We start from the raw sequence: 124,991 nt of genomic DNA on the forward strand, positions 1-124,991 counted from the left end.
ATTGAGAGGCAATAAACAGTGACCATTCAGTATCTGATTTGTGCCTTTCTTACGTTCATCATTTTCATAATTATTACTCAACGTGTTGTAGAGCGACATCGCTAGTTCGCTAAATTCGATTATTTTTTCATACAGGAAATCTCAGAGCGAGGAAGTTTCCAATCAGAGCGCTTCAAAAGGAAATATAAACCTTAGCTGTAATCGAATACGCCACGATAGTTCTACTGTTCCTAAGTTGAATTCGTTCGAAAGGACCGATAAAGAAAGAAATATTCCTCCACGAGGTGTTTAAACAGTTCTTATCTCAGCTTTTGCGATGAGTTACCCACCTCAACCACCGCCATACAATCCAACAGCTCCTCAGGCGAACGCTGGAGTTGATTTCGAACTATATCAACAAGGAACTCCATATCCTCCGCCGCCATATTCAGCACCATATCCTCAACAACAGTACGGCGGGCCTCCACCACAGCCAGGCTATCCTCCGCAGCAGGGCTATCAACAGCCTTATGGTCAGCCACAGTATGTCTACACAAACCAGCCTAAAACTGTTTACGTTTATGATCAAAATGGGAGACGTAGACAAGACAACAGTGATGCTGCAGACTGCTTTCTGTTAGGGCTATGTGCTGCATGTCTGTGCTGTTGTGTTCTCGACTAATTACAGTGACATTTGAACGTGTTTATGTACGTTACATATTAGGTTTTCTATCTGTTAGCTCTAACTTGCTTCGAGAAAGCCTGTGGGTAGTTTCATTAATTCAGAAAAGAACAGAACTTGTGATATAAAATTGTGTATGTAAGTGTGTGCGTGTAAGTAATATTATATTCTCAGAATTCTACATATTGCATAATTATAGATCTGAAGTTTATCATGTTGCCAGTTTCCAATGCAAATGTAATGTGATGTAGTAGCAGGTTGTGATTCCATATATGGCAGAACAGATGAATCTTTTAAAATACAACGATAAATGAAAAATATATGGTGTAAATGTGTGACAAAGTTTCCCAAGAAGCTGAATTAGAGGGAAATTGGGGAAGAAAACATTTCTAGTTTTTTTCTAAGGATTCTTCCGAATTTTCATAATCATTGATTCAAACCATAAAAGTATATTGTAAGCCATTTTGTCTAAAATTAATTTTAGATTAAGATTGCAGTGTTCAGATATGCTGAGTGTTCACAACTTTGCTCAACATAAAAACAAATTGCACCATGCAGGTGTGAAGACGAATAGTTTTTCGATCAAAACCTGTATATTGAGCTTTTATGGAGTAGACAGCTCCTGAAAGGTTTTGTTCAAAATAAAGAAGTTTTTATTCCTTGAAATATCTGCTCATAGATCATGAATTCGTCAATAAAAACTCTTTCAGAAAATTTAACCTTCTTTGGTTAAACCACCCATCTTTGTTTGGTTTGTATCAGATACTTTCATTTTTAAAGAGCAGCTTACAGGTTGTTGATTAAAAGTGCAATGATAATCATCATGATTGTATTTACAATTGTGTGCAGCTTATTCATGTCTCTGATGGTTGTCCTGTGTATTGGGACTGAAGGGAGGAATGGGTGAGGAGGGGTTAAACCATGTTGCACCCAGGCTGTTCTCTACTTTGAATGGCATTTTGTTGGATGAACACCTTGTGATGCGTGCCGTGTAGGTTCTTTGCATTTTTACTGTCTGAACTATCGAATTTGTTTGTTCACTAACACAAGAGCACTAATCACCTAGAGGAAGCTTCGGGCACCTACAGAGTTCTGTCCTTTCAATTATCAGAAGCAATACTCACATTTATTTAATGTGATATAGATCCTTATTTTAATGAAATCCAGTATCTATACAAGTCAGTTACTGTTAATGAAGAAAGCATTCACTTCTCTCATAGTATCACACATGGACTGATTAACTGAGAATGATGAATTGAGAATGAGAATGAGAATTTAAAAGGTGTTTATTACCTCATGTAAACTTGATCAAGACAGCCACAAGAAAAATTTGATTTAATGGCATATGTATCAGAAAGTCCAGCACAATCTGACCCTTAGTTCCTGCTGGCCAAATCAGGGAAATATACTGAAATATTATATTCGCAAATGGACTTGCCACTCAGCAAATTTCCTGAACACATCATTTTGATCAGATATAGAGGTGATTTGGAAAAGAAACTGGCTGTCCAAGGTTCACAACTTCGGAGAATTTCTGAAAAAGAAACTAGAAAAAACTGGCCATTATATGAGAATCTTCAGGGGCAATCTAACCTATAGAAATGGACATGGATTCGAAGATCATGTCTTGATCAAGCAGTGGTAGATCCAGGAATTTTTGATAGTGGAGTCAAAATTTGATAAAGAAAACTCAGAATAATTATTTTTACACAAATGCCTTGAGGTAAGCTGAGAAATATTGCAAGGAATTTTCTTTAACACATAAAGAATTTTGGTGTCAGGCAACTAATGAAACTAAAACCAGCAGATCTGACAGGTTGGGGGTGGAGGATTTGGACCTTGCAAACCTTCCCCCTGAATGTGCCATGCACTGTCAAGGATGAAACTGTAACTCTTTAACTCCCACAGGTGATTCACATATAACTTCTCCCAACAGCATCCATCCATCATCCAGCAGACAGGTAATGAGAATACTCAAATGTATCAGATAGAAGTTATTATCTTCACCTAACACCAAATTCTTGCCACTAATTTACAAGGAAATGTGTAGCAGCTAGAGGGGAGAATTAACAATCAGATCCTGGGAGTTAAAGGGTTAAGCCATTTAAGGCAGATACAAGCAGCCTTGACTGGAACTCAGTAATTCACAGTTGCACAGATTTCTTTCTTTATCATTTTATAGTCATGGTAGACCTGGTAGACAAGGAAATTTTGCTCTCCATAGATTTTCCTCGGCTAATGATGCTCAAATTTAATAACAATAATAATAATAAAGATAATAATAATAATAATAATAATAATAATAATAAAAATTTAATTATATGAAAAGCTTTTGAATGTTTTGGCCAGGCAAAGAGCCCTAACAATCAGTTCTGGCACCCAATCAGAATTAACTAATGTGGCATGGCGTAGCTCGCGATAAGTTTTTTCTGCCTTCTCCATTAGCTCAAAGAGATATGGGTCATTGACATGGAGGAAATCGAGTAGTGGAAGACGATTGCGTGAGTGGATCTCATAACGCCCACTTTGTACTAATATTGTAATTACCTTGAGTACAATGAACAAAAGTGTACTTGTACTTTTTAGTAAAGAAGGATTTCCTTTTAAGAGTGAGTAAGGCAGCTGCTATGGGGTGTGAATCACGCCTACACAAGCTCGAACAAATTGTAAATGGCTGTAGAGGAAGTGACTGGAGTGCTTTGGAAGGTTTTCAATGTTCTTTCATAGGAACTCATTAATTTTGTTTAAAATTATTTGATCCGGTTGCCGTTTCTTCTATTTCATCTTTTGTTTTTTTTTCCTCAATTATATCCACTCTAATAACATTCTTCCGAGGTAAAATCAGGTGGCTTAGAGCTTTTTCACTTTAAATGCTGGTAAATTATTCCTTTATTTGCAGAGATACTTTTTCAGTAGTCTCGAAACTATTATTTTTCTCTAAAAATGAAAGGCTAAGTTTCGAAATATCAGCAATCGAGGAAGAATCCGTGAAATTCCACTCCTGACGACGGCATATTTTCTGCGCGACTGTTGTTACTTACTTAGTAACGCAACTTTTTCTGTCACGCGAGAGAGTGGAAAATTCTTCTTAGAGGAAATTCGATAACAGCGAGAGAAACTTCAGCTTCTTTCCACATATTTTCTTTTTCATTTTGACAAACTTAAGTTTGTTGAAATCTTATACTACCGAAATCGCATTCAAATTGTAAGCTATTATTTAATTCGTCTGTCAGTAAACTTCGACTGTCAGTTTCGCGCTAAAGTGTAGCTTAAAATATCACTAGTAACAGATCACATCAAAACATGAATGGAAAATATTTTTAGAAGATAATCGAGCTATTAGTGAAGAATCAGAACATCTCTTATTTAATGCGGTTCAAACCGGATGTGTGTTATAAATAAACTCACCGGATGTAAAATATGTAGGGTATTTATCGGTATTATAAATTGGTAATGTAGTGACATAAATTATATTCGTTGCTACACAAAAGGATGATGAAGCTACATATCGTCAACGAAAAAGAGCTTTCTGAAACGGAACAGGAAAAAATCGAGGCTTTGTTCCGGTAGGGCACTTAAAATTTTGCTTAGGAGTTCTAAAAATATTGTAACAAACACAAGAGCCAGTGGAGAATACGATCTCGAACAATACGCAAAGGAATGTCGCACGATCTCTGCGTGCGCATACCGCTCAGATCCTCAACTTAGTATGGTTGTCTGTTCTTTCAGCCAGTAAATCCCTCAAAATGGACCTGATTGAGGGTAGAGTTCGGTATCGGAAAGGAAAAAAGGTAAGCTGTAAATCTTGGATAATGCTCGGTGCATTTCAGTACTCATTCATATTCTGTTTGTTGCAGTGGAAGATTCGATGGGCTGTTTTGAGACGGGTGAATCCAGCGACTGGTAAGTTGTGCACGTTTTTAACTCAAATAATTTACACAATGATTTTCGTCGCAAACACAGATTTTAATAATTAGGTTCTATAGTGCAGCTAGTGGTGTCGCGGCCTGATCTCTTTGTAAGGCAAAACGGCTGTTGTTTGATGGGTTTCGTCGAGAGTGTTACATAAATAATTTGAGAATCGGAGAACATTATTTATCTCTGCGGTGCGGTCCGTTCAATGATTCTTCGTAAACGCAGCGGTGAGATATCGTCAATTGAACAATTTAAGAGCATTTTCGACTGTCTGAGGTTGAGTTACTGATAATGCGACAGCGACACCAGTCAAGGACTCCCCTTGCTTTTAGTAAGACTAGCTCTCATTTACACTTCGAATTCTTTCTTATATTCTGTGACCTTCTTCGGCGTCTATTTGTGAAGCTCTCAATGTCCGCGGGCAAGACAAATTTGCGTGAAATTATCGCTCTAAGTGAGCCAACTAGACTTTTAATGGGAAAGGTAACTGCATACATAATAATTCTCGTGAAACTTTTGTATTATTTTGTATCTCGGAATGCCGTTGTTTCAATGATCGCGTGTCCGTTGTATACATTGAAATTTTGCTGCTTCACTCGCGCTTGATAGAACATTGAATTCTGCAAGCTGTTGCCGCATGCTGTCAGCGTTTTTTTTTTTTTGGAAAATTTTGCCATATCTCGCCCTCTTTAAAAGGAATCTTTGAGCTTTGAACGCAGTTGTAGGCGTCTGATCTCTTTTTCCGCTTCCAAACATTTGATTTGCCTACCCTGTATCAATTAACCGCCCAACGGCAAGTTACGTCGAAATCGCTCAGTATAAAGTGGTAAAAGTCGTTGGAAATTTGTTCGCTTCTATTATTTATCACCCTTATGGGCTAATTCATTCATTGTAGATCACCAAAGCTATTATCTCACTCGTCACTAGTTTTAGAATTAATTCAATAGAGTACTCAGCAGTTTGCTGAGAGACAATCGCAATATTTATACGAGCTAGGCTTTACGACAGCGCTTTCCATTTCCTATGTTGTTCTTTTAATATTGTCGCTGAATTTGCTCAGTTGCGTGATAAAGCGAAATTTGGTGGCCATCTATTCGCTCCAATAATTACTTTGCGTTGTAATATCCTTCCGCTGTTTAAAACGTACTTGTCTATCAGTCTCTAGTCAACGTAAATAGCAGGATTTTTTTTAAGGAAGAAACATCTCCCGGTGATAAAAATTCTGCCTAAAATAACCATGATACATACTCTATTTTTCGCTTTTCGCCTGCGTTTACTTTCGCCCACGTCGTGATTGAAAATATAAGATTTATAGAAAATAAAGCTGAACCCGCAGAACCTTTTTCTTCTGGTTTAATTCTTTCATGAAGGCTTTTTCTCAATGAGGGATACACATGGCTTAATTATACTTAGTCTCATGCATACATGAATTTTATTATATTTCTTTGTACACTGGTAATAACACCACATTAATATAATATCTTCTTCAATATTCTTTCTTTCTTAATTTCGTCATTGCGACTTGAGAAACTATGATTGATGTTGTTGATAGAAGTCCAAATTGATTTTTGATCATGTGAGCATAAAACGATACCGTATTCAACTGTGACCTAACAATTACAACATCGGCTTGGAAAATACATTGTTTGTTGAAAGGCTTTGTAAATGGAGGGTCTTGTAGACCAAATACAGCTGCAAACACATGTTTTGTTTCAAAACTTGGTAATTATTATCACTCCATATGACTCCTGGATTTAAACATGTGTTAAAAAAAGTTGTGTTCCTGAAATTGTGAAATTATAAGTAATGTGGTATAGCTGTAGCCCTTAATGAGGAGAACTGATCTGAAATGACCATTTAAGGCATAACTTTCTGGCCAAACCTCAAAGCATAATGATCTTTAATTAGAAAAAAACGACATTGGTTTTCTTTCTGTGTGTAACATGTTTGTTGTTTATTTTTGTGGATTTTTCTCTTCTCTATACATAATACACTCATCTTGAATCAGCTGTGTTTGTTTGTCATTTAAGATGAGGCTTTATTTTTCTTTGAGCCTATTCGTTTTCTTTGTAATTTCTAAGAACTTTCCAATTAAAGTGAATTGACAGGTGTTTACATTGGCTTTTTATAACAGAATAATATGGCATGTTTTGGTGACTTACATTTTTTAATCTCAAATATTTTGTATATAATAACTGATATTTTGGCAACAAGTAGTGATTTTTTTCTTTGTAGTGTTACTGCTTACAAGGAAATTGTATAAAAAAAGTGTAAGAAATTTTAGGCTTTGATAGGGATTGCAGGCTTACCTACTTGGGTGTTGCAGCCTAGTGAGCTACAAAGCCAGAAGTTGGAAGGGAATAAGAATCTGTTCTCTTGAAAGAAAATTGAACACAATTAGGGTGTATGAAGTAACATGTATTTTTACTTGTGATCAAGATAACAAGTGACAAATTTAGCTTCACAGGCTAACTGCATTTTATGTCATTGAAGCTATCAAGTCATTGTATCTGTGTCATTCTTGCTGATAAAAGCTTTTACATTCTCTGAATTGATTTTTTTTCCTTCCCTTGTAGATGTGTTGAATCTTGTGCTGTATCCTGATCGTCATTCAGATCAGACAAATGCAGGAGCTCGTCATAAGGCCCTGCTTTCCCTTAAGGGGTTTAGTGGATTACAGGTGCTCAACAAGATGGACAAACACTTCAATGTGATCGTCATTATAACAACAGAAGAGGTGATTCCTCTAAGCTTTGAGACAATAGACCAAAGAGCAGACTGGCTGGCACTGCTTCAAAGCCATTTTGGGAAAGGTGAGTTTAAAAAAAAGAAAGAAATCAAGGATCGCATCTGCAACTGGCTGCCATCCAAAAGAAAAAGAAATAATCTGTATTTTTATAACCCTTGGCATGCCCTTAGACACGAAACAAAAACTATGTTATTGAACATAAATGCCTCTTTAATTTTCCTTAAATCTGTTGTGTCTCTTCTAGGAGATCCTAACTTCTTTTAAATTGAAAATGCGTTGAAAAGTCAGCCCCTAGAACATTCTAAATTGCAATAATTTGCATGTTTTTTTTTTTTTGTTGTGAACTATTTATAGCACGGTTCTCGAGTAGATGACAGGATTTAACTTGATATATGTAACAATTCTTAAGTTTCTCATCAAAGAAGGTGTAAAAGTTGCCTGTTGATGATAAGCATTTTGACCTTTTGACCCCTAAGAGTGACTGGCATCTAATTTCTCCCTAAAATTTCACCCCTGAATCAAACATTCAGGTAATGAGAATCAAGGAAATGATCACCAACTAGAGAAGCTCTTGATTCATAAACAAATTCTCCTTATCAGCAACATAGGAAATGTGTTAAAAACAGTATGGAGAATATGCATACTGATCTTGGAGTGTAAAGAGTTGACCTGCCACATGCTTATGTAGATACTGTTATGTAAGAGGATCATAGCTAATTTAGAAGTCACAATGAAGAATTCAGTTGAAAATTGTTTAGGTTAAGAATATTACAGCTTTGATTTGTGATTAATATGTATCCAATTTGAATTGGAATGGAACACAACAGGACTCAAAAGAGAGATGGTGTATTTGGAGAACCATTTGATATTTCCTTTTGAAAGAAATTTGACTCTTATATTTTGTAAACAATGAACAGTCACAGACTGAATACCAGTAAAAAAAAAAAGTAAAACAATATATAATGCTTATGAAAATATAAAAATTTGGAGAACAAGCCATCACCAGTTTTACTGTTTAAGAATTTTGAGAAGTTTGAATCTTGTATTTTAATACCAATAGATCATAGTGAGGGAAAAATTTCCAGGTGAACAAGATTGATTTCTGCACTAAATCAGGTTAAATTTAATTAATTTGACAACAATCACATACTTTAGTGTCATTTAAAGAAAGATAATTCCGAAGAATGTACCCAGATTGACCTTAAACTAACTTATAAGAAGATTGCTATACCTAAATATAAGACAGGTTATTTGATACAAGACGTTAAGTATGTTGATATAAAATTATGTAACATAAATGTAGACATTGTGAGAACCTGACTGTGGTGATATCGCTTGTAAGGCAAGGTAATGAATTAAAAAGCCAAAAAAAAAAAATTCAGGCTCTAATGGGATTCAAACCAGTGCCTCAAATTAGTGCCTGAAACCCATGCCTCCTAGGTACTAGTTCAAAGGCACACATTGGGGGCTAGGTCAATTAACCCTTTAACTCCCAAGATTTCATTAGTAATTCTCTTTACTGTCCATCTCACAATAATTCTTGTGATGCTAGTTTGGAGAATTTGGAATTGGATCAACCAATAATCCCTTAATTGATGTTTTTCTTTATTCTCATTACTTGTCTGCTTGATATCATACTGATAGTGTATGGAGAAATTCTGCCTTGATCACTTATGGGACTTAAAGAGTTAAAAAATTCTCTTACAAATAAATGAGGAAGTGTTAACACGGAAACTTAATGGTCTGATCTGATTGATCAGATCTTTTGACATTCCTTTATGTGCAAAATTTTATTACAAGGTAGTGTCAGAATGCTGAAATAATCAGATTTTTTTGCGAAGCCTTTCACCTCTAGGGTCTCAATTTAAGATGTCTTAGTAGTGTGCCTTTGGGCTGTGACAATTTGGAAGTAAATCAAACATTATTTCCCACTTTGTATTTTTCTTTATTGTCATTGCCTTGCTTGTGGAAAATATATTGACATTGAGAGGAGAGGTTATTTTTTTGTCACTCATGCACTCGTGGAACTAAAAGTTCCAATGAAAATGCAAATTAATAGAACTGATTTCTAAGACTGATAATAGTTGGAGCAATTCAGATGCTGGTGTCTGAAGTTGGAAGTTAATTGTACCATTTGTGTTGTTTCATCCTCAGAAAAATCCTTTGAGGGTATTGTGCCACACAAGCAGAAGATCAAAGCTGGAGAAGCTCACCTGCGCTTTTATGCCACTTTCTTCTCTCTCACCAAGAAGGACAGCTATCGTCTCATTGGTCACTGGAAGTTTACAGCGTTACCCAAGTATGGTGCTGTGGAAGCAGGTTTTGCCTTCCAGGCTAGCCAGGAGTCCCAGTCAGGGGATAAACTTATGACTTACTTCTTTGCCACTCGAGCTGGAAAGGAGATACATTCATTATTTGACAGTGTGTGCAGAGCAGGAGAGGTGGTTTCAGGTCAAGAATGTCTATCAGGTATGCTGTTAAGCATAAGGCTTTTTTTATGATAAGCTGAATGATACATGCAATTTGCTTGGTTCCTACTTATGACCTATTGGAAGACAGACACATAGGCGATGTCACCATGAACAATATTTTGCTTTTTCTATCATACATAATAAAGAGATTTCCTTGTTGCCATGGCTCTGTACAGTAATAGATTATAGAGGATGTCAAAATGTGGTGAGGATATCAGTGACACACTTACCTGCGCTTCATGTGTCACTTTTGTGTTTTTACAGAGCCATGTTAACAGTAACAAGGAATATATGGTTTTTAGCTGTAAGACACAGTGCTTGTGCTCTAAATGAACAGGGAACTAAATATAAGGGCCCATAAATCGATTTTGGTTAATATAGATTATTTACCTTGTTGTTTTGGTGTTCTACAGATATCAATTTATGGTACTCAAAGAATTGTCTCCCTTGAAAATGTTTAAGTTCGTGCTTCCTTGTATTTTGGGGTTTCAGCTAAAGAAACCATCCAATTAGAATTCTGATTTTTTCCCCTAGAATCAACAACAAAACAGACTTTTACTAAGATTTTCGCGTTTGAATTCGCGAAGAACACAATGTTGTTTATTATCTCCAGCAGTTTTTCCATCACGAGAACCAATACAATCCTGATATCTGAAATTACTGTCAAACGAACTTGTAGGCCAAAATGTTTAGCTCGGGAAAGTAATCGCTTGATTCTGTTCCTTCAGTAAAGTCTTTCCGACAAAAAGAGGTCCGGGCGCAATGTTTCGTTTTTTGTTACCTCTATTTCAAGACGAGACTCTTTTGAAAGAGCGGGGCATATTTTTGCTAAGTTTGTTCGGGTTGTTTCTGAAAATCGAGAGAATGAAAATAAGCTATTTAAAGGTTAAGAAATTCTTTTCTGATTCTCTTTTTCAGACTCAAGTCAGCCTGGCACCAGCGAGGAAGACGACAGGCGACCAGGGTTTCTCAGGCGCGCCTGGCTTCGAATGAGCGGCAAGCGGTCGCATAAAGGGAAAGCACCCAGACCAAGGAGCATGAGCATGCCATCCTCAAGCCATGGGAAGAAAAGCAAGGCTGAAAGTACCGAGCAGAGATCTCCAATAGAGGCAGAAAAGTCTTTGGTACGGAGAAATGAGTCTGTACCCTCGAACATAGGAGCCGGTCGAGATCACGCCGATAGTTTTAATGAAGTATTTTTGAATAGCGAAAAAAATTCTGCAGTCTTTCCCAAAAACCCACCCCCCGGTTACAAGAATATACCCGGGGTGACACCCGAGGGATATGAAGTAATGGAACCGGCGGATGACGAGGCCTTGACAGGTAGGAAAAGCAGCGGGGGATCTGGTACCCCGCGCAAGAAATCACAGGGGAAACGTCAGAGTGGACCGGAAAACGATAAAATTGATGGCGTGGAAGGATACGTCGAAGTAGAAGGAAGAGATGAAGAACTACTTGAAAAAATAAGGACAAACTCATATGCAAAGGAAAAACGCGGAGACTCTGTCGAGAGAACTTCCCGCGGGTCAGAGGGTGGGAAGAAGAAGTCCTCTGCTTCAGAGAAACGACAAAGCGATCAAGTTGCAAACATTGTTATTAAAGAAGAGCAGGAGGAAGAGGATGTGAGGAAAAAATCCGAAATTGAAAATCAACGAACGTCGAAAGGAGGAGGGCAGTGTCAAATAATTGTCACTCCTTGTAATGAAACCGACGAAGAAAAACTTAAAAATGGAAGAGAAGAGATGACGAATAATGACGACGTGTTTCTTCCAGAGGGAACCAAAACTGTACGTGACACAAGTGATAATGCTGATAAAAATCCTGACTACGTGAATGGTGACATTACACTTAACAATGCAAGTGTGAAAGCGGTCGGAAAACATGTGAATGGAACCTCCGGTAGTGTGTCTACGCGTCGCGGTATGAAGAACCCGCCAAGCCTTTCTCTTCAGCCAACCTCAACTGCTGGCAGTGCTGAGCACCTTTACGTGAATTCGCCGAAAGTCGTCGATTATGTTAATGTCAAAGGTGCCCGTGCAAGCCCTGGCTTGAGATCCCGCGCGAAAACGGGCGTAGCAAAGACTGGTACGAGCAGTAAATCAAAATTGAACCCGTACGAAATATATGATGGCAACGATGATTCGATTTACCACAGTGTGGAATCGCTAATGCCTTCACATCCGGGCTATCGAAATGTCATGAATAACGATCCCTCGCGAAGTCACAGTTTTGAAAACATCGCCGGTCATTCGTACGCAAACGTGTTGGGTGGGCTTCCCTCCTATAAAAACATGGGGCATATGGATCGAAAGTACGTGAATGTTGTTTCACAGCAGAATCAGGGCAATTTAAACTATATAAAACTGGACGGTGTAGATTCGTTTCAAGGGGCCAGTCCTTTTGCGAGTACGTCGCCAAAATCGGCCAAGCCGTCGAGCGATTATACTTGGATCGACGAGCGAAAAACTAAACTTTTGGCGGACACAGCGAAATTGCACTCTGAAAGAAGGCAGGAGAATCTGCCGCGGGTCATGAAGAAATAAGTTTGTAAATAGTTCTTGCGAAAAAAAAGGTTCCAGCTCCCCGCATGGCTTGGAAAAGACGCGGGAAAACGCGCGCGAAAATGTACACGCAATACTTAGGTGGGAAGCGGGACGCACGCGAAAATCGTCTCTCCCCAAAATCGTTATTCCCTAGGCGGGGGGGGGGGGGGGGGGGGGTTGGGTGGAATGCCCGTGTCCGTCTGATTGGCTTCCCCACACACAGGGTCCTATGGAAGGTGGTTAGTAAGCTTGAGATTATTTTTATGTAAAGAGACAAAACATTAAATTCTCGAAACTAACATTAGAAACTATGAAGTAAACAATTAGAGAAATAAACTCATCGGTTTTTACCTAGGAAATTATTATCATCGGATCAATGATTAAGGAATTTTTTTACCTATCAGTTGTGAAAGTTCTTGTTTTCCAGCTCGGAGGTCAATCAGCTGTGAAAAAAAACTTATGGGTCACCCAGATGTAGTATTGCTTTATTATGGCCCAGTAACGATTTTTATATGGGTTGTTAATTTCACATTCAATCCCAGAGCTCCAACAAAGAATGATTGTAACTTTGCATGCATTCAGCTCCTAGGTTACACTGATTGAACATGGGAACATTCTTTTGTAGTAAAAAAAAAAAAAAAAAAAAGAAAGACGAACAACTGAGTTTTATTAAAGATGTTGCAGATTTTGCGATGTGTCTGTTGCCAACTACAATTCAGTGTGAGGTGCAAGATCAAAACACAATCAACCTTACCAGGAATGTGCCCCCAATTTTTTTTTTTTTGGTTGTCCGGCCCCCAACCAATAGCTTACTCCTTCATCCGTGATAATGATTCAGGCCTTAAAGGGCAGACGGGTTGGGAATTGAGGTTACTTGGACCCCTAAGAGTGACTGGCATCTAACTTCTCCTTACAACATCACCTCTGAATCACACATTGAGGTCATGAGAAGAAAGGAAGTGATCACCATTTAAAGAAGCTCTTGATTGTTAAACAAATTATCCTTATTAGCATCGTTAGAAATGTAAGGAGAACGGTATGGAGAATATGCAGACTGATGTTAGGATGTAAAGGTAAGGTTACTGTGCACAAAACGAGGTGCCTTCTAGTAGAAAAAAAATCGTCCTTTGCGCGCTACTTAAACAGAAACCATGGAAAACTATGTATCACTGTAACGCTAGTAAAGTACAGATCCTGAAAATAACAAATGGTCAAGTTTTGTCCGCTACGCGCAAGTCTTAAACACAAAACTGAAGGTTTGCTTTAAAAGAATTGCAAATTGCAATACCACAAACTGGACTGTGCCACTCAGTAAATAACCGGCTAACAAGGGGAATGAGGTTTTTTTCGATATTCGTACTGGTTCTAGATTGAAGTTGGACGGTAGAGAAAATATTGCAGAGAGGACAGTTTTTAAAGGAGCATTGAGCGACTCGTGACATTGAAAGCTTGAGTTATTTTGTACCTTGGTCTGAATGAAAGTGACTTTATGACGTTTGAGTGCACGATGCATAATGAGTAGTTTTGTTCTGGACACGTGCACCAGTCTTGAGATGGGAAAACCTCGTGAAAAGATTTGGTGTAATTTGGGGTTTCGCTTTCGGTTCTGTCGATAGTTTTAGTCTTATTTGCTTCCAATTGTATGTGGAATTCAATGAATGGTTTGACTCGAACATCAACTCCCAACAATTAACATAAATTAAATCAACATATCGTTGCAAAACACGGAAATTGGGTCGTCACGCCAACTGTCTCTACGACAAGAAACATTCATACGATGTTTTGGGAAAAGCTGTAGCTCCAAGCCACATCAACGTGAAAAAAAACCTCTAAAAATACAAATTTATTACACCAAAATATAATTACTACAACTAAACTCCACAGTGCATGCAATATTTGTTTCTGTTCTGCCCCCACACTTATTTTTTTTCTCACACCAAAACCAAACGATTTGTCAAGTTACATGTTCCACTTTATCCATAGCAAAAAATATTCATCTCACTTACAATGAAAGATTTGACATGAGCTTAAAACTTGACCATCACAAGGTAAATGTATAACTCAAAAATACTCAAATAAGTGAGTAAAGTGTAGACTTGGCAGGTAGATGTGATTATGAAGCTTATGAATGGGTATGCTACCACAATTCAGACCATCTTAATCAACACAAAACAGTTAACACTGGTACATCTGTGACTAAACCTGGGGGGAAATTATGCAATTAAGGAACAAGTATATCATTGCTGAACACAGCAAGCATGGTCTAAGGTGGCCATAAAAAATATCCAACCTGTTCAAACGTGGGAAATACAAATACTAAAGTGTTAACACCAGCATTTCCTTCCACTAAGAAATGAAAATACCATTTACCTATCTATAAATTAATTGCGCTGAAAGTAAGCATTATGCAACTTAAGCATGTTTACATGCATGTAAAAATACCCACTGCAAGTATATATTCATTCTTGCAACATGAGGGTGACAAAAAGGTACTTTTGCCATATTTTCAGTTATAAGTGTTTGCCCCTGAACACTTACACAATATAATAGCCTACTGGAAAACCTCCACACTCTTTAGTAAAAAAAGCTGAGAAACCTAAATGTTGTAAGCACGTCCGCTCCTAATCAGTAACTGAAGGGCTCTGCAAACAATAATAATCATAATTCTCTATTTTCCTGGAAAATAACAATTTCAGAACAATAAAACTGACGAAGAAAAGCAAAACTTTTACTTAGAGAGGACAACAATTTTACTTCCCAATTAAAATTTGATTTGGAAATAGAGCAAACAATAATCATGCAGAAACTTCCTAGAAATTCCTCTTTGTCATGAGCTAAATTTCTTTTTCTCTGCTTGGACTTCTTTAGCTCTCTTCAAAATAACTTCATTTCTCTGTTTTATCTGTTGAATACGCACATCCAGTTCTCGTTCCCTCGCAAACTTTTTTGTTTCCCTTTTTGGAGATCTCTTCTTGTTCAGCTCTTCATTCTGGGTAGCTTTCCTCTCACCTCCTTTCTTCCCTGAAAGTCGAGACCTCAGGTCTGTAAGAATAAAAAAGTTGTCAACTTTTTGTTTTGCATTAGCACTGCATAAATGATAATGATAAGAGATTGTCAGATCCTCCATCCACAATTCCGTACATTACCCAGTCAAACACAAGGAGAATTTGACATTGCATCAAATTTCCCCTAAATAATATTCTGAGCACCTCTTCATTAATATTCCATTGGAAAGTACAAGTCAAAACAACTAAGAATTTTTGATACGCCATATTCCTCAAATAAGTCCCTCGGAGCTAATTGAAGAGGAGGGGCCCTTACTGAAGGGGGGGGGGGGGCTTATTAACCCTTTAATTCCCATGAGAGACAAGACAGCATTTGTCCTTACAATATCAATACAATATCAATACAATATCAACCAGATAAGTGATGAGAATAAAGGAAAATATCAATTTGGGGATAATTAGTTGATCCAATACTACATTCTCTGAACTAACATTATAAGAATTGTATGGTTGACAGTAAGGAGAATTACAAATTTGATCTGGGAGTTGAAGGGTTAAGTTAGCCCCACAACAGGACAACAATTAAGAGAACAGGTAACCCACAAGAAGGAACTCTGTGAGCACATGGAGATAGAAACAAATGTAAGGGACTTTAACTGAAAAGTTACAGTTCTCTTGTACTGATTCTGCTGAAGAGAAAAAAGGTATAAATAAAGTGGCAATAGGAACAGGTCATGCTCTTTGGGTAAGTGAAGTGAAGTGAGGAAAGAGGGGGGGGGTTTTGCTTATTTGAAAGGGGCACTTGTTCAACTTTGTGGCCTTAGGTGTGGGTGGTTTTAAGAGGAAGACACCTCCTAAAGAGCAGGTGCTTATTTGAGGACATAAGATACTCGCAATGCTTGGTTGCAGAGGCCTTCCTTGGGTAGGTCCCAACACTAAAGAAAGCTGACATGTAAATGTACCAACTAACCTTTGGATTTTACAATTATTGCACCATCCACATCCCTCTGAACTGTACGCTTTGAAGTACTTTTGCTTTCACTGGCACCATGTTTAATTGTTGGAGCTCCTCTAACTTTGGACATTTTCTCAGTGTCACTTTTATCCTGATTTCTCGTCTCTTTTCTTGGTGATGTTGACGAGTGTGTTGTAGTAATTTTATCTTTACTTTTATCTTTCCTTTCCATATGTTTTTTAACGTCACTTTTCATACTCTCTCTTTTGTCTGATTTTTCTATATTTGACTCGACTAGTTTCCTAGTTCTTCTGCTCCTTGTTCGTGAGTCTGACCTGGAGTGAGAAAGGTGATGCCTATTATTTTGGCTGTCTCTAGAAATTCTTTCATGTTTTCTGTCTCTACTACGACTCCTCTGGCGATGGCTATAATTTTGCCTTCTATGAATTCTATCTGTTGATGGTGAATGCGACCTTCTAGGAAGATGTCTTTCCTTAAACCTGTTGTGTAAGTGTGGATCTTGCAGTCTGTCACGTGAACGCGAGTGACTGTGGTATGAACGCAATGAAGTACGAGATCTTTCTGGTGAGTGGGAACGTTTTTTCCTGTCACTTTCTTTGGAGTTACTTCTCCTTCTCTTGCGGCAATCAGTAGGTATTTTTTTCAATCCTACTCTAGATTTCACAGTAGGAGGATTCTCCTCCTCTTCTTCAAAATCACTGTCCTCATCCTCAATACTGAGCTGATCAAAGTCCATTTTCTCCTCATTCTTAGTCTCTGATTTCAACTCTATCACAAGTGGCTTTGTTTCCATGTCATTACACATCTTGGCCTTGCTTTCATGAATGATAGCTTTCTCACTAAAAGTTGTGGCCTTGTTTTCATGATTGGTATCATTCTCACTACAAGCTGTAGCCTTTTTTTCATGACTGGCATCTTTTGCACTACAAGCTGTGGCCTTGCTTTCAAGACTGATAGCTTTGTTACCACTAGTTTTAGCCTTGTTTTCAAGACTGACAGCATTGACTGACACAATTTCATTGCATTTTTGTATCACTTGTTTGCTGTTTAGGTTCTCCTTATCTTTGTCCTTCGACTTTTCCTTTGGTGGTAAATCTTTACTGTTTTGAAAGTTTGATGAAGTTACAATTCCTTGTTTCTCTCCAGTAAGAGGTTTGGAAGTGCTTTTCTTTCCTTCTTGTAGACTTGTGACAGTTACATTAGTACTTGTTTCACTTTTGGAAATAGCTTGTTTTAGTTTGCCTTTATTAACAGGTGCTACCTTTGTTTTTATATTTGCTGGAGAAGTAATCACTGTTACAGATTCCACCACAGGGTTATCTCTTTTGCTGACTTTTTCCTGAGGCACTTGACTCCCATTTGAATGATTTCTGTCCACTGTTTTTGTTTTACTCTCAATATGATTGTCCTTCTCTTCTTCACTGTCTGACCGACTGACAATGATGCGTTGCAAGGATAGCAAACTATTCTTATTTATACTTTCACTAACACCTCCGTCAACTTGGTTTAACTCGCTGTTATTATCAACTTCGTCATCTACAATTTCCAAATTGACACCAGAGTTCACAATGAGTGACTCATTGGCAATAGTAATACTGATGTCATTTGAGATACTGATTTCATTGTCAGAGTCCGCCATTTCATCTTCCAACTGTTCTGAATTATTTTCCAAATTATCCTCTGAGTCTCTGTTCATTTCTTCCTCATCTTCATCATCATTTGAGATATTTTCAAACTCATCTTCATCAGTGAGAATATCATGATCATCAACATCCTTCTGATCTGAAAAATTGTCATTTTCAGCAGCAAACTCCTCCATCAAAATGGTATCATTTCTAACATTATCATCTTCACTTAGACCACCATCTGAATCCTCTTGATTCTCCATTTCTGGATCATCTTTAGGGGAATCACTCTGAAAATCATCATCACTACCTGAATTAACAAGATCCAAGTCACTCTCATTATCTCCTGACTCGTGGTATGACTTCTCACTCAGGTCAATTTCTTCATAATCTGTACTTGATGAGGAGAAGCTGTCCTGTCTTTCAAGAGCAACTATCTGCAAATCACATTTTTCTTCTCCTGCTAGACTTACATGTCGCGTATCCCCCACATCTGCTGAAGCTGATTGTCGTTTCCCATAAGAATTCTGCAAATATAACATTTTTTCTTAGTAGGGGTAGTTCAGTGTATTGAGTACTAATGCAACAACGATGTACTAGCAAAGGTTATTATGTGCTATTAACCATTTACACCCTAGCATCAACATCTTAATCCTCCATACTCTTCAACAAGGATAACTTGTTAAACAATCAAAGCTTCTTAGGTTGGTAATCATTTCCTTTTATTCACAGGTTCTTAATGAAAGACTGCGTTAGGAGAAATTAGATACCAATCACTTTTAAGGTTTAAAGGGTTAACATGTTTTATTATGCAGTAAGACTAGTGATACTACTTCTGTATGTCTACTCATTGACATGACGGTGCTGTTACCTTGCAGAATGACTGTGCTAGGAAATAAATATTATACTGGCAAATAATTCATTTCATTATATGTCTCAGTTAGCATGTGAGCTATGATTGGTCAATTTAGTGGGCCGTATTTCGCTGTACAGCCCACTAAATTGAAAAGTTTATTTCAATTGAAATCTTCTCCCTGTAATTGAACTTAGGGATAAAATAAATATCTTATTACCTTTATTTCTCAGTAAGTATTGTATATGTTATAGAACCTGGTGTCTGTTTTGCTCAGTCAATAACATACAGTTTGAAGCTGAACTTGCTTTAAAAAAAAGCATTTATATGGACAGTAATAAAAGAGCAAGTTTGTCCTTGATGTGACAAGTAAACAGATTCACAGGAAGTTCGCTGATGAGCTGACACATAATTAGCAGTCCTTTTCTCACCTTTGTGCCCAGGCTCTTTAGGGCAGCCAGCCGCAATGTTTCCAGATCATCAAAGTCCTCAACATCATCATCATCATCATCTTCATCAATGCTTTTGACAATCCTTCTGTTGGGCTACAATAGTAAAAAGACATCCAAGTCAGAACAGAGGTTCTATATTTCCCTTACACTGCAACTCTCATCTACAAGAGTTTAGCAAGTTTAACCTTACACACCTTACCAACAGTATGCATATTCTCCATACCATTCTTATACATTTCCTATAGTGCTGACAAGGAGAATATGATAAACAATCAAGAGGCCTCTTTAATTGGTGATCATTTCCTTCATTCTCCTGACTGCAAATGTTTGACTCAGGAGTGATAACATACAGAAAAAATCAATGCTGGTCACTCTAGAGGGTCAAATAAAAGGGTTGACAGAAACTTTCATGGAAAAATACCCCTTTTAAAACATTTTTTTGAGTTATGGTTTCTTTTAAAGTATAACTGAGCTAATCAAAACTATAACAAAATTCTTGAATGTGATTGGTCATCACCAGCCTGATTTGAGCATTAATAGGACAGAGTACACATCATGCTTGTAATTGGACAGTGTAATAGGACAGTTAAAGGGACGGTTAACACGTCATGCCTATGTAAGTGGACAGAACGTGTCATGAGCGTGCGCTGTTGTCTCACATTTTGCTAAGTTAACAGTTGATTTTTTTAAGAAAATGTAAAACTGATTTCTAGTTTCTTTCTCAAATTTTGTCATAGTTTTGATTAATTGGTTACAGTTCTTTGTGTTGTCCAATTCTGTCTGTAATCATACTTGTGACTAACAAATCTGACTCCCGCTTCGTGGTCATCTAATTTTGTTTAGCACTCGTATGATTACAGACCGAATTGGACTCTACTCGGTCCTAATACCATTATTAATCTTAGCGGCTCCACTTAAGCTTAGACTGGTAGCAATAAAATGGTTTAATTTCACCCTGTCTTAATTGTTGACTACTGTGAAGACAATTTAAAAACTTTTCACTAGAAAAAGGAAAGGTAACACGCGCTGCAGCGCATAATACTTCTACATCCTCCGGTTACATTTCTTTCCCCTGTCGGTTTTACCTTGTACTATTACACGGCAGTATAAACAAGCGGCCTAATTTTAAAATTAAGATAATGAATTTGATTAGAAATTGCAATAAAAAATCTGTGGTACAAAGGATTCAAGTAGCGTACCCAACCTAATTTATCGCGTTGGAAATGCAACACTTAACAAACAAATGGAATAAACGACAAGCATCTAGATACCGCGAAACAAAAACTTCAAACCGAATTTGCACCAGACACGCACGGAAGACTTTACCTCAAATTCTTTTGAGACTGCAACCCTGTAAAGGTCTCGTCTGAAAACGTCGTACTCATTCTACGAGTAAAAGCATAAGTGAGGATTTAATTTAGAAAAGGGTCAATCAAACAAAGTCACTAAGGACGACAGTCGTTTTCTGCCAAATACCTGCTCCAAGGCGTCCATCTTGAATCTTTCCCTTCCGACACTTCGGATCTCGGTGCGCATTACTTTGCGACAATAACCGCTGATAAGTAGGCGCGGATATTATTTTTCGACTGACACGAACAAGAAAAAAACGTGCCTTTAGTACATTTAGTTCTTTTCCCTTTATATATCAAATTTTTGCTACTTTCAACTTAATGAAACCTGGCCCAGAACCTAACACCCTTCCCCCAACTACTAGGCTTGTCCCGATTGTGGCCGTAAAATGCTGGAAATGTCTGAAAATTGCTAAAAAATTGCCGAAAATCCAGAAAGTCCCATTGAAAAGTCCTATTCCATTCACGCAGTAAAGTGGCGCGCGATACTAAATTTTTTATCACATACTTGTTATAGCCACACTTTTGGATATGCTGAAAGTTTATTCTATTGTAAAAGCAGTTCAACCCTAAGTCAAATCCCAGTAGTCTTGTTCGAACTAAGAATATCCTTTAACAACAGGTGCCTGAATAGAGATTATTTATTTCATAATGCGCCGATCAACTCGAGACTACATTCCCCCCCCCCTCCCCCGGCAACCCACGGGTATTTTACCGTCGTCCATGCCCATGGGGTGGGGAATTTTAACCTTGCCTGGCTGGGGTGGGGAATTTGATACAGAAGTACCAAGTCTTTCTAACAGAATACAAGAGTTACATCTTTCAACATGGAGGCGTTTAAGGTAAATAGTCCACTTTCGTGTGCGAATGATTCAGAAGAAAAGAACTACGAGGCTTCGGTTTTAAAGCTTAGTTAATGTGTAGATAATCAAGTTGAGGGTTTGCCTTTTGAAAAAATTTTTGGTATGGCATTCGAACAGTTTTTACCCCAGAGGCGGGAATTTGAACAAACAAATCTTCAAATGCCCGGGGAGTAAGCCGGGGGAGCGGGGTGGGGAGGGGGAGTATGATGAAGTTTCGAATTTATAGACCCATTATCAAAAGTTAAATACATAGTAAACAGCATCACGAGTCATTAATAGATGACAAGTTCAACAATCACATAACCAAAACAATAGCTGTTAACAGCGCTCACCCAAGGTTAAATTTCAATCCGGATTTCTTTATTCCTTTGATCAAAACCCTTTTCCCTATTCTGTTTAGAGCGTAATTTCTCAGAGAAAAAGAGTTCTATAACAATCAGTCTTTCCTTAAATAATTCCTACACCATGATGTCTGTTTTGAAAACTGCAAGAAAACAGATAGTTCACCGAGCTTGCTAAATAGGTATGTTAAGCCAATCTTACCCCTTCTATGCACTGGTACTAACTACGCACGTCATTTCATCGGTTCACGGTACATTTTGCGGTAGCGGGAAGCAAGGGTTTTCAAAAAATACTTGTTGGGTAAAACGTTTCGAGAGTATTGAAAAATAAATTGTAAACAAGATCGCGCAGTTTTAAACAGCATCGACTCACAACGTTCCTCGAGTCGTTAAATCAGGCGCATGAGTTGTATCAAGGGGGTAAGTTTCTAAAGAAACTGTGATGCTGCGTCGGTGGGAGAATATAGCAGGGTAGTTTAGAATTATCAACAGAGTTGATAACGTAAATTGGCCATTGTAAAGGGTTTAAAAGCTGACGTTTCGAGCGTTAGCCCTTCGTCAGAGCGATTGCTGTATCCTCGAGCAGCGGCCTTCGTGGTAATTTGTACACTAGGATTATGCTATAAAAAATATAGCTGACTGTTTCCTTACTCGGAACTGGTTAGATCAAATGACCACCACAAACCGTATAATATTAAGCCAAGCTTTAATAATTATTCGATCTAAAAGAAATACATTTATAATTCGCAATCAGAACAAACGCAAATCAAGTCTTAATCTCGCAGCTAAGTTAAAAAACTTCAATGTAAACTTACTTCTGTGGCGGGTCGTTACAACAGTCTCACTTTACAGGTTAGCAGATTCTCCAGGTAAGCGGATTTAGAGACAGAAAAAATGATAACAAAATAACTTCTCTCTCACTTCGACTCCGGTGAAAAACTGACTTAAAACATAATAATCTAACGCTTTTAAATCAATCTATAGAATTTATGTCAATCACGAATCTTGTCGTTAAGTAAATCTATCAACAAGAGGCAACGCCTATTTGATAAACGACACACTCCCTGTTCTCGTTCAGGAGGAAAAGACCATCGTACCGGTATACCTCGCCATTGATTGAAAAACAATTCGTTAATTTTGGAATGCGTGCACCCTTATTAGTTTGATTACGTGATTTGTATGCGCAATACAGGATGCGCATTGCATTATTGAGGAATCACCTAAAGTCAATTACAAACGAACCTAAAAATTCAAGTTCCCAATAGTGCGTAAATCCAAACACACATAATGCAAATCTTTTTCAGAGTCTGATACTTTCATTACTGTTTCTTCTGGCTACTTAAATACAAACCTAGTCTCGTACTTAGACCTCCCACGGTGAAGTGGTGGCAAGAATTTAGTTTAAGTTAAACGGTAGGATCTGGGTACGAGATTAATGCGATTCCGCCTTGCGGTTTCATATTGGCTAAGCGGTGATTGGCGAAACACCTAATTGAAAATGGTCTTCCTTCTTAAGCCGCTCGCAGCTTCACTGCCATACACTCTGGCGCACCGATAAACCTGAATCTAGAAACTGAAGAGTTCCTCATATGACAAAGATGAATTTATTTGCAACCGAACAAGCAGATGTATGACTGGAATATATTTAATGAAAAAAAAGATTGCTTGAAACTAATCCAGCCTAATGCAAAATCTACAAGAGAACTGTGATATCTTCTTATATGTCGTACTCTTCTACAATCGGAACGGCGAATGCACATTCTGTTTCGATGCCCAGGTTGTAGTCTCCCCGGCATCCACCTTGGTAACTGGATGTTACGATTCTAAACCAGCCTCTCTCTCCCCAGGGCACGCCCCAGGAATTGCGCACAATCCAGTATTCTGTACCATTTTCAACACCCCAGCCAGCGACTGACACACAGTGGTTTAACTTTAGGAATTTATTGTATTCTTTGTAGATCCCTCCTTGATACTTATTTTCAAAGGTTTTAGTCGCCATGATAGCACAGGAAATAGGGCCCCGAGCGTAAATTTCGGCCTTCATCTCCTCACGTCCTCTTACAACGCCTACAACAGCATTGGGAGAATTTGTACGGAGAGGATTTGTTATTATCACGTTAAAAGTTATCAAATATGTTAATTACTTTATAAAAAAAACTGAGATATTACAGGCGCCTCCCTGATTGGTCAAAATCTATTGTTTATTGAACTGGTTAACCCACAGAAATTGAAACATTTTAAGTTTATTTTATAAAAGCAATAGTTTGCACTTTCTATCTTAATTTGAAACGTTTGCCAGAGCCGCGTGATTTACAAACGTTTTTCGTGTTCTCCCGACATCCCACGTAGGTTATTACACGGTACACCGATAGAAAGTGAGGTCATTTGCTTAATTATTGGTCACCTTCAAATCATCCACTTACCGTATTCACTGACTCTCCATAAGGTGTAGTTTTTTATAGCATAGCATTTTTGAGGGGTACAGGTTCCACACTGATTGAATGGCGTGCATATCTGGTCTTTGGCTTGATAATTGTTACACGTTTCATCTGGTATACCATGTTCATGAGCGTAACGATACACACTCAGTGAACCACCACCTCTGCAGCTGCCAGCTTTCCCTGTTGTATCATTATTTTTTAATTCATTGTTAATAAAGCAACCGTCAAATAAGTGGTGGAAATAATCCGAAATTGTTTCGGTTTTGGTTTCGAGCACTTTTCTATTATGGGTGCCATAGAGCCAAAGCCAAATTGTTGACATGGACCAATCAGAAGAAAGGAAAATACCTTTAAGAGCCAATCAGAACTCAAAAGAAAACAAGCAAACTGCTTAAAGCGCGGGAAAACGCGGGCGACCAAGTTGTGTTTTGTTTTAGCTAGTTTGCATCTCATTGATTGAAAGGATAGTGCGAATTTTATGGACTAATCGCAGAGCGAGGTACAGCAAAACCAAAGGAATGCCAAATTACTTTTTAAGCTCAATTGAAAATTTCATTAATTTGCCATGAAATTGATGCAGAAAACTAATGCCTTTTTGTGAACCAACCAGATTCCGAGCAAACCAATCATGGCCTCTCACTCGTGTTTTCGCACACTTAAATCAGTTTGCTTGCTTGTTTGTTTGTTTGTTTGTTTGTTTAGTTCTCATTGACTGTAAGTGATATATTCCTTTTGATTTGCTGTTGTGATTACTTCGGATTTGGTTTTGCGACACTAACCAGAAAATTATTCTAACAGGTGGAGTGGAAGAGGAGGTGAGTGATACTTTCCATTCACTTCCGAACGAGCCAATCAGCGCGCGCGAAAAGTACTATTCACTTGAGTGGTGTATATTAATGCCACATAGTATACACTTAAACAGTGGAGTAGATCTGGGTACGAGATAGCGTTTGAGGCGCGCTCTGGTTGGCCACCCATACTTTGAATATCCTTCGCTATTCACCTCTGAGCGACTCACGTAGGATTTGCGCCCGAAAACGTTGTAGTCGTTGCAGGAATAAATGAGTTAAAATAATCTTTTAGCTATATTATGCCACCGTTTTAGTATATACTAGAACAACTATTCACCTCAGTGTCGGTGGCAGGTGGTGGATATTTACCTCGCAGATTCGCGCCTCGATAAACATCCACCACGAGCCACCTCCACTCCAGTGAATGGTCGTTAACTATCGAGGGATGTCACTTTCTTAATTCTGATTGGCTAAATTTTCAAGCATGCATTTGAGTCTAAGCAGCATAGTTCTATAAAAAAATAATAAAAAAAATAATATAATAATGATGTACTTGCACAAAAAGATACGAAAAGTGAAAATCAAATCAACAAACAAAATAAAATATGACCAGAAAATAAACGGCTATGTGGTTATCATACAAATTTCTTTTGGACCCAAATTAGTCGCGTACTCAGACCTTCCACGGCCAAGCGGTTATGAGGATCCAACATTTTAATTACAGTTAAAAGGTAGGATCTGGGTATGAGATTAGGCCCACATATTGACCACAACTTGCTTACCGCAATCTATGACATTCTGGACTGACAGGAGGTTACTTGGCCACTTTCCCTTGCGTAGGATGTTGATTCTGTCTGATATTGAACTGGTTGATCCAAAAGCCCAACAGGAGCCACAATATTGGGGAATGTGTTGATTCCGTGTCACACTGGCCAGGTTACCTTTCCCGGGAATGTCTCTCAAATCCCACTGATTTGGAATTGAATCGGCAGTAAGGTACTCATGCGGCCGGGGAGTCTTGCTGGTAAAATAAAAAACAGAACCCATTTTGATTGACGTTTGTAGGACCGAGACTAGAGTACACGCAAAGACCATTCAGAGAGGGGAAACTATCACGAAGGGAAAACTGGAACGCAACGTATGAACGAGCAAACTGCCTAAAGGGTGGGATGAAGCGTGTGACCAATTTTTGAAAAATCTGAGTGGCCAGAAATGCACACCCTCAAAATCGCGTAACGTACTTTGATGCACTTGACGACTTTTTCTCACCGATCGCGGCTCATGTGATCACCAACGAATTTCCTGGAATTCTCTGGCCGCAACAGAAAGTATCCAAGAGAAGTCTCGAGGTGGATTTATACGTTTTAATAAACAAGGTTAAGAGTGCTGACAACAGTTCGGTTTACGAAAACTATAGGAGGTGTGTTTCCGGACACGTTGTCATACTTCTGTAGTCGAAGCTTAGATTACACGATTGCGTAATGTGAGTCCCAGTCCCCGACACGAAATCGCCGATATCTTGTATGCCAGATATTGGAGATTTTATACGCCGATCGCGGCGATTGGCGATATCGCAATCGCTGCACCGAGTACACCTGGCGATTTCGGTGATCGACGCATAAAATTGCCAAGTGTGTTGCCGGCTTAATGAGCGATTCGCGAAAATTTCATGAGTTGAAATTTATTCAGTTTTCCGTTGAGTTATCAAAAAGCGATATTTAAAGGCGTTTCCCCCTTTAGAATCAGCACTTAAATTAAAGTGTCCCGTATATCCATTTTCAACCACTTCCTTACGCATTCGTCTCTTAGTTTCGATTTCAAGGTATCCGTTTTGATGAGTAATCAAAAGGTTTAAAAAGTCCAAACACAGTCAAGATGATGACCATCGAGGGGACAAAATCAGGTGCACGTTTAAACTGCTTCAGTCAAACAGTTTGATTTCAACTGAAAGAAAGTAAGCTTCTTTTCATCTAAACTGCATGAAAGAACGAAAAAGTGCGCATCAGAAAGTAAACGTACATGACTTCCTCTATGCCTTCGTCAAAACTTGGGCTGTAGCAGGTCTGGAAATCTTTAGCGGCAGAACTTCCGATAGCCAAAGTAAGTCCCAAGAATATTAAGTACCCGAAAAGAAACTTCATTCTTGCAAGAAATACCGTGGCTCCTTACAGCAACGTTTTAACAGCTAAAATGTCTTATACAAGGTCGGAATAAACCTCACTGCACTGAAATCCTGTTCTAATCACTAGCAAATCGTATGCAAGTCACACGACCATCAGAAGAATTTCTGTGAAAGGATCTTTGGGTGTAAGATGAGACCTCGAGATGGTTGTGAGAATAACGTGATTTATTATATCTCTCTGTTAGCACGTGCGCAATACTTAATTGAAAAGTTTGTTTCAGAGAGACTGAAACAAACCTTCTCACCCTGTTTGTTTTTGGTACGGTTAGCGGGTGGACTTTGATGTCAAAAGTGACTGATATGGATTAATTTCCTAGCAACAGACACCCACCAAGAATGAAAAGGTATTAACGGTCGAGAAATGTTGCCAAAAGTTTGACTCTAGTAGAAACAAGTGCTCCTAGCCTCAGTAACACAAAATTAATTTATAGCAAGATAATCTCGGGGTGAATCCGAACACTCCGGTTGTTTCCGGGGAATAGTCCCAAACCGTTTATTTTCTCCAAAGCCGAAAAATTCAAACTAACCAAGTTTGGTCCGAGTACCACTAATACACTACCCACTAACCTCACTTACTTGAGCCGAACTGACGATTATTGGCCCTCGGACCACGCTGTACTCGGCCCTTACTGCCTCGACATCAGACCAATAATTCCCAGTGCGACCCTCGCGCTCGGTCTGGAGAAGTTATTATTCAGTTCTTAACAACATAATTTCAAAAGCTTTCAAGAACAGAATGCAAAGCTTTTAATTGTTTATTTTTGACATTCCCTGGGTATAATATTTACTATCAGGGTTTTTGGTGAGATTTGGGTAAGACAATGATCATGTAAAAAAGTTACAATGATATGTACACTCTGTGTTTGAGTATTATTGTGCAATCACAAAAATTACTTAAATTACATTGTAGGCCTGCAAGGTCAGGATGTGTCTTTAGTACAGTCCATTCCTAATATACATTACAAAACACAGAAATAGTCATTTTTTTCTGCGACTTTACCTCACTTTGCTCATTAAATCAGTTGTCTGCTGATTGTACAGTAATAGAAAAATAAATTAAGATATTATTTTGCAAAGTTACATGATCTTAGGTTTGCTGATCTACACCTAAATGCAGAGACATTTTCATGGGAAAAAAAGCTAAACGCAAACAAGGAAAAACCCACACAGGAATTGATTTTGCAAATTCATATCATTCATCTTATATAGGGTGTAGTCTGGAAATTACTACATTTAACAAATAAATCTAGGAGATCTGTCTCGGTTAACTTAAATCAACTTAACTTGTAATTAAAAGTAAGGAAATTTTTTATTCTGATCAATTCCCATTTGGATTTTTTCCCTTTTTTTAAATTACTTTCTCTTTGATGTTATTGCAACTAGGTGAAAGTAGAACTGTGATATACTTATGATGAGAGTTTTTAGGAAATAGAATTGTTGCTTACTACAGTTGTAGCAATTTATCAGAAAGTGCATTATTTTTTAAAAAAAGGTTGCCATAGTACATGCAAGCTAGGATATCGTGGGGTGGTTTGTTAAGTTAGTGAGAAGCACAGAGCAGTTTTTCATTTATCCACTGCAGCTTAAGCAATCAGGATTGTCCCGAGAGCATGCCAAGACTTCTGTGTTCTCCTTTTTGGTTTTAGCTGTCTTCTTGAGGGTTTCTTGATCAACTGTAAACTGGATTGCATTAGCAGCAGGGCGTGAACGCAAGTAGTACATTCCAGTCTTCAGGCCCTGCAAGATGCAACAAGCAGCCCATCATTCATTGGGTCATATTTAAGACACCTACCAAAGTCACTCTAGCTATGTTATCATGCAGTGTTTCATTTTTATTTCAAATCCTTTAACTCTGAATATAAATTCTTCCCTCATGCTGCTACACATTTCCATGTCAATTGGTAACAAGAATTTTGAGTTAGGTTGATAGAACAACTTCTATTGTATAACCTAGAGTTCTCTTATCACCTGTTTGCTGGATAATATATGGATATTATGAGAAGTTACATGTTTATCACTAATGGGAGTTAAAAGTTAAGAGACAACCCTCAGAATGCTTCTCTCCATGAGGGAATATTTAAATAAAACTGCCAAGTTGTCAAGGGGTTGACTCGTTCCTCTATACCGCTCTGTAATATACTCTTAATCCTCCCCCCTCACTGGCAATTGATTGGCAATCATTTTTCTATACTATATTGGAGACAACTGTTCCCCCTGAAATCCATGCAACCCCCCACCCCCCACCGTCAGGTGATAAATAATGGCTGGCTCCTTATTTAACAATTAGGAGCCCCTATGATTAGGTAGAGGCCGTCTAAATGCACCAAGCAAAGTCTGCTAGAAGAAAACACATTGAAAGCCAGTTCAATTAGCATTCTATCCAAGAGGCTTCCAGGAGTTACAACACTCCATGTTGATGAAATCAAGAGAAGCTAGGCTCACAAGAATCTATCATTCAACTAACTCAACAAAATATTCATGCTCTGGAAAATGAACATATGGCACATGTCTAATGTGACAACACCATTCATAAAAAAAACATTTACCTTTTTCCAGCCATAAAAATGCATGCTTGTTAGCTTGCCATAACTGGGTTCAGCAAAGAACACATTGAAGGACTGGCTCTGGTCAATGAAAGCTCCTCTGTCCGCTGCCATGTCTACAAGAGTTCTCTGAGAAATTTCCCAAACTGTCTTGTACAAAGGCTTTAAGTCATCAGGGATCTCATCAATGTGCTGTAGTGAAGAACAAAGGACACCTTTTTACTTTGTGTCATAAAATTCTTTGATTACTCCAAAGAAAATAAGTAAATCGATTAAATAATGAGTGGACAATCTGACTTTGTTTGTGGCTTGTATATGCAGTTTAAAAACTGCACATATCTAATGCAAGGTTTTTAATAAGAAATGTAGTTGCAGGAAAAAAGTATGTCGTAACATGAGACTTTGAAAAAAATAAACGCAGGGCATTGAAATTTGGCCAGAGAATTCTCCAACCTCCACTGCCTAATATACACCTAACAACTGTTGATCAAGAAAGCCCATTTGTCGTCATTGGGTACTAAGCAATCAGTCAGTCAGTTAGGAATCTTCTTTGTGGAGGTTGTTCATGACCTGTACCATTTCACAAATACCTGAATGGATCCATTTGCAGCTATGATTTTGTGCTTCAAAGTCTCATTCCAGAGTCCTCTTTCAGTCAAGTCCTTCAACAGATGATGGTTTACAATCTACAAGATAAAAAGACATTAACTGCAATGAGCCTTTATTTTCACTACCAATACTGTATACAGTGTTCTCCTTTTCAGGCAGTAACCGGTAACATTTACCACCCGTAGTATTGTAGTACCATTTAAAACTGCTTGGAAATCTTGTAAAAGGATTGCTTTACTGGTTTGAAAATTTATTTTACCTGTCATGCTTAAAATAAGGGAGAATACTGTGTATATCATTGTTTTTCTACAACAATCAAGAATGTACCTGAAACTCTCCTGAGAGAACGCGTCGAGTGTAGATGTTACTCGTGTAAGGCTCAAAAGACTCATTGTTGCCAAGGATCTGTGCAGTGGAAGCTGTTGGCATTGGTGCAATCAACAAACTATTCCTTAATCCATACCTAAATAAACAACAAAAAGTAATAATCCATCAAGTTGTCAAATGGAATGTTCTTATCAAATTATATGATTAACAGACACCCTGTTATAGAAAATGTCGTTGTTCATTATGGTTTTTCAGATAAGTGAAATGTTAAATACTTTGTCTCCCAGTGTGGAGTCAGGCTATCAAATGCATTAAGGGGGTAAGTTTGTCAAAAAACTGCAGTGCTGTGTTGGTGGGAGAGTATAACAGGTAATTAAGTGTTAACAACTGAGTTGAAAACATAAATTGACCACCATAGAGAGTTTAAAGGCTGTCGTATCAAGCGTTAGCCCTTTGTCAGAGTGATTGCTGAGGGTTAGCACTCAAAATGTCAGCCTTTGAACTCTTAAAAGTGGTCAATTTACATTTTCAACTCAGTTGTTAACACTAAAATTACCTATCAAATGTATTGATCATGGTGTTTTGACTGCTACACTGATAGTCTTAGTCAGGCAACAAAACTTTAAGAATTAAAGGATTTTGACAGCCATATTTCATTAACTAAAAAAATGAAAATCTTACTTTTTTATTTCTGCCTTGAGAGCTGCCCAATCCCACAAATCAGATGGAGTGACATTCCAAAGATCATACTGAAGTTTCTTTAGAAGTGAAAAAGATTATAAATGTTAACCCCTTAACTCCCATGAGTGACCAAGACAGAATTTCTCCTCACAATATTAAAACAAAACCAGGTAGACAAGAGATGAGAACAAAGAACAATACAAACTAGGCAAATATAAGTTGATCTAATATCAAGTTCTCGTAAAATAACATCATCAGAAATGTATAGCACAAGGTAAGGAGAATTACAAATGAAATCTTGGGAGTGGGAGGGTTAATAAGTGAAGGAAGTCAGAGTGGGTGCCTTTATCCTTTATTCCCCAAAAGTGATAAGAATCTAATTTCTCCTCACAGTATCAGCCCTGAATCAAATATTAAGGTCTTGAGAAAAAAAGAAAATGGTGACCAACTAAAGAAGTTCTGGGTTTTTAACCCTTTAACTCCCGGAAGTGATCAACATGTGACTTCTCCCTATAATATCCATACATTGACCAGCAAGCAGGTAATGAGAATGCTCAAACTTATCAGGTTAAAGTTGTTATCTTGATCTAATACTAAATTCTTGCAGCTATTACACATGGAAATGTGTAGTAGCTAGAGGGGAGATTTAACAATCAGATCCTTGGGAGTTAAAGGGTTAAACAAATTTTCATCCCTCTTCATTCCCAGTAGTGACTTGTTACTTTGGTACATCTCTGTCTATGTTTCCACATTGACACGGTGGCCAAGTTCAAATTCTCAAAAAGTCACCTATTGGCAACCTTCAATTGTAAAATGGTTGCTGTAAAAAAATTTTGCTCACCCTTTGATAATTTTACCAAGGATCAATAAATGTTTTCATGTTTTTTTTTTGCAAATCTTTTGGTCACCAATTGGTGCTTTTGGTCAAAATTTTACTTGCCATGGCAACCAACTTGGTTGCAACTTGGGGTGTTGATATTAGATGTACAATCCACTTAAAAAATTATCCTTATTTTTCACCTCTTGATATGGTGAACCTTTACTTTTTGATAACAATCTCTTATCATCACCTAATACAAGATGCAATTAAGTCTAAAGAACATCTTTACCCCTTGGCTTGCAGGTGACCCTTGGTAAGTCTCATACGTCCCTTTTTCTTTAGCCAGTTTGCAGGAAGCCTGTAATAGAGTAAAAAGTATTAGATATTCATCATCTTCTTACGAATGCTGAACAACTAAATCTACAGATGAAAGCAAAGTAGTTATTCTTTAACAATTGGACTACCAATACATGGTTTTCAAGTCCCAACTCAGAGTAGGAAGACAACAGAGGAAAGTTTGGTTTGGGGAACATTTGGTTTTTTCCTTGCAGAGCTTCTTTTGACTAGCCTTGTGACTCTCAAACAATGCATGTCCAAAATAACCTCATAAACCTACAAATGAAAAGCACTTACTGTCAGAGCCCCATAGTAGATTGTCTCAAATATTTTCCTGTTCATATCTCTGGCCTCTTCACTTTCAAATGGATATCTCATTAGAATGAAGGCATCAGCCAATCCCTGAAAGAACAGTAAAGAATTAATCAGCTGTGAAATTTTTTTACTCACACAGTGAGCCTCTAGTGGAATTGTACTTTAAAAAAACTGTGGTGAGTCGCCCAAAAATTAAAACACTATTTTTACCTGAACTCCGATACCAATGGGCCTGTGTCTCTTGTTGGATTTTTCAGCCTGGAAATTCAAACAAAAAAAAAGAGAAAAAGGTAAGTGAGTGAATGCCACAATTTAATGGAAATGATGTAAATAAAAGTTGGCAAAGTAATAATACACCATCTGGAGCAGGAATTTGCATTAGATTATCCCTTTAACTCTCATGAGTGATCAAGGCAGAATTTCTCCTTACAGTATCAATACAACATCAACCAGATAAGTGGTGAGAATCAAGAAAAGTATCAATTTGGGGATAATTAGTTGATCCAATCCTATATTCTCTGAACTAACTTTACAAGAATTGTGTGACCAATGGTTAGGAGAATTACAAATTCGATGTGGGAGTTTAAGGATTAAAAGAACAAAATGTAACAAAAATTGACTCTAAACAAAACTTAATGCAAATTTTACAGGGTGAAAGAAAAAAATTACCAAAAAGACTGAACAAAAGAATTTGAGCACAGCAAAATTTCTCACCCTCTCTAAGTAATATAACAGCCCATAGACAAAAAGGTGAGATACATATATACAAGGCTGTGCTCTTACGGCGCCCGGTCGCCTGAGGCGACTAACATTTGGCCTCGGGCGACTGAAAATATTTTCTTGGTCGCCCGGCCGGGCGACTGGCTGGTGTTGGTTTCTTGATTTACAGTCAAAAAAAAAAAAGACAATGTTGTTCAATCGGGCGCGCGTTGATATTCAAAGGTCGTTCCACGTGAATTTACGTATAACATAATCATCGACTTTGATCGTGACAAGCTGCACAGTTTTCGATTTTAACCGCTTTTCCAAATAGTATTATAATATTTCCTTTAAATTAGGATGGCTCGTTAGTTAGTTTTTGAAAAGCAATTGTTACTTCTGCTCTGACAGGCGTAAAGTACGGTTGACGATTAATAAATCGCTAAATGAACACAGGAGTCGTTCTTTTAAAAGAAAATGTTGTTCCATCGGGCGCGCGTTGATGTTCAAAGGTCGTTCCACGTGAATTCACATGTAGCATAATCCTTGACTTTGAACTTGACTAGCTGCACAGTTTTCGATTTTAACGGCTTTTCCAATAGCATTAAAATTTTTCCTTTAAATTGGGATGGCTCATCAGCTAGTTTTTCAAAAGAAGTTGTTACTTCTGCTCTGATAGGCGTAAAGTACGGTCGGCGATTAATAAAGCGCTGAATAAACACGGGAGTCGCTCTTCTATGCTAATTTAATATTTTAGCCGGCTTTTTACTGCCGTGTCTGCGAGGCAAAAACATAACTTAAGATTGTTTTTCCAGTAAAACACGATGTATAAAAAAGAAAAGATACATTTTTGTTGTGATTGTTTTAGAAACGGGTATAAACTCTATAAGTCCCGCATTGTCCTTGGTGTCGTGACAATTTATTACGTATCGCGCATTTTTGATAATTAACTGACTGATTTATTAATTTGGGCGACCAACTAGGAGGCCCAGGCACCTCAGCTAAAATGTTTGGGAGCCCGAAGGGCTCCCCGAAATTTTGATTTGGGCAACCATCTTTTAGGCCTGGGCACCCAAGCTAAAACGCTTGGGAGCCCGAAGGGCTCCCTGAAATTTTCCTTAGAGCACAGCCTTGCATATATATATATATCAATATAAAACAGACAAACAAAGAATGAAACAAAATAAGATGCCTCTTAAACACAAACCTCCTTCACTGGGTAATAGTTGATGTCAATAATCTTGTTCAAGTTGCGTGTTACCACCTAAAAATTTTATACAGGAAATTAACAAGGAGTAAATTATTTGATATTGACACAGTGATCATTTTCCTAATCTATGTACTAACCTGGGTAACCTCAAAAAGTTTTTGGAAATTGTATGTGGGTCGGCCCCCTCCATTGGTTACAACAAACTTGTTAAGTGCCAGAGATGCTAAGTTACAGACAGCAACCTGAGAGATGAATGGAAAGATACTTTGTTGCTTAATAATATGTAAGGTTCTTATGAGGATTTATTTAGGCTTTCTTTCTGAAGGATTCACTCACACCAGTATGTCAACACTTAACTTTAATGATAACATTTCATGTGGTTATAAGCACGTTTGGATGTGTGTCAATCATGACAAAGTTTCCATGACAATCAAATAGGAATGCCTCCTGGTGCAAAACGGGTGCAAAACCTTTTTTTTTCAAACAAGAGGTACAGTATTGTGCAAAAGTAATACAAACAAAATACAGCAAATTTCAGTTTTTGCTCTATCAAATTAACATTTTGTTTGAACAAAGAGCGCTATTTTTGCTGAATTTTCTTCACGAGGCAAAACATTTATAGCAGAAAGCATTCTTTTGATCAATAGTGTTTGTAATTTCACTTTGAACTGTCAATAAACCTCCCCAAGTGATCAAGTTTGTTTACCATTCATGTAATGAACATGAAATATTTCCAAACTTTTTCAGTTCCCAAGACAAAGTATGAGAATGACTCTATATTAGAGACTAAGCACAAGAGACAAAAGAACAAAACAATGATTTACTCAATGTTAATGTAAAAGCTCACCTCATCTGGAGAGCTGTACTCAACAATCTCAGTGCACAGATTGCTGCATTTGATTGTTCCAACATTCTGGAAGGAAATGCAGTTTGATTAAAAAAAAAAAGGTACAATTTGTTTTCAATATCAGTACATTTTGATAGTTATATCTAGTACCAGGTAGATAAGGATAAATGAATAAAGGGGGTAAGTTTCTAAAGAAACTGTGGTGTTGCATTAGTGGAAGAGTATAACAAGGTAGTTTAGTATCATCAACTGAGTTGACAACTAAATTGGCCACTGTAAAAGACTTTTAAAATTGCCATTTCAAGTGTTAGCCCTTTGTCAGAGCAAAGTGTCGTGAGTCAAGAATAAATAAATAACAGGGTTGCCACTCATTAGAACCCAAAAAATTCCCTGACTTTTCCCTGACCTGAAAACAATTTTCACTGACCTTGCATTAGGCGACTTACCAAATAAGCTACTGGTAAATCCACTTTTACATTAGTTTCAGTTTCTTCTGTAGACCATCGATATTCTTCTCTTCATGTTCCATCTCTTTACATTTTTCACGGGATTTTGAACGCAAGGCATTTGACAAAATTCCCTGACTTTTCACTGACTTTGACAAGAACTGAGATTTTCCCTGACTTTTTGCAAAATTCCCTGACTTTTCCCTGACCTTGAAAAATTTTTGTTTTTCCCTGACTTTTCCCTGACCGTGGCAACCCTGAATAAGGAACCTTTTTATCCCTAAAAGTGACTGGCATGTAATTTTTTTCATTGCATAACCCCTCAATCACTCATTAAGGTCATGCAAATAATGGAACTGATCTCAAACTAAAGAAGTTCTTGATTGTTAAACAAATTCTCCTTGTCAGCATCTTAGGAAATGTATAGAGAACAGTATGGAGAATATGCAGACTGATGTTTGGGTGTAAAGGGTCAACCCACTTGAGTACCTGCTGATTACTTTTCCTGTTGCATGCATCTTTGTACAGCATGTAAGGTGTGCCTGTCTCAATCTGTGATTGACAGATTGCCTGCCAAAGATTCTGTGCTTTGACTTGTCTCCGAAACTTCCCTTGTTCCTCATACCTATTTACAAAGAGGGTTAAAAGGAAGAAATAAACATGATCTATACTGATAGTATTTGGTGCCAAACCATTCAACTTTTGGAATGTTTGGTCCTTTCCTAACAGGTGCCTATTTTTATGAAATTTCATTGTTTGGGTTTCGGCTCCATGGGAGTTTGCAGGGCAATTGCCACATGCTTTTGCTCAATGTGGCAGCTCCTTTCCTCTCTCCCTTTCAAATTTTTGGTTAGTACTCATTCCATACAGTGCTTTGTTATTGTTATGTTGACAGATTCCTGGAGGTAGGTTGTGACACAGTTGCCATGGTTCCTTTTTGCAACATTTCTGCCCCTTCCTGATGCTACCCTCATGGTTCCAGCCCACCATTAATATTTCAAATTAGAGTTTTACTGGTTGTGTCCTATGGCTGCTTAAAATGAATCATCCCTAGTTAAATTTGAGTCCTTTTTCTTGGTTTTCAGGAGGGGATTCTCACCCAGGCAAATTCTTGATTTATGGCCAGATGCTTTATGAACTGACATACAGCAAAAATAATGGCCTGCCAGGCTGATAAGTGACTATAATCTTTTATACAAAATGAGCACACTCTGCATTTAACACATACCTGACATAGAGCTCTTCAAATTTCTCACCCCAACAGTCCTGTAATCCAGGACACTCATTAGGACACATTAGTGACCACATCTCATCCTTCTCAACACGCCTCATGAACAAGTCAGGGATCCACAATGCAAAAAAAAGATCACGAGCACGCTAGAGAATCAAAGATAACCATTTAGCATGAAGTGCCTAATACATCTTTCCTTCCTAGGGGTGACTCTTTGAAAATCTTGGTACAAGGTTCATACCCTTTTACAGAAACAAATCCCAGGGACTAAAACTCTTTCATTCCTGAGATTTCAAAATCAGTTCTCCTTACAGTCTACATACATTTCTTGTAAAGTAAATTATGAAAACTTTCTTGCTTAAGTTGAGCAGATTTCCAGGTCTTTCCAGTTCTGGAAAATGTCAAAATAAAATTCCAGGACTATTCAGGTTTTCCAGGACCCATACAAACCCTGTTGTCAACTTTAAAGACCCAAAATAACATTTTCAAATCTAATCCTAAGGAAATATAGTCCAGGTGTTCACTCCAAAACCTCTACATTTGTTTCCTTTTGAGATATATCATTCTATAAATTTCATTACTGTAATCTTGAATGAAATACAGTAGAGAAACACAAACTTTTCATCCACCTATGCAGTGAAGACTGTAAATCTATTAAATTTGGTTACAACAACCCTAAATCTGCTTGAAATTTCTCTATGTCACACAGAGAACTCAGTTCACCTCTACAATAAATTTTGAGCTAAACAGAAAATTAATTATGAAAATCATCCAATTTTTTTTTACCTGCTCCTCTTTGCCAGTGTTCTTTCTCAGTTCCAAGAAATCATAAACATCGCTGTGCCAAGGCTCCAGATATATGGCAAAGGCACCAGGCCTCTTGTTGCCTCCTTGATCTACATACCTGGCTGTGGCATTGTACACACGCAACATTGGAACAAGACCATTTGAGACTCCATTGGTCTAGTTTGAAAGGAAATAAATATTGGCAAATCCCTCCAAAAGTTTTGATAATTTCACAGCACGGAAAAGGGCTTTTCATTGTATTTTATCTGTGTCAAAATTACATTTAGTTATCCCTATGGCCAGTCAGAACTATGGTACTATATTTATTCTATTATTAATTTTCCAACCTTGAATAAGCACCCACCCTGAGTAAGGTCTGCTAAGTCTTAAAACATATCCACACATTATAGGCATAACAATGAGAATCTAGAGCTGTAGAAGGCCTGCTCTTTAGAATTTGATGATAAAAACTTACTGGCCATGCTAGAATTGTTCCTAACAACCCACTCTGTATGAAAGCATGCATTGCAGAACAAAAAGCATGAACAGCAGTTCACAATACTCCTCTGATAACAGCAATGATATGTTTACCATCTTCAGGGTGATTTCTTACCCCAGCAATGTAGCTTCCAGAAGCCCGGATGTTATGCACGTTGATCCCAATTCCACCTGCAGCCTTGGATATCTTAGCACAAAGTGTCAGTGTGTCATAAATACCATCAATGCTGTCATCTGTCATGGTCACAAGAAAACAACTGGACAGTTGAGGTTTACATGTACCAGCGTTGAACAGGGTCGGTGATGCATGCGTAAACCACTTCTCTGATAACAGTTTGTATGTTTCAATTGCTGCTTCAATGTCAGTCTGGTGAATTCCAAGTGCAACTCTCATCAACATGTGCTGTGGTCGTTCAGCAACTTTGCCATTGATTTTAAGCAGGTAAGACCTCATCATTGTCTGGAAAGAGTCATTTTAAAGATTTTAAACCTGATTGAGTAGGAAAGAATGGTTTAACTTCAATTGGACAAGAAGAGTCCACACACATACCTTAACACCAAAGTAGTTGTATTGGTAGTCACGATCATAAATGATCTCTGAGTCAATTCTCTGAGAAAGAAAAAAAAGAGGCAATAATTGAGGATTTTAGTTTTAATCTCAGGTTTAAATATTGGTAAACAAAACAAGATTGCTTATATTTTCGGGAATGTCTCTAAGGCAATAAAAGTTTAGTACCCTGAAGTCACAATCACAGATTTTCTTTCAACTGTTTTACACCTTTTCCTGATGAAATAACATTCCCTTAAGAGTAACATGCGTGACTGCATGCACATGCAATGTCAATCAAAACTCAACTACGTTCAGGCCCAGTCTCTGACAATATTCTTTTCAACGAACTGGCAAATTATCATATTTATTAAGTAACATTGTGTTAATAATATATTGATCTAACCAAGGAGAACTCTGATATGACTTCAAATTCTCACAAACAAGTGGCAAAGATATTAAAGAACACAGGTTATAAAAATTAGGTCTTATATTCTTAAAGTGAATCAGTTGAACAAACAGGGTCGTAAAAAAGGTACTTGCATCTGTTGCAAAACTCTCTAAAATTCAAATCCACCCAACTGTTCTAATAATAGTCACAGATAACCCCAATACAAATATTCCACATCATATTGTTATAACTCAAACCGGCTGTGTTCTAGAAAATATTAAATTAACACCTCAGATATGAACTATGTAACCACGATTACTTGGCTTTCAAGACGTAAATTATTTAGCCAAAGTAAAGAGTTCCATAAGCTGAAATTCCCAGTGCTACCCCCTTTGACAGAACAAAGGTATCTATTTGCTTTAATGAAGGACTAGGTGTCAGTTCAAATCATTAGGGTAATAGTGTTCTAACATAGATAACAAGCTTGTGCTTGGTTTAAAAACTTACATCGGCATTCTCCATTATGAGGTCATAAGTTTCCTTGGAGATCAGCGGAGAATGTTTACCATTCTTTGGGTTGACATAGTTATAGAGATCTGTCATTACCTCTATGGGAAAAAATTATTAAATACAAGAAAATAAGAGAAGGATGCACAACCATGCAAAATGAATCCATTTGAAATGTGACCTTTAAGTATGATTCAGGGATGATACTGTGACAAAAAGTTAGGGGCTACTCACTCGTAAGGGTATAAGGTTGAATGCAAAACAATTTCTAAAATTTCTTTCACTTGTTTTGGGGACTAAAATTGATTATGGGTGGAAATCTGTGGTCAAAGAGATTTCTTGGTTTCCATACTACAGTACTTGCCAGATCTTGTAGGAATAAAGGTGAGTTTAAGAGGTAGGGCAGAGTAGAGAGGTAAGACACAAGACACCTACCACTGAAAATCTTCTTCGTTTCTTTGTGAAGATTAGAAACCTCAATCCTGGCTGCAAGGACAGCATAGTCAGGATGTATGGTTGTCATGGAGGCAGCAATCTCAGCTGCAAGTATATCCAGCTGAGTTGTGGCTACACCAGGGTAGATGCCATCAATTACCTTCTTGACAATCTCAAACTGAATCATGGAAAAGAAAATCAAGTTGTAACCCTTAACTCCCAGGTGATAAACATGTAATTTCTTCCCATAATATCTATACATTATTCAACAGATACTAGACTTGTCAGTTTAAATGTTATCTTGATCTCACACCAAATTCTTTCAACTAATTGACAAGGAAATGTGTAGCAACTTGAGGAAAGAAATTTTTATCAGATCTTGGGAGTTAAGGATTGAGGGTAAACTGAATGGTTACTGCAATATCTGAGAGACAATCTGCAACTTGGTGCCCAGATTTTGTACTGTTGCTTATAGCAAACATAGTCTGAGTTCTTCAGGCCCTGTCATTTGGACCAAAATGGACAAATCTATCCAATTATCGGAACCATTGGACACAAGTGCATCAAAATGGTTTATTTCACGAGCCTACTGGACTACTGACCCTTGATTTTAATGCATGACTCATTGATAATTTTATATATTTTTCAATACTTACACATGTACATATATCTCATATTTTCGGTACTTATTAGATATTTAATTGTGGTCAAGTGTCCCCAATTAGAGCACATAAGTTCTTATCTTATTCTCGTTAGTATTAATAATGTGACGTGCCTCATAAATACATAATTTTACACACATGCTTAATAACAACCCAAGTACATATATTTGTTTCATTATTGCACTGACTGCACAATAGCTTTCCATAGCAGTGTACGTGTAGAGTTAAAAGTACACTCTACAATCTATTATCAGTGCGTTTCTTGATTTTCTTTGAAACGCATGGTTTGCATTTCGCGCTATTCTCGATGACGTATCAACTATCCTTTCAAAAATCTTAAAACTAGTAGCCCATCTTAGCAAACTGTGCCTACAAATGTTCATTAGTACTTAATGCACAACCAGTTTAGGCTAAAATTGTTTCCAATAGCAAATTATGAATATCGTGAGTTTTTCCGAGAACAATATAAATTTCGTACCAACGCCATTCGCGATACAAATTGGTAAATCCATGTTAAAAATGGAGATAATAGGAATAAATCTGTAAACTACGATCACTGTACGGATTTCTGACGAGCTTATACAGCGTAGCTTTTGTTGTGGAAGAGTGTACGGTACAGAGGCAGTTGTAAATTGCGCGCCAAGATCTTTGAAATTGACCTGAAGACGACAAGGAAAATGGTATACTAAGGAGTTCCACGAATTTAACTAGTCCTTAATATGTAATTTCATCGAAGAAACATACGCATTTGCCATTAATCTAACGATAAATGGTAGATTTCGTTTTTCCTTTTGGCGCCAAAAGATAAGTCAATTCGGTTAGTTGACGTTCACTGATTTGCACGCAAAGGTAATCTTACCGTGTCGACAAAATCAGAGAGCTCATAACCAAGCTTTTTAATCCTGGCAGTAACTTTGTTCAGATTGATTTCCTCCTCTTTTCCATCTGAAAGAGAAAGACCAATTAATTTTCCATCTGAAAGAGAAAGACCAATTAAAGTAAAATGTACATGAACAAGATGGCGGCCAATACCGGCGCAGTTCGTACAAGAAAAAACAAAAAATCCTACTTCGTTTGAGGACGTAAGAGGAAGGCTTCTTGATTTTCTTCTCTTGCTTTGAGTTGTCGGCCATAATGCAAAGAAAATTCTCCTGAAAAAGGCAACCAAAAAGCGAAATATCTACTGCACAATTCCAAACGAACTTGATCTGAAGGCGAAGTGAGGTAAGTGATTCAATTTTGGCGCCGAAAGAGGATTCAAGTTCCCCAGTTTTCCCGCGTATAATTAACATTAGCCAATCAGAGCCGCATGGAACGATCAATCGCCAAATACAGACAATCATGCAATCTACTTTCATTCCATTCTCTTTTGTTTTTCTTTTTGTTTAATCTTTTCTAGTATTTCGAATGTGAACTTTAAGACCTGAGTAATTTTGAAAATTAGCTCACTCCCTCTTGTATTTTTAATCATTACAAACTAAATCTTGTACGATTTGAGGTTTGTCCGATTAGTACAACGACAAGAAAAAAAAATTAGATATATATGGATATCGACAGGCCTAATAATATACATGCAAAAATAATTAATTACTCAGTTCTGATTGGTTAAGATAAATGCAGTTTTCAGGTACTTTAATGCAGAAGACGGTTGATTCAGTGCAAAGAAGTAACAAACCAGATATTTTGATTGGTCAATAATTAAAGAAATTCACAGATAGCCAATCAAATACGAGCCTCGGATGTCGCTACATTTGGATACGCTGAAAATTTGCGGGCGAAACAATGGCCGGCGTTTTAAGTAGGGTTTCTTTCGCCACCGAAACAACAATACAGCAGCTGACAAACAGCTCTAACAACGAAAGCGGTGTAAAAAGCACTGCTTTTTGGTTGTCGGTTTGGAAAAATGGTGTTTAGAGAAGGGAATTGCTAAGGAAATCGAAAGTACAAGCCGACTCAGCTTAACACTTTGCTCAAGCGATTCTACGCCGAAATTAAAAACAAACATGATTAAACCTCGCAAACGACGATTCCATTTCAACGAAAGTGATTCGCACACAGACTGAACAATTCCTTGAACTGTTTAGCCGGACTTTGAACTTTTTTGCACCTTAAAGATGTGAAAATATTATTGTCTATCGTTGTTTTGATCGTGTTGGGTTGTTTTGACCGAAAACACAATGTAACTTACAGGGATTGAATAAATTATTGTCGCGTTTGATGCGCGCTTTGCTTCTGCACACTTATTATAACTATCTCGTATTTTGTCACGTATATTGCTAATACGTAATCACATGATTGTTCTCGTGATTTTTGGGATAAATAAGCACTTGAGAATTTTTTTCAAACACTACAAATTACACTCGCCCTACGGGCTCGTGCAATTTTGTTAGTCTTCGAAAAAATTAACTCGCGGTTATTTATTCCAAATTGCACTCGAAATCATGTGATTACCTATACTAATTTTTTTCATGTTTTTTTTTTCAGGCGCGCGAAGCGAGAATCATTCTCTTCGCGTTCTTTCTCCCGCGGTCGCACGCGCGCTCATCTGAAAAAGATGAAAAAATTTGATAATAATAAAATAGAGCGCAAAAGATAAATTAAAATTATTGAAAACGGTGACCCGTGTTCTGCAGGCCAGAGGTAAAGTATGTAAATGAGAAGCCTATCAAATCAAGACATCACTGTTAACTGGTTTTTTTTATGTTCCGCCATCTGTAAACTTTTATGTTCCACCATCTGCAAACAGTGTCTTTACGCAAGTGCACGAAACAAGTGCACGATTTTGGGAAGTAACAAAAAGGTTAGGGAAAAACCGTTTTCGATTTCTGGAAAATCGGATAACAACACCCATAGTTGAAAAACTGGCCTTAAAATTCACGTGTAATTGACTCGTGACCGAATAAACTTTAGCTGCATTATCCCTGACTTTAGTCCGATGAAAGTCTTCCTAAATAATTGATCAAGTGAAACATATTTTGATCATAAAATTACACCAGTGCTATACGGTCGACACCAAAAAGAGTAAATTATTTTTGGGCAACTTTTCCAAGAAGTTTCGCCCAGCGCACCCAAAAAATCTCTTACTGAAGTCGACTGAATTATGGCCAAGAAAGAGGCCCTCATTTGGCATGAAAATAAATTTAAATCTTTTTTCACGGACATTATCTAATCATTGAAGCGAACAACATGTCATGATCCTCCTCGAGCTTTGCTTAGCAAAAAACTGTTCTCTTCTCGGATCTTATAAGCTCTAACAATGTCCATAATCAATTAAGGAAGTAGGCATATCTACGCACCCAACAGAGGCTGATGTTTTTATAAAGTTCCCGAAATGCTTCTTTTCGTGGATATATGCAGAAATCAATCACAGGCCGCGTGCAGCCTAACTGTCGATAACAAAGTCGTACGTGTGGAGCTCCCCTGCAGAAAAATAATGCACGCAACTCGCCTACGATTTTTAAATGAGCTGGACTTCTAAATCGTTGTCTGTTTTTTGTTTATATTCTCATTCATTTTGTCCGGGAATATTGGAAGCTGTGATAATCAATCATACGACAGAACCCCAGCCCTTTGATTTCCATACCGGTTCGAAAGGCAGGAGCTTTTGTCTTGAGATTTACCACGCGGATTTTGACTCCCTTGAGTTTTCTGTTCTGCGAAGAAAAAAAAATATAGTCGAGAGTTTTCGAGAATGATGTAGGAAAAAACACAGAGGTTTTTTTTTTATGGTTCTCCTGTTATCATGTTTAGGATATTGTGATCGGTTACTTGACGTGCATATCAGTTCGATTTATATCTAAGGAGTCATGCAAAGCTGTATACAGATTCAGAGAAACTCCAACATAGACATCGGATTACTAATTGATGACCAGTTGGCGTTTTTCAATAACTAATGAAAAAAGATCATGCCTCTTAGCCTAGGCTTAAAAGGAAAAAATATAATTGAGGAATAGAGGGGATAGGAAACAAACACGTAGATAGAGCCCAAGGTACTCTATCTAATTGCACTTTCTGAAAATTTTCGCCAATTAACTTACCAAAGCCATTAAATGTACAGAATATTTTGTTATCTTGCTTAAAGGCCAAAGGGAAGAAAGATGTTTGCATAGAAAACACCATTTATTCAAAAAACGAATATGGTAATATGTTTTGCTGCACAACAACACTGATATTTACACGCTGAAACTTGGACGATATGAGTGACTCAGTGTTTCTTTCTTTGAAAGAGGCCGAATTTCCAACTATCAAAAAAAAAATATTTCCATTGTGGCTGAAATTGGTACAAAGTTCCTCCCACACGCTTAAAGACAAATTTGTCAGTTCTTTTTGGGGCCTATGACGTAGTAATGAGAAATGTCAGTAGCGTAAACGATATCAAGTGTTTTCCATTTTCTGTTTTTTCCTTAAAATTTGTGGTGTAATTCTCGCCCACGTAAATTTATGCAAATTTTTCAGTAAGCTGTGAAGTCGCAATTTCCTTCGGAGAGAATCACTAATTTGCTTTTAGCGAGGACTGCGCTTTGTAATGGAGCCATTTATGTTAAAAAGCAAACAATAGGCAAGCAGTAAGAAATGTGGGACTTCAGTAAAATGAAAAGGAAGATCGCGAAACTCTTATGAAGATCGCTGCGGTAATTTACCAAAAATGAGGAAACTCAATATTAAATTTCAGACTAACATTTTAAAATAATTTCTCATTTCGGCATAATTTTCACGTCAATCACAGATCTAGGCTAATATTTTCACTTGTTTTCCTTAGTGGCATTAAAAATTTGAGATTTTAGAGTTTCAGTCAGCTGGAAGGTCTGAACGAAAACTTGATCGATCAGAACATAGTCAAGTACTTTGCAGACAATAACCAAGTGTAACTCTATGGAGTATAAAAGTGATGCGTATTTGAATTCAATTGGAAGACAGCTCGTTCGTTTGTTACTCGGACAATTGAGCCTTATGCGAATTTGCGAAACTCGATCGCACTTAGTACCGACAACACCTGCTGTTTGAATTTTGTTTACCGAGCGAAGACTGTAAGACTAACATTTACGACGTAATTTAGCATTTCTCCCCTGAGTACGAAAGGTTTAATTAAAATGTGGCTCATTTAGGAAGTGTCAGAGTTTACTGTTGAAATTAAACAATTAATGATATTTTCTCGTTCAGATGCACCTTGCGAAGTCAGAGTTTACGTTAAAAAACCTTTTAGGGCTACGGTTAATTGTTCAAATAAAATCTATCGAGCCAGATCTGTCACGATTGAGCGCTAACTATATTTTTCGTCGTTTTTGACGTAAAAGTGATCTTAATGGTTCAAGTGAACTCCATTTATTTAAGCGCTTTGAGTCAGTGGCTTGTAGCCCATTGGTGGATTTAACTCGCATCCGGCTGCCATCGACTGAAGAAAAACATTGAGACCGAAAATAGGCTCCCCTGCTAATTTATGCACTAAAAGTCTCAGTTATTGTAGTCGACGTCATTTTCAATGCCCCTTCCGTCGGTTGCTCTGTTTCCAGTCTCAAAACATCAATCATTAGCTGAAGCGCGCCATGGATAGGCAATTTCCTACGATGTTTGCTGTTTAGATATCATTCCAAGTCGATACTCGACAAAAACACAGTGTAGCGATAACAAGGTGACGCTTTTGCACGAGTTTACAACTGTTTACAAACTTCAACGCTATTCTCGCGGTTCAAATTACCGTTGCTTGGAGGTGTCTTTATGGCTTTCGCGTTTGGAGATTCTTACTTGAAGCTTCCACCAATAAGCCAAGAAGGTTCCGTTGAAATCGACGGCGAAGACTCCAAGAGAAATTTGGGGATCGTCCGCGATAAACATGGCCTTGTGCGACTTCCTCCTATCGTGCGATTGGATTCACTTCGCTCCACATCAACCGCTCAAAGGTTTCGGAACGAAACGCCAACCGCAGTTTCAAGCGAAAAGACCGAAGTTGCGATGTCAAGATCACCAATGAAAATAACAGACAAAATGGGGAGTTTGAGACTCCAAGGACGTTCGAAAAAACTAAAAAAATACGACAACAAGAGCGAGGATGAAATGAAATTAATTATGGAAGCAGCTGTCAAGGAAACCAATGAAGACGAAACAAGTTTTTTTGACAGCGAAAATGTTTCACACGAAAAAGAGAGGGCAGGTTGCCAACGGTTAGGTTCTAGCTCCGCTTTGTTATCATTGACTGGCAATGAAGAACTTCTCCCTGCACACAAAGATTCAATCTTGTCCCGCCGTGGAAGCAGCACTTTTCAACCTACGAAGAAATTGACGAGATCGCGCAGGCTGGCAAAATCTTCGCCCGAGTTATCTAATAGAAAGAAAAATATGCGGCTGCTCGCCGACAGAAATATCAGCGAGCATTCGTTATCTTCTCTCGCAGCAGGTTCTATACCGGTTGTCCGATCCGACCCCTCAAGCCGTCCACAGCTCGCTGTTCAGGACATCGACGGATCAAAGCTCTCTCAAGTACAGAATTATGCTAAGATTGAGGAAAAAGCAAAAGAGTACGGCGGGAAACGCAGAAATCACAGTAATCAACGGTGGAAGATTGATGTTGCAAATTTACCACAGAGCACCCCGAGTTCACCGGTTTGCAGTGAATCTGCTAACTCAGAGATCAAGCAAAAAGGTCGAAAGTCATTAAACGATATAACGGACGCGGAGCAGTTTGTTGACAGAAGAAGACCCTCATTGAAAAAGCAAAATCTAGTTTATGATGCCGATGTCGATGTATTGAAAATTGAAGGAAAGAGCTGCTCTCAGAGTGAGAGAAAACTGCAAAGAGGAGATGCTTTGACAGAATGCAACGTCGAAATGTTAGACCTACCGAGAAATGAGGAAAAGAGGCATTCATTGTACGACTTGCAACAAATATTAACCTTGCTACAGAAAGAGGATTTAAAGCGACAGGCTTCCAACACAGCTTCATCATCTCGAAATGCAAGCGCCACCTCTAATGCAAGCGGAAGGGAACCCAGTGAGTCCGTTTATGACTTAAGGGAGTTCTTGTTAATGGCGGCGGCCGAAGCTTCGAGCGCAGGGCAACTTAAAAAGACACAAACGAACAAATCAAGCGCCAATAACTCACAGACGAGTTCGTCGTCGCATCTCGCACCTCCTGGGAGAGAGAAAGACGGTAGAAAAGGCTCAGTTTACGACTTAATGGAGTTTCTCACTCTTGGAAATAGCAGTGAAACGGGTTCTAGATCCACAAGTGAAAACTCGAGCCGTTCGACTTCACCGCGAATTTTATCATCACCGCATGCTAGCTCAAATAACTTGCTATCCGTCTCAGTTGCCAACAGTGGTGAGGAAAGCAGGAGAGCGTCTACCTACGACCTCATGGAGTTTCTATCTCTGCCGCGTTCTGGGGGTAATTCGCGCCCTGATTCAGGTCCTAGTAGCCCAGCTCTTCACGAGGAAGGCTCTAGCGCAGTAGAAAGCAAAATGAGCGATTCAGGTACCGAAAAGGTTAAAGAGAAACGAAGTCTATCTATGTACGATCTGGAAGAATTCCTGTCTATGACATCTGATATACCACCGCTTGTGCGAGTCACACCTTGGGAAGAAGAGCAAAAAACAAATAGTAGCAAAACTATGTCGGATTCTGAAGAAGGTGCCAAAAGAGATTTGCAACAGCCGAGAGGGTCAGTGTATGACCTAAGTGAAATCCTGAGCGTGTTACAACAGGAAAATGAGAAAAGGCATGAGTCTGCGTCTAATTTACGCCAGATGCTGTTTCATTTTCAACGTGAAGCCGAAAAAACTGGTCAATCTTCACTTACGCAATCAACTAATTTACCCGCCAAATGTACTGTCGGTTCCTCTCCCGTAACTCCAACTATAGAGAACAGTGGCTACTCGACCGGTAGTGATCAAGTAGCATCAACAGACGCACCCAAAAATATGGATGTAACTGAGAACAGTCGGCACATGTCTGTGTATGATCTTAGAGAGTTCCTTTCACTTTATGCCGCTCAACAAAACCCGTCGGCAACTCATCAGCAACAGCTTTCATCGGCAGTTTCGTTGAGGCGAAAATTTTCCGGAGTTTCGCAAAGCGGTGTGAGTATACTCGTCACTGACGAATCCAACAGAAGCATCGACAGCGAATTTTACGAAGATGTTTTTCTTCCAGTACCAAGTACAGAACCTAGCGGTGCGTCTGATCCATCGCGTAAAAGAAGCTCTATTTACGATCTCCGCGAGTTCTTGAGCATTTTAAATGCAGACGAATCTCCCTTGAGAAGACGATTATCTAGCGTGTCATCTGCATCGTCTAAATCCAGCGAAAGTGAATCGGAATCAAATTCTGCCAAAACTAGTGGCCCGTTAAAACCAGCCGGTCCGAGTCATGGCAGGGAAAATTCCTCGAGACCACAACTGTTCCCACGCCAGGATTCCGGCGGGAGCCTTTCTCTATATGACCTTGGCGAGTTTCTCTCGCTTTTGAACACAGAAGAATCTCCATTGCGAAGAAGGCTTTCGAGCGTCAACGATAAGATCTCTGCGCAAGGTGAAGAGGGAGCGCGCACGCCGGTTCTTTCCAGAAGCGATTCTGAAAAGGGTCTTTACAGCTTAGAAGAAATATTAACTGTTATGAATGAGCTTGAGCAAAGGAATGGTAGCGAGAACATGAGTGGAGACATTGAAGGCAATGTTGGAGAAGAAATCAGTATTCAAGTTCCGACTTTACCGCCAAAAGCTGATACAACAAACATGCAATCCCTCCCAACGAGAAAGCTTTTGCAGCCTCAAAGGTCACTAAAAAGTGTCCCCGAGACTTCTGAAGTGAAAAACACTCATTTAAATTCGTTATAGAATTTCTCTGCAAGTTTGAAACACTTATACTGATGAAGGCAAAAATAAATTCTCTCTTTACTTCTCCTCCTCTGTTTTGCATATGTGAGGCTAAATTTCTCAGGCCAGTGAGATTAGTAGCGACTCCGCCATTTCACGACGGGAGGTTTTTTGTACATAAAAAAATTTATTTCTACATAAAGTTGACTTTTTCTGTGTGTTCCTTTGCGTGGTACCGAGTATGTTTTAATATCTGTAACTAATAAAAAGATTTGTTGGTTTTAAACAGTCAGTGCGCCCATTGAATTATGTTCTGAGCGGTAATTTCAGCTGTCAACGAGCTTTAAGGGTGGCAAATTTACATATATGAACACTTTCAAAACAAATTTGTTCTGTAGATTAATGGCCATTTGTTCACGGAACTGAAAGAGCACTTAAGAACACTGAGAAAGACTAACAATAGTGAGATAACAGTAAAAGTGCGTGAATCATTTCTTAAAGCTCTTAAAATCGCGTTTAAAACGCGTTTTACCGCTTCCGTTTTTCGCTAAGCATTAGACGGGCAGCTATTTAATTCCTGTAACGTCCTTTTCTTAACAAAAAAAAATTCAATTGAAACCTCAGAGATTTTAGTCTCATTAGTAACAATTTATCTCAAAAACTAGTGCCTTTCTTCGAAGCAATTAACGCCAAGCGGGACTCAAACGTGCAAGAATCAAATTAAATATTTGCCGCGCTGAATATGTTTGCAACCACCTTGGAAAGATATTTTTGGCAATAGTTGGATTTAAGTTTCGAGCAGAAAGGTGCAATCGTTTCCTTTCAAATGCTATTTTCGGACTCAAACTTCACCTGCTTTCGAACTATTAAATTTCTAATTCCTTTGCTAAAAATATAAACAAAGCAAGGCATTTTTAGTATAGACCTTTTAACTCAAACGAGTTAGTTTTATTTCAGCTGGTGAAATATTTGACCTGGAAATTTACCTTTCAGAGGGCTAGGGCTAACTCTAGGCCGAAGGCTTAAGTTCAAAGTTAGATCACCAGTGAGCATCCATTTTGAGAAAGCGCGTTTAATGTATCTTTGGAGGCTTTCTGTTTTGAAATTCACAGGTTCTTTACCTGATATCGCGTTTAATATTTGTTTTTGCAAGAGTCTCCTTTTGCGAATTAAATGATTTTCTCTTGTTTGGCTGGGGCAAACGTTTGCGGTTCTGAATGATCGTGATTTAAATTTCTGATGGGTGGTATATTTTCATTTTTAGTGGGAACATGAAGCGGTGGAACGAATAATAAGAAATGCATTTATAAGTACGTACACAAACCAAGAAAACCCTCTTGTTGTGATTAACAATTTTTTTTACGGTATTCTTTTCCGCTAAATCTGGAAAATTGCTCCATGAAACTTCTTTGGCCACTAACATAGTAATATTAGGTTATTCGCTGAAGCCGATAAAATTTGAATGTAACGTGTTACAACATCATAAAAATAAAATAAAAATTTAATTTGAACGTTCGGCCTAATTTTTGTTTGTAATAAGTTCGATTTCAAACCTTTTTTTCAGATTTGCTACCTCTGAATTTTCTCGAATAGACGGGACCAATGGCGAATTACATATTTTTTCGTTCTAATCTGCGCAAGAAATGATCTTTAGGGCTTTCGCGCGAATTCTCGTTCTTTTCAGTTTTTCAACGAACATGGCTTGTCATTGGATACATAATGCATTGATTCTTGCCAGCTTTTAGTTCAGATGGTTCGACGCTCAGTGCATAAATATAAGCTAAGTTGCTATAGCGATTGTTTTTTTTTATTGCTTTTTATGTCAAAATACACGTCATAAACTCTTTTAAGCCAAATATAAGCTCTTAATCTTCGCTCTTAAGTATTTCGGAAAGAAACCTCTTCATTACTCTCAAGACGGCGATAACTTGAAGGCAAATATACGTCGTGCAGGCGGAGACACTTTTGACAACAAACAACTGATATTTAGGAAGAATTACTAAGCCCACCGAAATAACTGAGAAATATTTTTGAAATTGAATTTTTTACAAAAGAAAGTAAAATTGGGATGACAACGCACGGATCAAGACTAATTCATGAGACCAGAGGCAATTTTTTTCGTTAGATCAAAGTAACAAAGCGATTAAAATCGTTCTCAATTTTTAATGATAAATATAGCTGTGAGCTGAGCTTTTGTATTCAGTACATTGTTAAATGCAGTTCGCACTTGAAATGTACTGTAGGCGGAGCGTATCGCTTGATCTTTCCGATCAATCTATGTTTTGTTTTATAGAAACAGGTGATTTGTCTACTATTAGCAAGGTTGAACTGAATTTCCTGTTGTATTGGTGTCTGTGTATATTGCCTAATATATAGATTTAGGCAAGCCTAAAAGCGGAGTTCGCATTTTTTTTCTCGCACGTCTCTTCAACAAAACTAAAGCCCCTACTATGGATAAAGTGCGTGATAATATTAATGGATTTTCATTCGCAACTTCTCCGTGTCCGTGTAGAGGACTGATTTTAAGATAGTGCCCGTGGTACAGTTGGCCGTGCATGCTAAAAGTAGCACCTTGTACGGTCGGTCGTACGGTTGTACGGTCGGTCGTACGGTCGTACGGTCGTACGGTCGTACGGTCGTACGGTCGTATATCCAATTTTTTTCTGCTTGATGGGTTATTACTATTTTGTATAATTATGGGGCTACGCTCTGCTAGCTCCGCTATAATTAAGCTTTTGCAGATTGGTATTTACGCTTATGTCTTAAAAATCACACTAAAACTACTGCGAAGGTTGTTCTATTTATGTATTTATCACTTATCTTAAATTTTTCCCAATTTACGCCTTTAAATGTGTAGATAACAGCAAGTGATCATTGCCTTTGCCACGTAATGCCAAGAATTTTGCGCTTATTGTATGCCTATCAAACTGAAAATTATAATTTTCTTCTTTTTAATTGAGAAAAAGTGACCTTTTTAAAGTTATTTGTAAGGTTATTAGGAGGAAGTTCATTTCGGTTACTTTTTCAGTTGACGGGAATGAAGAGGAAATGAATGCCATTTTGAAGACTGTTATTTCATAAGGAGTATTCCTGTAAGGCATGAGAAAAAGAGCACTGCTGAAAGGTTTGACCAATTGAAAATATTAAAAAAAAATGGTCGATAACATGTCACGATCGGTGTGTGTTTTTCTTACTTTCATCTATTGAACACTCGCTCATCCAGTGTGGCCTGATTGAAAATGTCGGCTGCGCACTGTGGAACACTGGGAGGGAGGGTTGTTCAGCGGTTAGCTTCTCCAACTTCAGCGCCTCAAAAAGCCTGGGTCAAAGCCTGATTCAAAATGGCGGCTCAGATACACGGATCGAGAAAATTCTACGATATTCCTAGAGAAGAGTTATCAAATTTGCGACATAGATCTCAACGAAAGAAGAAAGAAAACAACGAGAAGCTTTTAAGATACATTGAAGAAAATTGTATTGGAAAAGATTTGACGTTTTCTGGACCATATGGGCGAAGAAATGGTGTGTATGTCGTTCGTACTAATTTGTAAATTTCTAATGTAACTTGGATTCGAGATTGCTCTATTAGTTCCTTAGACAAGATTTTTTTTTATCATCTACAGTGACTTATTGTGACTACACAGCATCGGGAAGGTATGATATCGTGCACTAATCAGTATGCTCGCGAGAACACGCATCTGAAAACACTCAGATAATGATCATTTCCCATTTAGAAGACAAGGTACACGTACAGTATATGTCATGTTGCATCATAAACCCAGAGCTCTCAATTTGTCTCGCTACCAAGGAGTGAGATTTTAGACCGCATAGGCGGTGATTTTGACGGCGTCGGCATCACCCATCTGGTGGTGATGGTGGGGGTTATGGAGGCATACACTTCAGGAGGCATACTCCGTCAGTCTCTTTGTACCCAGGTTTAAGTTGGTTCGTACCCAAACTACTGGTTGATTTGTACCCACCCTAGTGTTCTGATTTCTACAATAGTCCTCATGCATGTGTGCATGAACAGATGTTGATTCTTACCTACGATAAGTTAGTAGAGTCATGAGAGTAAAACACAAGCAGAATTCTGTTACTTACACTTGTGACCTTCTTAAAAAAAGCAATAAATGATTGCCTAGTTCAAGGTTCATTAGTGGTGTAATATTTTAAAAAGTAAAATTGCCGCACAGCCCCATACTACATTATGCATTCAGTTCTTGGATAGAGAGAAAACAATGACCAAAACAATACATTGCCATTGGGAAAACAGATTTGTTTTACAATAGTATGGGGCTGTGCAGAAATTTTACCTTAAAAATACTAACAACAGTCTTAAGATATTCTTTATACTGTAACTTTCTTAACAATAACAGCTAGTGGAAGTGGAAATTTTTTTCTCCATTTGTTATTAATGATAATAAATTTGTTTATTCTCATTTATTTATTATAAGAATATTATTCTTACTTTAGACATAGTTAACATGGAAAACATTTTTTGTTGGTTTGGATACAAAACAACTCAACTGACTGGATACGAATCAACCAAGCTGAACACAAAATGACAGGGTAGGAAGGACCATGGTTAAGGAGCAACTGATGACCATTCTGTCCTGTTTTAGGTCCCTGACATTCATTGAGGATTATATCAGAGAGCAGGTCTTGCCCCATTATGGTAACACACACACAACTACCACTGTGACCTCATTACAAACCACTTTGTATCGTCATGAAGCAAGGTAAATGGCAATTTGAATTGAGGAGTGATTTTCAGTTGAGTCTCTTGAAAGTGATTGAGGATTGCATTAGTTTTGTTTCACTTCCCTGTGTGATAATTTGTCAAGAATACTTGTGCTGTTCTCTTAACCCTCTGACTTCTGATAAGAGTGACAAGCATTTAAATTCTCCTTACAATATTGGAATCAATATCAGTATCTGGGTAACTGCCCACCTACCCCTCCCCTAACCCTTCAACAGTCAATTGATAACAAGTTAGGGTTAATGTTGGGTTAGGGGAGGGGTAGGTAGGCAGTTGCCCAGATACTGATATTGATCCCAATATTGTCCCAGAATCAAATGTTAAAGTCTTGGAAAATAAAGGAGACGATCACTAACCCTAAGATCTTGATTTGTAAATGGAATAAGAGACATGGTAAGTTTTTAGCTCGGTAAAGAAATAGAGAAAGATGTTTTCTGTCTTGTTGTGAGTGTGGGACAAAGAAACTCTTGATTGTTATACAAATTCTTCTTGTCAGTGCCTTAGCCCTGTAACCCCCAGAAGTGATAAACATGTAACTTCTCCCTATAGTGTCTACATATTATTCAGCAAACAGATAATGAGAATACTCAAACTCAATAGATACAAGATATTACCTTGATTGAACACCAACTTCTCTTAACTAATTTGCAAGGAAATGTGTAGCAGCTAAACGGGAGAATTAACAATCAGATCTTGGGAGTTAAAGGGTTAAGAAATGTCTAGAAAACAGTATGGAGAATGTGTATACTGATATAAGGGTGTAAAGAGTTACAACTAAAACCAATTGGGACTTTGTTATCTTTTTGTTTTGTTGGTTTTGTTTGTCTTTTCCCTCAAATACTTTCATTTTTCTGTTGTATTTTGATTAAATTTCTTAAATTTGAATAATTTGAAATCTAGATTATTTAATTGTCACATTGTTATTATTTCATTGTTAGGGATATTATCAGGAATGCTGTGAATGCCAGTGAGAATGATTCTGTTGTGTTTGTTGGGAGTGGTGCAACAGCAGCTGTTCACAAGTTGATCCATGCTTTAGACTTCAAACAACCCCCAGTGAGTTGTTACTAAATGTGTTTAATTTCATCAAAGATTGGATGCTCTTATCTAACTTAGTGAATTTTTCTTGGACATAAGGCATCAGAGATTTTATGACATTTGAAGTAAAACCCGTCTTGTCAATAAGTTTTTCGTTTCAACGTTTTAACCTTTTAACTCCCAAGATCTGGTTGTTTATTCTCTCATCTAGCTGCTACCCATTATTTTCCATGTTAATCAAAACTATTACAAAATTCTCAAACTTGATTGGTTATCACTAGCCTGTTTTGAGCACTAATAGTACTGTGTATGTGTCATGCTTGTAATTGGACAGTGTAATAGGACAATTATAGGGACAGTTAACACATCATGCCTATGTAAGTGGACAGAATGTGTCATGAGCACGCACTGTTGTCTTGCCTTTCACCGAATTAACTGTGGATTTTTTTATGAAAACGTACAACCCATGTTTAGTTTCTTTCACAAATTTTGTCATAGTTTTGATTAATTGGAAACAGTACTTCTTGTTGTCTAATTCTGTCTGTAATCATACTCATGATTAACAAATCGGACTCCCACTTTGCAGTTGTCTGATTTTGTGAATCACTCATATGATTACAGACCAAATTGGACTCCACTCGATCCTATTAACATGATTATAAATTACTTAAGAGAATTTGGTGTTAAATCAAGATAGCAACTTGTACCAGCTAAGTTTCAGAATATGGTCATTACCTGTTCACTGGATAATTTAGAGATTTCTTAAGGAATGACTTCTTGGAGCCTAAGGGTTAACTGAAAAAAAATGCTGTTAATGTGAAATAAGAGGCTGAAGGGAGAAACGTTCTTCTCAAATATTTTTCTTTTTTCAGATAGTCTTTGTTGGACCATTTGAGCATCATTCGAACCTCCTTCCATGGAAAGAAGTAGGAGCTGAGGTGAGAAGGAGCGTAACAGAAATTCAAACTTTCACTTGTAACTAGGGAGATGTACAATAGACTGATAGTACAATAACCAGGCCTTTAACTCCTAAGATCTGATTACTAATTCTCCCCTCTTGCTGTCACACATTTTCTTGTAAATCAGTTTTGAGAATTTTGCTGATAGATTGCAACAACTTTGTCCTGATAAATTTAAGTACTGGTATCCTCATTACCTGTTTGCTTGATAATGTTTGTATGTTATAGGAAGAAGTTGCATGTTAATCACTGGTGTGAAAGAAAAGGTTAAGGATAGTTACCCAATCATGAGTACTCTGGACTCTGGTTCCAGTGGTTTGGGTTGAACCTTAAAGTTTAGAGAAGCTACAGTCTCTTCTCAGAAGAGCCCCTTTCCAGTTAGGTTTTAAAAACCTTATAAACCTGTGGGAGTGTTGATAACTGCAAATTGTGTGTATACTTAAAGGAATAATTATTTTCCTAACAATAACTGTTTATTAAGTTTGTTGACAGCTCTATTTTTGGTCAAGAACTTTGTAAATTCCTAAGGACATGATTTCATAAAATCTGTTCAATATTTGATTGCAAGGTTGTGTGGATTCATCAGAACTCAGAAGGCTTAGTTGATCTATTAGACTTGGAATTCAAACTTAAGGTATGTGGTAACATAAGCTTAAAGAAGATTTAATTTAGCTATTTATATGAGAAAGAATGTCTCTGGAAACTCAGTTTTTATGACTGATGGATGATTGTCTTTTGAGGTTTTTTATAGTTTTACCTTTTTCTGAAACTAGAATTAAGTAGCTCCAAGGGAAAAGCTGAATAATGTTTTCTCTGCATAGTTGTTTGGTTGGATATATATCTTTTAAATTTGTTTCAAGGCAGTATAAATCAGAACTACCTAAATTCATTTTAACTTGTAGATCGTATTCAAAATTTTATTTTTGTAAACATGTGTTTTTATGTCATTGCCAAATCAATCTCTTTTGTCTTTCTGTTTAGGTTCACTCTTCTAAAAGCAGGCAGTTGATTGGTTGTTTCTCAGCAGCCTCTAATGTGACAGGAATTCTAACAGACACTAATGCTGTAACTGCCTCTCTGCACAGACATGGTGCACTGGCCTTTTGGGATTATGCTACAGCAGGTAATTAATAATGAAAGATGTTGTGTGCAATTAATCAGTGACTGCTCACAAATGCCTCATGAATCTTGCAGGCAAGAACATCATGGCTGAGCTGACTAGTCTTTTGGCATCTGACATACAACATTTACATTCCATATGCATGCTGGTGACAAATTCCATTCAGTTGGTCAAAATGCCCATCATTACTACAGACACGGATGCATGATCAGACTTGAAATGATTGACAACCACATTTTGAGACAGGTGTTTCTTTATCTTGTCGCAAACATGGGACAAAGAAAAAATTATTGCATTCCCATGAGGAATCCAATTGCAGACCTTGGGATTCTGCTCTCCAATGCTCACTACTGAGTCATAGAACCTCTTTGGTGAGTTAAAGCAGCTACAGACCATTTCAGGTGGAATGAATTCAGGTGGTGTGAATTCAGTATATTGACAGGATCAATACTGTTCAAAGGCTAGAATTTACCATCACTTTTTTTACAAGCTTATTTTGTATTTTGTGTTTTGCTTTACAGGTCCCTATGCTGAAATCAACATGAATCCTTTGGTAACCAGGTAATGAAAGAGTGAATTTGTTTCTATGTACTGTTTTATGTCCCTTTTGAGTCACCAGTCTTTTGGCCAATGATCAATCACATATAGTAGTTTAGCCTTAAGTGATAAATGCTGGTAGGAGATTTGTGGTAGCAAGCAAAAAATGAATTTTTATCTTTCAATCTTATGATGACATTCACTGGTTTATACTAAACTTTACAACTTGAAAATTGCGATGGTAACTGTATGAACTATTTATTTTCTGAAGCTATCAGCTATGCTAGTAAAAAGTCAGTAATCATCAATTATTTGTACCAACTCAGCAGTTGGCTAGGATAATCAATTTTTAACTGAAAAAGGTTACCTTCTACTCTCTGCCTTCAAGCATTCTTAAACCATGCTTAATATAATTTCCTGTCCAACAACTTTTATTTCATGTAGTGATGACCAAGGACTTGTCTACAAGGATGCAATTTTCATTTCAGTGCACAAATTTGTGGGCGGTGTAGAGAGTCCAGGTGAGGATTGATTTGGCTTAACCCTTAAACTCCCAGAAACAATTAACAAGTAACTTCTCCCTAAAATATCCATTCACTATCTAGCAAACAGGTAACGAGAATATTCAAATGCATCAGGTAGAAGTTGTTTTCTTGATCTAACACCAAATTCTCATAACTAATTCACAAGGAAATGTGCAGCAGCTAGAGGGGAGAATTAACAATCAGATCTTGGGAGTTAAAGGGCTAAATTTTCAAACTGAAACATCATTACAAGGACTATGACAGATTTTTAAACCAGTATGTCACCAGTCTACAAGTTATGTGCAGTTTCTCCATAGGCAGACCACATAATGTGTTTGTGGTCAATAGTTGTTGTCAGGAGACGAACAGAATCTAGGAGGGTTGTGAATAAAGCTCTGAAAATTGCATATCCTCCTTACAACTTGGTCCGAATATCTCATTGAAGCTACATGAAATGTTAATTGACGCATTTGTGGAATTTTTTAACTTTAATGGGCTGTTTGAAGCAACTACTACTTGCAAAACTACTTTTGACTGGAAAAAAGTAATTTTGTCCATAGATTTTGTTCGTCTCATGTCAACAGTTATTAATCACAAACCCATAGTGTGATCTGTCTGCAATTTCTCACCTGATTTCTTGTGCTTATTATTCACAGGTATCCTTGTGGCAAAAAAGAATTTGTTTGTGAATCCTGTCCCGTCAGGTTGTGGAGGTGGCTCTGTGTTTTTTGTAAGTGCAAAAAGTTTCTAGTAAAAATCAGTGTCTGGGCAACTGTGTCCCTACCCCTCCCCTAACCCATCTTTAACTCTAACTTGTTATTAGTTGACTTTTGTTGGATTAGGGGAGGGGTAGGAGGGTTAGTTGCTCAGATACTGGCACTGATCCCAAATTTTATCTGGTTCGAGCAAAAAATTGATCCTTAATAAAGCTGACCTGTGGTTAAAAAGCAGAAAAGAACCATTCTTTGCATATTCTGAAAATGCTAGCTAATTTTGTCCCCCCCCTAAAAATGATTCTAATTAAAAATAATTAACATGAATCATGCTTTATCTTGAGGATAGAAACCTCACTAAACTTTTCATCGCTCACAACATATGGCCTCTGGTAGGTCAGTCAACCGTGTCTATCAGGGATTCGAACTCTGTCAAAGCTTGAATTCTTTCCAAGCGTGAAATACGATTACTCAATGTGTGGGAGGATCATTTGTTTACAAGGTCAAAAAATTATGTAATTAATTTGTTTATGACGTTTTTTCCCCCACTAAACTAGTATCTTGTTGTCTCTTCGAAGTTTGTGATGGTTGTTGTTTTTTTTTAATTTGCATCAGAATTATGAACAATTCAACGTATAACGACCAAGTGTTTTTACCGCTTGTATTGTATGTTTAGGTTACAGAGAACAGCCACAGATACCTGAAAGAGATTGAGACGAGAGAAGAAGCTGGCACTCCAGCCATTGTAGGTTCCGTGCGAGCCGGTCTTGCCTTTCAACTGAAACAGGTACAAAAGTGCCAATTAGATGCTAACGAAGGACTCCTTTAAGTCGACAATCCCTTCTACAAATGCTGTAATCTAATGCCGCTCACCATAAGTCGCATGTGGTCGGCCAGGCCTATTCATTCAAAGCGAGATACATTGACTCTCAAAGGTAGATGACTATCTCGATTCAAAACTCAGTCCTAGATTCTCGAAAGTGTTAAGAATCGAGAGTGGAGTTTCGAGTTTCGATTTTCAAGTTCCGCTTATCTAGTATCTAATTTCGAAACACTCAAGTAATTATTCGAGAGCACGATTTAGTCCTCGAAAGTGAAATAATTACTCGAGAGCACGATTTAATCTTCGAAAGTGAAATAATGGCGATGGGCAATCATGAACAGTTGCCGACTGTCAGGTCCGTGTGTAAAAGAAACCATGAGTGGGGTCACTGTATTTCACCATACGGATCAACCCTAAGCCGTAAATTAAGTTGTTCTCTTTTTTATAACTCACCTTTCCATGCACACGCATCACGTACCACGCTCCACGCACCACGCATCACGCATTGTAAGTGCACTAAACTATGACAGTCTGATTATTTGTACTTGAATAATATATAGATTTAGGAAAGCCTAAAAGCGGAGCTCGCATTTTTTTCCCCGCACGTCTCTTCAACAAAGCTAAAGCCCCTACTATGGATAAAGTGCGTGATAATATTAATGGAGTTTCATTCGCAACTTCTCTGTGTCCGTGTAGAGGACTGATTATAAGATAGTGCCTGAGGTACAGTTGACTGCGCATGCTAAAAGTAGCACCTTGTACGGTTGGTCGTACGGTCGTACATCCAGATTTTTTTCGGCTTGATGGGTAACTACTATTTTGTATTATTATGGGGCTACGCTCTGCGAGCTCCGCTATCAGTTCCATCTTTCTTGTCCAATGAAAATCTGTTCTGAAATTTGCTCTTGCATTTGGTTTTCAAGATCTATTTACAAACTAGTCAGTTGTTTCTACATTCTTTAAACACTAACTGATTCACGTTTGACTGTCTCATGTCTCCGTTAGGACATCGGTTCAGATAGCATTATGGGCATCGAGGAAGATTTATGCAGGTTTGTCATTCAGTATTGAAATAGCTACAGAAGAATTATTTTATTAAGATAAATGTCAAAATTTGCGCTCATTACTAGGAAATACAAAAAGCTCTGAATCTCAACTTTTCTCTCTCTCAAAGAAAAGTACGTGTAAAATATTTTAGAAATTTAAAAAGAATGAAGCTTATTTATGCTTCTACCCGAATAGGAGAGCACTGGCCATCTGGAGTAACAACAGAAATATTGTTCTTCTGGGGAACACATCAGTCCCTCGACTTCCCATTTTCTCATTCCTCATCAAGGATCCATATTCTGGAGTGTTCTTACATCACAACTACGTGTGTGCCCTACTCAATGACGTGTTTGGAATACAGGCCCGTGGAGGCTGTGCTTGTGCGGGCCCTTATGCACAGGTGCCCGCTGTTTTTTAACTTGAAATAAATTATGACGACCAACAGTGAGCTTCGCTTTTCTATATATTTGCTCTGAAAGATGCCACATTTTGCCTTTGCTAAAACTAATGACAGTAACTCAAAAGTGAGCTTTTCTCTAAATGATTCTTGTCTCGAAAGTAGGTAAGTTAAGTCTGTGCTCAAATGGCCCGTCCAGCCCGAGCTTATACCGGTTTCCATAGCATGAAACACCGGACATCGGACAGGACCGGGTAGGAATCTTTAGCACTATTACTTCTCTCTCTTGGGATGCTTGTCTTGCCAGCCAATTCATCAGGCTTCTCGTGATTCTTGTCTAATAGACTCACGATTTGAACTTCGAGAAATGGGGTTAGCTCGTAAAAAAATGAATTTAATGCTCATGTGTTGATCTTTTTTAAAGAATCTTTTAGGTATAGATGAGAAACTGGCAAAAGAGATTGAAGACCTTCTTTTGGAAGACAGGTGTGCTGTTGTATTAATATGATCCTTAACTCAGTACTAATACCAGTTGAAAACATATGGGAAGTTAACAGGGTTCGACTCACTTATTTTCAAAAGCACTGTATTTTCGAAACTATTATGTGTCCAAAATGATTAACTATAACAATGATAATAGTAAGCGAAATATTTATCCAGGATAACCCTTCAATACAAAGTACCATTACCTACGGGGTCCCGCTGATTAATAATTCAAACTAAGAAATAAAAATTTATTGAAATATGTATAAGATAGTACCTACTAAAGCAAAAATACACCAAATTAAAAACTGTTTAACCTACAGTAGGAATTACATGTAATAATCGTCTAGGGTTTTTCTAAAGAAAACTCTAGAATTAATGTTCCTTAAACTTAAAGGCAGTGAAATAAAAATCGAGGCACCCAAAATTGAATTACGGCGGGCAGAATCCATTTTTTTTCTGTCTTTTTTCTTCGTCAATAGTCGTTTGGACAGAGTTCACCTTCGAAGATACCACGAATACTCCGAACGAGAAATTTTAAGGTTAGTTTTTATTCCCTGTTTGTTTTTCTTTTGTAATAGAAACTACGAGCTTTAAACGTCACTGTTTATCAGTATTACGCGTCATGCTTGAAATGGCCCATGTGATAGGGCAGTTTACCAGTCATGCCCGTGGAACTGAACTATGTCATGGAGTTGTCAGGCGATCACGTGAAATTAAAGGTTACTCAAACGTCGCTTTGAAATTTTTGAACCAAATGAAATTATCCGTCATGTTCTCTTGGATCAACAAAGGAGCAACGAGACAATGGAAACTTCAATACAACTTGACATATAACCTCACCACCTTATGAATTTTTTCTCACTTTTTTTAGGCCAGGTTTTGTTCGTCTCAATTTGCCGTATTTTATGTCGCACGATGCCGTTGAATTTGTTCTCAAAGCGGTGGAGATGGTGGCCGAACACGGCTGGACGCTTCTTCCGCAGGTAACGGGCCTCATCAGTTATAACAGTTTTTATTAGTGCGTGTCGGAAAGCCAAAACCAAATTGATTACGACGGCCGAACAAAACAAAGGTTTTAACCATTGACAGCCAATGAGTGCCCGGAGTAAAAAACGGGCGAACTACTTGAAGCGCGGGAAAATGCAAATGACAAGTGTGCGAATGGTTTGTTTTGCATCTGATTGGTCGAGAGGGTGGCGTGAGTTTAAAAACCATTCGTGACTTGGTAACCCCCGTTTACCCGCACTTTAGACAATTCACCTGTTTTTGTATCTCTTTCACAGTTCCCTTAATTACATTTCGTGCTCGCCCAATCAGAAATAACATTCTTGTTATACGTAGTGATGTGTTGTATTAAAGTAAAGCGCTTGTCTATCTCTCTCCTATGTTTAGTATATGTTCAACCCTGAGACGGGAGAATGGAAACACAGGAAACATCAGGTGACTCCGTTATTTAGATATTTGTTTGTTTTTTTTGTTTGCTTGCTCACTAGTAGCTTTTTGCTTTGACGTAGGATGAAAGGTGAGAAATCCCACCTTGTTAGTTTGTTTCCTTTTTTTGAAGGTATCTCTCAAAGGGAGGACTGATAATTTGGCTTAATATTTTTATTTTATTTTATTTTATCGTTACAAAGGGTTTTAAAAAGAATTTCTGACGCGGTTGATCAAACCCATTGGTCCACGTATGGTTGATATGCACATGTCACATCGCGCGTAACACGTGCATACATTTCATGTGCATGCGTCTTAGTGTGGTTTTATTGGTTAAGTTACAAATCAGCAAGAGCTTAGCCAATGGATAACAGTGTTCATGAGACCTCCCCTTCCCTGCGTCAAAAAAGTGCTTTCCGACCCTCCCCCCGTATAATACCAGTACGATGCACGTGCAAGACCTGCTGTGTACCTGATGGTTCGTTGTGATTTCCACTGTGAATATAATGGTAGTACTGTAGTTCACCTGTTAACAGTGCTCTTCAAAAATATTACAGGTGTTCCGCGACCGGAAGTGGCTTGGGTCAATCTCTTATTCAGAGGGTCACATGACTTACCCATCATCCTCTCTGATCGGGAAAGAGCCTCCATGTTCTTATTCGGTAATACTAAAGAGCTTTTTGTTGGCAATGTTCAATGGCAATGTGTGTTCGGTTCTCCTTTTCGCCAATTTGCTTAGTACGTCACTTGGATGATGCGCACACATTCTGGTTTGCGGTTGATTTTCCACATTTCGGCCCATTTGACTTACATTATTGACAAAACTGAGTTAACAGAAACCATTTCGACTGTAAACTGTCTATGGCGCTAGGAAGCCTTGTAACTAAGTTGCGGTGGATTTTATTAACATTGTATCTGATTGGCTTAGAGAATAACGCCAGTTTTCTTAGGGCGGACTAAAGAAAAATCAATGCCATCATGTATCGTTGTATACCCTTAATTGAAATCGATCGAGGACTTCAGGAGCGATCCATTACAGCAGCTAGGCAAATTCCAGAATCGATATCGTAACCGGGAAATATGATTGTTTGAGTGGTTTGTTCTGATACGTGAACGTGTACTTTCTCTACTCTTGTGTAGGAATGTCTCTCGCAAGCTGAAGAAATATTCCGTAAAGCAACCACGGACAGGGTACTGTCAATAAATTGTTTCCTTTTTAGTTTACTCTTCATTGTGACATCATTGTGAACGACGATTAACACAACCTTTTGTGGTAGAAACATTTTAATTTCAGTTTCAATGCAGTGGGCAAACCAATCCAGTAGGTGAAGCTGTAATCGCGATTTTCATACCTTAACCCTTTTACTCCTGAGATCTCATTAGTAATTCTCCACACTGTCTTCCATAAAATTCTTATGATGTTAGTTCGGAGAACTTGGTTATGGATCAACTCATTAACTCCCAAATTTTCATGTTTCTTTAATCCCATCACTCGTCTGTTTAATATTGTAGGGATAAAATCTGTCTTGGTCACTCATGGGAGTTCAAGGGTTAAAGAAAATTGACCTTTTAACTCACAAGGCCTCAATAGTAATTCTCCTTACTGTCTGCCATGTCATCTGTATGATTTCAGCTTTGAGAATGTGGTGTCGAATCAAACTGTATCTTTTGTTCCAATTTTTTCTTTTTCTCATCACCTTTCTGCTTGAAAGTGTATTTACACAGTAAGTAGAAAATATTCATTGATCATTTTCTTTTCAGCTTATTAATAGTGTTGGCGATCAGACATTACTGTTCGGTGAAGAAGGTGAAAGATACCGCTGGTTTCTACTCCCCAGTGAAGCGGCGCAGCTGTTGGGTGGGAAAGCTCCCGCCCATTTTCCAATGACGTCACCATTTTCTCCGCCACAGTGGAATAATAGTGCTCATGTCCTTGAAGGAGCTGATTCCTGTGGTGCCAAGTTCTTAGAGCCTTGTAATGGGACTTGTGTGAGCCCCATGGAAAACTGTACCTTGGAGTCACCTGAAAGTCACGTATTCCGCGAAGAAAATAGCAATGATATTAAAGGTGCTGAAGACTGCAGAACTGTTATGGGTCAAGTTAACGGTCCAAACATAGACGATTTATCATCAAATATGAGTGATAACTACGATAACATTGCAGACAAGGATATTTCCACCCTGCTGTGTATGGATGAAATTTTAGATTCAGCAGTAAGTTTACGCGTTAATTCGGGCCAAGCTGACAAATGTTATTCGACGAAATTTGAGGCTGGAAGTGTAGATACAGAACATGGAGATAACACAGTATTGGAAGAGAGAACTCATGGAATAAAATCCTTTGAGGATGATTCCATTCCCATTTCCAAAAAGGAAAAATCACCCGAAAGTAGTATAGCAAATAACTCTAATCGACTCCACAAGAAACCGGCCGAGTCTCTTGTTGACTGCGAGAAAACGAAAACAATATTTGCCGACGCCGGTCTTAATTCAGTAGCAAAGTCTTCGTCTGAAAGTAAGATAATTTCCGGAAATGAGGACGCCTCGGCGAGTTTTAAAACAGTTTGCCAAAGAAAACCGAGAAAGAACAAACAAAAAGAAGTTGTGACTGGAAAACCGCAGTTCCATCATCCGCCAAAGAGCATTTTTAAGCCGACTTTAGAGGTGAGAAATTGAAATTGAATTTCTGTTATTTACACTTTCTCCACTTTAGTACCTATCAATCGAATGTTACTGAGGAGGAGCGGGGCACATCCAAAACTAATATAACTAATGTTATGCCCCTGACTACTACGGGTACTTAAACAACGATAAAAGATATCAGTAGTTTTTCTCTGACCTTCTGTTCTGAGCAACATATTTTCAAAACTCGAAGTGAATTATCTGTAAAAATTCTTTAGATGCTAGTGTACTTCTTTGCTCCGTTAACCCTTTACACCCTAACATCAGTATGCAAATTCTCCCTTCTGTTCTCTATACATTTCCTGAGGTGCTGATAAGGAGAATTTGCTTAACAATCACGAACTTCTTTGGTTGGTGATCATTGCCTCCATTCTCATGACCAAAATGTGTGATTCAGGGGTGATTTTATAAGGAGAAATTAGATGCTGGTCACTCCTAGGGGTCCAAGAGTTCATGAAGTTTTGCTTTTTCAGGCCCTAGAAGAGTACGACATGATTCGTGATGGAGACCGGGTGATGGTGTGTCTGTCAGGAGGCAAAGACTCGCTCTCTTTACTGCACACGTTACGCCAATATCAGTTCTACAGCAGATCTAAGGTTTGCTCTCACAAAGTTCTATCATATTTGAATATCTTCTTTACCGTATTTCCTCGAATAAGTGCCCGGCTACTTATTTAAAATTTTGGCTGAAAAGAGGGGCGCTAATTGGCGAGCGTAAATCGGTGGGACTGTCTTTGGGAAGGAGTAATAAATACTTTCTATAGTTCCCCACGTATTTCATTCGCTCGTGACGCTCTTTCGCTTGTGACGTTCTTTCACTCGTCCCCACAGACTGAGGGCCTAAATCAGGTTATAACAGCTTTGGTTTCTCAAATGTGACTTTCATTATCTCTACTGTATATTTAGAACTTCTACAAATGAAGCCGATATTCGTTGTTTATTAACGTGTGATTTTATGTCATTTTTAGGGCATTAATTTCGAGCTTGGAGCTGCAACCGTAGATCCTCAGTCACCTGGGTATGATCCAAAACCTTTGGTTCAGTATTTAGCAGCTCTTGGTGTTCCTTACTTCTTTGAAGAGCAAGGTAAGTGACGGGGCTATGTGTATTATTTCTCCAGCAAAATTTATGTGTTGCAAAACAACAAAATAATGATTATGAAAGCGATCTTATATTCACTGCTGCTTAAGTAGTGCTCTGCGTAAATGGTGTTCATTACTGCGAAGATCGCTTTCATAATCATTTCTTGAACCGCAGTTCACATATATGATTTTTGTGTATTGAAAAACCATTGATGCATCACTTCACGGGTTTATTACGAACCAACACAATGACCAGCTCCCAATTGGCTTGTTAGCTCAGTTGGTAGAGCACTGCACCGGTATCGCATGCAGAGGTCCTGGATTTAAATCCCGTACTTTCACCACTGCTTAACTAGTTTTCATTACTGCGAAGATCGCTTTCATAATCATTTTTAATCTGCAGTTCAATCATCGAAACTACAAAATACATGCATTAGATAAGAGTGAGTGTCTAGAAATGTTTTTTTTTTCATCAGGTATTATTCAACAGGCCGCCCAGCTTACCGTTTGTGAATCCATCTGTAGTTTCTGTTCACGAATGAAGCGCGGCAGGTTGTACGCATGTGCAAGACTTGGAGGTTACAACGTGTTAGCCATGGGTCAACATCTGGATGACTTGGCCGAGAGGTTTGTGGCCAGTTTGGGGTGGGGGGGGGAGGTGGGGGAGGGGATGACATAACGATGGAACGATAGGGCGGGCAAGGTGAAGAAGAATCACTGTTTGTAACTATTGACACTTCTGAGTCAGAGTTTTAGATTCGTCCGTTGTTTGCATTCTGGTTCAATCTTCGTCATCCTTGAGTCTCTCTGTTTTTCTATTGCTCATTCTTTGTCTTTTCATCCTGTATTTTGTCGTCTGGTTTTTTTCATTTGAGGATTTGACTGAACGGCGTTATAAAAGATATCTTAATGAGGGTGACGTAGCTCCGTAAGAGAAGATGTAAAGTCAATTTCGCTCCCAGGCTCTTCAACCAGCCTGGGAAGAGGAGAGATCCTGAGAGCGAGTTTGAGTGGGCATTTACAAATTTGTTTCAGGCTTTAGGGAATAACGGTGTAAATCACACAAGAAAGCGCTGTCGTGTAGATGGAGGCAAAAGCTGTTAAAGACTCAGATTCTTTTGTGGATGTCTCTAGTTAATTCTGGTATAGTAGCCTTTACTTAAACGTTTTTGGTTTAATTGCAGCTTTTTGATGTCAGCATTTCACAACGGTCTCTTACGGACAATGAAGGCAAACTACACAGTCCTGTAAGTTTTTTTTATTATATTGGATACAATAAAGAGTGTCTATTTTGGGTTGGAGCTAAAATCGTCTTTGTTCGTAGCGAATTCTCTCTTCAGGTATAGGTAAGCATTTGTTTCCATCTCAATGGTCACTCAAGTGCGTACTTTTGTTACTTTTTTTAACTCGTATTACGTAAGAAAAACCCCAACTATGCATCGCTTTCATTTGAACAATTTCTTTCTTTTCAGGGAAGGCGATTTAAGAGTTATTAGACCTCTTGTACATGTTCGTGAGAAGGAGCTTCGAAATTTTGCTGAAAAGGTGAGCGAACATGTTCTAAAATTCGCTTTCAGTGGTATTACTAAGGAAGGTCCTTTCTACCAACGCCTTTGTCTGACCGAAACGGTGTGCTGTAACAATTTGCCTCTTTTTGCCCGATGATTGGTCAAGAAAACTCACGCCAATCTTTTAACCACTGAGATAGAAAACCAACAAAACTCGCGCTTTGGTTGTTCGCGTTTTCCCGCGCTTCAGGAAGCTTTGAGTTGTTATTGGCCCTTCGATATGATTGGATGTTGTGATTACTTCGATTTTGGCTTTGCGACACTCAATCGAAACATACACAAGGTTTTTATATATTTATATATTATTTAAGTTTCTAATTGAGAGAACAACTTTTCTTTACTTCATGTTTTTCCATTACAGGTAAAATTACCAGTGATTGCGGAGAACTGTCCTGCTTGTTTCGAATCACCAAAGGTATGGACATGTTCCTTTTCTTTCCATTCTTTTGTTTGAGTTTGTGATTTAACCTCTCGGTTTGTTGTTTTACACAGGAGCGCCATAGAACAAAGCAGTTACTGGCTGCTCAGGAAATATTATTCCCAGGTCTCTATCACAGCCTGCTCACGGCCATGAAGCCATTAATGGCTCGCTATCGAGTGGGCCAGGAGTCTAGCAAAATGAAAGAGGGAAACTACGAGGACTTTCTATGACACGAGAAAATGGGACCTGTGCAGCGAGAGATTCTTTACCGTAGAAGTTGTTCATCTAATTGACTGAGAGGACGACGTACGTTTTACTTGACCAATCACCGAGCGTTCTAAAATAAAAATAACGCCTCCAGGGATTAACTTCGATACTGAATTGAGTATTTACCCAATTTTTTTTTTCAAAAGTCCAAATCACAATTAAGACTCCAAAGACAGGTGAAATGTTTCAGTTATTTTATTTAAATGCCGCAAATAAATAAAGCATCACAAACGTTGCTCAAAATCAAAATGAAATACTGGTTGTCTGAGTTCCTCGCCTTAGTTAAAATAAAATGGAGCGGAAAGCAGAGATGTGCCTAGAAAAAGCTTGTAATTGTTTTTGATTCAATTCGTCAAAAAACTGGCCATTGTTATAACTGGTGTTAATAAAGATGATGTCGATGCGTGAAGCTGCCCTTCCTATACGCATCTTGTCCAAAATCTATTCGCGGTGTTTCAAATGCCGAAGTTACCGAGTTCCTTTCTTGTCTTCTCTCGCACTAGAAAGTCACGACAAAGCCGCCTGAAAACAGTTAATACTTTTTGCCAAGTATCGCTGGAGTCTTCTCATAGTCGTACACATATTCCCAGTGGGGGTGGTTGTGGGGATGTGCACCCCCTTCAGGGTCCCCTGCGTTCAGCTTCAATTTCTCTTCCAAGGCTAGCTGTACCTCTTCTACCGGGGGCTCAGGGAAGCACTGTTCATAACGGTCCGGGTCCTTCACAGTGCAGCATGTCCGACAGGTAGAGCATTCTGAGGCTTTGGGCCTCCTTCTGTGGTCATGTACGTGTGCGTAGTTTGCTGTTAGTACGAACATCATGTGGAACTATAATAAAGACAAAACTCGTGAGGGACGCACGCCAATGGAAGGAGTTTAACATGTAAGAAACGCACGAAGTGCACGTCGTGTGGCTTTCATAAACCAACTTCACTCCTGTAACATGTCTCAATTTTGTCACCACAACTACATCCTACAAAGTTACCTTTCACATATCCTTTTTATATTTTTTTCAATGTCCCACGCACGTGACATGACGAGAAAAACAACCTCGCTTTTTTATTACTGATCTCAAAGTCTACCATAGTTCTCACAATGTCTCACGCGACGCTTCCTATAACTGGTCATGGCGGTACGAAAGGCGAATATCACATCTGAACCTAAAAGTGGCCTAGCTCACAGTAGAGTTCTCTAAGGCTCAGAACTATGGGGATTTCGATCGATTTCTCTTTGTCCCACGCTGGTGACAAGACGAACCTCTATTCGATAAGTTTGAGTATTCTCATTCCTATTTGCTGGACAATGTATGGATATTGTAGGGAGAAGTTGCATGTTAATCACTTCTGGGAGTTCAATGGCTAAAGAAAAGGTGCTCATTCACTTACCACGCCGACAACTATAAAGAGGCCTCCAACAAATGCAGCAGCGAAAAAAGGTGTGGCACCCGTCATCTGTAGAGTAAACAAACGAGAAAACAAGTAAACAACAAGCTAAGAACTTGACTACATAAAAGAGAAGAACTTACCGCTTCACAGAACACAAGCAAGTCATCACCGCACACTTCCTCTGTACTAACAAGGTCATCCAAACCTGTTATAAACAATACAGAGAAAATTGTAAGCCAGCGTCCTTATGATCAGGTACTATGATAAGCCCCTTTTTAATTTTCACACTACTTTCATTTATTACACTCTTGAGTTTCAGTTAAATTTACGAACAGTACGCGGCCGTCCTGTCACGGTAAACTCGTTAGTGTACATCGATAATAAAGCATTTTTATAAAGCGCATTATCCATACTACTCTATGCCCTGATGCACTTAACAACCGTGACTTTGCGGAAGACCCTAATCACTCTACATTGAACAGTTTATATAATATTGGAAGGAAATTCTGCAGGTATTCCCAATTTTGGAAATTTTGGAAAGAAGGCAGGACCACAATATCGAGAGCTACGTGCGTATTCCAACGAAAATCCAGAACTTCAATGTCCATTAGTGTCTTCTGAGCAGTTGGAAGGCTACAGTTAAGGCGGGAGGGGGGAGGAGGAGGCTTGTGGCCCTACAATCTAAATGACCCATCTGGTCCTCAAGACACTAAAAATTCACGATAATAAAACAACATTACCATTCCTCCAAAAGGATAGGAATAAACTGAAGTAAGCTCCCTCCCCCCCTGAAAAAGACACCTACTCTAAAGTTTAAGTAGCTGGTCACTAACCATAATCACTGAATTTTATACACGTCTTCCCAAGTTGCTTCACAACCTTTACTTGACAAACACCAAAGAAGATTCCCATAAAGATGACTGGGATGATTAGCAGAGGAGCTATGAACATCCACAGGAAAAACATGAAGTAGTGCCAACCAAATAACTACAGAAAAAAAAGGCAAATAATGTTTTGTCGGTTATATGATTCGTTCGTTATGCCCCTAGAGAAATAGGAAGGCAAAAGACCTGAGTCCAGTATCCCGCGGATAAGTTTTGACATAGCGTACTGTACTACCCACTGAGAAGAGATTTATCCAGTACATAGGGTTATCCACCCGGCCTTTAAAATAGAGCGGGGACTGGAAACGAGGCGGGAATGTTCATGCGTGTTTGCACTGTTGACTCTACATGTGTTTCTTCTACAAATGGAAACGACAAAATCATCTATTTCCAATCCCTTGTTTCTTTCTTGTAATTTTTACCCTTTTGTGTTTGAATTCCCAGATTATTTATCCTATACTCACAAATCCAATACAACACCGAGCTACAAAGCGTCTTTTCCAACCGCCACAGCAGTTAAATCTCGTCCGCCCTGTGGCGGCAAATCCATGAAGCAGCGCCATCCCTGATAAAGAACCCAGAAATATTCCAAACGCCATAATTCCCAGTGAAGCCAGTTCGCTGAAAAATTAAAGACCAAAGGAAATTCGTTTAATACTAGCTTGAAGTGTACACCTCTAAAAGGGGATCCTAAAGAAATGCGCTTTGCATATGCTTTCTTGGTTCCGTTTCCTTCGTGGTTTCGTCTGCTGTTTTATCCTTAACATTTTTCAAATTCGTAAGGATCTTTGTTTCTCTTGACTCACGAAATTAAAAGAAGTGTTACTAAGTGCTAAGATTTAAGATGAAAGGTCAGTTATTCTGCATTTTGCTTTTGATAAGGACACTTAGACAGACTTAAATATTGTTACGTCTGTTATTCCTCCTTTTAAGAGAAGCTTTATCAACACCGTAGTCAAATGTCTGCGCATGTACGACGTTGTAGTGGCTAAGTAACGTGCTTTTTAGACGGCCAGAACCAAGTTGTCTCAGACTAATTACTAACAAATCAAGTTTCTTTCATTTATTTTTCGAGACAGCGGTTGTTTCTTTTTTTTTACTTTGAAATGTTGCGCGGGAAATGGGGAGCATTCCCATGGTCGTTTCATATACATTGAACAGCTAAGTATGTGAGGTACTCTTGTGAAAATGCTTCATCTAACTATTCTTACTTACACAATATCCATTTTAAGCCATTTGTTAAGATTGTTGACGCCTTCGCTGAGTCCCACAGCAAACCCAGTAAAACCAATGGCCAGGATAAAAGAAGCGATCAGAGATGCCACAGGGACACGTGACAGGCAGATACAGCAACATTTGTTACACGAGGTACAACACGCTGAGGATTCAGATAAAATAATAATGAATTAAGAAAATCACTTGCGTTGCCTGCGAACAGGTTCCCCTTCGTGGAAGGATAAAGAGAAAAAAAGAAATGGCTCGCGCGTCTTTACGCCCATTGACACTAAGTTACAACGCCTAGAAGGCAAAGTACACGTCTCGTCCGAGAATTTTAACAATTTTTTTTATTATTAAGCAATAACCAACGAGCGCCTCTAAGATTTTCACTGTTTGTACTTTAACCTGGGTAAGAGCAGGATTCAAGCCTGGTGTTGGCCTGCTTTTGTGCTAGTGTTACTTCCATAATGATCACATACCTCTTTAAAGCTTGATCAGATAAGTAAAATGTAATTTGAAAGAAGACTCATTTTGGAAGAAAAAGCACTTGAAAAGTAGTTTAATCGAAGTACTTCGCTGTCATCATTTGATAACGTACTGTTTATTTCATAGTATTATTTATTTATTTCTGTGCCGATTAAAAAGACGCCATCGCAGTTTTTCATGGCGAACAAATTACCCGCAAGAAAATTTCGTCTTTCAACCCATCCGATTCTGCTACCAACTTTCCTTATGAATTAACAGCATGCGCAGAAAGAATATAATTTAAACATTCTTGTAAAAACGTATGGACGTAAGGGCGTAGTATGCCAGTTAATAATTTCAACTGGACTAATATTCTATGTCATGGATTAAAACTTCTCTCGTCGAGTTGAGAGCTCTGGTCTGTTTCACAAAATGAGCTCTGCTTTTAAAAGCCTCTGTAAGAAACTAGCGTTTTAATGTGTTTATGACTGGGATAACGTATTGTTTACGAGTACTAAATGCGAATATGATAAAACTTAAGAAAAATGCGACAAGCGCATCAAATAACCGCTTACTTTTCAGTTCAAGTTTTTTTGTACGAAAGAAGAAGGTAAAGGTAAGAACTGAAAGGCGTTCTGCTGGAATGTTGACGAGAGCATGTAGAATAAATGGGTTCTAAATTTTTCTCTAGTTTACTCAGGCGTTGGTAACAATTTATACGAAAAACTAACAGGTATCACAATCAACGTTGCAGGTACCTTTGGATAGAAGGACGCTTAAGGCTAACAACGTGCGCAAAAAATTACTGAGTCAGTACTAAGTAATGGCTAAAATAAGAATACTGCTTATGAGAACTGTACTCAATGAGACTATGCCTTTCGCATTTGTATCGTTGAGCACGGAAGGTAAAATGAAAAACACAATCCTCACCTCTGCATTTTCGGCAATAAAGTAAATGACTTTTCTGCAGCCCGCCTCTGTTCGCCAAAATTCGAACAACAAACCTCTTAAAAGCCAACCACAGCTTCCCGCAGCACATTGCTATGTTATTTGCAAAGACTACATGTAATAAAAATTGCTTTAGCAGATTCGTGTTCGCTTGCAAGAGGAATGAAAATGTTTCAGCCCCTGGTCTGGCGAGAGGAACCTGGAAAGCACCTGTTAACGAACGCTTGATTGTTACCTGTCAATCAAACCTCACTGATGGCGTCATGGTTATGTTTGGGTATGTAAAACTTGCATCGAGCTGGTCATTTTACGGCAGTTCAGCATCGGTAAAACCGGCTTTGAACCAAGTTAACGCGAATTTAATGTAAATTATTTGCGTTTTTTATGAAAAGGAGATTTTGAGGTCTTTTCTGTCGTAGATCTTTTTCAGGGTTGGAGAGAAAGTTTGCAATAAATAGTCGTTGTTAGCCACAGATAAATTTTTCCTTCCCGAGTTTCAAGCAAAAGCAACCCCATAAAATTCACCCAAAAATGTATCTTAAGAATCAAGCCCAAATGCCATGGTAATAAATAAATAATTTATGTAACTAACAGAGAAAGCTGTTAACTGTTGTGCTCAGTCTTCGAATAGAGAAAAACAAAATTAAACCTTTTTTTTTTCACGAGCGTGAGACAAAGAAAAAATGTTAGACCCAAATAAAGAATCGAGCTCCGGACCTTCTATTTTTTTTCGCTGATACACGGTCTTGTTCAACATCAAGTTATATGTGCCGAAATAATAATTTTTTTCTGTCTCATTTCACGACTTCGCCTATAAATTCAGTTATTCGTTTACCATTTGGAAATGTTATAACTTTTGTATTCATGATCTGTCTAAAAAATTTGTGACGACTGATCGTAATTAAAAGCTATAAATTAATTTGATTTATTGGCTTTAAAATTTCGTCTGGTTCCATGTAGCAGTAACGCCAACGTAATGAAATTCAAAGGCACTACGATTGTTTTGTAAAAACAGCTTATACCGCTCCTCTCGATGGCTTCTTAGTTCGATTGTTCATGCGTGTAATTTATGCGTAATATACGCCAGTTAAGCAGATATGAGGTTGTTAATTATTCATAACCGATACCAACACTGTTCGAAGCGATAAGGCACTAAACTTGTCGTTCTCTTGTTAGAAAAAAAACCAGCCTACCTTTCGTGTTCAACTTTTCAACTTAGGTGAAATCCACAAGAACTTGAAAAGATTCGTAAATAACATCAAATTATTCTGGCTGTGACCTTCTAAATCTCGCCCAATTTTTTATATCATTTCAATCACTGAATATAACATAATTGCACAATACATCTAGGCCTCGTTGCAGTTTCAATAAATTTGCGAAAACTTATGATTTAGGTAAAATTGTTCTTCAGAGAAAATCGTAACCCAGCGGAATCTCGTTTCAAGTAACAATACTATCAAAATGACCGTGACAAAAAGTATAATTATAATACTTTTCATCCCACGTGGTATGTAATTCCCATATGGTCTAGCGGTTAGGATTCCTGGCTTTCACCCAGGCGGCCCGGGTTCGACTCCCGGTATGGGAAGAACTGAAAACTTTTTCGTTCTTCGTCATCCATTCCCCTTATTTTTTTTTTTTCATTAGTTTTGGATCGAATGCAAAACGAAAAGCAAAATTTTAGGGTCAAAATGCCACGGCTCTTTCCAACTCTTCGTATTTGTTTGAAATATCCACTATTACGCAAAAGAAGAAAGAAGAAAAATCAAATCACTGAGAGAAAAAATTATGAACACCTTCAAAATACCTTTAGTAATTACTTTTAGTGGGTGAAATGCTGCTGAGAAGTCAAGTTTAGGCAGGTAAGCTTTTGGTGTGACGTGTGGTTGACTGTTCGACGTAATAAGGCGAACTTTACATGTAGTGTCAGATTTGAATTAAAAAGAGGTTATTTCGTTGAACTCGTTGCCTCACAATTTACCAAAATCTAACCAAATGCTCCCTGTCATATTAAGGTCAATATTTCTTAACAAAAATTAAACCGAATGTGATCCCAGTCTTCCGAGTACATTGTAGTGCGTAAAACTAATTCTGAACTAACAGACTGCCGTCGATTTGCAGACTTTGAAGTCAATACTATCATATTATCATTATCTATTTCCCTGATTCCTGAAAAACACAGAAATTCAGAAAATAAAAATCACCTTACAAGTTGAAATCCTCTCCTTTTGTGGCTATGAGGTTTATTCAAAGTGACTCTGCATCAGCGACATGAGCACTTGCTGGAACACTTTCGAATATGTGGCCATCGACTGTTTTACTGCATGGTCCTTTGGAAACATTCGGTTACGTAAAACAGCCGACAAAAGAGCCCATTGGGACATTTGAAGTCTCTTGAAACATCAACCGAAATATCTATAATCCTGATAAGTACTATCACAAGGGAACAAATTTACATTCGAGAGAAATCGACTCTGGAAACAAACAGGACTTAGCGATCTTCCTCGCGCAATAACGCTGCCTATGGTACTGCGGGCGCGCTCACATCGTGCTCGTTAGGTTGGAGAGGCTGTCTCTTAATCGACTGCAAATGGTTAATACACTAATCTTACAAGCGGCTTTCATAGAACACAAATTTCCGAGTTCACTGAGAGCCGAAGGTAAAATATTCTTGTCTCTTCTTTAAGAAGAAAACAGATGCGATGGTCTTGTCAAGTAGCCGGTGTTGGTAAGAAGCCAATGTTCTACGATTTCTTTTTTATCTCGCCCCTCCCATTAATCCAGGGTTGGCTGAACAAGGGAAGATGATTAGTTAGAACGAGTGACCTCGTTACAACGTAATCCTTATGCTCTTAAAAACGGCCCTCTTCTTCTGATACAACAACTGAAAGAGACATCTGTTCCTATCAAACAGTCTTTATCATATCCCCCCCAAAAAATTTTGCAGTAGGAGATGACAAGAGTGTATGCTGAGCTATCGATTGGCAGATCTCTGTCGGGAGTCTAAATACGAAGCATCTGAATCGATTAAATAAAAGAATCATTTCTCATGTTTTCTTCGGGAAATTATGTTTGCTGATCGATTAAAATTCCCATTATTAAAGAAAATACGCATTTTGCAAAGTAAAATTCAACTCTTCCATTTATATGATCCAAATGAAAACAAAAATATGATTAAATATTTCTTCGCTGACAATAAAAGCTACTATCCAAATTTAGACAACTCCAGCAAATCTAACTTTGGATTGAGATCTGGAAGAGCAAAGAATTCTGTCGTTACAATGAAAGTAATTGTCCAAGGAACCCTTGGGGTTTTGTTCCCTGCAACAGCAATGAAATGTTAAATCTTGTATAAATGTTATGGTGATTCAGAAAATGTTATTTCAAAACAAACTTTATTTTTCTCCGGTAACCAATCATCATGAAAGATCCTTCCAGTTCTTTCTCGCTTGCGAAGCTGTTCCCGTGAATGAACATAATGTAATTTATTAACTACTCTCAAGACGACATAATAAAATAACTTAAGGATTTATAACCAGCAGGTTACCTACTGATTCCTTAGATTTTGAATTCTAGACCAATTTTGTCATCTTATTCTTCTGTCGAACTGTACAAGCAAATAGCAATATTTTCCCCTGAAACATACTATGACGCTAATCCTAGGAAATTAAGTTGAATTCTTTTATGAAAATTTAAACTGTCTTTAAGGACTAAATGTCATTGGAAATTGTTAACTTCCCACTAGTGAGACTCGCCGATGGCGAGACCACGTAACTCACGTGACGTCATTCACTGTCCGTGGTGTTTTCATCTGCTCCAGTGACAGGAATGGTAGAATACTTAAGTGCATCGCTATTCTTACCGCTACACTTAGGAATACATTGAATATTTAGGGAAAGTTTTTGGAATTCTTTACAGAACGAAATTCCAAACGCACCAAAACACCAGGCAGCGACCCATTCGGCTACATTCCCAGCGATCTCGATAGGTTTAATCATTGAAGTACGGCTGTCAAATCCACCGCAAACCAAGAATATTAACACATTCAATGAAAGAAGACTTGAAATGACTAGGCGTACCAAAAACATAGTTTTAGTGTTCACATTAAACTTGGTAAGCTGATAGGTGATAAAGGTCTGGGTCCAACAGTAGGCAGCACCGCTGACAAAAAGGAGCACAGCACCAATTATATGCACAGCCGACAAGGGATTATCAACCTGGAAGATAGAAACATTTCCCGCTAAAATCATGAGAAGCCCTACGAAAATTAATAAAAAACTAAATTTCAGTTAATAATGGTAATAGGACCGAGTGGAGTCTAATTCGGTCTTTACTCATAGGAGTGATCAACAAAATCGGATGACTGCGAAGCGGGAGTCCGATTTGTCAATCATGAGTATGATTACAGACAGAATTGGACGACACGAGGTCCTATTACCTCCTCATGGGTGCCAGACCCGCGGCAAACGTCTCCCCGACTCGTCTCCAATCTTCCGGGGGATGGAGAAACGCGAGTATTGCAGCGCATATAACGCCCCTTCCCTGAAAAAAAAACTTGAAAATACAAACCAATTGCCAAATATTGATGTTGAAATAGTATGCTAATGATTATGCAAAGGACTGCAATACAAGTTATATCAGTATCCAAATTCGTCTACTATAACGAATATAAGTGATCCTCGCAGCTATGAACACTACTGAACTAGTAGTTGAAATAAGACCTGAAAAAAATTCAGGTACGGGTCTGAAATTTTTTCAGGTCTTATTTCAACTACTAGTTCAGTAGTGTTCATAGCTGCGAGGATCGTTTATATTCGTTTCTTCACCGCAGGGCACATACATATTTTCAAATATTTACAGTCATTATCCTCTCTCATATCTCCCAATTAGTGCCAATTTGGTCAATTTAATGTGATAGGCGTTTTAACCATGGAAAGCCATATTATATGCGTCATCTATTGGAGGAAATAATTTTGTGCATTTTGAATCTCAAATATTTCATGCTAGCTCCCTCCCCTCCCCTCCCCCACTCATTAATTCAGCCGGTTGAGGTTCGTTCAATTTCTGTTTACGACGTCTACTAGACCGTCGATATTGTATATTGTCTATATCAGAGATATTCACGCTGATTTCTGGTATTTTCGTTCTGATAGAAAGCTTCCCTACAGATGCTAAAGACAAAGAATCGAAAATAATTAATATTCTTTGCTTTGAGGTCACTCTGTTTCGGTTTAATAGGAAACTTCTAGTGTTCTATACACATGCCGCGATCTGCTTGGCTTCGGTACTCGTAAACCTCTTCTTAGGTTGAGCTTGTCTCAAAGTAAAGATTAGGAGGACTAGGAGATGTACACGAAAACAATTCAATTACTCGTTCTCGATTCCTCTGCGTGATATAATTATTCGCTCACAGTATCTAATTGTTAGATATATTCTGCTATGCCTTGTTTTGCCGCATCCCGAGCGGTATTTTGTAAACACGGGTCAGCGATTCGTTGAGTTTTATTCTTTCCTGTTTGTTGGTGAGAACCGGATATTCACTGGAGGGCTTTTTAAATGACGGAAGGATACTGTTAATGCGTCAATTAAAATGCCTTCAAGAAATTAAAGCACTGCAACTATAAAGGTCACAGGGGAGAAATTTAGTCAAGATCTCTCCCATTGAGTGGTGAGAATTTCCAAAAGGTTCGGGTTGTGGGAAAAGATTAAACTTTGTTGGGTTAATCTACGAAAGGCACGCTTTTAATTGCTTTTCGTACTTGAAGGAACATAGCTGAAAAATTCTAAAAATTAAAAACATTGTTAAAGGAAAGCTTTTCATTCAGCCAAGATGAAATTTCTACAATTTTTAGAACCAATTGTGTAAAGAAACCAGAAACTAATGTTTTGAGGAGAACGATAGGTAAAGTTTCCGCATAGCCCCATACTATTGTAAATCAAATCTGTTTTCCCAATGGAAATGTATTATTTTTGTCATTGTTTTCTCTGTTCAAGAACTGAATGCATAATGTGGGATGGGGCTGTGCGGAAATTTTACCAACTATAGCCATTAGAAACCTTGGAAGCGGTCTCAAAGATAATGAACTTTGGAAAACCTAAAATTTTATACATTAGCACCTACGTGAAATGAATAAAAAGTGAGATTCGATCGGTGAAAAGCTTTAAAACGAACCATTAAAATTGAGCACTAATCAACGACAAATTTGCTCTTTGTTTTTCTCTGTTTGAGGTGTGAATTCCACCTTATTAGAATACGATCCACTGAGAGAAGGAAACATTTTCGGCATTAAATCGATTATAAAGGAATTACAATGTATTTGTTCTTTGAGTTATGTACTCTAAAAATTCTTTGCAACGACGTACGGTTTCTAGGCTGCGCGAAGACAAAAAAAATCTTGAAAAAGTATGAAAGTGCTAGAAAGCATTTTCCCTTTCTCGATTTGGCGCTGAAACGCACACGTCAGAAAGAAACCAGAAACCTGTTCTTGTCTGGTCCTTCAAAGAATCAGTCTAAATTTCTCATATAGAACATATACAAAGTATAGCGAAGAAAATCCACAGCTTAGAAGAAAAACCCTTACTTTTTCATACTTAGTAGAGTGGCGAGTGACGCATGTAGAGGATCTGAACTACCAAACAAACCACTATAGAAAATTTAATTCATGCAAAAGTGATTAACAAGTGTTAACATAAACAGAACTTGAATATTTTTTCATTTTGTCATATTGTTCGCGCTTACGAGGCAGGTTCAATGTTAAAGAGGCGAAAGTATAATTGTAGACCCTGAAAATGCTTAGCCTTCGCCGTTTTGGACTCGATTCGCGGCCAAACGCAAAGAGACGAAACGAATAATTATGTCTGATTTCAGATGGTGCTTTGGTTTTCGTAATTACACCAATCTTTGTTGCGTAACTTAAGTTGCAGAAAGATTTTACTGATAAGAATGAAGTAAGGGATTTAATTATCTCAAAGCCATAAAGAGAATCGTGGTAGAGGGGAAAAAATTGCTTTCTGAAGGAAAATTCGTAAATTGAAAGTGGTAATGTGTTAGAACGCGGCCAAGTGACTTTGATTTACATTAAGCGCGCTCGAACAGGCACAAATCAACAACTGTGGAAAATCATATTAAAGGAAGCTTAACGAAAAAAAAATATGTCTTCAGCGTTATGGCTGATTTTAGTAAGGATCTTATTAAGATAGTATTACCTCACGAGATCTGAAATTTGCGACAACAGACACTCCCAAGGCACTTCCGAGACCGAAGACGTTACTCAGTAAGTTGAGTTGTGATAGAGGAGACGATTTGCTGCCTTCTATCTCTCTATTGATCATTTTGACCTGGAAATATCGAACAGCCATCATGACCAGAGTTAGAATTGCCGTGGCATTGAAGAACTCGGCGAAAATTGCTCCTTCGGGGTCTTTGTATGTTGTGTCACTTATCGACGGAACAATGAACGAAACGTCTCCATTAGAGCGTGCGATGAAATACGACAGAATCAGAGCGATCGTGGCTACGGAAATCCACGCAATCACGAAACAGCCCAGGCCAGGTTTTGAACATTGCCCGTTTTCTTTCGGATCGCTCATTTTGTTCCAAGGATATCCTACGTGTTCACCGCCAAGCCATGGTTGATCAACTGAGGATTTTCGTGCGGTGCTCTCAAATAAACTCCTTCAGTGAAGCGGGGGTGGTATGCTAATTCAGGAGAAATCAATCAAAGGAAGCTTGAATAGACGCATTAGGTGACAGAAGTACACCACATGTCAAATAGTAATCATGTCCAACACAAATCAATGGAAATGAAGCTGAATAGCCTTTTAACAAACAAATTCAATTCTCTTGGCGATAAATTGACAAACTTCGCAATATTTTTCCGCGGTAACAAAGGATTTACAACCGGTTCGTTGGCGTATAATTTCCGTTGCAGAGAAGCGCGTTGTTTCTAGATAAGTATTCTAGCTTTAATTTTTGCTTGCCCTGCGACAAAAATTTCTGCTTTATTTGTCCGATCAAAAAGACTTTTTCCACCCGCTCTCATCAGTTATGGTAACTCTTTTTGTAATGTAATTTTTGAACGTAGAAAGCTCAGAAAATCAATGATGAATAACTTACGAATCAGATTTAAAAATTCAACGACACGCACCGAAAACATTAGTGAGATGCCCATATTTTTGCTATATCCTAAACGTCTGATAACCTTCAACTGAATCAAATAACAGCACAGATTTCACTCCCAATTTAAGCCTGCTGTTAAATTGAATTAAGCTTATGCAGATTATGTTTTAAAAACTGTTATCAATTTGTCGCTCAGTTGGATCCCGCTCATACTGAGGTTTTAAAGAATTTCAACGCATCAAGACCCATCAAGCTTCGAATAATTGTGTCGTGAAGATGAACACTTCGCTTTATCAACTACAGCCCAATCTCAAGAACTCCACTTCCCGCGGCAACCCCCAACCGTCGATTGGTCGAAATTCCCGTTAACTCGCTTTATTTATTTCCCGTAATTTCGCCCTCGATAATTTAAACCTTGTTTGTCAATACATGACTACTCGATGAGAACATAGTAAAACCGCGATTCCAAAGAATCTTTACGGCTTAAGTCTTTTTCAGTGCCACATATTTTTCTAGCCACCTAACGCGAGCCCGCTGTTACACGGGAAGGAACAGCGGTGTAACGTAATAACGGTAAAGCGCGCGTGAAAACACTCAACTTTTTTTTAAACCAGCCACATATCTTTTGACACTAGAGCTCAAACAACCTTAAAAACACACATTGAATTCTTAAGATCACCGCAAAATCACATGGGGGATTTGATTCACCGAAATACCACATAAAAAAACTGGGTCACAGGGCAATGCCACTGAGGCAAACGTCCTACAAAAAATTTGGATGCGTTCCCCATTCAAAACGATAAGGAAAGGCCACGTTCGGAAAAAGTTGGTGAATATGCTTAAGAGCTAACGAAAATAAATGACGGGAACAGATACAAAAACATGTCCAAACGAGTCAACGAAAAGACCTGAAACTACTAACGGTTAGTTCAGTCAAGTACGAAATGGGTCAAAGATAATTGTGCAGGGGTCCAATGACCAAGAAACCACAACCATGCAAGAAACTCCATTCCATTTATTCAGGAACAACATAAACAACGCACTGGTAAGATCATCGCGAAACGGAAATGTGGGGTTTGATATACCGAAACATGTACACCGCCAAAATCGTAACACAACTGATTAGTAAAAGTCGATGATAATTACGATACAAGAGCAAACAGCAAAATATCAGTTTCATTCTTTTTTTGCCTATAGTAGCCATTAGGTAGTTATGAATAATTTGCGAGTTGCAAGAGTATAACAGTTAATATTCTCTTGGTTTACTTGTATTTGCGGTGTAGCTTTTGATACATTTTATGTTGAACCTTGTGACATTTGATGGTAATAAGGTAAGATAATGGTAAGGTGAAATCCAAAAAAATGTGTTTTGTGGTGGTTTATAGTACAAGTGATTTGAATTTGGGTAGGGTACTAGATTCAAAGGTTAATTATAATGTGAAGTAGGTTAACTCGAATGGTTAGCATAAAACCATCAGCTTTTAACGACAGAAAATACTGAAAAATGTTGTATGCAGGAAATTCTCGTAGTAATAGCACGAGGTCAACAATTTTCCGGCTATGGTAACTACCAATGGCCGTACCACCCCTTTAATTTGCTGATATTTGGTATTATCAGCAACAAAAAAATACGTTTTGTTAATATAGCTATTTAGTTTAAGCCAATAATCCCCCCCCCCCCCCAAAACGCAAGCTAAGAAAATTACGCCTCCTAACAGTGGTGTGAACAGTTAATCTACCCGACAGGGTCTGTAAAAATTTTCACGAAAAGATAAATTTGCATGCTGAATTCGACTCGAAAATGACAATTTCAAAAGGAGGAGAGGAAATTGAACTTGCTTTTGAGTTAAAAAAGCGCGAAGTAAAATTTAAGGTGCGTTTTCAATAATTTGTGGCGATGTGTGGATTGTAACTTCCACGAGGGAGAAAAACAATACTGAAACTTAGTAGAAATGATTCTTAATTGTATGATTGCTGAGGCGAGACACTACCATTACTAATTTTCTTTAGTTAAAGACTAAATGCTGCATCATAGTGGTAATCTCATTCTTGGCTAATTGCATTGGTTACATCGTTTCCTGCAGTTTCTCTTGACCGCGTTATACCTGCAGAAGCGTTCTGGCCACCGCTGGCAAGACCTCCATCTGTCTTGACAAACCGCTATGCAGGAAATGAAGACAAAGAGGTTAGTTGCCGAAAAAAGAGTTTAAAATTCGACTTTGATGAATCATTGTTTCAACAGAAGTAAAGTAATTTTTTGGTTGCGGTGTGGTATACACTAAAAAAGTTGTTCATCTTAGTGTTGGTAAATGGGACAGAAATTGTCAGAAACGGAGCAACAGATGCCGGACAGGACAACAAAACGTTGTCAATGTAGTTTTCAGCATACCATTCACTTATCACTTGTCGTTCCTTTTAATCAACTGAAATCAAAGACTACTTGATTGTTTGTCTTCTGATGGCCTTAGCAACTTGAAAAATATTATCCGTGCGTTTTTTAACCGTCAAAGAGACCTGTTTTGAATAGAATTTTAAAACAGGCAAAAACTAGAAGGCGAAATCCTCCAAAGAAACTGAAATTTAGTCACAAACAACGAGATTGATGACCGGTAATTAGAGAAATAATAAACTAGTAACTATGATGCGTCACAAACATTCTCCATTTCTCCTTACCCGCTCTCTTTGCACATTCACTTCGGTACAAAAGGTTCGCTTGCCGAGCATCAATTGAACTTAAACCGTTCCTCTGGCCAATGACATTGTTAAACTGGAAAATATGATACACAAACGTCACAATAATTACCGAGTTACAAATGATGGAAGTTTAAGTGTTGTGAAATATCTTAAGGACCATGGAGCTGCGAAGAAGACGTACTATGAGATTCAAAGATAACAACAACTTGCTTTCAAAACAATTCTAGAGTTACAGAAGAAATCGAACTATACGAAAAACCGAATAAATATGAACGCTATTAAAGTCTATAAATATGCACTGCAAAATTATATTCTCCCACTGCAATTTTTTTTTGCTCAAATTGCGCAAATTGCTCATCGACAGATGCGGGTCCAATACAATGGCTAATCAGAAAATATCGGTGAGACTGGAGGAAGTTGATAACATAAAGGATTGCTTTAGGCAATAGGTGTCCTGGGGCCATTCCTGGCGAGGGTCCCTATAACCTTACGGACCCGAAGAGCTTATCGTTTGCCATGTTTTCACTCACGATCGAGATGAAAACGGGTTCGAATTGAAACAATGGAAATATCGGGGAGTGAAATAGAATGGAGTGGTTTATGAGGTGTGACCCTGTCTATTTAAACTCCATAGATTTAGATCTAAATCTTAGTCTAAAGAGCATGACGGGAAACGAGCCCTCTGTCAATAGGGAACTGAAAATGGTTCATTACACCGCAGACTGAGTCTCCCCCAGGTATAGTGAGAGGAAAGTTGCGTAAAAATTTGCCCCATTTTTTAGCTTAAAAGCAAAAAAAAATGAATAAAGAACATGATTTTGGTTGCCACAATAACACACCCTACTGTCTTTGGTTACTATGGTTCGACGTCCGTTCCTACTGAACGCTGTGCCACTGTAGTGCATCACGCTTTCATAATCGTAGGGGGTGCCGAGAGAATCAATCCTTGACCTTGGGTACTTGTTAAAATTACTCTCTCTGCCTGCAATAAATTAAAATTAAATATTACAGTTATATTTTTTAATTGAAATATTTTCAGTGGCTGATCACATAACGGTTGGACACAAGGAAGAAACTGCTATCAATCCTGATAGGACTGATAACAAGAACTCTATTCAGGGGAACTTGAAAAAGGTTCGAGATTTCGTGAGTTGGAGAACGAAATGACGGTAAATATTGGAATAAACGTTTTTTTTCCTTTTTTTTGCACACTATGTGCTATCCAATAAAATATTTTAATAGCATGTAGATAGCTTGTAGATGTCAAAGGCGAAGCTCCTAAAATGCGTTTATACAACATATAACACCTTTAAAAATGCTTCAAAATAAATTTAGAATTTTGGATTAGAGTACAGTTAACTTTTGTTTTAACTTTCTCGGTATTGATAATAGGATTCACTTAGTCAAGGGTAACATATTAAAAAAATTATCTTAGAGGAAACGAAGATTGCTTCCAATAAGCAAGAAGTGTAGCTATCAACAACTGTTTTACGAAAATCTACGGGAAATAGATAGCTCGTGCGAGTTCTTTTGAGTGATTGTACTTTTTCAAAACAAGACTGAGAGGAGAAATTTAAGAATGAAGAGCTATCCCATAAAGGTTTTTTTTTAAAAATACATTGAATATAAATTTGCTCTCATCGCATTTACTCTGTTTAGTACAGTTTTGAAAGTACAAAATGCGAGATGAAAGAAAACACAAGAGTAATTCTATCAGGACTGAACTAGATCTACAAAATCACACCAAGCCTCACCTGGTATTACATTTTGCAGCTGAACAATGACAAACTGGTCTCTATCGGGACGAGACTGTTCATGAAAGAATCCAATGGCATGGCCTGCGAAAAATCAATAAGACGCTTGGTTTTTTTGCCATTCACACACATGATATCATGTCGGTAGCTTATGATCCATGCTACTTCTTCCAAACTTAAATCAAGATATTGAAAATTTTCAATATTCAGATTTTATGAAATGGTCCCAAGTTCGGATATAAAGAGTTGTTCTAGAATTTTGCCAAGTCTTTAGAAATATCAGTCGACGACGTCCTTAAACGCTTATATGAAATAACATTTCTAAAATATATACAAATAAAAATAAAAACAGATCTTAACAAAAAAAGGGAAAAATGTATAAGAAAAACAGCACGAGAAGCAACCAGTAAACACCCCGAGCAGACAAAACGATAAACTTAAAACACAAGGAAAATAATAATAATAATAATAATAATAATAATAATAATAATAAAAGAATGAATAAACAGACACAAGACCAAATAATTTACCGATTTCATGGGCAACAATTCCTTGAGTCCAGCATCCGGCTGATCCAAGGTTGATAACTTGACTGTTTCCAGTTCTACCCACATATGACCAGCACCCTGCGCTGTAAAATAGATTAACATTACGAGGAGGCATTTTAAATAATTTACACAGTATGATGTACTTTTTATGAAAAAAGTACCGGAATGTCGCTCTCTTTCATTGTAGGGGGGACCATACGCAATCATGACATGTACCTAATTTGTTGTCGGGTTTCTCACGCTGCTGTTTGGCGGAGAACAACCAAGAAACGTATTAGGTTTTAAAACGCACGCACAGAGCTATTTTCCGTCTCATAAAAGTTTTTGTTTCTCGACGTGCTCGTTGCAGTCGCCGTCATGGTTTGCATAAGATTTCCTAGTAGCGAAGTGCGCGCAACGTAGCCCCATAAGCAGGATAATAACTAAGGTAGACCATAACGACAAGAAAACTTGATTACTATGTGTTTTCCATCGATCAGTACCATTGTTTTGTTTCTGTCCTTCCCGTTGAATATATACTTTTTTGAGCGCCAGGTAAAATGAAAGCATTCGAAAGGTAACTCGAACCTCAAATTTCGTTATCCAATTTTTTCAATTTTTTCCAAACACTGTTTTCAACTTTGAATCACTAAGGTTTTTTTGGAACAAATTTTAATTAATTAATTAGCTTAAAAGCTAATAGTATCTTACCTGCCGCTAGCAAAGTTGACGTAAGCTCTTTCATTTGTTCGCTTCTTAAAACGAATGCATGTCTTTTTTGTCCATTCATTCATACCTGCATTTATGGCAGCCCTGGCCTGCCCTCTAGCTGTATAAAAAAATCACAGACTAGGAGGTTAGTTTCTATCTCTTGAAACAAGCACACTTAACTATCCCTTGTTTGCAAATCGTGGACCAGATCTTTGGTGCATTAGAGAGCAAAAAATTGTGATTATTTGCAGATTTTTAAAGATAGCATATTTTATTCACCCTTACCAAGGCTATTATCGATTACGTATGGGACTTCTCCTGACGGCCATAGTCTGCTTCTGACCGAACCTCTTTTGCGGGAGCTATCAACATCCATTCCGTGCTCGGCTCTATAGAGGACATCCGCAGGAAGTATCATATCCCCCTCGAATAAATCGTTCTCGCCGCCATCCAAATTTTCTATGATAAAAAATTGAACACAGACGATGAATCAATCAATTAATACTGAACTTAATTTCTAAATAAATCATGCAATGAAGAAATTAAGTGTCATTATACTAGTTAACTAATTAACTAATTAATTGTTAAGAAAAAGAACAACAACAGCAAAACAAATAACTTCCATTCGGCTTGATCCTAATAACTAGTCGCAGGAACAGAAGGCCTATATTTCCAACCTTTTCGTGGTGGCCTACATTTTAATAGCAAACAAAGGGGTGGCAAGTTCTGTTTTATAAAATAACAGCTACACTTCTATGTATCGCATAAAAGCGATTTGGTGTGAAGCAAAGCGAAAATCACGGTTATCACCAATAGAATTAGATAGACTTTTAATCATAATAGTTTCAAAGATTCTGTTTTTTTCTAAGACAATCGAAGTCTTAGAAAGTGCTCTCACTTAGCGATTATCGCCCAAAGCGCCCAAATAATCAAGCTGCAAATCGATTAGTTTCCTTCGATTAGTTTCCTTCGGCGTACCAATTTAGTTGCATAAAAAGAACTGTGTTAGCTAGAAAAATCGTTGATCAGAAAACAACAGATGCTAAATGGAAAGTTCAAAAAGGGAAGAAAGCGCAAAACTCCGAGTGTTAGCTTAGACAACTGTGATCTTCTATGGCATTATTACGAGGAATTATCGAACAACCTTACCATCAGGATTTTCCGATGCAACGAAGACTGTTGTCATCAACAGGAGGAAGCACAAGCACTTCATGGTTCTTGTTTTCTTAATTCTTGTTCTCTTAAGTTTCGTTTCCAGTGAAGACTTAAGCAGTAAGCTTATGCTCCACGTGGGAAAGCTGCCTCTTATAGTTCATTGCTCGATGATCCAATATGTATTTGCTGAATTTGGTCTGTTAAAATTGCAGCTTAACTTTTGTAGAAATAAGGTTATCTCTTAGTTTCTATTCCAATATACTGAGGGAAATTTTCTGTGTGCATCATACACCAAACCATGCAACATATTGGTTTTTTTCCTTGTGTAAGTTGGGCCTCTTCCTTCCGCGGTGACGTAAGAAGGAAATCATATCACCATCTTTGGGAAAACACCTCAAGAGTTGCAATATTGCAAGACCTTGTCAAATATCACTTCTTGTTGTTACTACTTTTAGAAGGGCTATATCAGCAATGTTTCCACAATTATCAATCGACTATATTTGTACCAATGGCGATCCGTCCGTCTGTCTTGATAAATATACAGATATGAGTCATTTCAAGACGTTGTATTAACTGTTCTTTGGAGTAACGATCATCTTCACGCCACTCAGTTTCACTGACCGATCGACTCGCATCAATCCAACTACACCAGCAATTTACCGACGTCATCTCCGTCACTTTACTCCATTTTAGCCGCACTTCAAATAACCCAAATTAAACTACTTTGTCGAAACCATGCCTTACATAGCCATACAAGGCATCCAAGATTAAGGCAGCGCTGTCTTTACCTAAATTTGTCTTCCTTTGGTTGAAAAGAAGTGATAAAAATTCGCACACTATATCATGGAAAACTTTGACTATATTGTTCATTTCTCCCTTTATTTTTTAGATTTTTTAAAATTATAAGCAGAGACTGTACTATGATCCTGTAGTGTTATTTATTTTCTTTGCTAGTATGTAATTTATGCGATCGTTTTGGTTTTGGTTTTCTAATCTACTCAATATTCTTTAGTCGACAAACCTACAATAATTACCTTGTTTTGTTCTAAATGATATTAAGAATGTACTACGACAAAATTAAAATACCCACATAACTACCTTTATGATAATGGTTTTGAATGTTTTACCAGAACTATGTATGTACATTATGGTAGAATCGACCCGATGAACACATTTGGGAACTAAGTGACATATTCTACGTATGTATTAAGGGTGGCTATTTTGGGAATACCCTGTATTTTAACTGCTCAATCTTGACCACAAACATTTATTTTCCACGTAATGAAAGCAAAACCACACGTTTTCTCGACGGTATAAAGTTTACGATTTTGTCGGAAGTTAATATCAAGCTCAGATCTTATCGCCATCGTATGAAATCTCCTTTATGATGGTAATGCACTGAAAGCAGAAATATAATTCCAATATCTCTATAGTCTCTTTCGTTCAAAAATGATATGATGCGTTTAGTTTTATCAAAAATACATCTTCACATAGGCGGCTTAATGCGTTTTGTTTTGGAGTTGAGTTCTGACCGGGTTTGTCCTTTTAAATGACACTACTTTTACGCATGGAATTCTTTATAAGCATCTTAGGGTCAGTCTCGATCCAGATAATTAATCAGTGCATCAGTTTTTTTTAACTTTTAATTCTTTTTAATTTAATTGAGCAAAAATGACGACTACAAAGAAGAAGAATCATCACACCATGGTTAAATATATATATGTTATTTGCCGGCAGGGAGGTCCGTATGGTGAAAAACTGTGACCGAGGTCTTGAAAATGAGGTCACAGTTTTTCATCATACGGATCGACCCTTAGCCAGTAAATAACATATTTATCCTTTTAAAACTTGACGAAATTCATTCCGAAAGAACCCGAATGATTTAGGGCTGTAAATATGGCAAGATCTTCCATAAACTGAACAGTTTTTGAGCAAGTAAATGGTAGTTTAAATGGTAGTTAAAATAGAGGTGACGCAAATTAAAAAGGACATTTTCATTTGCGTAAAGATAAAAGTGATTTAATTAAAAGACTTCCAAACAAACTTTGAAACGTTATTAAACAAGATTTTGCCTTCACTACACAACCGAACACACTCAAAGGTTGAGGCATGGGCGCGTTGGTCAGCCAGGCCCAAGATAGATTTTAATTGTGACAATGAATTTACAACAAAGTGGATAAGAGATACATCAAGTAACGTCCTACATGCGCCAAAGCCGGACACGTAAACCCCAAAAACCTCTTGTTAGGAAAATAGGGACCGTGTACCCCCGACCAACTGCAGTGGCGCCACCTTTGGGGTTTTAAGGTGGATCTATAAACAATGAAGAGAATGAAGAAAACAAATCATATCAGGCTAATTACACAATAAAAAAAAAACCTTATGGGAAAGTGCTAGTGGCAAGGCTGACCGTAGAATGCCACAAGTTTCTCAACGATCTCTTCTTACAAACATACTACCCATGAGCCTTCGCGTACTACGCTCGCACCCAGTTCTCTGTTCCGTGTCGGCAAAATATTAATTTATGTCAATACCGATTATCACAAATTACATATTTTGCCTTCACTACACAACCGAACACACTCAAAGGTTGAGGCATGGGCGCGTTGGTCAGCCAGGCCCAAGATAGAGAGCTAAAGGTAGGGCTTGAGCTCAGAGAAACAGAGCCTTGGAAACTTCTAGCCTACTGGAAAGAGAATCCTTAACATAAATGTTCTTTGCTGTGACTGAGGCCCAGCGACCATGGCGCTGAAGATTCCTCTCCGAAATGCCAGAGCTGGCAGCTAAAGTAGCTCCACCTGACCTAGCTGAATGAGTGCTATACTTAGAGATATATGGTACAATATTCGCGAAAGACTTCTTAAAAGGACTGCCTATAGGTAGAATAACAAATCGGCTTGATTACAGAGATAAGGCGCTTGTGATTGCCTGAAGCTGAAATGGCCCTAAAAGGATACTCGTCTGAATTTTCAGGAATCTGGGCCTTATGCATATACAGCTTAAGTAAAGAACAGGGACACGTGATAGATGAGGACTCAGCAATAACGACCGACTTGCTCCCTCAGTTGGTCCGTCTTGCTTTTCTCTATGCTGATTGTAATGTAACCCTCGTTAAACTGAACATCTCTGCTACGCATAACGCATAACTCGGAACTTCTAAGAAAACCGGAAAATGCGAGAATGAACATAACTAAATTTGGTAATTGTAAAAGGTCTTCTAGATTAGTCTCTGCAGCAAGGACCTTGAGGTGGTGGGCGTCCAGGGGCTCCTTTCTATTGACTATTGGCTGACTGGCAAGGCGAACAGCTCCTTCCTTTACGGCAATAACAGTAGGGTGTAATGTTGGAGTCGACGCCTGCAAGAAGATGTACCCACTTGAACGCGTAAAAGGCGCAGTTGATGGAAGCGACGGACTTGGACGACCCGAGGAGGTGTTGCAAGTAGAGGGCACAATCGATTGGACTGACTGGAAACTCCGAGGTACCCAAGACATCACTAGCAAAGGGTCTCTACTTGTTAAACGCCCTCAAGTAATTTGCGAATGTCCCAGATGCTCTGGAAGCAAGCACGGTAGATTTGAGATTCTCCATTAGCTGATCCACTCTCGGGGAATTTTGGGCCTCTGAAGACCAGAAAACGGAAGTGAAGATATCTAAGGATAAAAAAAAAAAGAAAAAAGGGACAAAAATCAATGAGACAGGCAGCAATGCACACAATGCTGAATTACATTCAACTCACTGTCATCACTCAGGAAGACCACTTTGCCGATCAGGCAATACACTTCTGCGTAAAACGATACAAGAGAAAAAACCATGCTATTCTAGTGGACGTACCCCTCTAGGGCGTATGCACAATGCCAACAGAAAATACCCCTCTAGGGTACAAAATGAAAATACAAATGACAAATCGCCCCTCTAGGGCCTCTCCTGGATGCCTCTCTAAGGCCTAACACGTTTAACTTACAAAATGATTATCAACAAATAATAAGTACTTCGCGCAAATATAATACGCTTTATCGGTACATAGTGGAGACAGCAGCGAACTCTAGCCCGAATGGAATCAAGCACAAGGAACTAGAAAACTTTTACGAGATAACTCGGAATCTAAACAGGGAATGATGCTAAAGACAAGACGTAGAGCTAACGAAACGAAAGCCAATGGCTTGCTACCAAAAATAGAGTTCTTAGCTTTTCCTCTAATGAACAACTTAGGAGAGTTAGGCAGGATAACCCAGTCATGGATAAATGTACTCCAATGGAAACCATCCGAACACAGGATGGGCTAGAAGTGGGCTGACTTCCAAAGGGGAACGATCAGAGTTCCTTGAGCACAGCACAGCTCCATATGCTTAATAACTTTACACGTTAAATACACAGGGGGACACAGCCAGTTATTATGATGAGACCAATCCTGAGAAAACGCATTAACGCCACTCGAACCAGGCTGGTAAAACCTTGAATTAAAGCATTGGACTTTGGCATTGTAGGAACAAGCGAACCTATCGCAGGTATGTGGACCCCATAAGTCGTCAAGAACACTGAAGACCGTATCGTTTATCGTGTAGTCGTCATAATCAATGAAATTGCTGATATCGTCCGCCGCACTATTAAGGTCTCTTGGGCTGCATTGCATATCGATGTTAATAGCACTAAGCAAACAACTACGATGGATATCCATTGCAAGCTCTTGTAATGCTGAAGTCTTAGACCCTGAATTAACGATCCGGATAACGTTCTGATTATCCGTAAACCACGTGACTGTTTGGGCTCTCAATGACTCCACGAAGGCTTTCACCGATAGAGACACGGCTAACAACTCTCTGAATGTAGAACTTTGAGCTTTCTCAAAATCTGCCCAGTTTTGATGGAACATCTTCCCCTCGAACTCGATGAAACTGCCGCAAGCTGAGCCAGAAGCATCGGAATAGACGATCTTCGAAGGCTTGTGCCTGACAGGCCAAATAGCTATGCCGTTAAGACTTGCCGCATTAGACTTCCAGAAAACCAGCTCAGCCAGAGCTTCAGACGAAAGACGAACGTAAGAGTTCCAGGTTTGCGCGGTATTGATGACTGCGAACAAATTTCTAGACATAAGCCTAGAGACATTACCAACGCAGGGGCCAAGAGATATTATTTTTCCGCAAACAGAGGCAAGCTTCCGAACTGGATGACAAGACGAGGGAATGGCCAAAAGAGTCGCTAAATCTTCTTGTAAACTGGTAATTCGCTTAGCAGTGGCAGAAATTTCAGAAGTGGAAGTATTGAGAACGGCTCCGAGCCAAGTAATAACCTGAGTGGGCTCCCAAACGCATTTGGTTTCAATAGACAAATCCTCACACCTGAATCGGCATTTGTAAAGGAACTGATTAACGTGGCGAAGGTCTAAAAATAGACGCTTTTCGCCTGATTTTTGAACAGATACGGACAAAGGATTGATGATAACAGGAGCTTCAAACACTTCAGTGACGCAACCGTTGATAAAGAGATCGTTAATGGCACTTTCGACAAAAGGTGCCTGCTCCAAAGCCGAACTGTTATTTTAGCTGTGAAGGGCGGAGGAATTTGGAGAAGCGGTAAATTATAGCCATAATTAATAACATTCAGGATAAATTGAGGGGCGTGAATGTCGTTCCAGAATGCGAGGACTCCACGTAGCCGTCCTTTAACAGACGAGTAATCATCGCCGGATTTAACCTCGAAAGAATTTCCATTGACACGAAGAAAAATTAATTCATCGCTATCCTCATGAACAAGGCCTTGTTCCAAATCGACGTCCGAAGTGAGTCATTTGGGATTCTGACCGGTATTAGAAGGAACATCAAACCGCAAATTAGGGCAGAAAACCCTCCAATGCCCGGGTTTGCCACAAGCAAAGCACAAACCAGAAGACGATCTCTGGGACGAAAGCTGCGGGTTTACACGCGAAAACAAATTGGGTAGCTGTGAGGCGGAAAACTGCGGAGTTGTTGAAGTCGATGTAACATTACTTCATTGCCGGGTCGAGCGAGATGTGAAACGCTTCGTGGACCTAGCTGCTCTGGATTAGACCCTGTATGTCTTTTTCTCATCTTCTTCGTCGTCTGCGAGATCATGGTGCTTGTATTCGAGGACCGTCTTCCACCCGTACTGTGATTTATCAGCCAGTAAAATTAATTTTTGACGCTCTTGAAGCAGCTCCATACCTTTATCCAAGGCTTGTTTGATCTTCTCGACGTCGTTCCTTTCGAGGGCAATCTGGGCGTCTTCAACAGCATCTTTAATAGCTTTGTTAGCTTTGTACTGCTCCTCGTTGCTCTTTTTGTTGAAGTGAGGAACGGAATCGCGTTTCAACCTTTTAATCTCTGACATCAGACGCCTGCTTCGTCCATAACTAGGCAAGGAAAAGTGATGAAGACAAGAAATAAACCTTATGGGAAAGTGCTAGTGGCAAGGCTGTCCGTAGAATGCCACAAGTTTCTCAACGATCTCTTCTTACAAACATACTACCCATGAGCCTTCGCGTACTACGCTTGCACCCAGTTCTCTGTTCCGTGTCGGCAAAATATTAATTTATGTCAATACCGATTATCACAAATTACATTATCTGTCACAATCTGACACCTGTCAATTAGAGAGCGCGTAGGAAAAGAAAAAAGCGCATGTAGATTTTTAGAAAACAACAAAACTACTTTGGCAAGGACTATCACCACAATGTTTTCTTCAAAAACAGTCAATGATCTTACGGAAGTATTATTCACTCTCATCGACGATAAATTTATGTACGAAGATTTGCCTTTGTTCATTAAGTAATCGGCGAGGAAAGTAATGGTAAGTGAATTCAAATTTTTTGTTTTAAAGTTGTGAGAGTTTGCTCGTTTGTTTGCTGCAATGGCGCGTGAAAATCTGGTCTTTCCTTCGCAAAAACTAAATTCGGATGATATACTTCAACGAGACACAAGGGGATTTCATGTGGCCTTTTCTCATTTAATTCCTTAAGTTTCTGTTGTGCAATTTACGATACAAATGTCCAAATTGAACGGACTTGAAAAGACTCACCGATAGCGTATATTTGTTGCAGAACTGAAATTAAAACTTCACTCGCCTTTTCACTACGAACAAAATTGTTTGAGAAAATCCAGATATTAAAAGAATGAAAGTTCCATCGATTAGTTCAACTGTAGCCAAATATCTTATGTTTTAACTCTCTAGGTACTTTTTGTGCACGATATAAATTTATTGCAGACGTTTTTTAGGCCGCCTGTCAACCGACGTAATGACATTATTGCTTATACGAAAATGTCATACTGAAACGAAAATTTTACAGTCGACCAAAGTGACTTGAGAGAGAGAAAAGAGAGTATTCATAAGTTATTTATCGGCTTGAGGTAGTGACCGACTTCTTTGCTTAAAAATACTGCCCAGCCGGTAAAACGAGATATATTTATGAAAAATAGCAACGAATGAAGGGATGTACTCGGCGACTCACGAAAGCGTTACCGTTGCCTGTGGGCAGAGATAGGAAAATACTGACCGGGTAAAGAACCAATCAGATGGCAGGATTCGTTACCGTGCCCTCTGGAAAAAAAAATATATTGGTAATGTGCATGCAATATAAATATCATTCCATTCAATAACTATGAATTATCCACCGGTATGCTTTTTTCTTATACCTTCATAGCTTTTTATTCTTTAGTTATCGTATTGTCCGTCTAAAACATTTAATTACGTAGTTTATTCCGATGTTAGCGCCACAGGGTGTGGTGCCCACTTAGATGTCAACAATGAACAGGTATGTTACAAGTTATGGGATGTAGATGATTGTGGTAAAAGTTCCGCCTGAGGGGAGCTGTTAGCTATTTCCTTCGCCCTGGAGTCGTTTTTGCCTCTCTTTAAAGACTCTAACGTGAAGTGGTTTTCTGATAGCCAGAGCTAGTCCCTCTATGCTAGTTTCAGAGTTCAAACTGCTTGTGTTTCGCTTTTCTCTTCAGGTTTTTCAAGGTTGCCCAAAGTTGAGATGTGAGAATCCACTCTGCTATTAAATTAGACTGCAGTCACTAGACAGCATCAGTCTGAAGGTATCTGTGTCTCCAATGTGGACTTGAGTGATTCAATAGATTTGTGATTATATTTGGAGTAGGTGGCTAGGAGAAGATGACAATAAATGACAAGAAATGAGAGAGCGGATGATTTTGACCAATGAAGGCTTGAGTGATTCACTAGCTTTGTGATTGTATTTGGTATAGGTGGCTAAATGAAGAGGACAGTAAACGGCAGAGAGAGAGAGAGAGCAGATGATTTTGACTTGGACGGTTAGTCATTTCATTTATAAATGACCGATCATACTGAATTATCACTCGAGTTATGGGGAAAGATGATGACAAATGAATCGAGGATTTTGTATGAAAATTATGGATTAATATCATTTTGATAGTTAACAATTGTTCCGTGAGCGTGCGTTGGAATTGACGTAGTAAATAACCGAGTGGGCTATAACCAGTCTCTTATCCAACAAGTGTGAATGGAATAGTTGTTGTATTAAATTTCATCCTGAATGTTTGAATATTTGAAGCTTTTCTTAGTTCCGTAACAGTTGGCATAATACATTTCCATATGCGGTGACTCGGAATGTGAGCTGATAACCGGAGTCAACTAAACCAATCAGATAACTAGAATTGCAATATTCGGAGTTCGTCTGAGTTTAAACTGTAATGTCTCTAATGATTGTAAATTTAAGGAACGATTTCATTCAGAAAACTATTTTCAAATCTTGGGATTCACGCGAATGGTCAGAAAGTATTTGCTACCATTTGACCTCAAAATGGTGTATGAATATCAGAATTTGGTATATAAAAGTATGGGTTTGGTGTGTAGATATTGTGGTGAAGACTTTTGTCGATAAAAATGACATTTAGGGATTCAAATGAGGTAATTAGAACATTGAAGATGAAATGGAAAACAACATTGCACGAAATGTGTTACAAATATTAACTGTATCATGGTGGTAGAACAGTCCGGGCCATATCCATTTCTGGATATCGGTTTCGAGCTTTGTGATTGGGTGAGATCAAAACCAAAACAAAGCAAATTTGGCCGAGAGGTACTGGAAACGAGAAGAAGGTGATTATTTTTTTTTGTGGCGGCCATGTTGTAATGCGGTAGTAAGCCGAAACAAAATTCGCTAATAAAGACTGGACGTAAGATAACATTAAACATATTCATTTATTTCAAACATTCAACATGCATGTCTTGGACATTCTCGCATTCTGGTAGAGTACAGCGGATTCTTTCCAGCACAAATTCTTTGTAACGCTGTGGTCCTTCCACCAAGAGCGTCGCGGGAATAAAAGCTCCTCCGCCAGCCTGTTTGTATCTGGAGAACTTCTGGGTAGAGCTTGGCCTCGATGTTATCGTCGGTTCTCCGTTGATTTCCCTATTTTGGGTTACAAGAAAACCAAATTAATAAGGCTGAACCAAATAACGCGCACTGATAACAATAGGGACGAGAAAGGTGTGAGATCGCGGAATCGGGACAATTTCATTTGTCTCCAGTATAGATCGAGGAAAGACACTATCTTGCTTCTCTCCGATTTTTTAAATAGACATGTATCAATTTCAGTCCATCAAGCCTTTACAAAAAAGTAACAGTAAGGCAAGAAAACAGTAACTTACCCTTCAATCCTGGTTATTTTGCCACATCGGAGCAAACCATGCAGCTGTACGTTTAGGAAGTGCTGAATCCTGCCGATCTGCTGCCCTTTGACATCTTCTAAGGTGTATTTCTTCCTCTGCGATTTGCTGAAAATCTGGACTTCTGGAAAGGTTCCTGTTTTTAATAATCAAGTCAATAAAATCAATCAATTTAATTAGGTCAGAATTATTATATTATATTATAAATACCACACCGCAAAATATTGAAAATAATACTGAGCACATGAAATGTCTTTTGTACACGATTTACATTTAATATAATTATTATTTACATCTGAGCCTACTAAGTATTTTTTTATGCTTTCCTTAATTCTTGACATTAAAAATTACACCTCTTACAGGATGTATATTTAAACCTATTTGCATGAAATACAGCCATGTACTGTTTGTACATTATATGCATATAGATGGTAGCACAAGAAAAGCACAAGTAAAATTTTGTTCTTTGTTTTCTCCTTTTCTACATGAAACCAACCCTTAAAATGTTTTCTCGTGTCTCATACTCTCACAAATACTGGGTTTCCTGAAATTGCCAGCTCGCAGAGTTTCTAATTTAACTCTGTCAAAAACTGAAAACTGCTACATTACCTAGCCAGTTAGATTTTGAGTCACCTACAGTTATGTGAAAAGGAACAATCTTACCAAATCCTTATTATTCAAATCAGTGCACTGTTGACTTACCACTGTAAAATCAGTGGCAGAGCTTGGGCATTGAAATTCACCTTACAAACAATCTTACCCAGGGTTTTCATGGGGTACAATAAAATAAATATGAAATTGTACCAGACCTACACGTAAATGTCAACTAACATTAACTGACATAGAAATAAATCAGTTCGTGCTGCAATCAGCTTCTCTATCTTCCTCAATGGTGTCAAGGATACACACCTCTTCCTGTGTCTCTTGGTTCTGTAGCTCTTCCACAATCTCATTATACAACAAAACAAGAGTTTCCTTTTTAACTTTGCTGGGCTGTGCTTTGATAGCTCCAAATCTGCTTGACAGAGGCTCCCTTGTCTCCTCATCAGTGAGCAGCAGAAGCTTTTCAGCTACTCTCCTGAAGATTTCATCTTTGGATGTATTCCTTATGTCTTCTGCCAAAGCTCTGTCTTCTGTAGTTACATATAGCACTTGCAACTGGGTATCTGCTCTTTTTTTGCCATCAATGAAGTGTGTATGAAGCAAGTTGCTTCTGTTCCTTCTAAGAATTTCCTCATAATTTTTCAAATCACTGTCCAGTTCAGGGCCTTCCAAGGATGTTACAACATTTGACAACCCTCCTTGCAAATACCTTTGAAGGAAAAGCAGTGAAATAAACTTATTGAACCAACTATTGTATTGAGAATTGCTCTTTAATTTACACCACTACTATTACATACTGGAGCTGAATAGCTTATACTAAAATGTATTGTGTCATTTACTTCTCTTTTCGTAACTTTATGCGCCATGCTAGCACTTCATCTACAAAATCATGCTTTCTTCTTGAGTCCAATGCTTCATCCTTGGGATTATGCAATCCAAGCAGGGAGAAAAGCCAATTTCTCACCTAAATATAAATAAAATAAATGAGGTATTTAAAGAGGAATCCAAACTAATCACAGATAGTTTCAAGCAGGTCTTCTGAATCAGACCAAATTTGTGTTTAAAAATTTTTAGGATTTTAGGAGAGAAGAAAACCAAGTAACCTGGAGATAAATGCTTTTACTAACTCTTAGCAATGATTCACAATGTTATGTACAAAAGGTAATGAACTACAAAGATATTTTTTGCCCTTCTTTAATAGCTTTTAAATGTTGAAGTAACTATAAATTAAGTACATGTATATCATTAGTGCCTGTTTCAAAATACACCAAAAAGTGAAACAAACAAATGTTTGCATACACTATACCTTGCTAAGATTTCCAAGATTTCTGAAAATCCTCAGCCAATCCAATGCAGTCATGGTGCCATGCTGCCACACTTTTGACTCCTTGTTTTTCTCCTCAAGGCAGATACTGAATGTGTTCATCCATGCCGTTGGCCTGATCTGGAATTCACAATGTAGGCTTATAAAGGTCCGATAAATAATTGTCATTTTACTTTAAATTGCCCGGCCACAAAGTATGGTTAAAATTTATGGTTTACACGATACTCCGATGGATCTCAACAAAGGAATCCGCCTGGTAGTTAGCACACTAACAGACTTTCAACATCCGTGCACTCGAGCAAAAACCTCGTGCACTCGATTGGAATTTTGACAAATTGAAAGCAAATTTATTCTAGTTTTTGAAAAGATTTTTTTTAGGAATCAAAAAAAATGTTGCATACCTGAAAACCTCAACTAAAGAGGTGTTACTCCTTGATCGAGCCCTCCGCAACAAGCACCTCCACCCGACTTTTCAACTGAATTTTTCTGTCTTGTCAACGCGACCGCCATCCATTCTATGCTTGTTGTGTGTGATTACTTGTCTTCTGTACTTTTGCAAGGTTTCATGGGATATGCCTTGGAAACAAAGTCGCTAGGGCTCGAATTAAAGTAATGAATGGGTTTCCTCGAGGTCCCACTACGACATCCATATTGGTGACGTCATCAAGTATCCAGAAATGGATATGGCCCGGACTGAGAATTTTGAAAGTTAATCAGTATTTTTGTGGAGCCCCGTATTAGTTAAAATTAGTGTGTGGAGTTTCTTTGAGTTACAGTAAGTCTTTGAAAAAATTTTGTTATGCATGCTGTGTGGTATTTCCGTAAAAATTTTGCGAGCACATTTGTTTTGATGATGCAGTGAAGATATGTTGTAAATAATTTTATGAAATATCAGGATATATGCGTTTGTCCCGTGGTGGAGGTGAGGAGGGGGTGCTTCTAAGCAATAGGCTAATGTGATATGGATGCTAACTTCTCGTAAGGGAGAAAAATAGCACCAAATACTGTTGCTGAGGCAAGAAATTGTAAAAACGATTGTGTCCTTATAGATCCAATAAACAATGGATTGTAAATGAATGAGGAAACCGATTTGAGCCTCTTTGGAATAAAGAAAATAATATTCAACAAGGACAAAAGCATACAAGTAAAAGATTTTAATAACCTCGCTTGATACACAAGAGCTTAGGACGAAATGCAATCTCTTTCTCGGCTAACTGGATTGGTTTCATCGCTTCATGCAGTTTATCCTAACTATGAATCTCCTACACTGGCGTGCTGGCCGCTGTAGGCAACTTTTCCTTCTGTCTCGACAAACCGCCACGTAGGAAATGAAGACAAAGACTTAAGTCTTAAGACTTTGTTACTGCAGCTCGGTAAAACTATTTTAAACATATCGTAAACACGCAACTTACATTAATATTTTTTCGCCAAATAACGCGCGAGATATGAGGCCGCAGCACATCGTAACATCTTGGTTCACACAATGCAGACTGAAAATGTTGAAAACGGAGCAAAAGCGACCGGACAGGACAGGACAACAACACTTGTAAAAAAAGGTTTTTAAACGTCTCATTGCTTTTAAAACGATGAAATCAAAGACTGACGTTTTGGGCCACTTTTCACATGAACTAAGCAACTCGAGATTATTACCTGCGCGTTTTTAACCTTTTAAAAAGGGACATGTCTCGAATAAAAGCTTAGAATATAACAAAAAGAGATAGCGATAAACACAAAATTGAAATCATATTACCAAAAATAAGACCGTTATGCTATTGTTATGATGCGTTACAAACCTCCTCCACCTCCACTTCTACCTTCACCTCCATCTCAACCTCTACCTCCACGTCCACGTCCACCTCTACCTCTACCTCTACCTCTACTTCTGCCTCTGCCTCCACCTCCACCTCTACCTCCACCTCCACCTCCTCTCTTTGCACATTCACTTCGGTACATAAGGTTCGCTTCCTCTGCATCAGTTGAACTTAAACCAATCCTCTGGCCAATAACATTTTGATACTGGAAATACGATACACGAACGTCAATTAACTACTGCAGCCCATTTAGGAAGGAGGCTGGTACCCATTGGGGGTTGGGGGGTTCTTTCTTCTTCGTAGCTGTTCTTTGGTATTATATGTCGCACTATTCCCCCCTCCCAAATACGCTGCCAAAGTCTATTCACCCATTGAAACCTTTTGGTGCAGAGAAGAAAACAAGTTTTTCATCGAAGGATTAAAGTCTAATACAACGGCCGATCAAAAAGTGTCTGAGGGAGACAATGGAGCATACTGGTTACACCAATGATTGCTTGTGCAATTGGTGTCCAGGATTCTGTTTGTCGAGGCTCCCAGTGACTTGACGGGCCCAGTAAGCTCATTTTTGTTTGCCATGAATTCGCACAAGATGGGAATATGGAAACTGTTACAATTGAAATGATTAAGATATCGGGAAACAGAAAGAGAATGAACTGGAATATGAGTCGTAGTAACATACCTTCTTGTCTTTCGTTATTATGGTTTGAAGTCCAAGTTTCGGGTTCTTGCTGAATGCTTTGTCGTCGTAATGCATCAGGCTCCCGTAATCATAAGGGATGTTGAGAGAATCAATGAATGACCTTCGGTACTTCTTAAAATTATCCTTCATCCCTGCAATAAATTACGATGAAATTCTTTTGGTCGGGAAAGTTAGTTGCTGTTATATAATTATTTTATTTAATGGATTCGTACAAGTACAAGAACAGGTGCATAACAATAGGACATAAGTCTCTTACTTGGTTAATACACCCACACGTAAAAAATATCCCGGAAAGAAATATCCCGAAAGAAGATCCCCTCCCTGATCCGACTAAACTACAATTCGAATAATCTTAATCACACAGAACATTCTAAAGTATACAAATTAACAACTTAACTTAACTTAACTTAACTTAACAAGTACAGACAGAAGAAGTATTTACACGGCGACACTAAGACGATAAGAGGTAGACGTAAGGAAAAAATTGCTATTAATCCTGATGACGAGAACTTGAGAAGAAAATTTATGAAAGGTTTGGGTTCTCGTGAGTTGGAGATCAACTGGACCGGATATATTTGAGTAAACGGTGTTTTCTGCGTTACTTTTCACACACTCTACAATCTGATCAAATCTGCTAAAATCAGGGAGAGTTCAAGGGTCAAGCCAAAACGGCAAAAACTGCGCGGCTACTTTAAAATAACTTCAGCCTGATACTATGTTGGATTACAGTTCAGTTTGTTTAAACTTTTGAAGTACTGATAATATGCATTGAGTTCATTAGGGTGACAAATAAAAAATGACCTAAGAGGAAACAAAATATCCCTTTTGGTAAGCGAAAAGAACGAGCTATCGGAAGTTGACTAACTGCAATAACTCTATGACGAAACTCAAATTTAGATTTTTGGTGGAAGATACGTGCGCGCACGTTCTTGAGAGTGATTGTACAGTAGCTAGTTTAAAAAAAGACTGAGTGGAGAAATTCAAGAATGAAGACTTTTGCTGTAAGGGTTTTTAAAAATGAACTGAAAATAAATTTTCCTCACCTGGTTTTACATTTTTTAACAGCACTGTGACAAACTGATCTTTATCAGGACGAGACTGTTCATGAAAGAAACCAATGGCGTGGCCTGTGAAAAATCAGTAAGACGCTTGCTTTTTTGCGATTCACTCTTATGATATCTACCGTTACCTGATAATCCATAATGCTTCTTTCAAAATTCAATCAAGAGGATTTTTGAAATGGTCCTAAGTTCGGATAGAAAAAATGTTGGTTTAAATTTTCCAACGGCTTTAAAAATATCGTCCCTTGATAAAACCTCTAAAATGTGTACATATAATTAAGCAAAAAAACAAAAATAAGACAAAGTTAACCAAACAGGGAAAAAAGCAGAAGAAAAAGAAACAGACAAACCGACCATACTAAAAAGTAAGGAAAATAAATAAAAACAAATAAACAAACACATCAGAGCAAATTATTTACCGATTTCATGGGCAACAGTTCCTAGATTCCAGCATCGGTTTCCAAGGTCAATAATTTGACGGCCTCCAACTCGACCCACATTTGATAAACACCCTCCTCTGAAAAGTGAGGCGATATCAGAAGGATGTAGTGATTATTAACATAGATTTACATAGTTTGTTGCGCTTTCATGAAAATAGAAAAACAAAGTAGAGTGTAGCTCTGTTTAAGTTGGTCATTAGGGATCTCGCGGGCGAGACCTAGTTGCGACGCTAAGGTAAACTCTGATCACAAGAAAAGATATCATATTTGTGATAAAAACTTTGTAAGTGAGCCGTTGTCTTTACTGTCTTTATCAGGGTCAAACATTATCTTACATGATAAGGCACCGTTAAGTTTCAAGCAGACATTTATTTAATTTTCTGTCAGTGTCGGGGTCCTTATTCTCGAACTACAAAACCTTTGGTGAATCTTATGGCTGCAAGGAAAGGACAAAAAAGAAATGTAAAATGTTTTAAATTTAAGATGTACTGATTTGCGACGTACTGATTGCTGTGGCCGACCTGGTTTACGTGTAAGGTCTCCAATAGCGGAGCGCGCGGAACGTGAACATTGCGACCTCTTTTACTCGTGTGTTTTTCTTTCTTCTTTTTCAGGAAGCAACGTTCAATAATCGAACTACGAGAGACCCCCTCCACCGGAAGAAAGAAGTCTCAACCATCTGCGCAGGCGTCTCGATATCGTTGCCAGAGTTTAAGCGAATGTGCATGTGTAACTTTATTAAGGCTGCCTAACGATCACTAGCTCCTTTTCTACACTGGGGATCTGAAAAATCCAATCGTTTGATCGCTACACCTAACTCTTTTCCTACCACGTTTGCGCAGACTATGGTAGACCCGCTATGGTATCAGCCAGCGTTGTCTTGGCGTTAACTGACTGTCTTCAGATCTGGCATGATGGTCTTGAGTTGTTTGATAACGTGTGCCATGACTACGTGGACTGAGTGCACCTCTGGAAGATGTAAGCGAAGGTTAGCATTTGAAGGCGTTCGCTAACCTTTCTGAAGGCTACGTTGATGTGCCAAGATATGCCACGTTTGCCAAACCAATCGGTTCAGCTTTCTCAGTATTTTCTCGGCAAATCTTTTATAGCCCAGTCCTGTACAACTAGTACTGATGACTCTTCTAATGACTCGAGGATATTGATCCTTGCAGCATCTTGATTTAAGGAGCGTAGTATGTGAGCCTTCCAAGCCATCGGCAGAAATATTGGACAAGATGGCGGCCGCGCTTGCGCATTTCGTCCATAATGGCGTCCAAAGAAGCGTCTAAATATCCTGTAAAATTGCCATTTCCTCCCATCGAAAAAGTTCCCAACGCGCCAGAATATCCCTTATTTTCCATGTTGAATAAGTGACGAGACGCCATCTTGAAAACTATAACTGAAATAGTTAAACACGAGCAACGCTGATCTTCGAATCGTCGGCCATATTTGTTTATGTTCTTGCAGGGAAATAAATTAGTTCTCGGTCCTTTTCGGAGTAAAAATATGCCAGGCATTGAATACAAATTCAGTAGTCTTAACGCGAAAATTAAATTAAAGCAAATCAAAATTTTGACATCATGTCATCGCTCTGCCTCGAAAAATCCCAAAGATTTACTTGCAGGTCTTCTTTTCTTTTTCTTTTCATCAAATAGAAGATCTGCAGTGCTCAAATTATATAAGTCATGGTACGAAACACTCTTCTTTGCAGATCGAGCCGTGATCGCCGCCATATTGAATTCTCTTGATATTCTATTGTTCTGGAGTGTAATACGATATGTCCTTGATTTCTGGCGATGATAGATGTTTGTTTCAGCTCGAAAGTTCCTCCTTGACTTCGGGTAACAGGTTATCTGTCTAGGCGATCACTGCTGATTCCATTTCGCTGAGAGTTGACATTAGTTGGTCGCATCGATCACAGGTGTCGTCATGATGATAGCCGCACTTAGCTTCAAAGGCCAGCTCCTTTGGGTCGCTCAACGCAAACAATCTGCAGTGATCAGCCACAGTAGAACTCTGACACACGTGTACCTATAACACACAAAACAAATTACACACGACTGTCTGCCAGACCACATGCAATGCATATACGTTTTGACGAGCCTGGGTGCTATGTAATTTATATACACAAAAAAAGTAGTCATTGCGAAAATCTGAAAAGTAATCGAATGAAAAAGAAACACAAAGTGCCATAGGCAAGGCAGTGGCGTTTGGCTTCCATAAATCGATAGTTGGTCAGACCAGGAATATAACGATGGAGTTTGGAAAAGCGCACCTTATCTGCCATGATGGAAAGTATTTGGCGACGCATCTCCCAAGTGTTGGAAGTCTGATAACATTAGGCAAGTGCCTCCATCAGCGTCACGTCCACAGTGTCGTCATCAGAGTCTTCATTACCGGAGATCTGGCGGCGCACCACATCTGAGGAACACACTGCGCGGTGCAAGGGGCCTGTCTCTTGGGGTATTATGTCTTGTAATACAGCAATAACACCTTGTCTAGCTTTCCGTGTGTAATAGCGCTTGGTTTCGTAAGCTTGCTTTTGCCCAAGGGGTTTTTAGCTGAGACCTAACCGGACTGACATCTCTGGATACCAAGTATTCGTTTAAGGCATTTAGAGGCTTCCTTTGAGGGATTCGCAGGTCGAAACCGACTTCACTGGAAGAGACTTCATTTGGGGGAAGGTAAATGCTCTCTTCTGGCTTGAAAGGAGTGCTGTGTGTTGGGTTATCCTTTTCCTATAAAGTTACAGAAGATACCATTCAACAGAGTATACTTAGTTTTTTTCTGTTTTTCTCATATTTAAGTAACACCCAGTGAACAGGAATCTTGCGAAATTTCGTCGAAAGATTTTAAGTAAAATGTACCGTTGTAGACTGAATGCAAAGGTGTCTATTTTTTTTTTCCTTGATGTTACCAGCTGTCAAGATTCGTGAATATCAAAACAGTTCTCTTCACCATTAAACTGGGCAAACTTACCGAGGTAATGTCACTGACGCTCTCGGTGATGTCCGCCATGCTAGGAGTTCCTGGCACTTTTACTGGTGTCATGTTAATAGAATCAATGATGGGCCTGCAGTCACGGCATGTTCATGTTTAAAATGTATACGTCATATGCTAGTTAAAACAAATAGCATTCATAGATCATATTAATTTGTTACTCATACTATTTGGTTCAAATAATGACGTAAAATGATAGCATTCTCATTTTTAGCTACATGCATGTGAAGTAAATTGCATACATCTTCAAAACAACTGGTGCTGTCCTCACATCACCCACAGGTTATTTTAAATGCCGAAATTAACACCTTTCCCTCCAAATTAATATAATTTCTTACCTGAACCTATTGGAGCAAGCACGCCGGTGCGTTGTAATATAGCTTTAGACTCCGATTTTCTTAAACCACGGTCTGCTTTTCTGATGTTTCCTTTTGAGGCATGCTTAGAAAGCTCTGGTGGAGCTCGGCATCGATTAGCTCCTCTGCGCCAGCCAATTCCGAGAGAAGAGGGATGCGCTGAGCAAATGGTCCACGTTGAAATGTCGCAGGGCAGTTAAAATATTGATGTTCGGGCCAAAATAAGTTCAGTCTCTGAGTGGACACCGTTAATTCCCACACTATGGGTATTCTCTAAACCTTCTCTTCTACAAGACGATAGAGGGACAACAACTTCCCCGTCGTATCGTTTGTCAGAAGCGCAGACACCTCCAATTTTTTGCTTGAAAGAACAAGTTATCTCCATAATTTGTAGCCTTGTTTAAACTGTGAGAATTCTTGAGACCCTTATAAAAACAAGCTAATTCAATTTACGCTCGTGTAATGCGGAAAAGTAGAGTAGGGTATGTTGTTTTTGTACTAAAAAGACCTGTTTTAAGGATTTTTATACTCGTTTATAAAGCGCCGATCTGTGCTTACCACATTTTTTTCATCTCGTGTGGTATGAAAGGTTCACACCAATAAAGTTGGTTTACAGCTATTTCAATTTACGTTGTCGGATCAAAGCCTCAAGCCTACAAGACAAGACCGAAGGGGAATATGGGATCTTAATGAATAATTATCAGCAAAATTAACAATGCCTCGTCCATACAGCGAAGATCTCCGATGGCGAGCCATTTGGATGAAAGAAATGTTGGGGTTTCAAGTGGATGAGGTTGTCGGTAATCGGTCTTGTCCCGTACCCTTGAAGCTTTGATCCGACAACGTAAATTGAAATAGCTGTAAATTAATACAAAAACAAACGTTGACGTTGTTTCTTTTTGGGGGCTTATAGAAAATATGTGCAAATTTAGCGATAAAACTGATTTCGCCGTCTCCACAAAGTAGCAAAGTAGCAAAACTTTACTGATTGTTAACGAAAACGAGAGGATACAACGCAGCTTGAACACTTGCATATCATTAACTGATTCTTTTATTTTGGCATGAAAAAAAAATGCAAAAAGAAATGTTTTTTTTATTTCAAAGAAAACATGAAAGAAAAAAAAAAAACGATTAGGTCGCAAGGCCATTATTGTGAATAAACAGACAAATTGGGTGGGACTCCCACACATAAATGACCGGGGTGCTCGTCGGGGAATTTCTAAAACACACCCAAAATGAACCAAAATCGTGTTTCGTGGGCGAGGCCCAGATTCATTTTGAGGTACTAATAATTCCAAAAATATAAGTTATTTGCGCAAATACACCTACGGTCTTGTCATTTTCCCGGAGCGATAACCATAAATTCCCCTAAACTGCAGCAACTCTAGCGGCGGTTGTTAGCGACAAAAATAAAGCGAAGAGCCACGGCCCTGGTTTAAAATTTACAATTTATCAAGGAAGAACGAATGAATATTATTATTTTTTGTGCCCACGATTCTGTGTTGTGTAAATTTATCAGGGAAAATGTTTGTTATCTATACGGATTAGTTTTATCGGTGTTTAGATCTGTGGCGCTTATATTGCTGTCTGTTAACGTCCTCTTAGTAACGAAAGATATGTTATTTATTCACAACACCTCCTACAATTTACAGTTTACCTCCGTGCAATCAGCATTCGCGTTTCAATTCGGTTCTTCCGTTTCTGCAACAACGTACCAAAATTTTACAGCGTAATTAGTCTAATTATTATTGACTTGCACCTCGGCCTCTTGTGGGAATGTTGTTGCGTGACAGGTGAATTTATTCATAATTACACACTGAGGATCAGAATGTGGGAAAATAGTAATTCGCGGGGTATTTTGTTTGAGCTATTGTAGGTTTACCGTTATAAAATGTAATTAGTTCGATTTTCATTTCAAGGGAGGTAAACGTGTAACGAAAGTATGCAAGACAATATAAAAGAGGTTGTAAAAATCTTGTGGAACGAGTCAAGATTGCCATCGATTGCCTTCATTGACCTTTACTCAGGCGGTTAGTTCTACAGTAAAAACCCGCGTATAAGAACCTAGTGATTTAAGAACCTACAGGCTGACATTTTGCATTTTAATACCCAAATATATAAGAACCTATTCAGCCTGACAAAGAAAAATAGGTTCTAATGTAAAAAAACACTCCAGATTTGATGTTCAAATTCTGGAGTTTAATTGTGAAAATTTTTGTAGTGTACTGCTTTTTAGTCTTACCAATAAAATATTATTCATTCCATAAAACTCTGCTGTAGTTACAAATACAGTCACAAATACTGTGCAGTACACTGTATATACTGTAAATAGCTAGACATGTTTTGTTCTGTCCAGCATAGATTTGATTGGTAAACAAGGCAGGCATATTTTTCCTGTTGAAATTTGCATGGTGATCATACAACTGTAAATATGGTCAGGCCCATGATACAGGACTTGTTTCGACAACAAGGCTTGACATTTTTGTAAATGCTTTACAATTATAGCATATTAGTACTATTGTAGTTCCCCGAATCCTATCACTATAATAAGTTTTGCAAATAAGAACCTACTAAGAACCTAATCAGCCTGTTATTGGAAAAAATACCTCAAAATATAACAACCTGTTCAGCCTGAACTCCAAAATTCTAGGTTCTTATACGCGGGTTTTTACCGTACGCCGACGTGGCTAGAACTAACCTGAAGTATGAAGAAATTTTTCTTCAAGGTAAGCTTAACGTGACCTTTCTGTTGTACGTTTTCTTGCTCAAGGAAAAAAGGATTCATTTCGATGTAAACAAATATTTTGTTGAAGGCATGCGTTTATCGTTACCAGCTGTTGACAGTTAATTGATGTGATTTTCCCAATTTTTAAAGCGTCGGTGCTTGGTCCTTGTTGAAAGCCCGGAATTGAATTAAATACCTGCTTTTGTAACAACATTTCTTCTTCCAAAAATTCTAAATCTCAAGCGATTCAGTGCTTTACCGGGCAAAAAAAATGTCGTTTTCAGTACGCGAATTTTAGCGATTGTTGAAAGCTTCCCGTGGCCTAACAATTCAAATCTACAGGTCTTTAAATTGACTTAAAAACTTGGTTAACCTTCAAAGAGATATTTCTATGTGTAAAACAGGGTTTTAATGCGATGCGACTCAGATCAGAGCAGATTGTTTGAGAGGGTATGAGATATGTTTATTTCAGCGGTTTTCATGACAAGTGGGGTGTTCTAAGTTTTAATTCTTCTGATTTTAAAATGTATATTTAAACAAATTAAATCCACCACGTTCCTTGGCCTACCATAGGGTATCTTCAAAAGATTATCAAGGAAATTGGTTTTCTATTATGTGCCACCTTCCGCTTGGTGTTAGTGGACATTAGCTCTTAATTGCTTAAAAACTGTGATAGCTAGAAAATCACTGAAAAGTTCAAAAAAGGGGAAACAATTCAAAAATCTGAACCTCAGCTTCGAAAAACTATGATCTACTCTGGCATAATTACAAGAGATTATTAACAACCTTACCTTCAGGATTTTCCGATGCAACAAAGACTGCTGTCATTAACAGGGTGAAGCACAGACACTTCATGCTTCTTTGCCTTCTCAGTCAGCTTAAGTTTGCTTGCCTGTGAAAACGTCTGCTATAAACTGATGCTTCTCGTGGTCAAGCTGTTTCTTATAGTTTATCTCGTCGACAATTCAATAAGTGATTCAAAAATAGTGTGGAAATGGGGTGACTCTCCTTGTTTTTGTCGCTAGTGAAAACCAGGCTTGAGGGATACCGAGATCCAATATCACATTTAAGATTGTCCTCGCAGCAAAATGGTAGTCATTACTCCATTCAAATAAAATATGATTAGGTGCAAACAAACCGCGTAATATTTATTGCTTACACCTAATGTAAGCAGACCAACAAATCAGAACGGAACTGAACAAAGGTGACTAAAATATCTTGATCAATATTATTCCGCCGTTTACACTCCGACGTCAAATCGCATGGCACTTTCCAAAAATGTCGCAGGGAGTAATGCATTTGTCAATCTAACTAAAATAGTGAAGAGTCTATGAAATGTAAGTTACTAAAAAGTGACTCTTTTTAATTTTGAGGTTGTAATGAAATCTCTGGGGACCTATTTTTATTATCACAAAGATATGCAGCCAAACAAATGGATGTGACTACCAAGAAAGGGGATTTAGGCATTTTGCAACTTAAACTCAAAATTTCAGAGCATAACGGGTTGTCTTCTAATCAAATTTTTGCTAATTTGTTGCGTTATAGAGTGGTACAATTGTTTTTTTGTTTGTTTTTTCGTACCTCAGGTTTTGAATAACTTCTGGAGGCACAATATAGGTGGGCATATATCTAAGAGTATCACTGGCAGTGATGCATATCTTGAGACAAATTTCCTGAGATAAACACTAAAATATCTAGCTTATCACTGCACGACAAACGAATGCTTCAAATTGCGCACATACACAAAATACTAAAAATGTTGCTGTATCAGTAAGGACGTCTATGTTACTCCAATATGAGAAGCTACAAGGCTTTGAGGTAAGGCCTAATAACCAACTATTTTTGTGTCATAGAGTGGTACAATTGTTTTCATTTCGTTTTTCGTACCTTAGGTTTTGAATAACTATGATCGTGCATGAACTTCCCGGAGGCACAATGTAGGTGGGCATATATCTAAGAGTATCACTGGCAGTGATGGATATCTTGAGACAAACGTCCTGAGATAAACACTAAAATATGAAGCTTATCACCACAAAAAATATGCATGCTTCAAAAAGTGCAAAATACAAAATACTAGTAATGTTGCTGTTTAATGACGATTATGTTACTCCAATATGAGAAGCTACAAGGCTTTGAGATAAAGCCTAATAACCAAATCGACCCTCATAGAGTAGTGAGGATCGTGAAAAGTAAGGAGTCCCTTCATCAACTAGCAAAAGTAGTGCATTGCAAAATCATTGATGCAGTAATGCGGCTCAGTTTGTTTAAGTACAGAGTTCTGATTGGTTATTATTTCCCTTTTCTTAGGCCGGGTTCCAGCAATGCATTTCAGTAGGGAACTCCATGAGTTAGCTTGTTATTTATCCATTTATCCAGTTATCCATTTATCTAATCTGTCCATCCATCCATCCATCCATCCATACAATATCCCTCCATCCATCGAATCCATCCATGAGGGTCTGGATGGGGTTAACTGACAACTGACAAATGGCTAAAATTTTAATTGACAACTGACAAAGTACTGATAATCTAACTGACAACGTTTGTGGTGGGCTCAAACTGACAGATGGAAAAAAGACCGGATCGCCCTAAATATCCTAAAAACTGGATGTGAAATAGGGACAGTTTATTAATTTTGTCCAATAAAAGTTCGTTTTTATTTGATATCAGTAGGGGTAGGCCAGAGTGTCATATTTCGTTAATAATTACCGCATGGAGTATCCACATTAAGGTCATATATCACATGTCGATTTTAAGACCTTTGATACCCAACTCGATCGTCAACTTACGCGATGGCCGTCAATGCTAGTATCTTAAAAGCTGTTGTAAGCTTTTTTCGAATTGGTTCGGACACGGCATTTGAGTGTCACAAAGGCTGCATTCCTGATAATGATGTAAACACCTTACTAGCGCCAAAAAAAAAACCCCTATTTCGTTCCTTGGTCTAAAGGAGTTGTCCAGTAAATATGGCCTCGGAGATTTTGATGGGTTAAGTATTGTACATTAATCTACTGTACCACTCATGGTAGAGAGAAAATTGACCTCGTGCCCAAGTCTCTTCCGCGGCCGTGTCCAGAGCATTTCTAGAGAGAAGAGAAGCGAACTCGGAAATGCAGGTAGAAAACACTCGTTTTTAGCGAACTGCATGGGAAGTTTTGGTATTGAGACATGTTCCAGGGTGCAATGATCTTAGATCTTAAACTATAGTTGAAAAAATGCCGATCGGAAGGATTTTCGGGGCGCAAACCGCGTGGACAACAGTCGAAATCAGAGTGTGATGAAAAAGCAAGCTTTAAACGGCAGAAATCGCATGAAACCACAGCGGACACTCAAGATGTGAGTAAGTTTTATTGATTTTACGTGTAAAATGTTCATATTTCGAAATATTTTTGGTTGTAAATTGACCATATTTTGTTCTCCAAACAATACCTTGTAACGTGTTTAAATTCTTAACGGTTTCTGACGAGTCACACAACGCACGACGCTCTCATGAATTAGTCGTTTGCTTTTTCTCAATACATGAGCTTAGGCCGCCTGTGGTGAAAACTTATCACATAGCTCCGAAATCTCGGAAATCCTTGTATAACACTGCAGTTTATCTGATAAATCTCATTTATCGCGCGATAAAATTGAATTTAAAAAGTCGATAGCTTTTCCTCCATGGGCCACAGTAAAGATGAGATGTATTGCGCGAAAAAATTGAATTGTTAGCTTAAACTACTATGATCTTTTTTGACATTATTACAAGGACTCATCGAACAACCATTGTTTTGTTAATTCTTGTTCTCTTGAGTTTCGTTTCTAGTGAAGACTTAAGCAGTAAGCTTATGCTCCTCGTGGGAAAGCTGCCTCTTATAGCTTAATGCTCGATGATTCAATACATATTTGCTGAATTTGGCCCGTTAAAATTGCAGCTAAACTTTGTAGAAATAAAGTAATCTCTTACACAGGACGAATGGTTTATTTCGTTGCCTTTAGGCAGAATCTTAAGCATCCTTATTGGTTGAGTAAAGCTGTAATCGTCTTTAATTGTCGAATGAAATATCCGAAAGCTAACACTAACCTTTTATGAATCTTTAATTGCACATAAGTTTAACTTTAATTACGCAAATCTTTCGGTATCCTTTAAGTGGTCTCTTTTTTGGCACAAAAGAGGGTGTTTAATTAATATACATTTAATTTGACTTTAAGGTGAGATTTAAATGAGTCTCGCTGTTTTGACATCTTTAATTGCGCATTAAAGATAGTCTCATTGTAATCTGCACTGTCAATAGAAAATTCACTACAAATTAGCCAACAGATTCATTGATGAACAAGAAGAACAAATTTTGTTCAACGTGCAACGGCAAACTTTGTCGTGCTCACTATTCTTTATGGGGTCGAAACATCTGCATTGAAAGCGACGGTCTTCATTTTTGTATCTCCTTTAAAGAGCGCATGCAGTGCGACGACAAGAAAGCATATGTTTTCTGTGCTCACCTTAATGACTCCCTATCACGCTCAACTTTCGAAAGGCATGAGCGGAAACGTAACGGGAAGAACTTGACAGATACTTTCGTGGCGACTTAAAATTCCCGTGACTTGTTCCACGAAATTTCAAGTTCATCTGACGATGAAGGTTTGTTACTTTGAATATAGAAAAGTTACAAAATATATTTATATAAATTATATCTATACATCTTTTATTATTACAAGGGAGCGTAATTGCTATTCAACGTTGCTTGGAACGATTAACGTTGAAACTTCTTCGAACTCAATCCCTATAGATTTTTCGAGGTCGAAGTTATCTACTACCGGTGGACATTGACGCTCCAAAAAGTTCCTTAGTAAACCATTGCGGTAAGTTTGTAGTGTTTCTGGTTCATATTCTTTGCCTTTGTTTTCTTTTATCGTCTGCCTTATTTCTAGAAAGAAGTGCTTCAGAAGCGGCGGTGCTTCTTGCTTTGAAATTGCATGGAGATTAATTTGTTTGCCGTGATTTTCCTGGAAACAAGACTGCAAACGGTGTACGGATTTACTTGTACTTTCTTTTAGTGTTCTTTGAAACCATGTTGTCCTTAAAAGAGACCAGTTCCTCACTTGTATAGGTTACAATGGTTTGCTTTTCCGGCAGAGATGCTTGACTTTTTTCGGCATTGATACCTGTCTTGGTTTCTTTCGCGACGCTTGTTGGGTTTTCCTCGGAGAGAACTGTCGTTTAGTTTTCTACCCTCGTCTTTGCCATTTTGGTTTTTTCTTCAGTGAGTTTTCTCGTACTTTTGAGTGTGAGTGGTCTCCTCAAATTCTTGTGGCCCCTCTCAAGTTAAGCTCTGGAAGCTTCAGTCGCCATTCAGTTCTGCAAATGCCATAATTTTTGTCATAACTTGGCAAATATTCCTATGTGGCCAGCCATAAATGATTATAAATTTGAACATTGTCATTTATTTATATGGGAATCTTTTAACAATCAACCTCTCATGACATTTTGATAATTATTTCTTTGAACAGCTGCTTTACAAAGATATTTCAAAACATGTCTGGAAACACAGAAATTGAAGAGCAGTAACCGCTACAAGGCTCATAGACAAAAAACCAGGAAGAGTGGTCGCCAAAGAGAGGTATTTATTGGGATACTATTTTAACATTTTACTTTTCATATACCCTGCTGTTAACAAATGGCAGGGCCTGATCAGTAGGAGGGAAGATGTTTCCCAATGAATGTTTTTTTTGGCACTTTAAAATTGGACGGCTTTTCATATAGACACATTTAAGGGACTGTGTCCTCTTAAAATTGTTCTATGCTTATGAGAGCAATTGTTAAATAAATTATGTATTCTGGTAGGTATCTAGGGCCTTCCAAGAAAGTCTTTGTAAAGTAAATTTGGCAATTGTGTAATATTATCTTAGATATGGATCTGTAGTTGAGGCAAAAGAATGAAAAATATTAAGATGTGATTTGAGATCAATGATAGTTTGTATGGACCATTTGATGAAAAATAAACGATAAAGAGACTCCATGGTATAACATGCTTAAGAATTCCATTCTTACACTGTGTGCACATGTATATCAAGAGAAATTAGTAATTTGGATCATATTTTCCATTTGAAGTCTTGTAATACCCTTCTCATGCTTGTTATATTATTTTGTTTTTTTCAGAAGTTAATGAGAAGAACTACAGCCCTGGTCAACTGGGCTGACCAGCATGAAAAGGGGAGAGTGGTGGAGGTTCTTGTGATGGAGGCGATGAGCAGTGAGGAAAGCTGCTATGAGGACAATAGTGGAAATACCTCAAAAGTGACAAAATACTCCGTCCATCGCCTTCAATGGGAGAGTAGGAGAATGAAAAAATTAAAAAAAAAAACTTGAAAGGGCTTATAAGAAAAAGCTCACCTCAAGAGCTAAAGAGAGAATCCTACCCTGGGTTGTTGGGCAACCTTCTCTTAGATGCCCACCTACTGAAATTTTCCAGAGTGGGCAATAATGCAGAAAAAAAAAATTTTTTTTCTAATTAATTTGAAAATGAACAATATATTCAGATCATTATATATAAAGCATTAATTGGCCAAGTCTAGAATAAAGGTCTTTTACATGCCTGCATGAGGCTTCTTATTCATTGAATGTGTAATTTAGCAATTTTTATGGTCTCATTATCTAAAGTAAGTTATTGAGAATTCTTCAATTTTATATTTAATTTCCTCCACACGAGATACTTTTTTCCATATGGATGTACACGTAATTTCTGTATATCAAAGTTTCAGCTGCATTCAGAATAAGAGAACTGTTTGCTTTACTAAAAAAAATTAAGGTATATGATCATATTTAATAAGTATTACAGATGTAATAACATGGCAAATAATTGATAGAGTTATTGCAAATTTAAATTGATTAAGAAAAATATACTGATTTTTTAGATTGATAGGTTGAACTTATATTTTTTATTGTTAGTATCAGTTCAAATCGCGTTTCTTAGTGTTGGATTTGAGAGTGCAATTTGTGAATTAATAGCATTTTGTGCAGTGTGTTGCTTCAGCTTGTTATATTGTGTATTTGTTATATTTTTTAGTAATAAAGATTCTAAGCTATTCTATTCTATATACATGACTGAGATTATGTGAACTATGCAATTGATAAAAGAGAAACAATTTTAATAAAGTATAACAATTAGTAATTCAAACATTTGGACACCTCTTTTTTTAATTGTGTGTGGGCCCTCAAATGGGATATCCTCAGCTTTCATTATGGGTTTACTTTATCTCAGGGGAGCAATTGAGTTTTGAACCAAACTGTTTCATCAATGCAATTTCAAACATTCTCTTTACTTGTATGTGTGATGTCCCTTTTTCTAACAATTTAAAGGTTGCCCAAAATATCGTAATATAAATGTGGGTGTGATTAAGCAGATCAAAAGTCAATTGAAGGTGAAAACCTGCAGCTTTTAGAGGCACTTAAAGGTCACTTAATGATGAATGTTAACAAAACTTGAAATTTGAGAAAACCCGAAAGTACAACTAAAGATGAATTACAACAAAACCTGCAACTTTAAGTAGTACTTAAACGGAAACAAAAGATAAAAGAAACCTTTAAGACGCTTTTACAAGTAGAAGTTTTGGTTAACTAAAGACAAGTTTACGAGAATTACGAGGATTCTTAAAGTCAATTAAATGGTTATTTAGGTTTGCTTTCATGTGGTCTTAAAGTGTTCATGAAATGATTCATAAGGAGACTTTAATTGACTTCTGAAATTTTAATTAAAAATACATTTCAGAACTTTCGTATGTCACCTAAAGATGTCTTAAGAGGCTGTCTCCCTTATTTCCACCCGGTCAATTTTGCGTCAAAAATAATTTTGCCTGAAACTCTGTTAACAGAAAGACTTTACCTAGGAAAGAACTAAATTAGATTTGGTTTGATTCGAAATAATTTTCTGACTGCATTAGGGGCCATAATTATTTCCCAGTCCGTTGGGACCGTACCAACGTCTCAAAAATTGAGAAATAGGCATATTTTGTAACATTGTAAAATACTTGATTCGCATAGTTAAGCCACAGAATTTATATCAGATTGCTTAAAAACCTTTCTAGTTTGCCAAGAAAGTTAGAATTTGCCCTCTCAACATATTTGAAAAGGCGAATTTTAGCATATTCTGGCCACTAGAAATCGCCATCGGCCGATGGCCGTAAATAACCTTGATTTAGACGCTAAGTTTTGGGATTTGGGACCTGGTTGCCGATTCTATCCTACACAGCCGTTAAGTTTAGACCTTTATAGGCAAAATTATGCAAAAACCCCTGTACGTTTTCGATTTTTCAAAAGTTATGACCGTTTGAATCAGCAGATGTACGAGCATTCGCGATTTTTTCGCCTACACCAAAATCGAACCACTGGAGCAGATTTTGTCATAAATACAGCTTACCCGCTTTGCAGCCCGGCTTCATGGCTCACTTCAGAATTTTTCTAATAACCAAATTGGTGAAATCCATGATAACTTCAACAAATAGCTAGGTATTACCTTAGAAAAGTAGGCGGCATCCATCGTCATTCGTGGTATCAAAACAAATGTCGGAATAGGCCACATTTCGCGGTGAATCACCCATTTAACATCGCTGCAGAGCTGAATTTTTTCCAAAGTCAGAATATAAACTCTCCATGTCTGGAAGCTGAGGGAGAAGAAATAATCGCTTAAATTTAGATCCAGTTCGATGTTATACTGTTCTCAGAAAGGTCCGCACAAAAGAGAAGACCGCTGATAGCTTGTGCCGTACGTTGTGCCATATGGTTTTGTTTTGTATCCCAATGTAATATTTGGGCAGAAAAATTTTGGATGAAAAGAATAAATACTTTTACCTGGAGTTTGATATCATATAATTAATAAATCAATTTCAAATATCCTGAGCTTGCTTCTCTCGGTTCCGCGTCGATTGTGTCCACAGAACAGCAACCTGTCAATAGCCGGAGAAATCGGCTACCAACGTGTTAAAAACTTGACACATGCTTCGTATGAACAGATGTTATAAGTGTTGCTTTTGGTAAATTTTCAATCGATTTCATCAAAAAATTTCACTGACTACTAGATATTATAATATATTACACTATGACAACGCCGTCAGAACTTGATATCGGAAGTAAAGGTAGTTTGTATCTGTAGAGCATATTCTACACTTTCAGCCACCGTATAAGACATTGGTTACATAAGTCTACTGAGAAACACACTGACAATCACTAATCACGTCCGACAGTTTGTCTATGAGGATCTGTTTTTTGTCTCTCAATTTTACAGGGATCTCAAAATGACTACAGATGGCTCTCAACAAAACCACATTGAATTTCTGAAGTGTGTTATTGTGGTAACGTTAACAGAGGTCCTACGTATCGTAGCAGATAGGATGTGAGACTTTGATCTCTTTGTTAACTTTGTATACCAGATCTTGTCTCTCGAAATTTTCCTGGACGCATTGGATATCTTCATCCTCATCCAGTGATATCCCGATCACACCCTGATCTTTTCGCCGCATTGTTACTAGCCGGGAGAAAAAGCTCTGAACTTGGCTCTTTGTCAGCCACTGTTCTCTAGTGAACAAACGTGCATTTGATTCATTTTTCGCATTTCGCATGTCCACTGCAACTTGGGCGGGGTCTGCCTTTCGCCCAGTTCTTTCTCCAAGTATAAACCGTGCCGTTAGGTATTCTTTTACCTTCTCTGAAAATCTAACGCTGCCCCTTGGTTTGCTTACGGCCCATCTCGTTCGTAGAAACGAGTGGGGCGAAGTATTCACGGGAGAAGTGAGTGGTGTACTAGAATCTAACAAACAGCTCGAACACTCGATACCAGCGGTATCTATCGACGAGAACTTAAGGGCCCAGTCCCTTTTGATTGCATCATACTGGCTTAACCTGCTGACTGTATGCTTTCCAACGTCCAGGTGCAGCTCCAGCTGCGAAAAGATTTCGAACACTTCAACACATCCAAACACAGAGCATTCAAACAATGGCGTTGTACTCTCTGTTTCCTTGCTGCCCTTTGAACGACGCTTGACCACACGCTTTTCAGGAGGATCATAAAACCCTTGAGATTCTATGGTTTGAAGGGACGTTTGACCTTGGGTGCTTGATATAAATTACGTCATATGGAATGTACTTCCCTTTGCCGATGCCATAACAGTTCCAAACTCTCAGACCGATATCTCCATATTCGAAGTTGTGGAAGCTACTAAAATGCTCACTCTTATTTATACAGAGAGTGTTCTTTGATTCGTCTACTATGCTTACTGCAGCTGTTGTTCCCTTCACTGGGTGTTTCGTCAATGCGTATCCTCTGTCCAATGAAAGCTTTAACAACTTCGCTGAAGACTCGCTACAGACTGAAGCCTCTCTGGTTTCGAAAAAGCACTTGCATGCCATACTACACTTGCAGGCCTTCCAAAAAAAATAAAGGGTCAGCGGGTTCACCCGCAATGATTAATGCGGACCTCTGTTATGCGCGATAGTGCATTCGTTCAGCTTTAAATTCCAAAACGCCAAACTTCGACACATAGACTTACAAGTGGAGTTCTATGACTGATTCCTGAAGAGAATGCAGCTGCAATCCAAAGTTTCAACGGGACATTGAGCGCGAAACATGGCTTTAGTTTTCAAGTTTAGTTCGCAACAACGAGCTAAAGAAGAGTATCAACAGATGCCGACCGCTGAATTTTGGAGGTATTTGCTGGAGTTATCATAAAGTTCACCAGTTTGGGAAGCGAGGAATATCTGAAATTTCACATAAACCCATGATTTCTCCGGCTATTGACAGGTTGCTGTTCTGTGGACACAATCGACGCGGAACCGAGAGAAGCAAGCTCAGGATATTTGAAATTGATTTATTAATTATATGATATCAAACTCCAGGTAAAAGTATTTATTCTTTTCATCCAAAATTTTTCTGCCCAAATATTACATTGGGATACAAAACAAAACCATATGGCACAACGTACGGCACAAGCTATCAGCGGTCTTCTCTTTTGTGCGGACCTTTCTGAGAACAGTATAACATCGAACTGGATCTAAATTTAAGCGATTATTTCTTCTCCCTCAGCTTCCAGACATGGAGAGTTTATATTCTGACTTTGGAAAAAATTCAGCTCTGCAGCGATGTTAAATGGGTGATTCACCGCGAAATGTGGCCTATTCCGACATTTGTTTTGATACCACGAATGACGATGGATGCCGCCTACTTTTCTAAGGCAATACCTAGCTATTTGTTGAAGTTATCATGGATTTCACCAATTTGGTTATTAGAAAAATTCTGAAGTGAGCCATGAAGCCGGGCTGCAAAGCGGGTAAGCTGTATTTATGACAAAATCTGCTCCAGTGGTTCGATTTTGGTGTAGGCGAAAAAATCGCGAATGCTCGTACATCTGCTGATTCAAACGGTCATAACTTTTGAAAAATCGAAAACGTACAGGGGTTTTTGCATAATTTTGCCTATAAAGGTCTAAACTTAACGGCTGTGTAGGATAGAATCGGCAACCAGGTCCCAAATCCCAAAACTTAGCGTCTAAATCAAGGTTATTTACGGCCATCGGCCGATGGCGATTTCTAGTGGCCAGAATATGCTAAAATTCGCCTTTTCAAATATGTTGAGAGGGCAAATTCTAACTTTCTTGGCAAACTAGAAAGGTTTTTAAGCAATCTGATATAAATTCTGTGGCTTAACTATGAGAATCAAATATTTTATAATGTTACAAAATATGCCTATTTTTCAATTTTCGAGATGTTGGTACGGTCCCTACGGACTGGGAAATAATTATGGCTCCTAATGCAGTCAGAAAATTATTTCGAATCAAACCAAATCTAATTTAGTTCTTTCCTAGGTAAAGTCTTTCTGTTAACAGAGTTTCAGGCAAAATTATTTTTGACGCAAAATTGACCGGGTGGAAATAAGAGAGACAGCCTCTTGAATATTTCTAATGTTCACCTTTAAGTTACCATAAGGAAACTTACTTACTTCATCATAGTTTCTATACACTCCGTATACTGAGGGAAATTTTCTGTGCGTATCATACACCAAACCATGAAAAATATTGCAATATTTTCCACGTGAAAGTTGGGCCTCTTCCATTCGCGCTGGCGTAAGTAGGAAATCAGATCACCATCGTTGGGAAAGCACTCCTACTGGCAACGTCAAGAGTTGCAATATTGCAAGGGCTTATAAAATGTCACCTCCTCCTTTCACTACTATTAGAAGGGCTGTATGAGCAATGTTTCCACAATTATCAATCGATTATATTTGTACCAATGGCGATCCGTCCGTCCGTCTTAATAAATATCCAAATATGAGTCATTTCAAGACGTTATATTACCTGTTCTTTGAAGTATAAAACGATCTTCTCCACGCCACTCAGTTTCACTGACCGATCGACTTGCATCAACCTAACTGCATCAGCAGTTTTGGCTCATATTAATTTACTGACGTCATCTCCGTCACTTTATAAAGTATACTATATTTTTAACCGCACCTCAAATAACCCGCATCAAACTACGTAGTCGAAACCATACCTTATATAGCCATTCAAGGCATCCAAGATTAAGAAAGCGCTGTCTTTATCTAAATTTGTCTTCCTTTGGTTGTAAAGAAGAGATAAAAAAGGCGCACGCTACATCATGTAAAAATTTGATTGTAATGTTCACTTCTCTTTTTTTTGGATATTTTTTTAAATGTAAGCAGAGACTGTACTATGCTCTTGTAATGTTATTTTTCCTTTACTAGTATGTAATCTTTACGATGGTTTTCGTTTGCTTTTTTTTTTTTTTTTTAACATTTTTTTATTTTCACTTAAAGCACAAATACTAGAGTAATACAAACAAATACAAAGTTAATTACACTAACGCTTACGCTACTCACTAACACTAATTACGAAATACTGCGTTACATTATATTTACAGTCGGCTAGATTTAATTTATGTTGTGGTTATATAATAATATAAACCTAATTTGTACAAATACTTCTACATCAAATTCCTTTTTTGGTAGAACGACTGTATATACAACTGCGTCTATAACTGTTAATACCCGATACTCATCTATTGAGTTACAATAACATGTTTTCCCATTTTTTATAATGAATAGATTCTTTTTTATTCTTTTTTGCAATCAAAAATTCAAATTTCCGAGTTTCAGATGTTTTAGCCTTCAGTAAGGATACAGACGGCTTGATATTTTTACAACGACATGAATAAGTGGTATATTTTCCAAGAATGATTATGTGATTTAACAAACAATTCCCAGGGTTATTATCGGAAATACCAAAGAGGATTGTTACCTCATCAAGCTTATCAATTTTCATATTGTAAGTATTTAACCAGGAAATAACCGAAAGCCAAAAGTTTTTAGTGTAGGTACAGCTGATTAGAAGATGCTCAAGAGTTTCTTCGTGATCTCCACAAAAGGTACGGCATCGGAGAAGGAACCAAATTCATTTTATATAAGATTTTATTGGTGTAGAGAATACGATTTAAGATTTTTTGTAAACTACTTAAAAATTTTTTTCGACTAAAGAATATTAAGTAGTTTACAAAAAAGAAAACGAAAACGAATCGTATTCGTTTTCTTTTTTGTAAACTACTTAATATTCTTTAGTCGAAAAATCTATAACAAATACCTTGTTTTACTCTAAATAATATATGAAAAGAAAGTACTGCGACAAAATAAAAATACGTAAAT

The 124,991-nt window shown here is 38.1% G+C and overlaps 15 protein-coding genes, 1 long non-coding RNA gene, 1 other non-coding gene and 1 pseudogene across 22 annotated transcripts in view; 7 read left to right on the plus strand and 11 right to left on the minus strand.

Moving 5' to 3' along the window:
* The window catches only part of LOC113682572 (uncharacterized), a 1,590-nt gene extending 110 nt beyond the window's left edge, over positions 1-1,480 (plus strand). Inside the window, exon 2 of the mRNA XM_089191234.1 lies at positions 136-1,480. Within this exon, the coding sequence (XP_089047360.1) occupies positions 317-661 (345 nt within the window). The 5' untranslated portion in view covers positions 136-316 and the 3' untranslated portion in view covers positions 662-1,480. The remainder of the gene's footprint in view (positions 1-135) is intronic.
* Positions 1,481-4,135: 2,655 nt separating this feature from the next.
* On the plus strand, positions 4,136-13,030 carry LOC113682533 (uncharacterized). The gene is made up of 6 exons (XM_027199693.2): positions 4,136-4,227; positions 4,391-4,452; positions 4,519-4,564; positions 7,153-7,389; positions 9,480-9,794; positions 10,715-13,030. The coding sequence occupies exons 2-6, from the start codon at positions 4,408-4,410 to the stop codon at positions 12,337-12,339; spliced, it is 2,268 nt and encodes a 755-aa protein (XP_027055494.2). The 5' UTR covers positions 4,136-4,227; positions 4,391-4,407; the 3' UTR covers positions 12,340-13,030.
* A 1,137-nt stretch (positions 13,031-14,167) lies between these two features.
* Positions 14,168-20,822, minus strand: LOC113682563 (uncharacterized). The gene is made up of 5 exons (XM_027199729.2): positions 20,727-20,822; positions 20,577-20,636; positions 19,230-19,343; positions 16,315-18,472; positions 14,168-15,381 (listed from the first exon to the last, which is right to left on the minus strand). The coding sequence occupies exons 1-5, from the start codon at positions 20,784-20,786 to the stop codon at positions 15,167-15,169; spliced, it is 2,607 nt and encodes an 868-aa protein (XP_027055530.2). The 5' UTR covers positions 20,787-20,822; the 3' UTR covers positions 14,168-15,166.
* A 1,670-nt stretch (positions 20,823-22,492) lies between these two features.
* LOC113682512 (cathepsin Z-like) lies at positions 22,493-27,357 on the minus strand. The gene is made up of 4 exons (XM_089192131.1): positions 27,055-27,357; positions 25,818-26,056; positions 24,227-24,424; positions 22,493-23,870 (listed from the first exon to the last, which is right to left on the minus strand). Exons 1-4 carry the CDS (start codon positions 27,174-27,176, stop codon positions 23,521-23,523), a joined length of 909 nt encoding a protein of 302 aa, XP_089048257.1. The 5' UTR covers positions 27,177-27,357; the 3' UTR covers positions 22,493-23,520.
* A 583-nt stretch (positions 27,358-27,940) lies between these two features.
* On the minus strand, positions 27,941-60,780 carry LOC113682522 (ribonucleoside-diphosphate reductase large subunit). Of its 4 annotated transcripts, XM_089192126.1 has the most exons (25): positions 60,439-60,780; positions 60,266-60,343; positions 59,482-59,571; positions 56,448-56,507; positions 44,691-44,760; positions 42,177-42,258; positions 41,967-42,052; positions 40,446-40,623; positions 40,011-40,111; positions 39,116-39,175; positions 38,681-39,025; positions 38,068-38,244; positions 37,279-37,427; positions 36,540-36,675; positions 35,605-35,670; positions 34,895-34,999; positions 34,755-34,811; positions 33,059-33,106; positions 32,831-32,935; positions 32,487-32,555; positions 31,378-31,454; positions 30,697-30,832; positions 30,351-30,446; positions 29,764-29,952; positions 27,941-28,954 (listed from the first exon to the last, which is right to left on the minus strand). In XM_089192126.1, the coding sequence occupies exons 6-25, from the start codon at positions 42,238-42,240 to the stop codon at positions 28,787-28,789; spliced, it is 2,412 nt and encodes an 803-aa protein (XP_089048252.1). In that variant the 5' UTR covers positions 42,241-42,258; positions 44,691-44,760; positions 56,448-56,507; positions 59,482-59,571; positions 60,266-60,343; positions 60,439-60,780; the 3' UTR covers positions 27,941-28,786. The 4 variants fall into 4 exon arrangements, with proteins under 4 accessions (XP_089048252.1, XP_089048253.1, XP_089048254.1 ...); XM_089192127.1 differs by lacking the exon at positions 56,448-56,507 and having other exon boundaries at positions 60,439-60,534; XM_089192128.1 differs by lacking the exons at positions 60,266-60,343; positions 60,439-60,780 and having other exon boundaries at positions 59,482-59,786.
* LOC113682474 (uncharacterized) lies at positions 44,985-50,207 on the plus strand. Its single transcript, XM_027199644.2, has one exon. The coding sequence runs from the start codon at positions 46,823-46,825 to the stop codon at positions 49,934-49,936; it is 3,114 nt and encodes a 1,037-aa protein (XP_027055445.2). The 5' UTR covers positions 44,985-46,822; the 3' UTR covers positions 49,937-50,207.
* LOC113682495 (uncharacterized) lies at positions 52,673-70,017 on the plus strand. The gene is made up of 27 exons (XM_089192124.1): positions 52,673-53,437; positions 53,539-53,569; positions 54,538-54,654; positions 55,613-55,730; positions 56,585-56,650; positions 57,240-57,305; positions 57,653-57,794; positions 58,313-58,352; positions 58,773-58,849; positions 59,509-59,582; positions 60,242-60,352; positions 61,394-61,440; positions 61,631-61,835; positions 62,257-62,318; positions 62,798-62,857; positions 63,190-63,301; positions 63,711-63,758; positions 64,307-64,411; positions 64,890-64,940; positions 65,511-66,413; positions 66,905-67,027; positions 67,399-67,516; positions 67,989-68,139; positions 68,697-68,759; positions 68,985-69,057; positions 69,442-69,495; positions 69,573-70,017. The coding sequence occupies exons 1-27, from the start codon at positions 53,257-53,259 to the stop codon at positions 69,729-69,731; spliced, it is 3,357 nt and encodes a 1,118-aa protein (XP_089048250.1). The 5' UTR covers positions 52,673-53,256; the 3' UTR covers positions 69,732-70,017.
* Positions 69,946-74,891, minus strand: LOC113682484 (neuronal membrane glycoprotein M6-a). The gene is made up of 7 exons (XM_027199654.2): positions 74,649-74,891; positions 73,251-73,413; positions 72,500-72,656; positions 71,985-72,138; positions 71,292-71,356; positions 71,152-71,217; positions 69,946-70,594 (listed from the first exon to the last, which is right to left on the minus strand). The coding sequence occupies exons 1-7, from the start codon at positions 74,755-74,757 to the stop codon at positions 70,301-70,303; spliced, it is 1,008 nt and encodes a 335-aa protein (XP_027055455.1). The 5' UTR covers positions 74,758-74,891; the 3' UTR covers positions 69,946-70,300.
* Positions 74,892-76,182: 1,291 nt separating this feature from the next.
* On the plus strand, positions 76,183-76,254 carry Trnae-uuc (transfer RNA glutamic acid (anticodon UUC)). The gene has a single exon. It is a non-coding gene; the product is annotated as a tRNA-Glu (tRNA).
* A 1,788-nt stretch (positions 76,255-78,042) lies between these two features.
* Positions 78,043-82,451, minus strand: LOC113682552 (DNA damage-regulated autophagy modulator protein 1). Its single transcript, XM_027199717.2, has 2 exons — positions 81,873-82,451; positions 78,043-78,883 (listed from the first exon to the last, which is right to left on the minus strand). The coding sequence occupies exons 1-2, from the start codon at positions 82,254-82,256 to the stop codon at positions 78,452-78,454; spliced, it is 816 nt and encodes a 271-aa protein (XP_027055518.1). The 5' UTR covers positions 82,257-82,451; the 3' UTR covers positions 78,043-78,451.
* A 1,329-nt stretch (positions 82,452-83,780) lies between these two features.
* On the minus strand, positions 83,781-89,948 carry LOC113682543 (zinc metalloproteinase nas-14). Of its 2 annotated transcripts, none has more exons than XM_089192133.1 (8): positions 89,621-89,948; positions 88,757-88,930; positions 88,472-88,589; positions 87,764-87,864; positions 87,234-87,317; positions 86,319-86,461; positions 85,459-85,552; positions 83,781-84,942 (listed from the first exon to the last, which is right to left on the minus strand). In XM_089192133.1, exons 1-8 carry the CDS (start codon positions 89,682-89,684, stop codon positions 84,839-84,841), a joined length of 882 nt encoding a protein of 293 aa, XP_089048259.1. In that variant the 5' UTR covers positions 89,685-89,948; the 3' UTR covers positions 83,781-84,838. The 2 variants fall into 2 exon arrangements, with proteins under 2 accessions (XP_089048259.1, XP_027055506.2); XM_027199705.2 differs by having other exon boundaries at positions 83,781-84,945.
* Positions 84,855-98,606, plus strand: LOC149035052 (uncharacterized). Its single transcript, XR_016182490.1, has 4 exons — positions 84,855-84,970; positions 86,519-86,648; positions 97,594-97,680; positions 97,849-98,606. It is a non-coding gene; the product is annotated as an uncharacterized LOC149035052 (long non-coding RNA).
* LOC149035053 (uncharacterized) lies at positions 91,721-95,221 on the minus strand. The gene is made up of 2 exons (XM_089192134.1): positions 92,869-95,221; positions 91,721-91,939 (listed from the first exon to the last, which is right to left on the minus strand). Exon 1 carries the CDS (start codon positions 94,716-94,718, stop codon positions 93,909-93,911), a length of 810 nt encoding a protein of 269 aa, XP_089048260.1. The 5' UTR covers positions 94,719-95,221; the 3' UTR covers positions 91,721-91,939; positions 92,869-93,908.
* Positions 95,669-95,974, minus strand: LOC149035054 (uncharacterized). The gene has a single exon (XM_089192142.1). It carries the CDS (start codon positions 95,972-95,974, stop codon positions 95,669-95,671), a length of 306 nt encoding a protein of 101 aa, XP_089048268.1.
* Positions 98,607-98,805: 199 nt separating the features above from the next.
* Positions 98,806-101,921, minus strand: LOC149035055 (uncharacterized). 2 transcript variants are annotated; one of them, XR_016182488.1, is made up of 6 exons: positions 101,621-101,921; positions 101,202-101,339; positions 100,735-100,859; positions 100,202-100,604; positions 99,275-99,428; positions 98,806-99,035 (listed from the first exon to the last, which is right to left on the minus strand). XR_016182488.1 is itself a non-coding variant. In XM_089192139.1 (5 exons), the coding sequence occupies exons 2-5, from the start codon at positions 101,319-101,321 to the stop codon at positions 99,372-99,374; spliced, it is 705 nt and encodes a 234-aa protein (XP_089048265.1). In that variant the 5' UTR covers positions 101,322-101,339; positions 101,621-101,921; the 3' UTR covers positions 98,806-99,371. The 2 variants fall into 2 exon arrangements, 1 of the variants encoding a protein (XP_089048265.1); XM_089192139.1 differs by having other exon boundaries at positions 98,806-99,428.
* Positions 101,922-102,360: 439 nt separating this feature from the next.
* Positions 102,361-112,600, minus strand: LOC149035056 (blastula protease 10-like). Its single transcript, XM_089192463.1, has 5 exons — positions 112,104-112,600; positions 105,211-105,336; positions 104,774-104,857; positions 103,710-103,861; positions 102,361-103,235 (listed from the first exon to the last, which is right to left on the minus strand). The coding sequence occupies exons 1-5, from the start codon at positions 112,165-112,167 to the stop codon at positions 103,047-103,049; spliced, it is 615 nt and encodes a 204-aa protein (XP_089048589.1). The 5' UTR covers positions 112,168-112,600; the 3' UTR covers positions 102,361-103,046.
* LOC149035057 (uncharacterized) lies at positions 106,510-109,194 on the minus strand. Its single transcript, XM_089192141.1, has 4 exons — positions 108,570-109,194; positions 108,211-108,304; positions 107,507-107,969; positions 106,510-107,262 (listed from the first exon to the last, which is right to left on the minus strand). The coding sequence occupies exons 2-3, from the start codon at positions 108,280-108,282 to the stop codon at positions 107,730-107,732; spliced, it is 312 nt and encodes a 103-aa protein (XP_089048267.1). The 5' UTR covers positions 108,283-108,304; positions 108,570-109,194; the 3' UTR covers positions 106,510-107,262; positions 107,507-107,729.
* A 3,324-nt stretch (positions 112,601-115,924) lies between the features above and the next one.
* Positions 115,925-117,773, plus strand: LOC113678228 (uncharacterized; annotated as a pseudogene).
* The last annotated feature ends 7,218 nt before the right edge of the window (positions 117,774-124,991 follow it).

This window comes from Pocillopora damicornis, chromosome 13 (assembly GCF_964200805.1).
Source record: "Pocillopora damicornis chromosome 13, jaPocDami1.2, whole genome shotgun sequence".
Lineage (NCBI taxonomy): Eukaryota > Metazoa > Cnidaria > Anthozoa > Scleractinia > Pocilloporidae > Pocillopora > Pocillopora damicornis.

Coding starts and splice junctions, on each gene's coding strand:
- LOC113682533 (XM_027199693.2), top strand. CDS start 4,408: ATGGACCTGATTGAGGGTAGAGTTCGGTATCGGAAAGGAAAAAAG. Junction 4,453..4,518: donor GGTATCGGAAAGGAAAAAAG/GTAAGCTGTAAA, acceptor TGTTTGTTGCAG/TGGAAGATTCGATGGGCTGT. Junction 9,795..10,714: donor AGGTCAAGAATGTCTATCAG/GTATGCTGTTAA, acceptor TCTCTTTTTCAG/ACTCAAGTCAGCCTGGCACC.
- LOC113682543 (XM_027199705.2), bottom strand. CDS start 89,684: ATGAAGTGCTTGTGCTTCCTCCTGTTGATGACAACAGTCTTCGTTGCA. Junction 86,462..87,233: donor GCTGCAAAATGTAATACCAG/GTGAGGCTTGGT, acceptor AATTTATTGCAG/GCAGAGAGAGTAATTTTAAC. Junction 85,553..86,318: donor TAGTAACCAAAGACAGTAGG/GTGTGTTATTGT, acceptor CATATTTTCCAG/TTTAACAATGTCATTGGCCA.
- LOC113682484 (XM_027199654.2), bottom strand. CDS start 74,757: ATGTGCTGCGGGAAGCTGTGGTTGGCTTTTAAGAGGTTTGTTGTTCGA. Junction 72,657..73,250: donor TGGCTTAAAATGGATATTGT/GTAAGTAAGAAT, acceptor TTAATTTTTCAG/CGAACTGGCTTCACTGGGAA. Junction 72,139..72,499: donor CTCGGTGTTGTATTGGATTT/GTGAGTATAGGA, acceptor TTTTTTCTGTAG/TTATTTGGTTGGCACTACTT.
- LOC113682474 (XM_027199644.2), top strand. CDS start 46,823: ATGGCTTTCGCGTTTGGAGATTCTTACTTGAAGCTTCCACCAATAAGC.
- LOC113682522 (XM_089192125.1), bottom strand. CDS start 42,465: ATGAAAGTAGATTGCATGATTGTCTGTATTTGGCGATTGATCGTTCCA. Junction 42,053..42,176: donor CTCTTACGTCCTCAAACGAA/GTAGGATTTTTT, acceptor TTTCTCTTTCAG/ATGGAAAAGAGGAGGAAATC. Junction 34,812..34,894: donor AACTTTTTGAGGTTACCCAG/GTTAGTACATAG, acceptor TAAAATTTTTAG/GTGGTAACACGCAACTTGAA.
- LOC149035054 (XM_089192142.1), bottom strand. CDS start 95,974: ATGTCAGAGATTAAAAGGTTGAAACGCGATTCCGTTCCTCACTTCAAC.
- LOC149035055 (XM_089192139.1), bottom strand. CDS start 101,321: ATGAACACATTCAGTATCTGCCTTGAGGAGAAAAACAAGGAGTCAAAA. Junction 100,860..101,201: donor ATCTTGGAAATCTTAGCAAG/GTATAGTGTATG, acceptor ATTTATATTTAG/GTGAGAAATTGGCTTTTCTC. Junction 100,605..100,734: donor ATAAAGTTACGAAAAGAGAA/GTAAATGACACA, acceptor TTTCCTTCAAAG/GTATTTGCAAGGAGGGTTGT.
- LOC149035057 (XM_089192141.1), bottom strand. CDS start 108,282: ATGACACCAGTAAAAGTGCCAGGAACTCCTAGCATGGCGGACATCACC. Junction 107,970..108,210: donor GCGTCAGTGACATTACCTCG/GTAAGTTTGCCC, acceptor GTAACTTTATAG/GAAAAGGATAACCCAACACA.
- LOC113682495 (XM_089192124.1), top strand. CDS start 53,257: ATGGCGGCTCAGATACACGGATCGAGAAAATTCTACGATATTCCTAGA. Junction 53,570..54,537: donor GACTACACAGCATCGGGAAG/GTATGATATCGT, acceptor GTCCTGTTTTAG/GTCCCTGACATTCATTGAGG. Junction 57,306..57,652: donor ACTTGGAATTCAAACTTAAG/GTATGTGGTAAC, acceptor CTTTCTGTTTAG/GTTCACTCTTCTAAAAGCAG.
- LOC149035056 (XM_089192463.1), bottom strand. CDS start 112,167: ATGAAGTGTCTGTGCTTCACCCTGTTAATGACAGCAGTCTTTGTTGCA. Junction 105,337..112,103: donor TGCATCGGAAAATCCTGAAG/GTAAGGTTGTTA, acceptor AATAATCACTAC/ATCCTTCTGATATCGCCTCA. Junction 103,236..103,709: donor TAATAACGAAAGACAAGAAG/GTATGTTACTAC, acceptor TCGTATTTCCAG/TATCAAAATGTTATTGGCCA.
- LOC113682512 (XM_089192131.1), bottom strand. CDS start 27,176: ATGAAGTTTCTTTTCGGGTACTTAATATTCTTGGGACTTACTTTGGCT. Junction 26,057..27,054: donor GAAGGCATAGAGGAAGTCAT/GTACGTTTACTT, acceptor TTATTTTACCAG/CAAGACTCCCCGGCCGCATG. Junction 24,425..25,817: donor CCAGAATGTCATAGATTGCG/GTAAGCAAGTTG, acceptor ATGATACAACAG/GGAAAGCTGGCAGCTGCAGA.
- LOC113682552 (XM_027199717.2), bottom strand. CDS start 82,256: ATGAGCGATCCGAAAGAAAACGGGCAATGTTCAAAACCTGGCCTGGGC. Junction 78,884..81,872: donor CAAATTTCAGATCTCGTGAG/GTAATACTATCT, acceptor TCTATCTTCCAG/GTTGATAATCCCTTGTCGGC.
- LOC113682563 (XM_027199729.2), bottom strand. CDS start 20,786: ATGCGCACCGAGATCCGAAGTGTCGGAAGGGAAAGATTCAAGATGGAC. Junction 19,344..20,576: donor CAGTCTCAAAAGAATTTGAG/GTAAAGTCTTCC, acceptor TTACTATTGTAG/CCCAACAGAAGGATTGTCAA. Junction 18,473..19,229: donor TAAAGAGCCTGGGCACAAAG/GTGAGAAAAGGA, acceptor TTATATTTGCAG/AATTCTTATGGGAAACGACA.
- LOC149035053 (XM_089192134.1), bottom strand. CDS start 94,718: ATGTCTAGAAATTTGTTCGCAGTCATCAATACCGCGCAAACCTGGAAC.